Consider the following 144,179-nt stretch of genomic DNA (forward strand, 5'->3'; position numbering starts at 1 on the left):
CTTGATGAAATAATCAACAATAGCTTATTTTGGCAAAGGAAAATCAGCTTACATCTCACAAGCAATCATAATGGCAGAATAATTTCACCAGAATAACACATTCACAGTGAAAACTAGGCACAGTAGCATCATCATCTCCCCATAGCAAGCTCAGTGCATGCTTTTTTGTACTGTAGGAAGTCTACTTCATAATTAAATTATCCACTGAAGAACAGTTTTAGAACATTGAAACTTTGATGTGGCACGTTTACTTCCCGATTGCAGACTTTAAGCCACAAGGACTCTTTTCATACATAGGTCTCTACACCCTTGAGATTGTGCTGAGGATTTGTTCATACTAGTGTGGGAAAGTTAGTAACATGACACTAGGCACAGACTTTAACACAATCTGACACAATGATGTTAAATGGTTTCTCGCTGATTTTTTGATAAATAGTTGTTGCTCTAGTTAGTTCTAATGGCAGAATCTACAGATTAGTGGCACATAACTGTTTAGTCATTAGTTTCTGACTGCAGACTGGCAGTTTTGGGGAAGGGGTGGTTAATTAAAGGCAGATGTATGAATATGATGTGATTTCTGAAACTACTTATTTTTTTAAAAAAATCAGTTAGATTAGATTTTGCTATTTTATATGGACTATAAGACTTTAGTGTTATTTGGTTTATGAAAAATGTAAAACTTCAGTACATGTAACATTGTTCTGCTACCTTTGTTACAAATTCCTTCTTATAAGCACAGCATCCTTCTTGAAAATAACATTTTATGATTGTAAATTACTCAGAATCTTAATTAATTACTGAGATGCATCATCTGATTCAGAAAAAAATATATTAACAAAAGTACACCATTAAATTTCAGAATTTCATAAGCATTAATGCAAGACAGGTAACTGAAATTATGAGGTTTCAATGTTAATTATCTCAAAAGTTAGTTAGTTTCAAGTAATGTAAAGTATGTTTTCAAATGGAGTGAAATATATACTCTTGAATGAATGGTGTACCATCACTTTTGATGGAAGAATCCAATTAAAGTTTGGCTTATCCTTGACACTGAGTCTTGCCCAGACAGTCTCACATGCAGTTTCAATCTCTATTTTGGTGGATTTATGTTTCTTGTTTACTACAAAAAATCCACCACCTCTATTTGCCATTACAGTATGATTTTGATACACTTAGATGTTCCCAAGAATCTCACTCTTATCAATTTTAGGTTTTAATTAAATTTCTGTACTTAGTTTTAGTGTGCCTGCCAGCAGACATCATTATGGAAACAGATGAGGTGGCGAGGGTAAAGCAGTGGGTTACTTTGGAAACCTGCCATGGAGAGGGTACGCATTGCATCATTTGGTAGACCCACTGGTGGAAGTGTTTACTTGCAAGCAGCTGTATGTAGAGCAGACAGATGCTCAGGCAGAATTAACACAGTGTGAACCTCACCTTGTGCTCCATGTTGAGTGTTGCCATCTGCATAGTCATTAGCTGTCCACATCAGGAGTAACCTGAGTATATTGTCATGCATGTAACTTTGTGGGTTAAGACACTCTGTTTTCCATGGATCAATTCGCGTCGTGAGTTTGTTTCTTTTACTGGTTCTGTTCCCTAGTTCTTACAAAGCCACCATCAGTCCATGAAGTACCCACAGTGAGAGTGTTGAGTACTGGTATTTTCACACCTTGTGCAGATACTGAAATAGCAATGAAGGACATTCTTACCTGTATGACGCCCCTATTTTTTTCTTGTCGCATTTTCATAGTTTTCACTTTGGCCTACCATGGACTCAGCAATTCCGCAATGTTGGCAGGAACAGTTGTGCCTACAGAAGGAGTGCAGCAACAGCAACAGGATCAGATGCAGGTGCAAGTGCTGATTATCCAGAATGTAGGCTTCTTTTGTGCCCTTGCATTGTTGGCAGAGGGTCCATTTGTCCACTGGGCGGTTTTCATCTGTGCTCCCAACTCCATTTGCTGATTCTGATGAGCCTATGGAAAGGTGGGAGAATTATCTGTGCCAATTCTTGCTGCACAGTCAGATAAGTCATTTTGTTGATCTGGTTGATAAGGCTTTTCTGTTGTTGTCCACCAGTGCTGGTTTATATGTTGGTGTCTAAAATGTTAAGCTCTCCACTAAGCCCAGGAAGCTTTTCTGATTGCTTACATGGAATTTCAGCCATGAAACTCATGTGTTGATGACATTGCAGTTTAACTAGCATCGTGAGTAGATGGCCAGTCGTATGTGGCCTAATCAATTATTTGCAAGGACTCTCGTGGAAGTGTAAGTTGGAGTGTTCCAAATGTGCTACCTTTAATGCAGACGCACTAATTCAGGAGATGATGGTTCATTTAGCTCATGATCCCAAGGTTCAAACTATGCCATTTACCTTGTCCAACCCTTCTTTTGCCAACATTGCCTGAATTGTGGATCTGCATGAGCTTACAGTGGCAGCTAGGTACGCCCTTTCTGATAAGTGGCAGTTGGCTCAATGAAGTGTGCATGTTCAATAGCCCCCAGTGCCCTGCAGGATATCCTATGTTGCCTCACCTCCCACCGAGTGGTCACTTGTTGCCATCGCGGATGATTCTGGTGCAACAGCATCACAGCACTGTCCACGTATTCGCCTGCACCGACATCGGCAGGTTCGCATCACTCTAGTGTCATATTTCCTACATGTAGTGATTTGCGGGTCCTTAGCATCATTCTCCTTTCCTTTGTTGGATGAGTCAGCAGTCCTGCCCTGTTTGTCATTTGTTGCATGTTCTTTGTGACAGCCTGCAAATAGTGGCTATCTGCTGTCAGATAGGACATTTGGCAATTGTTTACGACAGTTGGTGAGCCATGAATGAGTCATCAGCTACTTCATTGTTTTCTGTGAATTTTGTGCTGTCTCTGCCGCCCTGCACATGTCACCCTGGTGTATACTTGCTGACTTTGATAGTGGATGGGTGGCTGGTTAATTTGCAGGTTAACATAGGAGTGCCAATCAGCCTCATTAACTTGGGTACATAGAGACTGCCCCATCAGGTTGTCTCTTATAGTAAACAGTGCATTCTCTTGCAAAGGCAATTCTCCATCTCTGTAAATTACAAGAAGGTGGAACAGCAACATTTTTAATGATCAGTTCACCATTGGCACAAAATGTCTTTGGGCTCAACGCTTTTTCCATTTTTGGCTTTCAGGTCATTGACAGAGAGCATTTATTGTCTCAGTTCATTCCTTTTCACAATTTGGAGTCCTTACTGTGGTCATACAATCCACTGTTTGAGAATACCTTGGACCAGGTAGAAAATTTTGGAGTACATTTCTCTTAAGCCATTAGTGGTACCTAGATTTTGTCACCCTCACCCTCCATCATGCGTGACACGTTAAAGGCAGAGTTGCAGTGTTGACAGGATCAGGGCATCATTTCACTTATTTCATTGAATCAGTGGGCCAGGTCTTTGGTGGGTAATTCAGGAGCCCAATGGTGCTGTGTGCCTTTTTGGCAATTTTAAACAGACAGTCAATGCACAAATGTGCTGTGCATTTTTATCCCATCCTGCAGCAGACAGAGCTGTTGGTAAAATTGTTAGGGGGCAATTACTTTTCCCTGCATCAAGTTTACGATGCTTATCTGTTGTTGACGTTGGGCACTGTTCCTCGAATTTTCCTGGTCCACGTCACCCCCTTTCAGTTTCAACAGTTTAATTGCTTGCCTTTTTGAATCTCATCTTTGTCAGCAAGTTACCAATGGTATTTTGGGAGGTTGATTCAGGACATTCCCTGTTGCATCAGTTACCTTTATGACACCTGGGTCACAAGCTGTACTCGGGAGGAGCATTTAGAAAACCTGCAGTAGGTTTTCCAATACCTCTTGAAGAATAACCTTCCCTGCAAGCTGGAAAAGTGCAGTTTTTTCTCCTCGAAGGCACATTTTTTTTGGGTCATATGCTCAGTAAAGATGATCTTGTCCCCACAGACCACCACATCAGGGATATCGTCAACCTACCAGTGCCCAAGAAACTGAAGGATCTCCATTTTTTTTTGTTATTTCATATTATACACAGTTAATTCCACAAGCCACACACATATGCTGGTTTCTTAACCAGCTTCACCAGAAGAGCATTTACTTCGTCTGGTCTGTGGATTGTCAACAGACTAATCAGTCTTCTGACCAGCGTTTACACTCTGCTCGCTGCCTCACTTCCTTTACACCAGGTCAACCTTTAACCCATGTTTGTCAAGCATCTCAGTATGACATTAGTGCCATCCTGTCCCACTAGAAACTTGACAGCACTGTGCAGGCCATCAATTATGCTTTCTGCTGGGGAAAATAATTATTTATAGGTGGAAAAAGAGGCACTATCTCAGAGTCAAAAAGTTTCACATATTCCTGACTGGGTCCAGGTTCCTCCTCATCATCAACCACAAACCATTTGTTTCCTTATTTGGCCCTCGTTCCAAGCTGCTAGATAGGACTGCCCAACAGTTACAGTGATGGGCCTTCTTTCTCAGTGGCTGTTGTTATGACATTCGCTACCATTCAACCGCCCAGCATGGCAATGCTGATGCGATATCCCTGTTACCGATAGGGCCTGATCCTGAGTTCCATCAGCAGGACACTATTGTTTGCAATTGATGATGCCTTACAGCAAATCATGTTGGATTTTATGTCAACAACATGAGGGGTCAACAACTGCCAGGGCTGCTGAACAACTTTTCCAGAAATTATTTCAGCAGTCCAGGTGGGTTGGCCAGAGCACCTCTTTTTAGATGCGGATCCAGCATGGCATACGTTTTTTCTCCTCCTCGATCACTACATCATTGTCAAGGGGATCCTCACATTTGCCAACAGCATCGATGCTGCTTCCTTTACTGGTTGGTCTGCTGCCAGGTTCTTATGCACAGTACCCGTAACTTCCAAAAATTCTCAAAAATGTATGTTTTTCACATTAATATACACTGAAATTTGGGGCTAATGATTCTTTGAATGAGGGTACTACTCGTACTACTAAAATTGTATGAAGCATCATTGTTGATTACATCTGATGCTATAGCACAAAATATATTTTACAAGCACACAACATATGAAAATACACAATTTATCAAGACACTCAAGTTCTGATACAATCAACACAAAAAGCTCATTTAAATTTTGTGTCAAGTTTTTGGATCTGTCTTTTTGAGGTGAATGTAAGACTCCTAATTTTAGGTGGACACAAGGGAAACACCACTTTCTCAGTGTTATTTATTAAAAGTATAGCCTATACTGCTCCCACTTCTACATTGTAGACATTTGTTCTCCAAGGAAAAATCTCTAGCTGATTTTGCATTGGAAAGAAATATCCTTTGATACAAAGGGGAGATAATATAGTCAGTTTGTTTGCTATTCCCCTCATTGTTTACTTTTACAACATGAACACTGTTTGCACAATGGAATATTTATCTCATTTAACAATTCTACATTCATGCTTTGCAGATCACTGTGGGTGCATGGCAGAGGGCACTTAACATTGTAAAATGTGTCAGGGATTCTTCCAATTACAATGGCATATGGAATACGAGAAGGACTACTTATATGTTTCTTTGTGTGCTGTAATTAATCTCATCTTGTCTTCACAGCCCCTCCAGAAGCAATATGTATGGTGCTGAAGTATACTTAAAGATTCCTCACTTACTGCTGGTTTTCGAAACATTGTAACTGGCATCTGTCTTCAACTGTCTGCCATTTCCAGGGGTTCAGCATATCTGTAACACTTACCATTATTCAAAGAAACCTGTGAGCAGTTGTGTTGTACTTCTTTGAATAGATTCAGTACCCTCTGTTAGTCACCCAAGTGTTTTTAACTAGTCTTTTTTGTACTCTGACTTTGTTTTCCCAGTATTTTCCAATGTTGCATTGGCTGCTGCCTCCCCCCCCCCACCCCCACCCCCCCACCCCCTGCTCCCACTTTTTTTTTTATGAGCCTCTGGGGTCGTTTCATTCCACATCCACCTCAACTGTATGGAATTCATATATTTATGAGATGACTGAGTCCAATTGTCACTCACTAATGTTGTGGTCAGGAAACAACTTTTCTGCATTTGGTGGAGTGCACAAAGTTTTATATTTATGAACATTAAAGCAAGTTGCTACTCTTTGTACCACTTTGAAACCTTGTTGAGATATGAGTGGATATCTGTGCAGTTTTTTCAGACAATACTTCACTGTAGATAACTGCATCATCTCCAAACAGTATATACACTGAAGAGCCAAAGAAACTGGTACACCTGCCTAATATCATGTACAGCCCCCGCGAGTACACAAAAGTGCCACAACATGATGTGGCATGGACTCACTAATGTCTGAAGTAGTGCTGGAGGGAACAAACACTATGAATCCTGCAGGGCTCTCCATAAATCCGTAAGAGTACAACGGAGTGGAGACCTCTTCTGAACAGCATGTTGCAAGGCATCCCACATATGCTCAATAATGTTCATGTCTTGGAAGTTTGGTGGCCAGTAGAAATGTTGAAACTCAGAAGAGTGTTACTGGAGCCACTCTGTAACAATTCTGGATGTGTGGGGTGTCGCATTGTCCTGCTGAAATTGTCCAAGTCCGCTGGAATGCACAATAGACGAAGCGATGCAGAATAAACATGAATGGATGCACATGATCAGACAGGATGTTTACATACATGTCACCTGCCAGAGTCATACCTAGACATATCAGGGTTCCCATATCACTCCAACTGCACACGCCCCACACCATCACAGAGCCTCTAGCAGCTGGAACAGTCCCCTACTGACATGCAGGGTCCATGGATTCACGAGGTTGTTTCCATACCCGTACATGTCCATCCACTGAGTATTTGTGAAAGACTTGCACTTCTGTAACACTGAACAATTCTCTTCAGCTGTCATTGGTCCTGTTCTTGCAGTATCTTTTTCCAGCTGCAATGATGTCAGAGATTTGATGTTTTACCGGATTTCTGATATTTATAGTACACTCGTGATATGATCATGAGGAAAATTCCCCACTTATCACTACCTTGGAGATGCTGTCCCCCTGTGCAGACTATAACACAATGTTAAAACTCACATAAATTTTGATGACCTGCCATTGCAGCAGCAGTAACCGATCTAACAACTGCAACAGACACTTGCTGTCTTATTTAGGTGCTCCTGACCACAGTGCCATGTTCTGCCTGTTTACATATCACTGTATTTGAAAATGCATACCTAGAGCAGTTTCTTTGGTGCTTCTGTGTAGTAACAAAAGCAAAAAATTTTTGGAAGTCAAGAAATCCACCTGACTGCTTCAGTCCATGACTTTCAGGATGTCAAGGGAGAAAAGTGCAACATTTCACAGTGCATGGTGATTTGCATTGATGAAGATATTTTGTTATCAATTCCTCATTGGGTATGAGCTCAGAATATATTCAAGTATTCTACAGCAGATGGGTGTAAATGATATGAGTTGTAGTTTTGTGGTTCACATCTGCTAACCTTCTTGTAGACAGGTTTTATCTGTGCTTTATTCTAGTTATCAGACACAGTTTTTTGTTTGAAGGAGGAACAGTATATTATGTTTAAAATAGGTGATAACTCAGTTGCAAACTCTGTATAGAATCTGACAGGGATTCCATCGGACCTTTAACCCTTGTTTAATTTTAGTGATTTCTGCTGTTTCTCAAAGCCACTGACACTAACTCATACCAGTATCAGTCATTTTTGTAGTTATGTGAGAGTTAAACTGGGCCACTACCTCTTTACCTTGCTTAGTAAAGGAATATTTGAGAACACGGTTCAGCATTTCTGCTTATGCTTTGTTACCCTCAATTTTAGTTCCTTTGTTATCCACAAATGTATTAACTTTGATGACACTGACAGTTTTTACATTTGACCAGGATTTCTTTTGGTCTTGTGAGAGATCTTTCTATTAGATTATGCTATCATAATCATTGAAGGCTCCACATATTGCTTTTTGCACCCAAACACATTTCACTCAACATCTCTCTGTTGTCCCAAGTTTTATTTTATATCTATTAAGCTGTAGTGTCTTCATAAGTTTCCTTACAGTGACTGTCTAATATGTGAATGGTCCCTCCCATCATGAATTCATGAGCTATTCTAACCACTGCTTAGTCAACTATTCATTCACAGTTTTATACATGCTGCTGCCCAGAGGTAAATGTTTTGACTCCCTCTTTGAGATATTACAATGCTGAATCTTTACCTAGCTTTGCACTTTACTAACATTGTTGCCACAACTGACGAATGGTCACTTTCACCAATTTCAGTATGGACAGCACAAAAGGGATCACATCTATATTGTGCCGTTGTATCTAATATATATCCATCATGAGCCAGCTACCTAACAATTTGTTCCAAGCAGTTATAAGAGAAGGCACTTAGTTTTACTTTGCAGAATTTCTTGACATTATCATCAGGTACAAGACTGTTGTTTCCCCAATCATTTATTGGATGATTCAAGTCTTCTCCGGTTATCACATTCTGATTTAGGAACATGTGTTAACAAGTTGAAAGTTTCTGTAACATTTCTGTTATATTTACAGGGAATTTTGCTGATCAGTAGAAGAACCCAATTTTAAGTTTTACCCATCCTCTATGCTGAGGCCTGCCCAAAAAATCTCACACACAGCTTGAATCTCACATGCAGCCTGAATTTCACTTTCAGAGGATTTGAGTTTCGTGTCTTCTGTAATAGATATGTGATTTCCATTTCTCATCATTTCAGTGCTATCAGTTAGGGGTTAGCCACCTTTCTGTATCTAGTATTGTGTGAACTCCACTGCTTTTTAGGGCCTGCTTCAAACTCTAGGTCTATGTTTCGAACGATTTGATAGCTGATGATGAGAATTTTAATCACTTACTTTCTAGGGAACATTTCTCTCGACAAACTGAAATGCCTTGGTGTGCACTTCATACAAAGCCAGCCACCTAGGTAGCAGCCTCTGATGTGTAATCCATACTTGACCCATTTAGTGGGACTCTACAATTCTCAACCCTATGTCGTATGTCCAGGAAGTCACAGTCTAGCTTGTCCATGAATCTTTGAAGTCTCTGCTTCAAGCTTTTTTTTTTTTTTTTTTTTTTTTCCTTACTAGTTAGCAAGTGAGTGTAATACACAGAATTCTCTCTGGTTCCTACCACTGACATACCAGTCATAGTCAAGCTGACAAGAGGTGATAGACTCTCTACCTCATGTAGAGCACACAGTATGCACACAAGAGGACAGAACTTCAGGTACCTTGGATATCTTTGCTATGTTTCTCTTGATAACCCTTCCAGCAGCTTCCAGTTGCTTGACAACAGTCAGGATATTTTTCATCTGCTTACAAACAGTGAATAATTCATTCTGTGTCTGAGTACTGCATTCACAGTACAGCACCGTTTTATTTGATGTAATGTTTTACTGAACAGTAAACAAGTTACTTTACTTTAATGTAATTAATGTCTGTATCTTTTATGCTACCAGGAATACAAATCCCTTTAACACTCGGAGTGACATACCCATATTATTAGGAGCACAACATATTAGTGAGGACTGTCACACTCATTATATTACTGACATGGCACTCCTCACTAAGATAATATTACAGGTATGGCATTCTTTCCAACACTGAAGACAATGTAATATTATGGACATGGCACTCAAAGTGTTAAGAACTGAAGTGATTAACACCCAACAAAGTGATTGCTGTTATGAAAAGAGAAGAACCTGAGCTAAAATCCACTGAGTCTCTAGATCTACTTGAAACTTTGAATTTCAGACATTTTTGGTGAGCAGAGAGAAGAGGGGGGGGGGGGGGGTTTATGCTCACTGATAAACTCACATAATAGTAAGAATTTGCAACAAATGCAGAAAGTATACACTGCCGTTCAAAGGGAAAACTAAATGTAACACAATATGACAGTTATAGTATGAACAGACCACACTATCAACCAACAAAACTCGTTTTCTTAACAGCTATATTTATATCTGGATCATACACTTCCTTAGAACAAACTGGTCAACAAATGAAAACAAATGTGACACTATTGAAACCACATATTTCTGTTGAAATTTGTAGTAGAAATATGTTGTGCACAACATTGTAGACTTGTGAAAATTCTCAAAAATATAACTTTATTCATGTAGATATACAAAGAAATTAGGGAGCACAATTGTCAGGATGAGCATACTTCAACCAAACTGCATAAAGCACAGAATTGTACAATACACCAATACATAATTATGGTAATACAGTACAAAACATGATTCACACGGCACACAGCATAATATATCACAACAAAGTATGAGTGTTGATACCATCAACATGAAATGCTGTATGGATCTAGTCATCCTGTAAATTTTGAAAGGGAATTGATCTGTAACACATGATCTCATTTGTGCCTAATTAAGTTCTAGAAATTGGTTACATATGTAAATAAACATGTGAAATGCATGAATTTTTGACTTGGTTTTGTGACATCTTTTACAGTTCTGAGTCAGAGATGAACACTATAACACACGTTTAACACACCAAAAACAGCAAAATTCATGAAACACAACAAAGCACATTTTCCACATGACGCAGATACCAATGCCATGCAGGTAATCCAAAATATTCAGCACCACTCTGATAGTGACGAACATGAGATACAAGCTACATGCAGAAAGGAAGGTCTTAAGAAGACCAACAAGATCTTGTTGTTAAATAATAATTAGATCTGGTACAGAATTCTCTCACAGACAATTATCAGGTAGCTAGAATTTTAGAATTTTAAGGCGAAGGTCAGGATTCTATTATGTCATATATGATTTAGGCCCACACCTGTGACCTATGCCCATAACTGTCATTTAGGCTCTTCAGGGAAAGATGGACGTTTGTAGAGAAGATCATATAACAATAGTAGAGGGTGCAAATAATAGTTTGCTCTGCAGTTTCAAACCAGCACTAAAAGTAGACATTAAAGGTCATACATAAAATGATACACAATGTGTAAACTTCCTTGGTGTCTGGCTGGATAACAAGTTAAAAGGGAGACAACACATGGACAAAGCAATCAAGAATCTCAGTTCAGTGTTTTGCGCTTAGAAGCATCTTTCATACCTAAAGACAACATTATGTATAGTGTATTTATACTTCCTGGCATATTCTGGTATTAAGTTCTGGGGCATCATACCTTAAGTAATTAAAGAATTTGTTAAGCATAAGTGTTATTGTGGCCTTCAGTCCAAAGACTGGTTTGATGCAGCTCTCCATGCTACTCTGTCCTGTGCAAACCTCTTCGTCTCCAAGTAACTACTGCAATGTAAATCCTTCTGAATGTGCCTACTGTAGTCATCTCTTGGTTTACCCCTATGAATTTTATCCCCACACTTCTCTTCAGTACTAAATTGGTGATCCCTTGATATCTCAGAATGTGTCCTATCAAACAATCTGAGAGAAATGGCAGCTAATAGTAATGGTAAAGTTCTTAGCTTACGTAAAAACTCATGTTTTGACGGGGAAAAGTGTAAAAAATGCGGAAAAGTACTGAAAACCAGAATCACGTGCAAGGAATGTAATAACTCGTATCATTTTCGATGTGCAAAAGTGGACTCATCTGTGAAAGAAAATAATGAATTTATAACATGCTGGAATTGTAGTCAGTGCCGCGTTCAGAATTCAGATAACTATCATAAAGCAAAAATTTGTGAGTGTAGGTTTGAATTATCTGTACTAGTCGGCGACATGGCAAGTGAAATCCAAAGCCTAAAGGCTGAAGTTACTCTCTTAAATAAGAAGTTGTGCGAATTTGAACAATCCCGGCAGCAAATACAGATACCCTTTTTGTAAATCTTTCTGACTTGCTTGTATATATAGACACAACATTTTCTGGGCCAAATGGTCATGTAAATATTATAGTTACAGGGGATATAAATATAGATTTATTAACAAATTATGTCAGCACCAAAAAGTTACATCGTCTGTGTGATGAATTTAACCTGACCCCACTCATTCGAGAACCCACTAGAGAAATTGGCAGTAGTAAAACATGTCTTGACAACATAATAACAAACATGACCCACCTATCCACAGTGCATCGGTTTTAAAACTAGCCATCTCAGATCACCATGCAGTACAGCTTAAATTGGAGCTCCATGAGGCCCCCACTGTCACTGCAAAACAACAGTTTGTAACTAAAAGAATAATGTATAATGACAACATAAACAGACTAAACTGCATGCTAGCACAAATAAAATGGTTTGAAAATAGTAGCTTTTCATATGAACCTTTGCTGCTGACTTCTATTACTGCCTTATACCACATGCCCAGCTGTAATCACAAAAATGAAACAAACAAGAAATATAAACAAAAATATTTGGGTAAATAGTAATGTCACTGAAACGAGGGAAAAATTAAAACCACTCCACAGTGCAATGCTGAATAATAGAGAGATTCCTGAGGTAAAGGAAGCCTTCAAAATATATCAAGCACACTATAAGGACTTACTCTCACAAACCACTCACAAACCAGGAGCAACTATGTTGCAAATAAGCTTCAAAACTCACACAACGTAACTCCTGGCATCTGGGCAGTCATAAACAGTTTTAGAACCTGCAATGACAAATCCTGTATAGACTTTACTATTAACCACAATGGTATGCTCATAAAAGACCAACTGGAAATTGCAAATATTTTTAATGAATATTTTTCTTCCGTAGGGGAAGCCATAAATGGCAAACATAAAAACATGCACTACAGTTTTAAAGGTAATACATGTGACCACAGTATATATCTAGCCCCCACAAACTGTGCAGAAATAATGGGCATCATTAGCTCTCTAAAACCCTCTAATTCAGATGGGCATGATGGCCTAAATACTAATGTTTTAAAAGCCTGTAGCCAAAATGTCTCTGTACCTCTGTCTGCAGCAGTCAACAATATAATAGAATCAGGCACCTTTCCAGACAGACTCAAAATAGCACAGGTAACACCCATTTTTAAGAAAGGTCACAACAACAAAATAGAAAACTACAGACCAGTCTCAATCCTTCCTGTCTTTTCCAAAATAGTTGAGAAAGTTATATATAACAGGATTATAAACTTTCTTAACAAACACAACCTGATGTTCGAAAATCAAAATGGATTCCTAAAAGGTAAATCAACTAGGACTGCAGCTGCTCAACTAACTGAAGAAGTGATAGGGGGTATCGAAAGCAAGGAACATGTGGCAGGTGTATACCTAGAACTGGAAAAAGCCTTTGATTGTGTGAATGTTGACATCCTATTAGACAAGCTATGGAAAATGGGCATTAGAAGTGCTGCTTATGACCTAATAAAGTGTTATATGAGCAATAGAAAACAATTTGTTCTACTTAAAACGGAAAGTGGTGTCTACAAATCTGAGATCACTTGCATAAAATATGGTGTGCCCCAGGGCTCGGTGTTGGGCCCCCTTCTGTTCTTGATCTATGTAAATGATATTAAATACTGTACTATAAATTCCAAAATTGTTCTGTATGCCGATGACACGTCCATTGTATGTAAAAAGGAATAATGTAATTAACTAGAGGCTGAGTGCAATAATGTGACAAAAGAAATTGTTCAGTTTTTTAATGAAAGCCATTTAAATGTAAGCACCAGTAAAACATGTTTGATGGAGTTTAACAAACATAGTGTGAATACTGAAATTAAATTATACATGGGCAACGAATTGGAAAAGAAAGAGTCTAGTGTAAAATTCCTTGGCATAACAATCCAAAGCAACCTGAAATGGGACACACATATTGACTCCCTAGCAACTAAGTTGTCAAAAAATATATTTGCAATTAGTACTATTAAGAAGTTCTGTAGAGACACCGTAGTCCTAAAGACTGCATACCATGCTCTTTTCTCCTCTCACTTGAACTACGGTATTGAAATTTGGGGGGCAACAACCAAAGCTAATCTAGATAAGTTACTCATTCTTCAAAAAAGGGGTGTGAGAATAATCTGTGGAGCAAAATATAGGGAATCTTGTCGCAACTTGTTTCCAAAAACAGAGGTGTTAACTGTTATAGACACATACATTTTAAAAGCCATATTGCTTGTGAAAAGACTGCACCCAAACACTTATTCAGATTTCCACCAGTACAATACTAGAAATAAAGAAACATTTTACATTGGCAGCCACAGAACAGCGCTTTACGAAAGGGGGCCTCAGTACGCAGGTATAAAATTAGCTAATGCACTGCCTAGTGCAGTCATAGCTCTTCCTACAATTAAACTGAAACATCAACTTAAGAAATTTTTAGTAAAACACCATTTCTCCTCATTAGAAGAGTACCATACTTATATGGAGAACAACAAATGCTTTGTGAAATTATGTGACTAGAAATCAGTAAACATCTTATTGTAATTTTGTTGTAAATTAATGACGTATTCAGAAGAATGTGTCTTGCGTATTGTACAAATAACTTCAATCATTACTGTTTCTTTGTACATGTGCAGTGTACCATTCGGTGTTGAATAAAGCTATTATTATTATTATTATTATTATTATTATTCTAGTCAGATCGCGCCACAAATTTCTTTGCTCCCCCATTCTACTCAGTACCTCCTCATTAGTCACATGATCTGCCCATCTAATCTTCAGCATTCTTCTATAGCACCTCATTTCAAAAGCTTTTATTCTCTTCTTGTCTATATTGTTTATTGTCCATGTTTCACTTCCACATATAGATACACTCAATACAGATACTTTCAGTAAATACTTCCTGACAATTGGATCTGATCTCAATGTTAACAAATTTCTCTTCTTCAGAAATGTTTTCCTCACCATTGGTCGTCTACAATTTATATCCTCTTTACTCTGACCATCATCAATTATTTTGCTGCCCAAATAGCAAAACAGGATTTAATTTGACTACATTCCATAATCATTGTTTTGCTTTTGTTGATGTTTATGTTATATCCTCCTTTCAAGACACAGTCCATTCTGTTCAACGGCTCTTCCAAGTCCTTTGCTGTCTCTTGACAGAATTATAATGTCAGTAGCAAACCTCTTTTTTTTCTCCCTGTACTTTAATTTATACTCCCAAGTTTTCTTTTGTTTTCTTCACTTTTTGCCCCTCGATTCTTATAACTGCAATCTGGTTTCTGTACAAATTGTAAATAGCCTTTCGCTCCCTGTATTTTACCCCCTGCCACCTTCAGATTTTGAAAGATAGTATTCCATTCAACATTGTCAAAAGCTTTCTCTAAGTCTACAAATGCTAGAAACGTAGGTTTGCCCTTCCTTAATCTAGCTTCTAAGATAAGTCGTAGGGACAGTATTGCCTCACGTGTTCCAACATTTCTACGGAATCCAAACTGATCCTCTCTGAGGTCCGCATCTACCAGTTTTTCCATTCGTGTGTAAAGAATTGGCGTTAGTATTTTGCAGCTGTGACTTATTAAACTGATAGTTCGGTAATTTTCACATCTGTCAGCACCTGCTTTCTTTGGGTTTGGAATTATTATATTCTTCTTGAAGTCTGAGGGTATTTCACCTGTTTCATACATCTTGCTCACCAGATGGTAGAGTTTTGTCAGGACTGGCTCTCCCAAGGCCGTCAGTAGTTCCAATAAAATGTTGCCTACTCCGGGGGTCTTGTTTCGACTCAGGTCTTTCAGTGCTCTGTCAAACTCTTCACACAGTATCTTATCTCCCATTTCATCTTCATCTACATTCTCTTCTATTTCCATAATATTGTCCTCAAGTACATTGCCCTTGTATAAATCTTCTATATACTCCTTCCACCTTTCTGCTTTCCCTTCTTTTCTTAGAACTGGGTTTCCATCTGAGCTCTTGATGTTCATGCAAGTGGTTCTCTTATCTCCAAAGGTCTCTTTAATTTTCCTGTACGCAGTATCTATCTTACCCCTAGTGAGATAACCCTCTACATCCTTACATTTGTCCTCTAGCCATGCCTGCTTAGCCATTTTGCACTTCCTGTCGATCTCATTTTTGAGACGTTTATATTCCTTTTTGCCTGCTTCATTTACTGCGTTTTTCTATTTTCTCCTTTCATCAATTAAATTCAATATTTCTTCTGTCACCCAAGGATTTCTACTAGCCCTCGTGTTTTTACCCACTTGATCCTCTGCTGCCTTCACTACTTCATCCCTCAAAGCTACCCATTCTTCTTCTACTGTATTTGTTTCCCCCAATCTCTGTCTTACCAGTAGAAAATCTACCTGAAACCTGTCAGTATCTCCAGGCTTCTTCCATGTATACAACCTTCTTTTGTGATTCTTGAACCAAGTGTTAGCTATAATTAAGTTGTGCTCTGTGCAAAATTCTACCAGACGGCTTCCTCTTTCATTTCTTAGCCCCAATCCATATTCACCTCCTACGTTTCCTTCTCTCCCTTTTCCTACTACCGAATTCCAGTCATCAAAGACTATTAAATTTTTGTCACCCTTCACTAACTGAATAATTTCTTTTATTTCATCATACATTTCTTCAATTTCTTCGACATCTGCAGAGCTAGTTGGCATATAAACTTGTACTACTGCAGTAGGCATGGGCTTCGTATCTATCTTGGCCACAATAATGCATTCACTATGAAGTTTGTAGTAGCTTAACTGCATTCCTATTTTCCTAGTCATTATTAAACCTACTCCTGAATTACCCCTATTTGATTTTGTGTTTATAACCCTGTAGTCACCTGACCAGAAGTCTTGTTCCTCCTGCCACCCAACTTCACTAATTCCCACTACATCTAACTTTAACCTATCCATTTCCCTTTTTAAATTTTCTAACCTACCTGCCCGATTAAGGGATCTGACATTCCACGCTCCGATCCGTAGAACGCCAGTTTTCTTTCTCCTGATAATGACATCCTCCTGAGTAGTCTCCGCCCGGAGATCCGAATGGGGGACTATTTTACCTCCGGAATATTTTACGTAAGAGGATGCCATCATCATTTAATCATACAGTAAAGCTGCATGTCCTCGGGAACAATTACGGCCGTAGTTTCCCCTTGCTTTCAGCCGTTTGCAGTACCAGCACAGCAAGGACATTTTGGTTAGTGTTACAAGGCCAGATCAGTCAATCATCCAGACTGTTGCCCTTGCAATTACTGAAAAGGCTGATGCCTCTCTCCAGGAACCACACGTTTGTCTGGCCTCTCAACAGATACCCCTCCATTGTGGTTGCACCTACAGTGCGGCTATCTGTATCGCTGAGGCACACAAGCCTCCCCACCAACGGCAAGGTCCATGGTTCATGGGGGGGGGGGGCTTCTTTGCTTAGTACTGGTAAAAGAAAACTAAAAACATATCGCATTAGCCACTATTTTACCTGAGTACCTGTGTACATTCAGGGTTTTGAAAGTTCTGTTAGCTACATGACAAGTAGCATTATTTATTGTAAATCTGCATTACAAGTAGTAATTTACAGTAAATAGGACTTACTCACTTGAGAAACACCATTGCAGTCCTTGCCACCAATAGCAGCTAAGCAGCAGCCATATACACTCATGCTCATAAGGTAAGGGCAATTGCACAATGTGGTGCCATACAAAATGGCACTACACAAAACTGGCGCTAATAGCATAGATAGCATAGGTACATAGGCAACACACACAACACAGATCTGTAAGTCCACAGTATTGGTGGTAAGTTGAGAAAACCATCCTGAAACACATGTGCTACAAAACGTCACTGTTTTCTGTGCTTGTACCCCAACATCAATATGGGATATTATCATCATGCATACGTACACAGGCCGCACAATGGGTTGGCATACTCTGGATCAGGTGGTCGAGCAGATGCTGGGGTATAGCCTCACATTCTTGCACCAGTGCCCGTCAGAGCTCCTGAAGTGTCTTATGGGTGTGAAGACGTGCAGTGATATGTCGACCAAGAGCATCCCAGACGTGCTCGATTGGGTTTTGGTCTGGAGAACAGGCAAGAGACGCCATTGCCTGATATCTTATGCTTCAAGGTACTCCTTCACAATGGCAGCTCAGTGGGTCCATGCATTATCATCTATCAGGAGGAAGGTGGAACCCACGGCACCCCTGAAAAGACAGACATACTGGTGCAAAATGATGTCCCAACACACCTGACCTGTTACAGTTTCTCTGTCAAAGACATGCAAGGGTGTATGTGCACCAATCATAATCCCACCCCACACCACCAAACCATGATCTCCATACAGGTCCCTTTCAAGGACGTTAAAGGGTTGGTATCTGGTTCCTGGTTCACACCAAATGAAAACCCAATGAGAATCACCGTTCAGACAAAACCTGGACTCGTCCATGAATATAAGCTGGGATCACTGTTCCAATGACCATGTTCTGTGTTCTTGACATCAGGCTTTACGGGCTCTACTGTGACCAGGGGCCATTGGAATGCACCTTGCAGATTTCTGGGCAAATAAACCATTTCTGTTCAGTCTGGAGACAACTGTTCTACTGGCTGTGGTAAAGTCCCAAGCAAGGCTACCTGCAGCAGTCCGTGGCCTTCTGTGGGCACTGATGATGGTGAGATATCGGTCTTCTTGTGGTGTTGTGCACTGTGGACATCCCATACTGTAGCGCCTAGACATGTTTCCTGTCTGCTGGAATCGTTGCCATAATATTGAGATCACACTTTGTGGCACATGAAGGGCTGTTTCTATGACCTGCTGTGTTTGACCAGCCTCCAGTCGCCCTAGTATTCTACCCCCCATAACGTCATCAATATGTGTTCATTGAGCCATTTTCAACACACAGTCACCATTAGGACGTCTGAAAACGTATGCACACTTACTCGCTGCACCATACTCTGACATGCATCAACACACCTCTGCATATATGGACTGCTGCCAGTGCCACCGTGCAATGACTGCAGGTCAGATGCACCGCATGGTCATACCCCGAGGTGATTCAAACCCGCAAACTGTCCACCAGAGCGTTGTTTCATCATATATCAGCATTATCCTTAATTTATGACCATGATTGTAGTATTACCGAGGAAGTAGCAGCTTTTTTCAAGGTAGTAGGTTTCTTTCTAATTTACTTTTACTAACCTCACACGTTCCACATCATTACGAAGTGTCGTATTCATGATCTATGGAACAAGTGTTAATCTAATCTAATCTAACCGAATTAAATTTATCCGTCATAAGCATGAATAATATTATGCAGCACAGTGCATAAAATAAGGGCCAGGCAAACAGCAACCTACAATGGACTGATGTGTGGAACATAGAAACGAGTAAATGAAAAGTGTCCACACTAGCTTTCAAACTCTTTCTCTTTGTGTGAGTGTGGGTGTGTGTAGGTAGAAAAACAGCAAGAGTTCAAAAGTTATGTGAGCACCGTTTTATGATGTGTCTTTCTACACTCCGCACATTAGTCAGCTGTCAGTGCATGGTTGCCTTTCCCTTCCTTTAAAAAGGGTTACTGAAAAGGGGAATCCTACTGCTGTGATTCTGAGACTAAGAGTTCTTACATTCTTACAACTTTGCCAGCACATTCTCTCACTGAATTCCTGCCATGTAGATTTAGATAAATATTTTTTCATGAAATGTGAAAAAAAACTGTAAATTTTAACCTGAGAGCCAAACAATCCAGGTCCCTTTGTCATAGCCACATGGCTGTATAGGTGCTATGGACAGAATGCTCTGTTAAGAACATAAGTGCAAAATAAGATCTTCACCTATTAACAGTGAAGAAAGGAATTGCCACAGTTCCCAACTGTGTTCTGCTCTTGTCCTATCTGTGGAGGGAGGATCTTAGAGTGGGCAGAGGGAGCTGCAACAATAGAGCAGGGGATCATTAAACATGTGACGCCCTTCAGTGATCAGTTTCATTCTCTTTTCCAGTGGTTGAGCGAGGGCATTAATGAGAGACTGAAATGTAACTGACACAGTTACTAATCAATGAACTACTTGATACTAACAACATAAAGAAAAGCTATATTGCTACTTACAGTAAAGATGACAGGTTAAGTTGCAGACAGGCACAACAGAAGAAACTTACACATTAGCTTTCAGCCGAAGTCTTCCAGAGAAAAGGAAACACATTCATTCACACATGAGTGTCATCTCCAGAGGCTCAGACCAGAATGCAACTGTCATGTGAATGGAAGCAACAGTCTGGAGGCAGTGGGGAAGTGGAACGGATAGCAATGTACAGTTGGGGGGGAGAGAAGAGAGCTGTCTGGCAGAGTGCGCAGAGCAAGACTGCCAACAGGTGCAGTGTTGGGAGGCAGTGAGGTGGAGTGGCAAGGGGAGGGGAGGGGTAATGGGGAGAGAAAAAGGAGAGGGGCAGGGAATGGGAAAGATGGGTGGGTGTGTTGGCAGCAGACAGCACACAGAGGGTGAGAACCGAGAATGTGCAATGACTGCAGCAGAGCTGGTACATGGCATGGCTGCTTTTACAGAAGGCCTAGTCTCTGATGAGGTAGGATAAGCTTGTGACAGGAATGAATAAGAAAGTGCTGCGTCACTGGCTTGGGCAGGTCTTGCACCTGGATCTTCTACAGGGATATGGTCTCTGTGACAAGGGTTGGGATACGGAGTGGTATATGGATGGACTAGGATGTTTTGAATGTAGGATGGGTGACAGAACTCCTCTTCAGGAGGGATGGGAAGGATATCGGGTAGGATGTCCATCATTTCAAGGCATGGTGACAGATAATGAAAACTCTCATGAACAATGTGGTTCAGTTGTTCCAGTCTGGGGTGGCATTGGGTGACAAAGCAGGCATTCCACTGTCATTGGTTCTTGGGGGTGGTAGGAGGAATAGGGATGTGAAGGGAAATGGCACAGGACATCTGTTTGTGGACTGGGCCTGGGAGACAGTGCCTGTCTGTGAAGACTTTTCTGAGACCTCCAGTCTACTCCGAAAGGGAGTTCTCATCACTGCAGATACACTGTCACTGGATGGGCAGGCTGTATGGGAAGGATTTTTTGGTGTGGAAGGGACGCAGATACTGTTGGTGGGTTTTATTTGGACAGAGGTGTGGGTGGAGCCATCGTAGAGAAGGTGGTCAACGTCCAGGAAGGTAGCAGGCACACTGGGCTGAGGAGGACTGGGTTAAGTGGATGGGAGAGAAGGTGCTGAGGTTGTCAGGGTGTATTGGCCCTGAGTCCACATCATGAAGATATCATCAATGAACATGAACAAGACTAGCAGTTTGGCATTTTGCTAGGTTAGATTGTTCACCTCTAAATGGCCCATAAACAGGTTGGCTTAGGAGCTTGCCATGCAGGTGCCCATGGCTGTGCTGCAGATGTGTTTGTATACCTTTCCTTTAAATTAGAAGCAGCTGTGACACTACAGTGCAGTTAAGAATACAATACCTTCTTGTAGTAAAAGCATTGTCTTTCAAGAGTATGGGATTTCAGAGTTCCGACTAGTAGATGATTAAAATTGCTGAATGTAAATGTAAGTTATTTATTTTATTTGAATTCCAAAAGAGGCAGTTTATATCAATTAGTACATTGCTTGACAATCAAGTTGTGATACAAAAAATAAATGTGTATGTTCATTACCTGCAACATCACAAACATACTTGAGATGGGCATGAAGACTGGTGAGACAGAAAAAAAAAGGAAGTGTAATTTGTTGATTAAAACTCAAGTGCAAGGCATTTTGTCCTCAATTTGCCACTGAGCTAAATAACATCAGTGGGGAGGACTTTTAAGGGTTAAGAAAGTTGACTTCTCATATTCACATTCTGAACCTCTACATTTTAATGCCTCTTAGTCTTTACTGAGTGTTAACTATGACAATAGTATCCATGATTCTGTGGTAAGAGATGTTGTAGGAAGTTATGTAACAGAATGTTGACTCAATTCCACAATCCTGAAGGTTCTTCTTCTTGATAGGATATGTGTCTCAAAGGCAACATAGCATACAGTATATTGCAGCAAGGAATAACCTCAGAACAGTGGGTGCTATTATCAAATAGAATCTACTATTTCCAGTACGTTGTGTGAAAAATAAGGCCAGCTTTGTTTGCCTTGAGCCTTGAGCCTTTTTTCCTCACTTAGTGCCAGTTCTTTGCCTCCAGGAAGGTTATAGTATTCAAGATTAAAATATGCTCTCTACAATCCTCCAGCAGCTGGACCTTTGCCTTATTAATAAACCAATATTGACATTATGAAAATGACAGATTAATCTGTCGGAACTGATAAAATGAAATACATTTCCGAATTGTGCAACTGATATTTGATTTTTATTCTGAAATATATAACACAATTGCTGAAATGATAACAGCTATGAATAAAATCATAATTTTCCAAATATTTCAGTTGTGTTTCTGTTGTCTTCAGTTTAAATACCAGATTGATCCATATGAGATTAGATCTGTTCATTGAATATATGTATGACCAGAATGTCCAAGACCTCTGACTGTAGAACTTCCTTTCTGAAAGCTATATTGGCATTGATTGTCTATGAAATTCACTGCATTTACTCATGGAACAACTTGGCAATCTTACCTCATGGGCAACTGATAATGACAGCATAAACAGAACACAGGTCACTGCAGTCGATCTTTGAATAAACAGACTGGGGGAAACTAATGTTCTATAAACAGCCTTACAATATTATGTAAACTGAGGGTGGAAGGGGCAGGGGGGGAAGAAAGGAAATGGAAAGGGAATGGGAAAGGAAAAGAAAGAAATACTGATGTTAACTGCATAGGGACTTTATGCGGAATCAGCAGCGACAAGTGAATGTTACCTGTTGCAAGGGAAGGTGCTCAGCTGAGAGGCGTGTTGAAATAGTCTGTATGATTGCAATAAAAACTGTGTCCTGTCAACACAGTGGTTATCACAGCTGCCTATTAAGCAGAAGCTCCCAGGCTCGAATCCCAGTCTGGCACACATTTTCACTCGTCATCACTGATTCTGTATAAAGCCCCTATGCAGTTGACATTAATAGTCCCTTCCCTTTCCTTTCCTTTCCTTTCCTTTCTCCCTCCTCCATCTTCAATTAACACAATATGTTTCAAGGCTGCAGATTCCACATGTTCAACATGTCCGAAAGAACGGACACCACACATTCATATAGCCTTACAACAGCTTACTACAAATACAAAACAGTACAATGAGAGGAACCCTCTGTCATGTATCTCACTGAGGTTTACAGAGTATAGATGCTAGCAGATGAGAATGTTGACATGATCATGTGTCTGATGCCTAAGAAACTAAATTGTATCTAATTAAGGATGAACAACCTTCCAATGGACGTCAAAGAACTGGAATAATTTCTTAAGCAAAACATACACTACACAAAAAGATATCTTGTATCTGTTTCACAGATATTCAGAAATCACCAAAACGTTTCATTTTTGTCAAGTTAACCTAGGAGCATGAAACTTCTTCAAATGAATTCCGTGAGAAGCAAATTTGCAAGGGCAGAGCTACAGAAGGTGGTGAAGAAGCTGGGTGCATATGTTATTTCCCCTGCAGATGACTCCTGTTTATAAAAAATGATAAAGCAGTGTCAATATTTTTACTTAACATTTCATATATTATTATAAATATCTTGCAGCTATGTGATGAAACATAATCACAGCTGAGATACTTACTGAGTGGAAAGTGTACAACTGCAAATTTACACAAGGAGTACTTACATGATACTGAGCCTTACGTAAAGACTTAGAGCTTTTGTATTATAAGAAAGCAATTTCCATTTTTAATTAAGTATATCCAAATAATAAATGACGCAGGCTACGAAGTACAATTTTTTACTGAGTACAGCCAAATCACAGTTGACACAGTCAACACAGTACAAGAAACAAGAGAAGAAATAAATCTCATTCCTCTCAAAAGGCAGCTCAGTTGCCAACCTTCCAAAATCATGCGTGGTCATCAGTACCATAAACATAACAATTGCAAGGGTCCTGCAACGACTATATTGCCTTGCTTCTGACAGCTGCTAAGAAGGTTGCCCTAATGTGAAAATATTAAAAAGTCTTCCAAGGAAAGTGAATCCCCAGAAAGCAAATTGCTAATGATTAGACAATCTGTATGTCCCTTTTTTTTACATCAAAATTTAGAACATGCCCTTACTAAAGTGACAAAAAGTGCTTAAGAATGGGGAATTCCATCCTGAAACACAATGGCCGCAATGAAACCCCGTACCCCTGGGCTAATCGCTTACTGCAACAATATGACAAAACAGCACAGACTATCAGCTCTCACTGTCTAATAGAAATAAAATAATTGGTTTACAGTATTTCCAAATACTGTAACAAGGAAATGTTACAATATACCAAGCAGCAACTTGAACACTTTCTACAAAAGCAGCTGAAACACAATATTTGAGGAAAGTCATGTACACTACTGTCAGAGAATTTGCTAGGTCTAGTAGTATCTTTTGCACTTTAGACAGGTCTTAGGCTATGCTTCAGGAACAGAGGCATTCTGTTGAGATTTTCCTTGAGCCATTCCTTCCTAACTATGATCCCAGTATTGATATTCTCTGATGCCCAGCAAAGTTCACACAACTGCGAAATCTGTATATACCAAAGAGCCTCTAGCATAGTACTCTTGTTTACTGTAGGGTTACTTAATGGTTGAACAGAGGACAAGAAACAATAAAGAAACTTACGCTTCAGTGTTTGGTGATGATGTAACAGAAACTTACTTGAAACAATTGGACCGGCACAAAGACAGATTGGTAGTAAAGTTGTGCCTGGAAACCGAGAGATCACAGGATCAAATCCCAGTTGAAACATGAAACCAAGAGATCACAGGATCAAATCCCAGTTGAAACATGATAAATTTTCTGATAGTCTTCACCTCTCAATGGTTGACCAGAGGACAAGAAACAGTTAGGTAACCTACAATTCAGTTTTTGAGCATGTGTCTAGAAATCGAGAGATTGCTGCATCAAATACCGGTTGAAACACAGAAAATTTTCTGTCTGCTTCCATTGTAGCCGTCACCTCTTAACGATGTGAAGATTCAGCAGGAATGACACATGACTTGGAATCAGTGTTAAACTGTATGTACTCTGTCCCTGGTAGGTTTAGTGGGAAGACTTAGGGATACACAGGTCACAGAAATGGTGTCCAATTTAAAGATTAGCACCATGACATTAAGCCACACAAAATTATTACTGTCAGAAGATTCCAGACAGACAGATTCTTACACAGAAGCTGTGTAAAGTCATCTCAAGCAAAAAGGAAAAGCAAGACTAGCCAATGATAATGTCATGAGAGACAGAGCACGTCAGCCAGAACAAGGATGAGGAAGCAGATCAGCAATATTATTTTTGTATGCACCATCAAAACATCCACCTTAATCAGTTTTGGGAATTCTAGACAGGTGGATGGGAATCTGAGCTCATAACCTAAGAAATGCAAATCCAGTGTCTTACAGTACTGCTTTTCTGTTCTTCTAATGCACACAGTGGTTGAACGAGTGCAATCATCTCGCATGCAGGACTCATAAAACTATATAATACTGGTCAAGGGGACATTATCAAATACCAGACCCTCAGAAGATGACACTATCTTACGAACCCCTTGAGTGTGAGGTCGCAAGTTCAGTCTTTACTAAGGCTCATTGAAAGTGTTGTGTTAACAGTTATGACAGGATAAATATTAACTGCTAATGACTCATGATATGCATCAGGAGCAACAGAAAACGAGTGTCTGGAAACTGTAAAGGTCAACCATCTATGGAATGTACATATTACACTTCAAAAAATGGATATATTCAACATCTGAGAAATGTTCAGAACAAACCATTAACTTGTACCATAACACCGAATGAAAAATAGCACACCACAGTGGTCACAAAATATCACATCATTGAGATCAAAAGCGAGCTGCTTGGGAGCTACAAACTGTGCAGGACGCTCAGCTACGTATCCACTCTTAAAGAAAGCATACAATATCATATTGGTGTAATGCGTTGATGGGAACTAATGGAATGTGGTGGCATGCATCCAAATGTGAAACAGTTTGGCATGGAGCTTATCATGAAACTGGCTATCCTTTACGGCGTAGCTGCAGATAGTGCAATAATATATCTTGTAGGCACGGAAAAAAACAAACATCCAGAGGCTGAATTTTACCAGCGGTATAAACTGCAATGTAACACATTTCTCACAACGGATTGTTTTCTGTAAAGGAGTATGATTTTCATACACAGACCAGGAATCAAGTAAAAGCAATTATTTTGATTCAACTATTTGCCAAAAGTAAGGCTCATACCATAGTTGTTCTCTTACACCTATTTTTCCCATTCTTGTTTGCTGTGCCAAAAGTATTAACTACTGCCCTTGTATTTTTCCCATTCTTGTTTGCTGTGCCATAAGTATTAACTACTGCCCTTGTACGATCATGCACGAGAAAGAATCATAGGGGCCAGAGCACCTCCAACTTCTCACAGAACAATAAATAACTTTTCAGCCAATTTTCCATCCAGATTAGCACTCAAGATAATTGTACGAGTTGTGTTCAACAAGTAAGATGACTCTATATTTTTTATGAAAAAATATTTATTTATTCATCAATATTCATGTTGTCCTCTTCAAAGTAACCTCCTCAGATACAATACACTTGTCCCAATGCTTCTTCCAGTCCTCGAAGCACTTCTCATAAGTACTTTTTGGTACAGCCTCGATTACTTCCAGTGATGCAGTTTTTATTTCCTCAGCCATTGAAAATCTTCGTCCTTTCATAGGTCTCTTCAGTTTTTGAAGCAGGAAAAAGTCACAGGGGGCCAAATCCGATGAACATGTGGAATGAGGCATGATAGTCAATTTGTTTTCGGCCAAAAAATCTCTCACAAGCAATGAAGGATGAGCAGGTGTATTGTAGTGATGCAAAAGCCATGAATTGTTTTTCCACAATTGCAGGCGTTTTTTGCATACTGCTTCTCGCAAATGGCGCATAATGTCAAGGTAATACTTCTATTTGACCGTATGACATTGAGGCAAAAATTCATGATGCACTATGCCACAGTAATTGGAAAAAAAGAGAGAGAGAAACAGTGGGCAAAACTTTGACACTTGATTGAACTTGGTGTGCATTTTTCAGTCTTGGCTCTCTGGGATGCTTCCATTGGGACGACTGGGCTTTGCTTTCGACATCACAACTGTAAACCCATGTTTCGTCACCAGTTATGATCATTTTGAGAAAATCAGGATCATCATTGATGTCATTTAAAAGCTCCTGAGCAATGCTCATGTGATGGTTCTTCTGATCAAAATTGAGAAGTTTTAGAACAAACTTCGCTGACACACATCTCATGCCCAAAACATCCGAAAAAATTGCTTGACACGTGCCGACAGATATGCCAACATTCTCAGCAACTTCTCTTATGGTAATCTGACAATTTTCCAAAACAATTTTCTTCACAGCTTCTACATTATCATCTGTTGTTGGTGTGCTGGGGTGTCCAGAGCAAGGTTTGTCATTGGCATCTCCTCGGCCATCTTGGAAGAACTTTTACCAATTGTAAACTATTTTTTTTTTACTTAGTGAGCAGACTTGCCATATGCCACTGTCAACGTTTCAAGTGTTTTAGAGCACTTGATTCTATTTTTCACATAAAATTTGATACAAATTCTTTGCTCTATTTTTTATACTAATTAAAAATCGCTGAGCACACTAAAACACGTCTAACCTTTCTATCTGTCACAAACAAAGTATGCTGTACACTTGAAACTGTGAACATATGTTCAGGACATGTGTACCAACATAACAAAAAAAAATTAAAGAAAGGATCGATAATCGAATGCCCATTGCCTCTGCAATTCGAAAAGTCACCTTACTTTTTGAACAGCCATAATATACAAATATGTTAAGACACTGATGTTAGCTGATCTTGGTACCTCTAATTTCTAGATTTCCTTTCATACTCATTTCCTCTTCAAATCCCAATTGGTCAGAGTTGAAAACAGATTTCTTACTGAATGGCAGGATAACTATATTTATGTCATCCACACTTTTTTGGACCAATTCCGCAGTTTGCTGCCCATTATCAAGTTGACGTTTTGTTTGAAATTTCATTACCTTATGTCTTCCAATTCTGTAGCACTGTTTGAAATTATGCAACAATCCACTGCTTCCCTTGAAATCAACATAATCTATGTCACATACAATTTGATATGAATAATTTAGTAGATCGCTATCATGCACATCCTGTAAATTGTATCAAGCTTCCTTGAAATGCAAAAACACTGGTTTTTGTAACAAGTGCACCTTGTCGTCCCTCAACTATCCATAGTTTTTCTTATGCATAACAGAGTCATGTTACTGCGGACATATTCAAAATATGTTCATAACTGTTCTTTTACTATGCTATGGATGATCTTCCATGTACATAATTATGTTTCATATCTGCTCCTTGGACAATTGTCCTTTACCACATTTCACTGGAGACAGGACTTGTGGCTCCTTGTCCAGCAAGGATGGAGAGCTACATGGCTCAACACCTGTTTCAATATCATTTTCACTTGTTAAGCATGTATTTGTTGTGACAGTGCCACGACATTTAACAGTGCCACCACGACAATACGTGCAAACGGCAATAGAGGCGCTCCACAACTCGGCTGAGTGCGGGAGCGCCACCTAGCTACGAACGGCGCCGGCTGCATGTCACGGTATGGTAGTTGAATAAGAGATATTGAATTGTTATCATGTAACCAGCTATTGTTTCTAAGTGAGTGTGTTTGAATATCCATGTAATTATTGGTGATTAAAGGTTATAACAGTATTATAATCATCATCATATTGTACTCCTCACGTACACTGTCCGTACAGAATAGTGCGTATGACAGAACATATTCCATTGAATAATCTTTCAGAAATGCTAGTATTTCATCTGCCACTCATTTCCCATTCTGCAAAATTCCTTGGGTTCCTTTCCGATGATCTTCGGCAACTGTTATCATCATCAATATACTGCAAGATTTGCTTTCTTTATCACTGCCATTGCTCTGATTCGTATAAACACTACTAGCACTGTTGTGAGATACTCATCAAATAAGCAATTCAAATATGTTCCATAGCCTCATTATTGTGCTCACCGTTAGCAGCCAGTATTGTGATTGCATGATAGACAATTTGTTGGGTGTCGAATGCTGTCAACATCATTGGCCTTTTGTGACCTCGTTTAGGTACTTACATGGGAGTATACCAAGATGAAAAGTTGATGCACCACTAGGTGGTGATCACACCATTATCAGTTCAGGTATTTTTATACCAGTATATATTAAAATTAACTTATCTGTATGTGGCAGTGTGATGTCCCCACCAATAACAGATGTAACTGTTGCATAGGAGTTAGTTTGGAGTGTAGTAGCACATATGTGAATCATAGGAAATGTCATTAGTTTTGCTGTAACTTATACTATGTTACATTCATTATTTACTACTAAAATACAGAAGTAGAATTTATGCACAACTGATGGCAGTATATGACTTGATAATATTCTGAGACTTCACAAAGTAAATGTTGAAAGTAGCTCTAGATAATATTTTTCGGTGATGGCTATTTTAGTCTTTGCTTCACGTTTATTTTTCTTTACTTCATGGTAACGTTTCATTGACCTTGGCATAAAAATATGAAACTGCAGCTAAAGTTTTTTATGTGATTCTTGAGTTTCTCCCGGCGTATTTGATAATCAAAATATCCACGGGTGTACTGCCGGTCTATAGTGTCCAATGGGCACAATATTTCGGCGATCAAACATGTCGCCATCATCAGGTGCACTGATGGACTGAGCTCCTGTGAACGTGCCGGCACGGAGATCCGTACGCTATGGCTGCTCAGGGGGAACTGGGTTCGGTCGCGGCGGCGGCCGATTTAAATACCCTCCGCCCGCGGCGCGCTCCCTCCGCCGTCCGCACCCCGCACCACGGTCTCGTGGTGGAACAGATTGCGACGGCGTCTGAGATGACGTCGGTGTGATGGCTCTGTCCGCCGTGGTCGTCACAACTATGCGTTTGCTCGATTTACTCTTGATTAACCCAATCGCTGGTTCCCAAGCCTTGCTAAGATTATAGCCACAGTCACGGTTTATGAGGTGGTCATTGGTGCGAATTTCGATGGCCTCTCTAACAACGCTGTCCCAGTATCTCGACGTCTGTACCAGAATCCTCGTGCGGTCATACTCCGTAGCATGATTTTCCGACAAACAATGTTCAGCGACCGCCGACTTGCTCGGATACATTAGTCGAGTGTGCCTCTGGTGTTCACGGCATCGATCCTCGACAGTACGCATCGTCTGACCAATATACGACTTGCCACATTGACACGGAATCTGGTACACGCCAGCCTTCCTCAAACCGAGGTCATCTTTGGCGCTCCCCACCAGTGCACGAGTTTTATTCGGAGGACAAAACACAGTTCTGACACGGTGTTTCTTCAGAATGCGGGCGATTTTCCCCGAGAGTGCGCCTGTGTATGGAATAAATGCAGTGCCTACCTCCTCCCTCGTGACTTCATCCATATCAACAGGTTGTGCTGCAGTGGTTGAGCGAAGAGCACGTTGGATCTGCCACTCTGAGTACACATTTTTTTACGAAACACAGTTCTCAGATGTTCCAATTCCTGGGGTAGACTCTCTGTGTCAGAGATAGTGCGCGCCCTATGTACTAGAGTTTTAAGTACCCCATTCCTCTGTGAAGGGTGGTGGCAGCTGTCTGCGTGCAAATACAGATCAGTGTGTGTTGTCTTTCGATACACCCCATGACCTAGGGTGCCGTCAGCCCTTCTCCTGACCAAGACGTCAAGGAAAGGTAATTTACCCTCCTTTTCAGTCTCCATAGTGAATTTGATGTTGGGGTGTATGGAGTTTAGATATGTAAGGAAGTCAAGGAGTTTATCCATACCATGTGGCCAGATGACGAACGTGTCGTCCACGTAATGGAAAAAGCAAGTGGGTTTCCATTCGAATGACGACAGGGCTTCCTCCTCGAAGTTCTCCATGTACAAATTCGCCACCACCGGTGAGAGTGGGCTACCCATGGCGACTCCCTCCGTTTGTTCGTAGTATTCTCCATTAAAAAGAAAATACGTGGAAGTCAAGACATGCCTAAAAAGCTCAGTGGTATTCTCGTCAAACCTCTGACCAATCAACTCTAGCGACTCTCGCAGGGGTACCCTCGTAAACAAGGAAACGACGTCAAAACTCACCATGATATCTGACTCAGATGGTGGGGAGCGCCAAAGATGACCTCGGTTTGAGGAAGGCTGGCGTGTACCAGATTCCGTGTCAATGTGGCAAGTCGTATATTGGTCAGACGATGCGTACTGTCGAGGATCGATGCCGTGAACGCCAGAGGCACACTCGACTAATGTATCCGAGCAAGTCGGCGGTCGCTGAACATTGTTTGTCGGAAAATCACGCTACGGAGTATGACTGCACGAGGATTCTGGTACAGACGTCAAGATACTGGGACAGCGTTGTTAGAGAGGCCATCGAAATTCGCACCAATGACCACCTCATAAACCGTGACTGTGGCTATAATCTTAGCAAGGCTTGGGAACCAGCGATTGGGTTAATCAAGAGTAAATCGAGCAAACGCATAGTTGTGACGACCACGGCGGACAGAGCCATCACACCGACGTCATCTCAGACGCCGTCGCAATCTGTTCCACCGCGAGACCGTGGCGCGGGGCGTGGACGGCGGAGGGAGTGCGCCGCGGGCGGAGGGTATTTAAATCGGCCGCCGCCGCGACCGAACCCAGTTCCCCCTGAGCAGCCATAGCGTACGGATCTCCGTGCCGGCACGTTCACAGGAGCTCAGTCCGTCAGTTCACCTGATGATGGCGACATGTTTGATCGCCGAAATATTGTGCCCGTTGGACACTATAGACCGGCAGTACACCCGTGGATATTTTGATTAAAGTTTGTTATTTTTACAAAGTTTGTTATTTTTACATTTAAATTAATTGTAATTTTATATGCATGCTACACACATTTATTATCTCACAGGCACATCCATTTAACATAACATAAGAAGAGGAACATCATGAAGTTGTATTCACATTATTGCTTGTATGAAACAATATTTACTGTGAAAATATTTTTATAAATGTGTCCATTATTGCCATCCAGTTGCTGCATTCTCAAGTTACCACCTCAGGATGCGATAACACTTCCCTGATTGGGAGCAGAGACATCTGTCTGTCAGTGGTAGTAGCAACCATTTAGAACCACAGAAATAAATCTTGTGCAGTGCTTAACAGAAAAAACTTTGATAATACGTATAGCATACCAGAACTGAAGTGGTCAATTTGCAAGTACAAAGAATTTCACATGACAAAATAACTCTTTGTAACGTGCTTACATGGCCAGGTGGCACTATCAAATAATTTCCAGGTCAAGGAATCACATATGGTTGTGGAGGAGGAGGATCTTAGTGTTTAACGTTCCGTCGACAACGAGGTCATTAGAGACGGAGCGCAAGCTCGGGTGAGGGAAGGATGGGGAAGGAAAGGCCGTGCCCTTTCAAAGGAACCATGCCGGCATTTGCCTGAAGCGATTAAGGGAAATCAAGGAAAACCTAAATCAGGATGGCCGGAGACGTGATTGAACCGTCGTCCTCCCGAATGCGAGTCCAGTGTGCTAACCACTGCGCCACCTCGCTCGGTCGTATGGTTGTGAAGTGCCCATTATACAGGGATAGTGTGTCAAAGTCTAATTGATAAAAGAAAAATGCCAACTAAAAACACTTTGGTGACCTTAGAAACCCATAATATTATGTTGAGAGATGGCCAGCAAGAATTGCCATGAATTACAATGTGGAGGGGAAAAACTGACGTTCATTTCTTTCTTTAATTTGTTTTAAATAGACTTCTTTGTTGTGACATAATACAAAAAGCCTGTGTAAATGCAGCATATGTACGGTAAGTGAAGAAGTACAATCTCATTTTCACTCCAAAATTTGGCTGGCATTAACAGAGTGAACTTTGTCTAAAGGGGGAAGCTAGTAGTTAAAAGTTTCTTTTTTTTTTATTAATATGTGCATGGCAGAAGTGCTTAGCATCTATGTTTAAGTTTGTTTTTAAATAAAGGAAAAGGATTAAACAAGGGGAAAAATGCTCCTCCGGCAGAAAAAGAAAAAAAGGCTAATATGTTCCTCTTTAAAAGACTGACAGAAAAATGCAAAACCAGATGCCTAAATCCACTTACATCACCAAACATTTTGGCTTGCGGACATATTTGGGCACTTTTAACACAGAACATTCTAAATCCTTTTCCCTAGTCCCTCCTTGTAGTTAAGTTTTCATACGCCCTAGTCCCAGAAACTTTAACATGTGTGTATACGGGATGGAGGAAACTGGGCACTTCCCTCCGCCACAGTCTCGTCTCTACCAGTCACAGTCTCCTGTATTTATAGTATATCCAACTGCCACTGTCTGCTCCCTCACTTACACTGTATCTTTTGTCTTTCTTTTCCTCTCTGCCATTTTCTCCACCACATATCTGCAGCTCAAAAATTCTGGGGTCCAACTGTACCCATGTGTTCAAAATTAAATGTGTCCTCCCCTGCACCTAAGTATTAAGGTTTGCCAGTGGGAGGGGCAGCAGTCCAGACCCTCCAAGCCTACATATCATCTCCACTCATCTCTCGTTTCCCCTTTCCGTCTCCTTTCTCTTTTGCTGCCACTGCTCATCACCATCCATTTCTCTTTTACTGTCACTGTCTCTCAGTGACCACTTTCTTTGGTTTCCATTGCTATTATCTTCATCCACCCCCTCTTCCACTGTCTTTTTCACTTTGCCACCATCAATCTATTCTCTCTCTTTACCTCCCACTGGTACTGTCTCTTCTCTCTTCCACTGTCACTGTCTCTCTGCTACTCTCCTTTAGCATAAAAAAGCACGAATATAATCATATGCCAAAATTTTTGGGGAGGAAGGTAGAATGGTGGTTGAGGTAACTGGTTCTCCACTTTCCTGTCAGACTCTTTTTGAGCTCTAACAGGAGCATTTTTCCATTGCTTCCCTTCTTTTCCCTGTTACAGCAGGTGTGCTGCTTATATAAAATGAATCCTATAAGGGAGTCAACAGTTTATTTACATACTTAGACACATTCATATACTTTGACACATATAAACTATAAGTAAGTATGTATAATATAAGGTCAGTACAAAATTGTCAGCTTTGCATTTTTTCTGGATACTTTGGTGATCAAACGCAATTCACCAAAAATGACTAGCTTATGGTTTGCATCTTATAAAATGAAAATGTTATGAGCAGTATTTTACTGAAGTTACAGTCTTTCCAGATTTAGCGTAATTCTTGCCTTTCATTTTGTCCACATACAAATTGATATAAGGAATAACAACAAGAAGTTTTACAGGAGTACAACAAATGTGCAGCATAAAGTGACCGCACCACATATAATATGTTTTCTCTAATTATATGGAGTGCATAACCCCCATCTGTCACAAGTTCACTTTACACTACTTTAAATGAAAATGGACAATATTTTAGGCTATACTTATAGCATACCCAGAACTGCAGTGTTCAATTTGAAAGTACAAAGATTTTCACATGACAAAATAATTCTTTGTAAGGTGCTTACGCGGCCAGGTCGCACTATCAAATAATTTCCCAGTAAAGGCAGCACTTATGGGTGTGAAGTGCCCATTATACACTGATAGTGTGTCAAAGTCTTATTGATAAAAGAAAAATGCCGACTAAAAAAACTTTGGTGGCCTCAGAAACCCATCTGACAGCCCCAGAATCTCTCCATGTGTTCACTACACCAGTTAAAATTACATTTATGCTTCAGACCAAACACTACATGCATATTTTACATACATAAGCACAGTAACTTTGAATCTCTGGAGCTCCATAATGGGTAATGATACTGAAAAAAGTTTCAGGGTTTCCTGAGATCATCAGATCATCGTTTTAAGTTCATATGGTAAAAATTTAGATAATTTGTTATCAAAATTACAGATGCGGCAATCCCACCATTGATACTTTTGAAAATGGGAAAATGGTGTTCGTACATAGATGTCTGAAAAAGATAGAGTTGAAATGTGAGCTGTTCGCTGTGGTTAATTATTTACATAAATTCAGCCAAAGGTATCTTTTAAGGAAGTAGTTTCTCAAGATAGTCTTATCAAATTCATTGGCTCATGGTCAAATTGGGCACATAACTACGGTAAACTATAAAAACTCACTTTAATACATTATATGGATTGTGGGAAAACCAGAACAGTAGATAATCAAAGCATTTGTGAGGTGGAGCTACAGACGAATGTTGAAAATTAGGTGGATTCATAAGGTAAGGAATGAGGAGGTTCTGTGCAGAATCGGAGAGGAAAGGAATACGTGGAAAACACTGACAAGGGAATGACTTCCAAGGTACTAGAGGGAACTGTAGAGGGCAAAAACTATAGAGAAAGACAGGGACTGAAACACATCCAAGTGCTACTCTGAGATAACGGGGCTGGCACAAGAGAGGAAAAAAAGCATATCAGCCATAGGAGAATGATTTTTAAGAGCACTCAGTAACATATAAGGCAATATGGGCAACCAATTGAAGTTACATCATTATACATATTTTACTGTTACAATGGTTGATGATAACACTGATGTCCTTCCTGCTTGAGTGACATCACGTAAACACACATAAATTTATACTTCAATGTATTTACATTAGTTTTATTTCAATATTCACTCAATTTTTGCCCTTTTTTATTTCATGTGAAGCTTACAGGAACATTACAATGTGGCATCATACTTATCTGCTGAAGCACGTTTTTCAGGACCCATCAGCACAATATTTTAGCCAACGGCCCGTGACTGCGAGAAGAAGAGAGCTGCACTGTCAAGAGCCTCATTGCACTTTATTAGAATCATGATGTTAAATGAAATTTAAAAATATTGTAATGGAGCCATAAATTAATGACACACAATTTTTACTGAACCTGGAGATCTGGTTGGCAGTGGAAATGGTCTGTTCATACTGATGCTAGTCGTACTGTACACTGTCAGAGAAAACTCACTCTATGTATCCTGCTGTCAGTAAACTATGAGGGGAGAAGATTTACTGAAAACATTAGGGAATTATTTGTTTTTATTTTAAAACTAGTAAATAACTCATAGCCCTGAACTTGAAATTATTGGAAATACATCGAGGTGAAATGTGTTAAATACACTGAACGCACATATTATTCACACATACCACCTAACTTTGAGCATATCATCACTGGATGACAGTCATCTCTTACTTAATAATTATGAATTTTTGTTTCACAAGAGTAAATAACAAATCTTGCAGTAGTATCTTGTTCTCTGCATATAATCATGCGAAAAACTTGTTACTAATTAGAAAATGTTTCAAAGAGAAAAGAAAAGCATGTAATTATAATTTATGAATATCATGGCTGTGTAAAAGAAATATATTCAGATTTGTGGAGTTACCTCACACTTATGAGAAGTCTACTGCAGATAAATTAATATGACAAACCACCAACAAACAAAACATAAAATCAATGCAGATTTAATATTTGAAAATGTTGCAAGAATGCAAGCAAAATAAACAAATAAAAATAGCATTCCAGGCACTGTTGTGGCTCACAAAATATAACATGGTGAGCATTATGGCCACTGTGACTGTATTGTGACAATGGAGCAAAGTATTTGATTGTGCTGTGCACATTTTAGACAATAACCATGTACATAACACTATTTACAGGAATAACAAATAAGAATCTGCGTTTTTTTTGTTTTTTTTTAAATAGTAATGAAACAATGAAGAGTGTATTTATTACTATGACATCTTGGTCTAGGACAGCAAGTTTTTTCCATTTTTCAAAATCATATTCTCTGGTTGCCATTTTAAGGAAATGTATTTCTTCCTGTCACATCAATTGTTTTTACTTTTTAGTAATATAGCTTAGATAGCTGCTGCTTCCAGGGTAGAATGTCATGCCCATCTCTCCTCCCTCCTCTTGCAAATGACTAGTACCAGCTCATACTGATGTCCAATCCACATGAGAGAAGTTTAGCGGTATGAGGGTGCTCAGTGGGCTGTTCATCAATGTAGACTCATTCATTAGCATAGAACCATTGCTTCACCCAGCACTTTAAGGCACTTCTGCATTTGACAGCAGTTCTATCATAAATTAATTATTGCTAAAAATAGAAGCACCTTGAAGGACTTTGGACAGCAAATAGTGATCCACTATTTTTATTTAGACATGTTTAAATTATTTTTTTCTTACATAAATGTTATCAGCACCAATGACAGCTAGTAATCTCCATGTTTACAGTATTTTAGTGAGTTGCAGGTTCTTTATGCAACATGTGGATATATGTCAGGTGCCAGCCTGACTGGAATAATGACAAACACTTAGAAAAAAAGACTTACCTGGGTTGAAAACTTTTACACATGAAAAAGCAATCTGAACTGTATTTAAATAAAACACTGAACTATTTAACTATGGACATTTTCGTAAATTTGTCTGTGTGTGACCTTTCTGCTACATTTACTACAATATCATGTTTCCAGAAACCTTTGCTTCCTTATGTGAATGGCATTCTTTGACAAGTCCAGTCGCATAGCTAAGTGTTCATTGTGGCCATCTGCCATGTGAGGGACCCGTGTTCAATTCCCAGTATGACCAGGGATTTTTCCTTGGTGGGAAGACTGGTATAGGATGCACTCAGCCTCATGAGGCCAAGTGATGAGCTATGTGACTGAGTAGTAGAAGTTCCAAGATCAAGAAACTCAACAATGGTGTGCTGATCACATGCCCCACCATACTATGACCGATGACAGCATGGTTGGTTGGACCTGACTGGGCTAGCTAGGGCAAGTATGTGGGACTTTTAACTTTACTCCTTGATAAGCATCAAAAATAGCCCTGAATTAAATTCTGAAGCTTTTTAATGAAATCTATGAAAAGTGTGATGCCTGGCTGCAGAAAATAACTGCCTTGTTTTAATTGTTAGAGACATTATCAGGTATTATTAAAACATTACTAAACTAAGAATCTAACACCTACATAAGTCCATCGTACAAGCAAATCTAAGGTCACTGATAACACCATTAACAATGGGTTGGTGTACTGTCATTAAAACACTGGAGCAACATCATAAACAACATACAAAATGAAGCGTTTATTGTGGTTCACAAATTTTAATGTTTACATTTACTTCATCTCTTATTCTCAGTCTTTGTAGGTTCCTTTTCTTCGTCACTGTAATACTCTGCTCTACAGTCCCCTCTGCTGTCATCAGTGACATTTGAGTTTTCACAGGGCTCCACAGACAAAGTTGACTGCTTAGTGAGATGCTGGAATACTGCCATTGCCTGTAAATTAAGGGTTATAAGAAGTTACAAAGAATCACTTCTGTTTGCTGCCAGTGACAAATCATCTATTAAACAAGTAGCTGTTCAAGAACTTTTTGCATCCATATACAGCTTTCAGTTACAACAGCACAAATTCAGTTTTAACAAAAGCAAACACAAGTAATCTAAATACAAATGTTTTTGATTTTTTAACAGCCTCTCTTAGATCTCTTGTCTAAATGTATTCCTGAAGCCTCTTGAGAACAATTGGTTCAACGTAATACAGTTTGGCACCTGATAGAAGGTTTGTATTTACATCCAGCACTTAACAAGTAGCTATGCAGTTACTGAATATTTGAAGAAGATAGTTTTATGTTCCCTTCATTCTATTGTCTAGGAAGTTTGTTTTCATCTTCATACTGTTATCATGGAGTAAAAATTTTGCCTCCACAGAACTTTTTTGTATTATTTCATTCTTCTATGCACAGATTACCGAGGACCAAGCCAGAATATTAATTCTAAGCCTTCCTTTTTAATACTCTTCCATGTGGTTTTATGTGGCCCACCACAATTTGCTCTCTTGTGCCCATCTCTTCATCTCAGAGCAGCACTTGCACCCTATGCCCTCAACTATTTGTTGCGTGTATTCTACTGTCTGTCTTCCCATACTGTTTTTACATCCTACAGTTCTGTCTTGTACCATGGAAATTATTCCTTGATGTCTTACTATTTGTCCTACCATTCCGTAAATTCTTCTTGTCAATGTTCTCTGTATCTTCTTTTCCTTGTCGATTTAGTAGGAAAGCTCCTCATTTCTTATTAGTCCACTTAATTTTCAGCATACCTTTATAGTAGCACATCTCAAACACGTTTAATTCTGTTCTTTTCCAGGTTTTTCACAGTCCATGATTTACTTCCATTGAGTGCCATGCTCCAAACGTAGATTCTTGGAAATTTCTTCTTCAAATTACGGCCTATGTTTGACATTAGTAGACTTCATTTGGTCACAAATGTTATCTTTGCACATGCTAGTTTGCTTTATATGTCCTACATGCTTGACAATTATGTGCTATTTTGTTTTCAAGCCAGCAGAATTCCTTCACTTCATCTAGTTCATAGTCGCTGTTTTTGATGTTACTTTCATCACTAATCTCATTCCTCCTACTACTCATTACTTTAGTCTTTCTTCGGTTTATTATGAATCCATAGTCCGCACTTATTAGACTGTTCATGACATTTAACAGATTCTGTTATTGTTTTTCCCAGCAATGTCATCAGTTATGGTTGATATTCTTTCAATTTTATTTCAATTCCTGAACCTTTCTTTTATTTCTTTCATTTCTTTGATTTCTAGATTGAACAGTAGATGCGAAAGACTGCACCCCTGTCTTACACCCTTTTTAATCTGACTTCTTCGTTAGTCTTTCATTCTTATTGTTCCCTCCTGGTTTTTGTACATACAGTGTATTACTTGTCTTTTTTCTGTAGCTTACGGCTATTTTCTTGAGAATTTCTAACATCATGCACCCTTTTAGATTATCTGGCTTGACAAATGATTGTGTCATGGCTTTTCCTAAGTTTTCCTTCCATTACCAAGTGCAACAGAACTACCCTTACTAAAGCCGAAATGGTTGTCATCTATCATATATTCCAGTTTTCTGTTCCATTCTTCTGTATATTATTCTTGTCTGCAACTTCAATGCAAGTGTTGGTAAGTTGATTATATGATAGTTTCTGTACTTATCCGCCCTTCCTGTCTTCATGATTGTGAAGTTGCTAATTTTTCCAACAATCTGATGGTATGCCTCTAGTCTCATAGATTCTACACGCCAACTTCAATAGTTGCCAGTTCCCCCAGCAATTTTTGAAATTCCTAAGGAATGTTATCTATGCCTTCTGCATCATCTGATCTCAAGTTTTCCAAAACTATGTTAAACTCTTAGTCTAATACTGGATCCCCTATATCTTCCACATCGACTGCTATTTCTTTTTCTACTAGGACATCAGACAGTTCTTCCCCCTCAAATACATCTCAAATGCACTCTTTTCTTTGCATGTAAGAGTGAAATTCCTCCTGCATTCTTATGTTAGGTCATTAATTTTGCTGAAGGTTGTTTTGACATTCCCAAATGCTTAATCTGTTTGATAGGCAACCATTTCTTTTTCGATATCTTCACTTATTTCCTGAACCATTTCACTTTAGCTGCCTCATACTTCACATCATTTCTAAGTGACTTAAACTGCTGTATTCCCTTATTTTAGTGGGGGCCGCTTTTTACTTACTTCATTTGTTGATCAATTTGAGTATTCCTTTTGTCTGAAGGATTCTTCATATTATTTTTATTGTACCTGTATCTGCCCAACTTCTGTAACAGCCCTTTTTAGAGAAGCTCATTTCTCTTCAAATGAACTGCCTACTGTGGTATTCATTATAGCCACTTATTGTATTATTTTATCAAATAATATGTTTCTCATATCAAAATGAAAATTTACTTGACCATAAAACTACACGGACAGATGACTGACCAGTCCTCATCTTCACAAGGTAAAATTTCAAGCTCTGCCAATGTACACATAAAATCAGCAAAAAATATCTTTGCTTTCAGAACTGTTAGATTTTTTCTCAGGGAGAAAAGAGCTGTTGTGAGGATGAACTCTTACAAGGATAAAATCTTACAAGGATAAAAGGACAGCCAAAGGAGACAAATCAGCCACTGTCTGATGCAACTGACAGTCCAGTCTGCTACTATTAGTCTTATGCTCTATAAAAATCAAACATGTTGAAACAAACTGCCTGATACAAAAAAGCAAACAACGAAACTCATCCTAGAACAAGAACAGGATCACGATATGAAGATGGCATCTGTTTTTTCGGACATGTCCGAAAGAACAGATGCCACTGGTGACCATGCAGCTCTCTAGAATGAAATTACAAGCAAACCAATACCATTAGCTGCTGACGGGCATTTTTATACACCAACGGGGACAGTTGAAAATTGATTTAATTGTAATTTCATAAAAGCATTATGTCACACAGGATAAAATTATTGGCACCCAATAGGTTATTTTCTGAAGCTAGCTGTTTTGTTCAACAATCAACGATTTACGCCTTTTATTTCTTTTCTAACTTCAGTAAATAAACTCTAAAACAAAGAAGCAAATATTTTAATATTACTATCAGGAAAGGTAATGGTTGCAGTCCACATTAAACTGTTAGTCATCATATAATTGGATGATACTTCTCTTCATAGAGTGGAGGAAGGCAATGCTTAGTAAAGTACTCTGGTGTGTAGGTAAATCATGAGTTGAGACTTTTTTTTCTACCATTCAACTTGTTATCAAATGGCACTAATGTGAGCATCATAAGTTTTGATAGAACTCTGAACAGAGAATCTTGTGGGATTGTAATATACTAAGTTATTAAATGTAATTTGTTGCAACACCAACAAGTTCTAAATTTGCATATTTTTGTAAAGAGAATCTTATACTGATCACTGATAAAGTAACAAAAGCTTTATACTGCACTGCTTGCCTGGCAGTGATCCTCTTCATTGCAAAAACTTTTTTCAATACAAACATTGTGTATGAAACAATGAACATTATTTTCACTAACCTGAGAAACAGCACCAGCAATATCACCAGCGTTGCTTGGTAAAATGAGTGTGTTGTTTGTCTTGGCCAATTTCTGGAAAGCCTCCACATACTGCTCAGCAACACTGAATGTGGCTGCATTCTGTCCATCCTGTAGAAGTTGCAAATATTTAAAAGCTTAGAAAGAATTAATATGATTTTAGACTAAGTAGCAGATCAAATTTCTCCCTGTTATTCCCCTCCAGTCAACACATTCTCTGCACAGCAAAGGCTGTTATCTACAAGCAGTCCATTAAGCCTGAGCCTATTCTCAGATTTCCTAATAAGAGGTATGTTCATTAATCAGCTGCACTCCTCTTTGGTGCCGCTTTGTAGTGGTCTGTGGCCATGAAGTGTGAAGCTTTTTACTGCACAGGCATACCTATGAATGAGGAGGTTACTCTAGCTGTCATTCCCATTTCCATTTAAATAAAGGAAAGAAAACCAAACAGAGTTAGGCAGGTTGCAAGTGGCTGTACTTAGACTTTACCTATAATGAACTGAAATTTCCTAGTGCTATGTCACCTCCTTATGGTAAGATAAATCCTGTATCTATCAAATGATTCTCCGTTGCCTGCAAGACTACATGAATGTGTATATATCTTCCACATGGGAAAAATATATTAAAAACAAAGATTCCAAGACTTACCAAGTAAACTTTTGTAGCATTATGTGGATGTCTGCCTGCAACCTAGTAATGAGGCTAATCGAATGTTAAATAATAGTGCACTGGCCATAGAAGTGTGTAATATTAGGGGACTGTGAACAGTGAAAGTAAAGGACTGTGATATGCAACTGTGCATCTGTCAGCTACATCATTTGCAGTAGACAGTAGTTGTACTTCCACTACCCGTTTTTCAGCTGCCCAGATTAAAAAGAGAAAAGTTTTTTGTAAAGTGCCATTTTATATTATATCCCAAGCGTTGAGGCCTGAAGCAAACCAGTGGTCTGTTCTTAGCATTTGGTATGGCCCTGAGGTGGCTTAATCTGACATGATTTTGAATGGTGTTCTTTCCAAACCATCATCACTCTATACATATTTTGGCCAAGTCCCTGTAGAAGAAACAATGTGTCTGAGCATGTACCAGCACTAAGGGACTATTTTTTTGTACTTTACTTTTATGATCACATATCTATCTAGCACCCACATTGTATGCTCATAGGTCAGATAGCCTTACATCTTCCATGCTATGATCATAAATGTATGCTCCTATTTTATATTTACACTATTTTATGGTCGAATAATGTTCCTATATTCACAGAGTATTATGTACTGATTTAAATTAATGTCATGCTAATTATTGTAATTTCATTAATTATTTGAGTTTAAAAGATTTAATAAGTTGATAATATTATGTTAGTAATATTTTATGCTTTTTATTCTGAGTCATGGTATTAATAAGTGGGCACTGCTCCTGTATATTTGACTGGCAGTTGGTTTTTTTCTTTGTATTCATGGCAGCCTTAGATCTTTGATTGTATGTGCTTTTTCAGACTAGGCTGTTATTCTGAATGTTGTGTAAATATATGGTGTTATCTTGTATGTGTTGTCTAGTACACTTATTTAGCACTTGCCAGTCATTTAAAGGAGGTAAGTAAAGTGGTGACCCTGGGAGAAAGAAACTATGGATGTCAAGAACAGCAACACTACAACCAAATCAGAGCCACAGCAGCCACTACAGCAATCTGCAATATGAGATAATAATTCAGGGGTAAATAAAACAGAAAGAAACTTCCACATGGGAAAAATATATTAAAAACAAATATTCCAAGGCTTACCAAGCGGGAAAGCGCAGGTAGATAGGCACAATAAATAAAACACACACACAGAATTTCGAGCTTTCGCAACCGGCGGCTGCTTCCTCAGGAAAGAGGGAAGGAAAAGGAAAGATGAGAGGATGTGGGTTTTAAGGGAGAGGGTAAGGAGTCATTCCAATACCGGGAGCGGAAAGACTTACCTTAGGGGGAAAAAAGGATAGGTATATAATCGCGCGCGCACACACACACACACACTGCATTTTGAAACTTCCACATGGGAAAAATATATTAAAAACAAAGGTTCCAAGAGTTACCAAGCGGGAAAGCGCCGGTAGATAGGCACAATGAATAAATATTTATTCATTGTGCCTATCTACCAGCGCTTTCCCGCTTGGTAAGTCTTGGAATCTTTGTTTTTAATAACTTCCACATGGGAAAAATATATTAAAAACAAAGATTCCAAGACTTACCAAGCAGGAAAGCGCTGGCAGACAGGCACAATGAACAAAACACACACACAGAATTACTAGCTTTCGCAACCAATGGTTGCTTCTTCAGGAAAGAGGGAAGGAGAGGGAAAGATGAAAGGATGTGGGTTGTAAGGGAGAGGGTAAGGAGTCATTCCAATCCCGGGAGCGGAAAGACTTCCCTTAGGGGGAAAAAAGGACAGGTGTACACTCGCTCGCACACACACACACACACACACACACACACACACACACACACACACACACACACGCACGCACACACACATATCCATCCGCACATACACAGACACAAGCAGACTGTCTGCCAGAGCTTTCCCGCTTGGTAAGTCTTGGAATAACATCAGTATCAGTCCACTATTTTAAAAAATATAGCATTAATGCTATAGGCAAGTAATTTTTATCAAACAACAAAAAATGTTTGTGAAACATGTCTGCTCATCACATTTTTTCCCTATTCAACACTATTAAGTGAACTATACATAAAGTAAGGGAAAGGCAATCACTCACCTATGGTAGACTGATGTGTAGAGCATAGAAACATGTAACAGGAAACACTAACCACACCAGCTTTTGAACTCTTGCTCTTTTTCTGGTAAAAGTACACACATTTGCATACACAACAACACAAAAATTTGGCGAAAATGATTATTGATAATCAAAAGCAGTTATCTGACCTGAAGGAGGTGGAAAGGGGGTAGAGAGAGAGAGAGAGAGAGAGAGAGAGAGAGAATGCTCGCATGAGGAAAAAGATAGTGGTGGGAAAAGGCAGTGCACAATATGGATGGGGAAGGAGTGGTGTGAACACAAGACAGAAGAGAAAAGGGAAGATGAGGCATTGGAAACAGGTGAGCGGAGCTTCATTCCAGGAGGATTACAAGACTGCTGGATTTGCTGGAGAGACAATTTCCATGTCCACACCATCCCCTCTCCCTTTTTCTATATTTCTTTCATCTTCTGGCCCCTGTACCCCTTTCGCCTTGTGCTGCCCCTGTGTCACCTGTCCAAAGGCATGCCTCTTTCCCACTACCCCCTCCCTGTGTCCTTACCTACCCTGTCCCCACCTTCTTCAGCCCAGGCAACTGGTTTCAATAATTGATGATTAATGGCCTGTGTGTGTGAATATATGCGTGTCGACTGGAAAATGCAAGTGTGACTAGTGTTTCCTGTTGTGTTTCTATGCTCCGCACATCAGTTCATTATAGGTGAGTGTTTACCTTTCCCTAATTTTCCATACTAATTGTTCCATCCACGAAGCTGCAAATTTTTAAGTGAACTGATACACATGTAAAATATTGCCATGACTGATTATTCATTTGTGGTTGACAGAGCACCAATTGTCTTCCCTGTAACTATCCTAGACAAGAAGTTAAGATTCTACATCTCTGTGTCATTTATCACATTATGGCTGTAAAGGGCAACCGACACTAGCAAGGATGATAGCTCCTCAGCAACAAGTTCACCAATAGCATCATGTTGCACCCCCCCCCCCCCACCCCACCCCTCTGCCCCCTGCCCGCCGAAAGACAGCCAGGTCATTTCTTCCGCTTGGCTATTTTAACATATGGTTTCCATTTGCTTGTGGTCATTTTTTAAAGTTGATGCTCTGTACAAGGAGCTGATATGTTAACCATAAAATGGATTAAATTTCAGTATACAAGAGTTAAAGTAAAATACCAACCAGAGTATATTAAACGTCTTTGTTATCGACCAACACCACACCTCTGTTAGGCAGCTCTGATTGTTACTTTAAGTCACTGCATTCTACATGCTGCCATACATAAACAATCTGGCAGGCCAAATGGCACCATGCTGAGCCAACTTCCACCATGTGTGGGGAATCTCAGGCGGTACGCCATGGCTTGGCACAGCGAATTCTCCATATGGGAGAAGGCTGAGCATACGGTCAGAGGATTGGCATGGTAGTTTTTTGACCAGCTAATAATTTGACCAGACCAGCCAAGCCATGCCATGCCATGCCAGTCAACTTTAACACTAGCAGGACCAGCATTAGTGAACTATCTAGAAGGACTGCTACCGGTCATTTTGACTGTTGAAGTTTTTTTCCTTTGTTTTCAGTTTTACTTCTTATGTTACTTCAATATGTTGTCTTTTGGTTAGTAGTGCATTATGCTTAGCGTAGAAATGCATTATGCTTAAAAAATTCCAAAAAAAGTCTATTTAATTAAATAAAAAAGATCACAGTAAAGAATACATTATAAAACCAAAATCAATTTAAACTACCTTACGAATGCAAATAAGTGTATAATTAAGCAATAACATTTTTTGTGTGTGTGACTTTTATGTTCAGTCAAAGCCCCAAAACAGGTCATAAACATACATTTAGTATGAAATATGAAGAAAGATGGGCATAAACTGCTGCACCCATAAGAGAAAATAACTCCCCCCCCCCCCCCCCCCCCATGACATCTTTTGAATTGTAGCCACCATCTTTGTCAAAACACTTTGCACACACATACTGAACACTTCCAGCGCATAAAACACATACGAATTTCTTGCAATACACACTCAGATTTTTAGGTTTGTTCAAACTTTTGCATCCTCCTCTCTGGCAGGCCTTCTGCAACGGTACCTTACATATTTCAGTGGCCAAAAAGAATGTATGAATAGGTCTTTTCCATGATTGTACACACACAGAGGAGAGTTCTCCTTCTAATATGAAAAGAAACATTTGCCAGCTATCTGTTTCTCCTGTTGTCTCACTGTAAAGGATCCAGCCATTTATTCCAGCAAGGTCTAGGACAGTGAAAAAATGTGCAGAGGCCACCTACAGGAGCCAAATTTGACAGTGTACAGGCAAGACATCTGGTCCGGAATATCAACTCCGAATTTAGTGGTATGGTAGGAAGCTCACAGTTTCAGAGAATTTCTTCATTGTTCATTTATCTACTACAACTGACTGGTGCATTCTGCTCAATAGAAGAACATTTTTCTTGGTCTTCCCCTGATGGGAAGTAATTGCTATGTCACAAGATACATATAAAATAGTATAGTGCAAAGATCTGGCAGTAGACTTCGCTGATAGAGGAGCTTCTCTTCGGGTTTTCTTCAGCATACCTACCATGGTTGTTTTCTCCCACTTCAGATATTTGGCTTTGATGAAATTGTCACATGTTACATTTCTTCCTTTCAAGTGTGTAAGATTGCACAAGATGTGTAACAACATGCTCTGCCACAGGTATCTTAGTGGGTCTTTCATTTTGTTTGCCCAAGTAAGGAAATCCATTCACCATATATTTACTACTGGCATCTGCTGCAAACCAGAACTTCAAACATAATTTATCTGGTTTATTAAACGTGTACATACTGGCACTGAGCTTTGCATGGATAAAGTTGGCTCATCTACAGTTATAAATGCACCTGGTTTATTGTTCTGGATACAGTTAGCTTCAAATGAATTGCGAACTGGGATAGTTCCTGTGAAGTCATCAGTCTTGAGTCTTTCGGCATGAGTGTGCTTGTCATCAGATCTTAAAAATCACAAGATGTCTATAAACTCATTTCTTCTCATAGTACGAGAAAAAAACACTGGCCTCCACACTTGAGACCACAGACGTTTCAGGGGGAAATTCTTTCCTCCATACACTTCATGTGCATACATCATAGCTATGGCAGCTTCTAGCTGGGCAATATCAAGCACCCATTTGTCATCCTGGAGAAGTTCTCAGGGTGCAATTACTGTAAAGTTTTTTTATGTTCTATACAATATCATTGTCTATGCACTCGAGTAACTGCATGCGACTATAAGTTTCTCAGCGTTACAAGTTGGCACAGGAGTTTCCACCAACACGTTGTAATCTTCCAGGTGCAGTTCGAGTCTACACTGTTCTGTCAAATGCAGCCTCTGCACTTCCAGCTTCCACATGCTGAGATGGATATGATTTTTTGTGGGTTTTTTTTTCCCCTCATTCTGCAAGTAGGAATTTGCAGTGCCGCTGAAATCAAATGTGTAAGCACTGGTTTATTTGTTGTTGTACAGGTTCTGAATGTTCATCTTCTGACTTTGAAGATTCGCCTTATTCTTTTTTGTGGGATTGATATTCTGTGTTATCTTAAAATCTTTGTCATCTTTATCATCAAACTCGTCTTCTCCTTCAGAATCTTCTTCAGGTAGTTCAGTAATCCTTCATCTGAATGGAAACACTGGCGTGGCATAATAATGAGGAGGAGTGCTAAACTTCTGCAGACCACAACAGTGCATTGACAGGGAACAGCAACTAAAGTATGTCCACTCTTCCACTAAATAAAGTAAAGTGTAAAGAGAAAGAGAGGGAACGAGATCATAACAATGAAATAAAATGAGCTAAGTACGTGGAAAAATCCACCGTTTTGCCTTTACAGGCATGAAACGTAAAAACTATGTTACCAGAAAGAATGACCGGCCGCAGTCCTTTAAGATAAAAATGTTTATAATTCTTTCAGTTTTTGTGGTAGATGTTTGTCTTTTACAGACATTATAAACCACAAAGGTGCAATAAAAGTTATGAAAAATAAGGCCCACAAATTAAAACGTACACTGTTTATTAAATAGTTAAACGCTCATCTGTCAGATTGACTGGTATGGTACTTCTAGTGTTAATTTACCCAGACGCAGCAGGATTTGGCTTGTTGTGAGACCATTTGGACTGCGTTAACATTCATTTGTGGCAGCCTTAAGCAGTTATTTTAATCCTTCGGAAAGATATCAGTCTAACATAAAGGTTTGTGGTCACTGAATATCCCACCAATAAAATGATCACCAATCAGATTTATAAAGTTTCAGTCATAGGAAATTCTCTTCTGAAGGGGCCAAACAGAATGTTAGTACACACTCACATGTTGGGTATTATTTACTGCAATGAATCTACTAAATGTGTTTCAGATGGTACACCATTTTACATGAGAATCCTTGGTACGTTTATGGAAAATGAGTGAGGAGATTAGGAGACAAAAGGGGGATGCTATGGGAGGAAGAGCTTTGTATTCTGAAGAGGACAGTGATAGTACAGTCATTATGATGGAGAGATTTCAGGCATGTGAGCTGGTGAGCAAGACTGGGGAATGAGGTATACTGGGAACTGTGAGAGGATTTCACAGTTCAACTGTCATATTAAGCTTGTAGCAATTGAGTAATAATGAAGAACAGTGGAGAGAAAATGGGAAATATGATACAATTCATGTACCTCATGAAGGAAATAGTTACTTACTTGTAGCATTTACACATGGTCTTTACCACAAATGTGTACTACATTTGAAATATTTAAGATTTGTAACAATTATCCTGCATTACACATATGGCGCTTTTGTACACAGTTGTTGGTGGAACATATCTGCAAATACACTTTTAAAGAGTTCTAACATTCTGATAATCTTAGCCTCGTCACCATAACAGAAAAACTTCCCAAAAATGAAGAAAGTTGTCTGTAGAAATTCAATGTTTATTTACAATTTATATATCACATCTGTACCACATCGAAAGGCATCTGGAAAACACACCTTTGACGCAAGAGATTTTGCAACAAGTTGTAATCCTTTGGCCCTCGCATCTGCCACAGCTAACATAGCTTGTGCCTCTCCAGCTGCTTTGTTTATTTGTTCCTGTCTATCGGCCTCTGTAACAAGGAAATAGTTGTGTTACATCACATACTCCCTCTCATACTCAAAGACAAACAAAGCTACACATTTTTATTAAATTTCCTTATAGAATATAAGAGATAAAAGGGAATAAACTATACAATAGGTGACAAGGGACTGACTGCTTCTGTGAATTCTAGAGTAGAAAGCAGATGGAGATGTCTTTAACCATTTAAATAAATTGAGAGACAAGAATGACTATTATAACAAATAATAAACTGTTGTTAACAATAGTTATATAAATAATTCAATCATTCAAGTCCTGAGGACTGTGTACAAGTCATCTTAAAAGCAAATTAAAGAACTAGACAAAGAATGAAGTAAAAAAACAGATCCAGAATGAGATTTTCACTCTGCAGCGGAGTGTGCGCTGATATGAAACTTCCTGGCAGATTAAAACTGTGTGCCCAACCGAGACTCGAACTTGGGACCTTTGCCTTTTGCAGGCAAGTTTGGAAGGTAGGAGACGAGATACTGGCAGAAGTAAAGCTGTGAGTACCGGGTGTGAGTCGTGCTTCGGTAGCTCAGATGGTAGAGCACTTGCCCGCGAAAGGCAAAGGTCCCGAGTTCGAGTCTCAGTTGGGCACACAGTTTTAATCTGCCAGGAAGTTTCAAAACAACAGATATTTACAGTTGCTCACTGAATACACAAAGTGGTCATGGTCTTTACTGTTAAAAATAACAATTAACTTCTTTCAAGTCCTAGTTGATACTAGACCCATAGACAACACTACAATTAGTTCTAAATTTGTTGTCCCACTGACATATAGTAAAGATTTCTGTGTAAGATATGAGCAGCTTCTTGAGCGAAGAAAACTCACATCTGATTAAAATTTGATGCATTGAGTAACATAACAACCACCACTCACAGGTTTGTCCATTCTCCAAAATAAGAAATAAGGAAAAAAGCGGCAAAGCTCCATTCTCAACAGAATATGCTAATTACTTCCCCTATTAACTGTAATAGTCTGCACAGCCAACTATTCTGGTCCATGGTCAACCACAATAAAAAAACATTCCTTATTCTTTGTTGGAAGAGAGTAATCTAGATCTAGCAAATCTTGTGGGGGTACTGCAACAAATATTCTGTGTTAAGTAGCATGTATTAGAGCCCATTGAACAAGAGACAGACTGAATAGTTAAATGTAGATCTGAAAAGAGTTCGCATCAATATTCTGCATTACTGATTGCCTACTTTTCGTATACCATACAATGGAAGTGAGATAAAAGCATACTGTACCAGAAATATACATAAAGATAAAGCATTCATATGTAAAGGTACATTAACATGAAGTTACAGCATTAAACTGTTAAAAGGACTTCAGAGGTGGACAGTTATCCAACATTAGTCAACTGCACCTAATACTTTGACCTCTATAAGGTGTACCCATAAAGTTTCAATTATTATCTCAGAAAAAAGTTATGTAATCAATTTTTTGTTTGTGACTTTTCATGTTTTCCCTGACGGATCTGTTGCAATTACACTTTTTGGGATTGCCGCCAGTTGTGTAACTCGCACAATATTTCAACAACGCAACTGCTCAACATCATCAGGTAGCTACGGCTGTCATTGCTGCAAGATGCTAATGATGATAATCATACGGCGGCATTGAAATTTATCATGCCAGGAGCAGGCAATATGCGTGCATGGGAAGACACTCATAGTTGGAGGAAAGTGGTGCTCCTGGTGCCCCCTGCTGGGAGCTGCAGAAAGGCCAGCCACATGTGGGCTATGGGCACAGACTGTACTGCCAGATGATCCAGCGGTTAAAGGCTGAATTAAATCTCAGTAGCGCATTGTGTCATGTGATGAATTGGAAGTTCTTGTTTTCCCTGATTTGATTTAATGACAGCCAGTGCTGGATTCCAGGCAGCGCTTAGTTGAAAACCTGCATCCCTGTTGATAAGATTTTCTGGCGTACGGATATGTATGGCCTCCTTAACAACACAGTCCCTGAAAGATGAAGCTGGGGGTAAAATTTCCGTCTGTTCATAAATCATATGATGTCCTGTGTCCAGGCAATTCTTTCCTCGAACTACGAGCATCTTTCTGCACACGCGTATTGTCTGCTCCCACACTGCCACACTATTATTATCAGTCACACCTTGCAGCAGTGACAGCAGCAGCTACCACCACCTGATGATGTTGAGCAGCTGCATTGATGAAATATTGTGCGAGTTTCACAATTCGATCTGGTGGCAAACCCAAGAAGCATATTTGCAATTTTTTGTTTGTTTGCTGGACTGTGACTGCAGTCTTGGTATGAATATAATCCTGGTGCCAGAGTACCATATTATTCCACTAAAGATTCCACAACAAAATGGTGTGGCCCATTGTTAAAATGTATATGGTTGCACCATTTTCTTTTGGCTCATCTAGTGATGTGCTACAGTAATGTGGCACCAGGATTTCATTGCTTAGCAAGAGTGCAGAGATATACATGCAAACCAAACAAAATATTAATTTATATAACTTCCTGGCTATCCGTCATACTGTCACAGAACCTCATACTGTCACATAAATCAGTTTGAATTCAGGTACTTTGGTTGTCCTTGATAGCTAGAAAATGTTACACTTATACTGACAACAATTTAGCAATAAGCACATTGCAGTGTCCCCAGCATCATGCATGGCCACCTTTATGACGACTCAGTTTCATACCCATTGTGTGTTACATTTACAAACTAATCAATAAAAGTGAGAGTGAATGGGAACATGCCAACAGTTGTGTCACCTCTCCACTTACGTGTGGAGTGGGATGATTGAGCATTTTTCAGTTATCGACAAAGATGAGTTACGGCTGCACCATTACCATTAAGGAGGAAAACAGGTCATCACAAATTTTGAGCTAAGCAGATTCAAATACACCAAAAATGTTGAAAGTTGTTCCACATGCTTGAAAAATTATTTGGCTGTATATGATAATTTAGCAGGATATTGTTTTACCCTTCACACTATAACTGCAGGAACATAATAATGTGCATTCATGTGGTAACAGTTAGCAGATACACTGTGAAGAAACAATTCGTCTTAACCAGGAAAGAGAGAACCTCAGCTTGACAATATACAGCTTCACACTGCAAATTAAATTATGGAACATTTGGGAACAACACAATGTAACCTGTGTAGCACAGCCACTTTATAGACCTCTATTTCATTCTCCATTATGCATCTCTTTTCTTGTCACTAAGGCTGAGGTGCAAAGGATTTGAGTACTGGTGCTACAGTAACGCTAGTGTGAGGCAATTCTAAGAGGACTGGGAAAGTCTGATCTCTTTCAAGTCCTGACAACTTGTTAAAATGTTGTAATAAGTTCATTCAAATAGAAGGTGATTTCTTTGGAGGAAAATCCAGCAAACCTTGAAGGAAGGAAGTTGATCTCAACATCATTAGTGAAGGAAATTGACCTTGGCCTACCTGAAGGAACCCTCATGGCTTCTGCATGAACTGAAGAAAAACTAAAAATCTAAATCAGGATCACTGGATACGATTTAAGCCTACTACTCGAAATACAAGTATGTAAATAATGAACAGGCAAAATAAACATTTCTGGAGGGAGGAAGAAAAGTCTTTCTTGACCTGTCCTCCTCATACAGAAGAAAGATACCAACCAAAATCACATTGATGCAATTAAACTGTTTGTTTTCTTGTTTATTACCCTGTAATATCTTACAAACTAGACAAATGCCACTCTTTCTGTTAGGTATTTGTAATTTTTTTCATCTTGAGACATCAAGGAATGGTCAGTTTGATATGGAGGAAAGTGGGGAAAGTGGGAGGGGGTGGTAAAAATTGAAAGAAAGCTAGGTGCAAATACAGTATGCAGATTCAGATTGAGGTAGCATGGAGGCAGAGGTGAAGAGGATCGCACAGGATAGATTAGCATGAAGACTACATCAAACCTCTTTGGTGCACTGAGGCTACAACAATAATCATCATCTGTAATTTTATGCCTTCAGTGGGTCAAAGGATTTAAAAAAGAGGAGGAGGATGAGGAGGAGGTGGTGGTGGTAAGGAGGGGAGGCTGGGGTCTCTTGTCAGCACAAAGCAATAAAATTTCAATTTTGTCTCACCAATACAGCCTAATAAAATAATTTGGCATTTGCATTTCAATATTATGTTCCTCTGATTGATAAAACACCTAACACCAACAGACTGTGTCCATGGGGAAAATATATTAAAAACAAAGATTCCAAGACTTACCAAGCGGAAAAGCGCTGGTAGACAGGCACAATAAAATAACACACAAACACACACACAAAATTACGAGCTTTCGCAACCGGCGGTTGCTTCATCAGGAAAGAGGGAAGGAGAAGGAAAGATGAAAGGATGTGGGTTTTAAGGGAGAGGGTAAGGAGCCATTCCAATCCCGGGAGCGGAAAGACTTACCTTAGGGGGAAAAAAGGATAGGTATATACTCGCGCACACACGCACACACATATCCATCCATACATATACAGATACAAGCAGACATATTTAAAGGCAAAGAGTTTGGGCAGAGATGTCAGCCCAAACTCTTTGCATTTAAATATGTCTGCTTGTGTCTGTATATGTATGGATGGATATGTGTGTGCGTGTGTGCGCGAGTATATACCTATCCTTTTTTCCCCCTAAGGTAAGTCTTTCCGCTCCCGGGATTGGAATGGCTCCTTAACCTCTCCCTTAAAACCCACATCCTTTCATCTTTCCTTCTCCTTCCCTCTTTCCTGACGAAGCAACCACCGGTTGCCAAAGCTCATAATTTTTTGTGTGTGTTTGTGTGTTATTTTATTGTGCCTGTCTACCGGCGCTTTCCCGCTTGGTAAGTCTTGGAATCTTTGTTGTTTATATATATAAATATGATACTACTTGTCAACTTTCAATACAAATTGCTTACTCTCAAACTGAAAGACTGCTACATATCTACACAATGAGAACACAGTATCTAAGGAAATCACATACTAAATCACTGTCCCCACCTACAATCCATGCCAAATATTGTATTAATGAATTCGATTAGTGGATGTCACAATATGGTATCCAGTCAAATCATGTTTCGTTCCTTACCTGTTACATCTGTTGAAGTACATTTCGTTCTTTCTGAAATGAGATGTGGGACAAATACCTTCCATTATCAAGTCTCATGTATGCCACCTTCCATTATCAAGTCTCACATATGCCAACACTTAAAACATTTCATGCAATGGTATACCAGCATGGTTAGTGTGCTTGTGAAGTACATTCTACGGACACATACTGAGAGAAAGAGACTGAATCCAAAGGTATCCCCTCTCTTTCTTAGGCCTATTAAAGTAAAGTACAGTGTTCGTCTACAACATAAAACATTTGAAAAAATACCTGGAATGGTGATTTGTCAGATGCCATATCAAACATGTTTCTCTTCTGTGGCTTATGACTATCAGCACCACAGAAGCCTGAGTAAGGCATTAAACACTGAAAATAAACAAATACAAGAAAAGGACTGAAAACAAAAATCAGTCCCAGTATACTTTGTGCATTTGTCAAATTAGCAAGAGTTGCGCAGTCCAATCTAGAATCCACAGGTGCGAATAGTAATATATCGTCTAGTGTGTGAACTAACAAAGTGCTGGTCCAAAATCTGGGAAATTTATATGAGTAAACAAAAGATAAGTCAATTCCATTAGATCCATTGAAAAATGAAGATGCAATTATACAAAATGAGGTCAGTAAAATCTAGCTATAAATGCTAGACCTGCACTGTGTCATTACTATTGAAAATTTGTGTCAGACTTGTAAGCAAACCAGTCACCTCCGTCGTTAGGCTATCTAAGCATGCCTCCAGATCTGACTCAAACATTCACTGTCATTCATTTTTTCACCCTTCTTTGTGTTGACGCATTTTCCAGTTCAAAACATGCAGTTCCATCCAGTCCTACATTCACACAGCTAGCAAAGTCATCACTTACATTTTTAACTCTAACAATTGTTTCCCCAACTACCTATGTCTCTTTCACATTTTGTTGCCATATGTGCTGTCAAATACCTTCTCTCTGTCTGAGAAAGTCATTCTTATGTAATAGCCTAATGGCTACAGTGCACACTTGATATTTCTAGCCTGATATCATATTACTTCTGTCTAGAGTCAGGATGCAATGTGTTTCTTATTTGCGTTTCAATGATCTCCTTGTATGTTACTGCTCAGTGGTGGTAATTTTGGCATTTATTACAGTCTCCTTCCTACCCTCTTCTTCCAGGCCACAGGGATCTTTTTGATGATTGAAAGCACTGTCATCATCCTATACAGACACTGATCACCTAATGTTCTTTTTACTCTTATCACTTCCACCGTGACTCTCTACAGGTCTGGAGCTTTACCATTTTTCCTTCTCTTTAATACATTTTCCACCTCCTGACATGTATGGTCTTTTGCCATTACTTCTTCACAATTTTTTTCCCCTGTGTCTTGTTCTGCTTCGATATCTTTTTGGCATTTAGGACTACAAAATTTTTCTTCCGCATCTCTTTTAATGTATTGTAGTATTTCACTATGTTATCCTTTTTAACCATTTCATCCATATTCTGACATCACCTGTATAAGTTATCCAGCCTGCTGACATCCTACTACCACCTTGGATCACCACTATCCAACCCCTATCCTACTCACAGTGTTCCTCCTCATGAACCCCTCATAGCACCCACCCTAGCATAGCTACATTATAGTCATTGCAGCATGCCCCAATACTCTCTACCAACAATGCATTAAATCCAGAGCCAAAACAATCCCAGAAGACTGTTGTTAACATTTCTACTACAATCTTCAGCCCCCACAGAAGTTTCAGTCCTGTCCAAAGCCTCACCTTGTAACAAAGCAGAAAAATCCCATCAGTCTGTTATGTTTTTGTTCCTACCAAATTTACATTTTTTTTTTTAATTTACTTATATCTTCAATAGTGTTGTTTTTAGGACGTGCACAGAACCTAAAATCTCAAATACTGGTTCTGGGCTTATACAAGTTAACTTTAGTGTCTATTACATTACTTTGCTTACTGGGAGTTAATGAGTTAGCTAGTCTGCCTGAAAACTGTGCTAATTACAAAACATCAATAAGTTTTAATTTTACTGGCATTGTTCATTTGTACACATATACTTGATTACTAACTTCCTGGTAGAGGTGGTGATAAAGGTGTACAAATAATTATAGCATTTATATAGATAATGATGAAAATATGTTATCAATTCTTGCACACATTTAGTTTCAGAATAATTAGCTTCTTTAATAAAAACATTGTTATTTAAAGAAAATCTTTGTTGTGTCTAAAAGTTCTTTTTAGAAAGAAACTTTTTCTATTGAATTCCTCAGAAATGTAAATTTTTAATTGTCATTTGTGAAAATCTTGCAAACAACAACTAACTTTAGCTTTAATGATTGTCAAGGTATAAAAAGTTTGATGATGACTGGGTCCACAAAAATCATTCCACTTTAGGCTGTTAAGAGAGTGGTGTTGGCAGCCATTTTAAGTCAATCTGCAGAAAGTTATGAAATGAACAAAATCTGTTCAAATATATGAGACCATGTACTGCAGATGATTTAGTATAGTTTAGAAGTCAGAAAATGTACTGCGACTTCGATAAATTTCATTTCAGGGAATTCGCTTCAATGTACAGGGACTGTTTTTTAATGACTGACTGAACTTTTAATTATTCTCACCAACAGTGTTAAACATCAATAATAGCTCATGCAAACTGTGACAATAGTAACTGTCTGTAAGATGTGTTTTTTCCAAATGATAATTACTGTGTGCATCACATTTTTTCCCGGTTTGACAGTTAGATATGTAAAACAGTGTACTATGAATATGATGCTATGATTATGTTAAACAGTTGTCTGCCATACATAAACTTTAGTGTCACTTCAGTGTTGGGTTACTGCACCCAGACAATCACATTATAGGACATAAACAAAGTGAAGTATGTGGCTAGCTGTTTGTCTCTGCACAAATTAAAATAGATGAGATTCATCTGGACATAAACATTAGTTCATTCAACAATCTAGACCACACAATTGACAACAGTCTACTTTTGACACCCACATTTTAGCCAGATTTGATGGGGTGCAGCTACCAAATGCATGTGTGTACTGGTAATGATTACACTACAATCTTCAGCCTTACATCCAAATTTAATAATGCCGGACTTGTCAAAGTACTATTACTGTTTTCCTAATCCCAGCAATGGAAACACTTCTTTGCCACCAATAGCCCCAACACTGAACCCTCACTTTTTCAGTTCATACTACCATCCAATCATGACCCTCCCACCTAATCAGCCCCTGGTAGCCTTCCAGGAATTCACATCCAGATTGGCCTCAGCATCCTTCCCTAGATCCCATGTTAAGAATATGTCTTTCAGCAGAAGAAAGGACAGCCATACACAGCCTCAAAACAGATCACTCGACCTATAGGCAAATATTGTACCACTGTCATTAGAAATCACAGTGACTGTCTGGCAGCAGGCATCTGGTAAAGGTCTAAGTCATCCAACTATAAACTCTGCCAGAGTGATCCCATCACAAAAGTCCAACACAACCTCCAATCCTTGCTTAAATCCTTTTGCCCTTTACAGAACCTCTCAAGGAATCCATTTCCCTCCTTATGCTCAACGACACACTGCACATCCGCCTTCTACATGCTCCCCAAAATCCAAAAACGCAACAATTCCAGACACCACATCACAGTTGCTTACTGTGTTCCCTCTGAAAGAATTTCAGTCCTCATTAAGCAACACCTTCAACCAATTACCCAAAATCTAACCTCCCACGTCAAAGATAGCAAACACTTCCCTCTCTCTACCATCGCCACCCATTTACCTCCTGGATTCCTACTCATCACAGCTGACGCCACTTCCCTATACACCAACATCCCTCATACTCATGGTCTTTCAGATATTATATACTACCTCCTCCAATGTCTCTCAGACTCCAAACTGACTACCTCACTCCTCATACAGCTTACTAACTTCAACCTAACACATCACTTCTTCTCCTTTGAAGTGAAGATACACAAACAAATCCATGACACAGCCAAGGGCATCCACATGGCAACATCCTACGGCATGCTCTATCGCACCTGCTCATGAGCCATCTATAGGAATCTCTGGAAACCCCAAATGCTCAGTCTGGTTCAGATTCATTGATATATATTCATGACCTGGACTCAGGGCTGAGATACCCTATTCTCATTCCTTCACAACCTAAACGCCTCATCGCTCATCCACTTCACCTGACCACCTCAATCCAGTGTACCCCTTTCCTGGACATTGATCTCCTCTCAGAGGGCTCCATCAACATCTCTGTCCACATTAGACCCACCAACCAATAACAGCACCTACATTTCAACAGCTGCCATCCCTTCCACACCAAAAAATCCCTCCTATACAGTCTGGCCATACAGGGACAGCATATTTGCAGTGACAAGAACTCCCTTGCCCAGTTATGTTTGAAGTTCTCACGAAGACCTTCACAGACATGCACAATCCTCCTGACCCAGTCAGCAAACAGGTATGCCATGTCATATCCCTTCACACCCCCAATCCTCCCACTATCCCCAAGAACCAGTTACAAAGGAGAGCCCTCTTCATCACCCAATACCACTCCAGACCGGAACAACTGAAATACATCCTTCATCAGTGCTTTGATTATCTAAAACTAAACCAAATCCTTCATCAGTGCTTTGATTACCTATCATCATGCTCTGAACAGGAAATCCTACACAAGAATCTTCCCAGCCCTCCTAAAGTGGTATTCGGTCACCCACCCAACTGCCACATCATCTCAGTCCATCCCTATACCATCTCCAATCCCAACAGCTTATACAGATATCATATTCCTGTGGAAGACCTGGGTGGAGGGTCTGCCCAAACTACCCACCCAGCACTTTCTATTCAAACCCTTTCACAGGATCATCATACTTCATCAGAGGCCAGACCACCTGTGAAAGCAGTCATGCCATATACCACTTCTCCTGCAATCGTGGCACAGCTTACTAAACTGGTGTGACTACCAACCAGCTGTCCACCAGGACAAATGGCTACTGTCAAATAGTGGCCACATGCAATGTAAACCACCCATTGCACAATGGCACAACATGCAGTTGAACTTAACATGTCTGATTTCAATGGCTGCTTCACAACTCAGTCATCCGGATCTTCCCCTCCACCACCAACTTTTCTGAGTTGTGCTCATGGTAGTTATCCTTACAACACACTCTTCACTCCTGAAATTATCCCTGCCTCAAATACAGTGACCTACCACACCCAAACCCTCTACCCAACAGTCTTCGCCTCCTCTGTTCTATCACCTTTCCCAATTCACGTCTCCTTACCCTCATTGTTCTCTGCTCTCTGCCCATGCACCAACTGGTCTTTTCCCATTATCTGCTCCTCTTCTTTTCCACTCCCCGTTTCTCCCCTCTCCCTCCCTCCCACACCCACAGCCTCCTGATGCTGTCCCTGACATGCCAGACAGTACTGACTTCTCTCCCTCCATTTGTATTCCCCAATCCAACTAAGAATGCTGCTTTCATTCCATGTGATTGTACAATTCTGGCTAGTGCAGCTGAAATAACAGTCGTGTGCGTGTGAGCTTTCTGAAGGTATAATATTCGTTTCGTTGTGCCCATCTGCACCTAAATGTCCAGATTTACAGAGATCAGAAATCTATCTTTTTTATAGTACTGTTGATATCCTAACTCGCACTTTCCATTGTTTGTTCTCAGTGCCGTTTCTCCTTTCATATCTGATCATACTGTACAGCACTTTCTTATTTACTTTGCTGCCTTCTATTTTTGCCCATTTTCAGTGACTTCCCTTTCTCTTCTACTACAATTTCTCTGGCTTGCTTCTTTTTAGTTTTATGCCTTTTCTTCACTTCCTCTGATCTCAATTGGAACCATTTCATGAAAATACAACTTTTCAGCTGTGGTGCTTCCTTGCCCCTTTAGTTTCACCATAGAGTCTTTGGTTTTCTCCCACAGTTGTTGGTTCTTCCACAGACTGTTTCAACTGTCTTATTTAATGTTAAGTTGAATCTTTCCTACTCTTCTTCCACTGTCATGGGGCCACCTCTTGTTAATTTACTAATTATTATATCATGATATTCTTTTTTCCCCCTTCTTCAACTTAGAGGTCCTGAGCCCTCTTTCCTGTTGACCTACCTCCTCTTTGTGTTTCTTCTCTTCCAAACTGGCCACTAAAAGCTGGTAATCCCTGTCTAGAGCTTCTGATGGGGGTGAGCACTGTGTCCTTAACTGTTGATCTCAGTATTCTGTCATTCAGCAGATACTCAATCAACTTCCTTGACCAGTCCAAACAATAAATTCAACAGAATTTCAGTGGAATTGTTCAAAACAACAGTACATACTTAGTTTTTTAATCTTCAGCTACCACACACTCTAAACAAGGTGAATGATTTAGAGAGAAGTACGTTCCATTCAACTTTTGTAAAAAAAATGTAAGAGGCGCAGATTCTGCAGCAAAGCAAAAAAATTCTCCACATCAACCATCAGAATGAACTCAATATGTAGGAAAGCAATAAGCACTTCCTCCTCTTGCCTCATGTCTTACCATCAAACACCTGTAAAGATTATGCTTTTCCTTTAACACAGTTGTCTGTTTCTAAATATAAAGCTCCGGATTCAATTGTGTTTTCCAATTTGTGTTTTGGTTTCACTTATTTCTAGCTCAGCTGCTGTTAATTCATGTTTAATTAAAGTACAAAATAATTAAGAAACAAACACAGACAAAAAACAAATATATGATTCTAATACAAATTAGTTATCATATCCAGCATCTTACAGGTGGCCTTGTCTACTGTTCTCTTGAACCCACCGCTCTATTTTCAATCCCATAGAAACTACACACATATATACAGGGTGTTACAAAAAGGTATGACCAAACTTTCAGGAAACATTCCTCACACAGAAAGAAAGAAAATATGTTATGTGGACACTTGTCTGGAAACGCTTACTTCCCATGTTAGAGCTCATTTTATTACTTCTCTTCAAATCACATTAATCATGGAATGGAAACACACAGCAACAGAACGTACCAGCGTGACTTCAAACACTTTGTTACAGGAAATGTTCAAAATGTCCTCCGTTAGTGAGGATACATGCATCCACCCTCCGTCGCATGGAATCCCTGATGCGCTGATGCAGTCCTGGAGAATGTCGTATTGTATCACAGTTGTCCCCAATACGAGCACGAAGAGTCTCTACATCTGGTACCGGGATTGCATAGACAAGAGCTTTCAAATGCCCCCATAAATGAAAGTCAAGAGTGTTGAGGTCACGAGAGTGTGGAGGCCATGGAATTGGTCCGCCTCTACCAGTCCATCGGTCACCAAATCTGTTGTTGAGAATCATATGAACACTTCGACTGAAATGTGCAGCAGCTCCATCGTACATGAACCACATGTTGTGTTGTGCTTGTAAAGGCACATGTTCTAGCAGCACAGGTAGAGTATCCCATATGAAATCATGATAACGTGCTCCACTGCCCAAATGTTCACAGAAAATCAGTGCTGATGACGTGATTGCACAATTGCATGCAGATTCTCGTCAGCCCACACATGTTGATTGTGAAAATTTACAATCTGATCACGTTGGAATGAAGCCTCATCCGTAAAGAGAACATTTGCACTGAAATGAGAATTGACACACTGTTGGATGAACCATTCGCAGAAGTGTACCCATGGAGGCCAATCAGCTGCTGATAGTGCCTGCACACGCTGTACACGGTACGGAAACAACTGGTTCTCCTGTAGCACTCTCCATACAGTGACGTGGTCAATGTTACCTCGTACAGCAGCAACTCCTCTGACGCTGACATTAGGGTTATCGTCAACTGCACGAAGAATTGCCTCATCCATTGCAGGTGTCCTCATCGTTCTAGGTCTTCCCCAGTCACGAGTCATAGGCTGGAATGTTCCGTGCTCCCTAAGACGCCAATCAATTGCTTCGAATGACTTTATCTCGGGACACCTTCATTCTGGAAATATGTCTCGATGCAAACGTACTGCGCCACGGCTATTGCCCCGTGCTAATCCATACATCAAATGGGCATCTGCCAACTCCACATTTGTAAACATTGCACTGACTGCAAAACCACGTTCGTGATGAACATTAACCTGTTGATGCTACGTACTGATGTGCTTGATGCTAGTATTGTAGAGCAATGAGTTGCATGTCAACACGAGCACCGAAGTCAACATTACCTTCCTTCAATTGGGCCAACTGGCAGTGAATCGAGGAAGTACAGTACATACTGACGAAACTAAAATGAGCTCTAACATGGAAATTAAGTGTTTCCAGACACATGTCCACATAACATCTTTTCTTTATTTGTGTGTGAGGAATGTTTCCTGAAAGTTTGGCTGTACCTTTTTGTAACACATTGTATAAGCATATTACCAACATAATGTGAGTGAATCTCATACTCCTCTTTTAATTATCTAATAAATATTACCTGAAGCCAGGATTCTTGCTCGTTTTTGACCCTCAGCAACATTAATGTCAGCTTCTCTCATTCCCTCGGATTCCAATATCGCAGCTCTTTTCTTCCTCTCGGCTTCTACTTGCATTTGCATTGCTTCCTGCACTCGACTAGGAAGTTTGATGTCACCTATGTATTTGGATCATAGTATGAAAGCTCACAACAATAATCTCATTACTGCAAATTCTCATTTAGATGCTTTACTTACGGATTTCATATCTGAGGCACGTTATTCCCCAAGCTTCACTGGCTTTGTTGATAGATTCAACTATGCTCACATTTAGATTCTCTCTTTCCATAAAAACATTATCCAGTGATATCTTTCCAAGCTCAGATCTGTGAAAAAAATATTGGTGATCACTACATTTATCATTTTCCAGTTTACACAACAAATAAATTATTATATTGTTTTATGAATGTTTACATTAAATCTTGAGGCATATAGCTGTCAGTCAGGTAATTAGAAAAACACAAATATACAAACTACACAACCTGAGGATGATGATCACAATGGGAATGAAAGCACAGCAACTCATAACTACACAAAGAAATGTCAAATCTGATATTACTCATGCAACTCAAGTAAAGAACCATAATTGTAATGCACCTTTTCAAATGTTTGTCATGTTTAAACTTATATATTTGGTTAAAAATGAAGACCAGGAACTATGCTGAGTATTTAATAAAATGCTAATTGATCATAAGTTGTTGCCTACATGAAACAGAAAGCATACAGAGGTAAGCAAAAGTATGTGGATAAAGCTAAAGACAAAATAAAAGGAATGTAAAGAATATGACGGACAAAGCTAAAGAGAAGAAATATGGCACAGATGTCTGACACACAAGAGATAAGAAAAAAAACCTGATGAGAATGTATATGGGGAAAAAAGGAGTTGGCTTTCTCTCTCTCTCACCCAGAGAAGTAACAAATTTTATAGCTGTGCATACAAGAGTGGTATTTAGAGAAAAACATGAAATGTTGTGGTACTTAAATCTCAAATAATTTCATAAAAATCAAAATTTATGCTAGCAAACACACTTCCGTCATACTGGCATCAAGGATGTTCGGATGTAGAAAATATTGCACGGGCGCACACACACACACACACACACACACACACACACACACACACACACACACACACACAAAAGGAATGGTCAATATCCAGTGATATGACAGGAACTGTCATTCAAATTAAAAAAGTCTAGTAACCATGCACTCTAAAATGGATACCTTAAGAGCTATAAACACTAATGCCTCTTCGAAAATCCGAAAAAAAATCTCTTCTTCTGCAAGCTCTTTGCTTTCAATATTTTACAAGAAGGTGTTACGGACCAAATCAACAAAAAATTGTCTCATAAACATGGACTCCAAAATGAATACATTAGGTGTCACGAACACTTGCTCAGTAAAAGAGATGTGTTTCATAGTTGTGAAGAGCAACAAATGGTCAGAGCTTCTAAAATAGGCATTTTAGATCCTATAATTACTAGACACTTCTGCTTTGACAGATCGTTCCTGTCATATCCCTGAATACTGACCCTTCCTCCAGGGAAAGCCTGCCGTATTTAATCCATATCAAAATAATTCATGCAGCATATGAATACTTCATACAACATACTTTACACACAAAAATGCATGATTCCAGTATGACAATTGTTTCGATATATTTAGTGTGTACGGACGGATAAATAAATGAAAGGAACAAATGAGGCATTGAACACTTAACCTACACCTTACTCTACCAAAATCCATAGTTAAGGCTGACTTCTGTTTTACAGTGTCAGTTTTCTATTTTTTGCAGCATGATGTTTGAAATGTAATTTTGTTGTATGACTTAGATATTTGTTATGGGTACATTTAGCACATAATCCACATCAAAATTAATTCCTACAGCATAGCAATATCCCCTAGTGGGTACCAAGCTTCAAACATAGAAATATTATTATTTGTTTGATATTTTACCTCACAATTTACTGAAGTAGCATAAGACATAAGTAAATAAATCTTCAAAAATGAAATGACACAACTCTGCATTTCCGGGTTTCCTGCTGCTTTTTTGTATTGTTTTAGGGTGCAAAAACACTTAAGGTCATAAGCTCCCATGTCATAACATTAGATCATCAAGAAGTAAAAATTTAAAAGCTACTATACATTAAGCCCAATCATTGGAAGGAAAGCCAGCTAAGAACAAGGACTTTCTCATGGAGAAAGGTCCACAAAATATGCCATAGAGATTGCAAAAGTCCCAAACTAAAGATTAAATGTCATTTGCCATATTGCTACGATGGATAAAAAGTGAAACACAGTTAAAAGCACATCTGTTATTTGCTAAAACAGCCGAATATTCCAACAGCAAACACACATTAGAACATAAGTGGTTAAAAAGGGGCATTCAGTCAGCAAATGGAGAACTGTGAAAGGTTGATGACAATGTGCACAAAGTGGCGAAGAATAACCACTTCACAAATAGTGATGGCTAAAATGACAAGACAATGACCAATACGCAACCTAGTTCGAATGATCTCTTCGAGGCAAGAGGAGGTTGGCCACTCCACTGGGAGAGGTTTAATTCCCTGGATCTTGTTTCTGTGAAGAGAAGACCAGTGGCAATGCCAAACTGACAATACCGGCCAACACACAGCAACTCAGAGATCATCCAAAAGGATGGAAGAGCTAGTGGTCCAGGGTAAGAGGACTGCAACCTTGGCAGCAGCAGCAGTGGCCTCATTTTCCATCAAACCAATGTGACCTGGAATCCACTTGAACACCACACTGGCTCCCTCAACAGCGAGCAAGTGGAAGCGTTCTTGGACCCATTGCACAAAGGGATGGACTGTGTACAGCACACAAAGGCTTTGCAGGGCACAGAGATTCGGAGCATATGACACAATTAAAAAGCCTGTGTCGCTGGATGTACTGGAAGGCCTGATAGAGGCTGAAGGGTTCTGCTGTAAATATTGAGCACTGTTCTGGAAGCAAATTCAGAAAAATGTCAGTGCCAATGATGAAGGCACACCCGACAATGTGGTCAGTCCAAGATCCATCATCCTACACAAAAGTACTACCGTGAAGTTCCGTGCAGAAGACATGAAACTGAAGGTGATAGAGAAAGGTCGGAGTAGTGTCCTTAGGAAGCGAATGAAGGCCAAGGTGAACACAGGCTGTCGCATGAAGCCAAGGTGGTGAAGGATTAACACAATTGGGAAAGTGGCAGGTAGTGAGAAGTTAAGCTGCAAGAGCTGAAAGTGAACTCCATGAGGTAACAGAGAAGAAGGACACACCCCATACTGGTGACCAAAGGAGTCATCGAAGGAGGAGGCAGAACATGGGTGGCCAGGCATGGCAGACAAACAGCATGCATATCTGCTGAGGAAAATATCATGCTGGTATGACAGCGGTAGTTCGGCAGGCCCTCAACCTGACAAGTGAAGCAGGTGCCAATGGCCAAATGGATTCCACGATGCTGGACTGTATTAACACAGTGTAAGATGAATGGACATGCAGATGAGTAAACAAAACACCCAAACACTAGTTTTGGACAGACAAGGGGTTCGTACATACAGAGGAGGGTGGTCCGATCCGCTCCCCAGGAAGTATCACTTAGGACACACAGGACATTGAGAGCCCAGGTACAGCGTGTGGCCAGGTAAGACATGTGGGAGGACCAAGAAAGTTTCCTATCAAGCATGAGCCCCAGGACTTTCATAGTTTCAGCTAAGAGCAACCCACCCAAGATGTAAAGATGGTGGAAGAAACCCACTGCATCACCAGAAATTCAAACAAACAGTTTTGCTGCTGATTTATCTGTTTGCAAGTGCAGAGCCATTTCAACGATACTGGTTCCAAGTTAGTCTGGACGCACACGTGCACGCGCACACACACGCACGCACGCACACGAAAGAATACCTCACGTACACATGACAGCTATCTCCAGCCACTCCGGCCAAAATGTAATGGTGCTATGTGAAATGGAGGCAGCAATCTGGAGTGGAGCAGAGAAGAGGGAGTATTAGCTGGATAGGGTGGGGAAGAGAACTCAGCACTGCTTGGCGGAGGACACAGGGACTAGATGGTGGCTGAATAAGGCTGCCAGGTGCAGCATCACAGGCTGTGGGGGAGGGAAGAGGGGGAATGGGGAGCAGAAAAGGAGAGTAGAGAAGAAGAAAAGACCGGTGGGTTCATCAGCAGAAAGCAGAGCACAATGAGGGTGAGGGGCATAAGTTGGAAGGAGGTGATAGCACTGATGGGGTGAAAATTATTGGGTGGCTGTTATGGTGACAGTAGGGTACTGTACGTGAGGCCAACACGATTTCAGGAGCTAAGAATGTGTTATAAGGACATCTCCCATCTGCACAGTTTAAATAAGCTGGTGGTAGAAGGGAGGATCTAAATAGTTCAGGTTGTGAAGCAGCCATCTACATCAAGCTTCTTAAGTTCCGCTGCATGTTGTGCCACAGGGTGGTTCACTTTGCTCTTTGCCACAGTTTGGCAGTAGCCATTCATCCTGGTCGACAGCTGGTTGATAATCATGGTATTATAATGAGTTGTGCAACGATTGCAGCAGAGCTAGTATATGACATGGCCACTCTAACCGGCGGCCTGGTCTCTGATTGAGTATGATAAGCCTGTAACAGGACTGGAATAGGGAATGCTGGGTGGATGGGCTGAGTAGGCTTTGCACCTGGGTCTCCCACAGAGGTATGATTCCGGTGGCAAGGGGTTGGGTTTGGGAGTGGCATAGGTATCCATTAAGATGTGGAGGTTGAGTAGGTGACAGAACACCACTTAAGCAGGGTGGGAAGGATCTTGTGTGGATGCCCATCATTTCAGGGCATGATAATAGATAGTAAAAGCCCTGATGAAGGTGATCCAGCTGCTCCAGTTTGGAATGGTATTGCATGACAAAGGGGGCACTTCTTCGTAAATGGTTCTTGAAGTTAGTGGGAGGATTGGGGATAGCGTACGCAAAATCTGTTTGCGGAATAGATCGAGGTATAGCGCCTGTCTGTGAAGGTCTTTATGAGAACTTTGATATGCTGGGCAGAGGCATTCTTGTCATAAAACATACACTGTACCCGGGTGGCCAGGCAGTATGTGATGGATATTTTGGTGTGGAAGGAATGGCAGCTGTCGTAATGCAGGTACTGTTGGTGGTTGGTGGGTGTATGTGGACAATGGTGTGGATGGGGCTACTGGACAGGAGGAAGTCAACATCCTACACTGGTTCGAGGAGGCCCAGGAGAAGTGGATGGGAAATGAGGTGTTGAGGTAGTGCAGGAATGAGTATATATTGACGTGGCCCTTAGTTCAGCTCATTAAGATATCATCAACGAATCTGAACCATACCAGGGGTTTGGGGTTGGGTGGTTTTGGAAGCTAGGAAGGTGTTCTCTAGATGGCCCAGAACAGGTGCCCCAGAGGATGACACAGCAGTGTGTTAATGGCTCTGGCATGGGTTTATTTTTATACCTTCCCTTTATAGGAAAAGTAGTTGCACATTAGGATGGAGTTAGTAAGGTGTACGTGGGGTGAGATAGTGGATTTAGAGTTTGAGGGATGTTGGGAGAGTGATTTCAATAGCCGCAAGCCCATTGGTATGAGGGATGTTGGCGTATAGGGAAGGGGCATCAACACTGATGAGTAGAGATCCAGGGGGTAAAGGGGTGGAGACGGTGGAGAGTCAAGGAAGGAAGTGTTTGGTATATTTGATGTAGGGGGTTAGATTTTGGGCAATTGGTTGAACGTGTTGCTCAATGAAGTCTGAAATTCTTCCAATATGAGCACACTAATCAGCTACAATGGGGCATCCAGAAGTGTTGGGTTTGTAGATTTTAGGGAACATGTAGAAAGAGGGTGTGAATTGTTTCATAGGGGGGAGGACAGAAATAGATTCAGGGAAGAAGATCTAAGAATAGCTTCAGGATTTAAGCAAGGATTGGGAGCATTTTGGACTTCTTTGATGTGATCACTCTGGCAGTGTGCTCCCAGTATTTTCGTTGTGCCTATCTGCAACTCAACATGTCATCTTTATGGTGAGTAGCAACCTATCCTTTTCAGTGTATTGTTGAAATTCTGAAATTTACAGTGTGTTGTGAAAGTATGGGACTATGTCAGTAACATCATAATAACTACACAAATACCAAAAAGCACATTTACAAAAATCCCCATACAATGTTGAACATTAGATAAAGCTTCCTGTGTTTGTTAATGGACCATTTGGTTGTGGAAGAAGATGGGTTCCTACTTGTCCTCTTGCTGGCACCACTTGAAGACAGCAACCCAAGAGCTAAAAACAGTCCTCAGCCCTGCCATAAAAATGTCACAGAAGTTCACCAGTGCAGTTTCCCGACTTGGTTGCCAATGAAGGCTATGTTTTTAGCTGTGGAGGATACTACCCAGGTTATAAAATGTCCCGAGATACCACACTCCTCCTCACTCACCTCATTTGTTGCTCAGTTGTAGCCCATTTTTTTCTTGTTCATAGCTTATTTGCTCTTTGTCATGATGAGTATTGTTGAAGTAGTCTGCCACCATGTTATATAACAATGTGCTCTGACCTCCATTGCTATTAATTATGTCATGCAATGAGAATTGGTATTTGTGGGTACCAGATTTGAGATCATACAAGCCTGGTGTTGACACAACGGGCAGCCAACCACTTATGTGCTGTTGATAACCTGGTAAGCCTCTTGCAACAAATCTCTACAACTCTCATGGCTCGTTAACAACACCTGTTCTCTCTGTCTTTGTATCTCCTGAGCGTATTTAAAATTCAATCTATTTTCTCAGTTTTTGACACAAGCATAGCTGATACTGTGTGCACTCCCATCATGTAGTTCTGTTTTAACATACTACACACTGTAGTAAGCGAACTTCTCTCTCTCTCTTAAATGATTTTTCAATTCAGATATTTTCCTGAGTATAAGAGAGTTATTTACTCTGATAATCTGGCACTGTGGATTATATCTGGTATTGTGGATTAGTGGCTTTATGGATTAGTGGCTCCTATAATGGAAAGACTGTGTGAAATTTCATCTGTGCTGAAGTGCACATCTAAATTACATTAAAATTCTCCTAACTGTTTCTTGTTTGTAACAGTCTTGTCTATCCTAATATATTCGTACAACAAGTTTAAACAGAAACACCCGCAGTGCAATGATAAGTCTGAGACTGCCACAATTGTAGTGATAGGAGAATTTCTTGGGGGTTGGATATTGCTTATCTGACAGTAGGGAAGAATGCAACAGTAGGTGAAAGGCTAATCCCAAGATCTACACCACTTAACATTACACCAAGACTATAAGTACTGGCAACAGAAAGTGGGCATGATCTTTCTTGCATGGATCGCTGTCTCTACAATGGGAGCATGGCTGCGCGAGTTGGGAAATAAAGATCTGTTTCTCAGTATGGCTAAATTTTCATAGATTTTTTTTTTTTCATGTGTGCTATTCACAAACGTTCCATGACACATGGCTAAATATTCTGTTTGTTTACAACACGTCTCACATAAATGTAAGTTTCATTAAAAAAAAAAAACATTCATTTTATAACACAGATTTTTCCTCAATTGTCACATTTGCAACCTACTGTCTTCATTCCATATGCCTTGCCAAATTAATTAAGTCTGGAATAAAAAAGCGTTACACAGACTGATGCAAATATCAAAATGCATCATTGGCCCTTCTTGTTGATTTACTTGGACAGAGTCAGAGTAGGGTTCACTAACTTGGCCTCAACATTTTCTGGTGTGCCAATACTACGAACATTTGCTTACTTACTCTCCCAAAAACAATCCTATTACATTAAAATTGGTAAGACAACTGGTGTGTTGTCTGTGGACAAATAAGGCTAAGGACACTGAAGCAAGGGCAAAAGTGTGTGTGTCACTTTTAACACTTTCTGCTTCTGAGGAGAGTCATAAAAATTTCACCCTTTGTGCAACTCTTGAAATTACTTGACATTATTTCACAAACTTAAGGCCTTGGGTACACAATATGAAAACTGACACCCAAAGTGTTGTAGCTAAAAGAATAATATGGTACTTGTAATATTTCTTGCATCAACATGTATTTCCAGAAATTCCTTTTCCCTTTTGAATGATCTGCAAGAGTGCAAGCCTACAATTTTTTTCCAGTATCAGCCTTGTTGTTTTTATCTCTACCATTGTTTTAAATACTGTAAATAAATTCTTGCACTATTTATAATGAATCCCTGATTTTTAAATCTTGTCATATTAAATTCTACAACAGCAAAAACAAAAACTAAATAATACCTGGCAAAGGAAACAGATTACCTGGACAGAATGGCATACCTGAGAAGTGCAGATGAGAGGTTTATTATTATTCTCGAATCAGAAACATACAAATTTACAGTAGCCATTCACATCAATAAATATGTACATATATAGACACAAATTGTATTTATATTACAAGTGCCCACTGCTTCGCAACCTCCAAGGCGCTTGGAGTGGCTTGCAGATCAATCTTCATGCAGGATGTAGGACACAAAAGGCACTGGAGCATGTGGCTTGTGGTTTGTTCTTGTCCACAATCACAGGACGTATCTTCTGCTATGAAGCCCCATCTCTTCAGGTTGTCTCTGGATCATCCAACTCCTGATCGTAATCTGTTTAAAGATTTCCACACCAGCCAGCTCTTGTTGTGTCCAGGTGGTAGTTCTTCAGCTTCTGGCGTCTGCAGATGAGGCGTCGACTTCTTCCATAACTCCAGCCTTGCCTTCTCTGGTGAAATGGTGAGCTTCTCGGATGTTCTCAGGAAGCTCTTTCGCAACCTCAGCTGTTGCTGTGGTGGATTATGTCCGTGCAGTGGATGGGCACTGTCCTGTTCCACTTTCAGTCTCTCCTTGTTTGCAGCCACGGTTCTGCGTATCCATGGTGGCGCTATTCCAGCCAGGCAATACAGCTTATCAGTTGCGGTAGGTCTTAAGCAACCTGTGATCAACCTGCAGGTTTTGTTGAGAGCAATATCTACTTGTCTGGCATGAGATAACCTGTACAAGACTGGAGAAGCATATTCAGCAGTAGAAAAGCACAGTGCCATTGCAGAACAGGATGAGAGGTAATACTAGCGTACACTCTAGAGCTCTTACGCGTAGTGTGCTGTCATATGCTACATGTCTGTACACACCGCTAAATGAAGTACCTATTTAGAACAAGAACAAAAACAGAACATACAGCACATCTCATCTTGGCTGCTCATGACCCTTAGCTGGCAGTATCCATAAAACTACTTTCCCCAGGTTATTTTCCATAGCTTTGTCTGTTGATTAGTCATCTACTGTTTCAGTGGCAGATGATTCTCTCTTTGTACTGATCTATGCTGACTGATTTTATAGCATTTTCAATTTCCTCATCTGTCAAAGTATCCCTCCTCAAGTAGTCATCACACACTTTTTTGGTGTGATGCATGGCCTTTCTAGTCTTCGAATGTCACAGCAGCAAATGCAAATGAACCACATCATCTAGTGGTTAGCATTTTTGGCTCGTGAGGCTAACTGGGAAGCTGCTTAAATATGAATGTTGCAAACTGATACACAAGTAAGAGAAGTAGCATTATGCCATAAGACTTCCACCAGGCAGGGTGACAATGTTTATTTATTAACAGCAGAAATACCAGTTGTTATTTTATCAAGTCAGAGTGCTAGATGCTTGATGTTATATGAAACCAGTTCTTATTCTTCGCAAGATTCCACAACAGTTCTACAGGATTTGTGTGTGAATAGTATGGAAGCAGTATGAAGGGAATCATTTTCTTGGAAAACCTTGTGAACAGAATAAAGAGAAGAAGGTTAATGTTCCTTAATTAATGCCAAAAGTGTGGATTTCCTTGTCTCTGATGATTTTTAATTTTTCTCTGTCAATTTCAACATAAAATTCTAACATTTTCCTCTTACAGCCTTAGTAAAGAAGCAACTACAAAATTAAACTCAGCATTCACCACAATGAAACATTTTCTGGCACTGTTGTTTGATAATAATCTTCATACACTGCCACTCTACAACATTTATTCGTAAAGTGTATGAATCCACAATTTTACTAAGTAAAACTACTAAGTGTTTTTATTCTGATGCTTCATTTTCTGCAAAAAACTGAATGTGTACAGTATATTCTCTTCATAAGTATGTTCAAATCCCAAAGATGGAACAGTTTTTCTCAGAGTTTTTGTCTTAGCCTTGATGTCCAGTTCTGTGTGACAAAAGCTGTGAAGTTTTTGCCAAGATGGTATTTGCTTCTATTTTTCATAACACCACAGAAATGTTTGTCTAATAACACGTTTACCTCTACCATCAAGGAAATATTTATTGTGTACATTTTATCTATTCTGTTTTGAGGCAGATACTAGAATCCACATTGTTGTAACCGCAGAAAAGCCAAGTCTAAATGCAGTTGTTCTCAGACGATACACCAGAAATCATACGGGGAGATAGAGTTAACAGGGGACGCCAGGCGTGTCAGAGGGGTCACAAAAGATAACAACGCAGCCAGATAGCCGAGGCGGTGGTCCAAGCGGCCAGGCAGCTGCGCGTGATAAGCAAGGAAGCAGACTCAGCTATTAAGATAAAAAGGGCGCTCTGGGCAGGTCCCTTAATAAGCAATAACTTACAGTATCAACACTCTTGGCTAGAGGGAGAAGTCTGGGAGCGGAGAGAGAAAGAAAGAGGGCCCTAGGTGGGGACCGCACTACGTCATGAGGAGCCAATGAAGGGCTCAGGACGCAGTGCGTGACCATATAGGGAGAGGCCCCTCTACCCCTCCACCCAGCTTCTGAAGAAAAGTACTGAAGTTAATACTAAAACAATCCCTAATAAGGAAAAGTTGCACTCGACGCTACGTCATGCCAAGCACTGGCGGGGTCGAAGGGGAAGAGCTAACAAAACTCGGAGGCACGCCGCTCCGGGGATCTCTCTCTCTCGGGTTTAGGCAGCGACGGTAGTCAGCGTGAGTAGCAGCCGACTTGGGCTGAGGGCGGGCTGCAGGCAGACAGTTGGAGATAGTCGCCGATAAGCGTTTAGGCAGCGACCGCGGGACTCTGACGTAGGGTGCTAGTGTGGGCAGCAAAGTGCTGGAAAGTTCTATCAGGCAGCCAGAACGGTGGAAGTCAGTCACCGTCTCTGTAATGGGCTTGGCTATTCTGTAGGTACAATCACTACGCAGTTAGGGTGATCTGTATTCTTTATGAATAAATTAGAACTTTTATAACGTCCATACGAGTTTACTTCTACCAACATCCTAGCCTTGTACCTTCACACCAGGGAATTTAACATCTTAGCCAGATCAAAAGTCTCCCTCTCAATTAGGTCAACCGGCTAATTCCCGTTTACGAACCGTGTCGCTCAATCCCTCGCAAAACCCACGCTTGGGACGCGACATAAATAAAAGTTTTGGTGCCAGGTGTGGGGTACCACAAAGGCATATAGGCAAAAAGGAGATAGGAGCCAGTAGATTTTGCTACAGCGACTGTGGCAATTAGCAGGAAGTTGTGGCGACTCGCAACTTTCAGCATTAGTAGCCCCACTACGACAGAGTCCAGAGAAGTAGTCCTCGCGGGTGCAGGGCAACGCAGGATAGCGGCAGCACGACGCGGAGCGACGAGGCACAGAGGTGCCTAAGCAGCCAGCGTTCGAGACCGGGGGTCCGGGCCGAGCAGCGGCAGCAGCCGTAGCAGCGGCAGCCGAGGCGAGCGATGGGGTCGGCACAGCCCAGCAGAGCGGCGGCCGACGCATCGTGGCAGCGCGGGCATAGAGAGCACAGAGACAGCGCGGAGCAGCGCGGCACAACGCGGATCAGCGGAACAGACGGCGCACCACAAGAGAAGCGGTACATATAAAATTATATTAAGAATTTTGTACCTTGTATTGTAAAGTGCTAACATAGTTAAGTTGGTAAGATGGCCCAAACTAACGAAGTTCCATCATCCTCCAGTAGCGGTAAGATATCAGTGAAAGAAGCCTTGTGTATAGTTCCAAAAGTGTTCGAAGGAAATAAGAGAGATCTCAGGGAGTTTATTGAAAATGTAGACGCTGCATTTGAACTTGTGAAACCGGAGGAACACGAAACGTTACTGAAGTTTGTTAAAGCCAAAATAACCGGAGAGGCCAGATCGAGGCTGCAAGTAAGGGAACGCACGGGGACATGGCAGGAAGTAAAACATGTTCTAGAGGAAAATTATGCGAGTAAGCGTACCATTGACTACTACGCGTGCAAGATATTTCAATCGAGACAGGGACAAGGAGAGCCAATTGCGACATGGGCAAGCCGAATAGATGAAATGCAAAGGGATTTCAGGGAAGCAGTAAGCAGAGTTACGGCTAGGGAGAACTTAAAGGGCGCAATAGAACTGGTTGATTCACTAGGAAGAGAATGCTTTATACAAGGGTTAAGCAATGATAGAATACAGACGATAGTAAGAAGTAGAGGCGATGAAATCACGCTAGCAGCGGCCGTGGAACTAGCATTGCAAGAAGAAAGTGCAATACTGTCAATGAAAGAGCGGGGACTAGCCCCAAGAGTAACTTTCAACCGGGGAAAGGAAACGGTGAAGAATACCAGAGATATTAGAGGTTTCAATTGTGGATTGAGAGGGCACATGGCAAGCAAGTGTAGAAAGAATAGGCCAGAGGGAAGAGTACGGATAATGACGGGCAAAGAGTTTACGAATTTTTGTTACGGGTGCGACAAGCCAGGACATACAGACGCGGAATGCCGGGTAAGATTAAGAAAAATTCAGCCGATAGATACAAGAGACTTTAGAGGAAATCATAGGGAAGCTGATGGAGGGTTACGAGAGTGGAGGTGCCCACAATGTAATCTACCAGGGAACTGTGGAGTTCCGTGTACGAGGGTAAAAGACGTTGCTTGTTTCAAGTGTAAGCGGCCGGGACATTACGCGAAAGATTGTCACGCAGGGCCCTGGCACGCATGGAGAAAAGGCAGGGTGCCAGTATCGAGCAAAACCGGTAAAGTGGTGCAGGGAAACTAAGAGGCGGCAAGGCCGCACAGTCGGGCCTTGTTGCGATAGGTAAACCCTCAGTTAGGGTAATCGACTGTGCAACAGAAAATGACGTTTTGGTTTTATACTGCATAGAATTAAAAAGATATTTGAAGTTGCTAATAGACACTGGAGCACAGTTGTGTTTGCTCAAGAGAACGAGTATTCCGATAAATAGTACACTTGCAATTAATGAAGCGGAAAGGCTTCGGCTAAAAGGTGTAACCAGTGAGGCCGTCAGCACAATAGGTACGGTACAGGTACACCTAAGTGTGGACGGTTCTGAGCAAGTAGGGCAAAAATTTCACGTGTACGGGAGAGGATTAGATATTCCGTACGACGGACTGATAGGCAGAAATTTCTTGACAGAGCATAGAGTTAAGTTAGACTATGCAGGTAAAATAGTGAGACTAAAAGGGTGAGATATACCCTTAGTAATAGAGGAAGAGCCAAAGGGACATGAGAACGAACAAGATTCAGAAGTAGGCGGGGAAATAGGGCCCCGAGAGGAAAAAATAATGTTATTAAAGGTGGAAGGAAATGTAAAAAGGGGAATCGAAAAGGAAATGATTATTCCTAGGCAGCAGATTGCACAAGGGGTACATGTACCTGAAGCGTTAGTAAAAGTGCGAAATGGGAAATGCATAGTAAGTGCATTAAACTTGTCAGAAGACAGAGTGCAGTTAGGAAACGTCAGGTTAATGACGGAAGAATTAGAAAAAGTAGGGAAAATACGCGAAGTAAAATGTTGTACTAATGTCATAGGAAAGACAGAAAGTCGTACTAGTGTGTTGCGAAGGCAATTAAGAATGGATCATTTGAACGCTGAAGAGAAAAGCGCTCTAGCAGAGGTTTGCGCGGAATACGGAGATGTATTTCATCTACCAGGGGACAACCTGTCCTATACTTCCGCAGTGAAGCACAGAATACCGATTGCACCGGAACACGCGGGAAAGGTAGTAAACGCTAGACCGTACAGGATTCCGGAAGCGCAAAAGGAAGTGCTAAGGGAGCAAATAGAGCAGATGCTAAGAGATGACATAATTGTCGAGAGTAAGAGCGCTTGGAACGCACCGTTACTGTTAGTTCCAAAGAAGCTAGACGCTAGTGGCAAACAGAAATGGAGAATCGTAGTGGACTACAGACGATTAAATGATATCACTGTAGGCGATGCATTTCCACTACCGAATATCTCCGAGATACTGGATCAGTTAGGGCAAGCTAAGTGCTTCTCGACGCTTGACCTCGCAAGCGGGTACCATCAAATATTGACGGACGAGAAGGACAGAGAGAAAACGGCATTTAGCTCAAACTATCAGCATTACGAATACAAACGAATGCCGATGGGACTGAAGGGAGCCCCAGGATGTTTTCAGAGACTGATGAATACAGTCTTGGCAGGTTTACAAGGAGTGAAATGCTTTGTATATCTAGACGACATAGTATGCTATGGGAAAAACCTGCAGGAGCATAACGAAAAGCTCCGGGAAATATTTGACAGGTTGCGAGAGCACAATTTGAAGCTGCAACCAGACAAGTGTGAATTCCTGAGGAAGGAAGTAATCTTCCTAGGTCATTGCATCACTGACAAAGGAATATCACCAGATATGGCGAAGGTGGAGAAGGTGAAGTTCTTCCCACAGCCAAAGACAACTAAGGAACTAAAAGGGTTTCTCGGATTCATAGGTTACTACCGCCGTTTCATTGCTAACTTCAGCAAGATTGCGAAACCTCTCCATGAGCTCTTAAAAAAGGGAGTGGAGTACCGATGGAGCGAACATCAGAACAATGCGTTCGAAGAACTAAAAGAGAAATTAATAAACCCTCCGTTACTTCAGTACCCTGACTTTACGAAACCGTTCATCATTACAACGGATGCGAGTAACGCAGCCTTGGGTGCAGTGTTATCGCAAGGTAAGAAGATTGGCGAAGACTTGCCCATCGCATATGCATCCAGAGCATTGAACAAAGCCGAACTAAATTATAGCACAACGGAAAAAGAGTTGTTGGCTATAGTTTACGCAGTAAAACAGTTCAGACCATATGTATATGGCAGAAAGTTCACTGTAGTGACAGACCATAAGCCACTAACGTGGATATTTAGTGTCAAAGATCCGAGTTCGAGACTCCTGAAGTGGAGACTGAAACTCGAGGAGTATGATTATGAAGTAATATACAAGCCAGGAAAGTTAAATAGTAATGCGGATGCGCTGAGTAGAATAAGGCATGAAGGGAAGGAAGAGATAGATGTGAAGCAGAAGGTGGAGACAGAGATCTCGGCAGCAAAAGCAAATGGGGAAGAAAGTTCCATAAACGTGCGGCAAGCACAAGTGTCGAGTGAAATAGAACAGGAAACGGATAGTGGTGAGGAAATTAGTACCGAAGAAAAAGAAAATATACTAAAGGAAATGCATGACAATCCCTTGGGAGGTCACCAAGGAATGCACAGGACACTCGAAAGAATTAAAACATACAAGCAGTGGCGCGGAATGAAGCGTGACATTGAAAATTACATTAGGAAATGCCCATCGTGTCAAAAGAATAAAAACACGCAAATGAAAACTAGGATGCCCTTAGAAATTACAGACACAGCAGAAACAGTATTCGGAAAGTGTGCGATGGATATAGTGGGTCCACTAGATGTATCTAATACAGGAAAAGGTACATGTTAACATTCCAAGACGATCTGAGTAAATTTACCTTAGCAATCCCAATTGACAAACAAGATGCCGAAAGTAGCTGAGGCATTTGTGGAAAACGTAGTATTAAGGTATGGAATTCCATCAGTATTATTAACAGATCAAGGGTCTAGCTTTCTGAGTGATGTATTTAAAAGTGTATGCAAATTGTTGAAGGTAAAGCGTATAAATACTACAGCGTACCACCCTGAATCAAATGGTGCACTAGAAAGAAGTCATAGAACTATTGTAGAGTATCTCAGACACTTTGTAACAGGAGATCAAAGTTCTTGGGACAAATGGGTACCGTATGCAATTTTTGTGTTCAACACTACACCACACAGCAGCACAGGATACACACCATTTGAATTACTATACGGAAGAAAGGTTAACATACCAGGAGTACTGCAGCAAGAAACACAGCAGGTAAGATACAATTATGAAATGTATGTAAATAAACTAAGAGCGAGGATGCAGGAAGCCTACAGAGTGGCCAGAGACTCGATTATAAGAAGTAAGAAAATCAGTAAGGAACAGTATGACATGAAACAAAATCCAAAAAACTTCAAGGTAGGAGATAAAGTATTACTGCACGATGAGTCGGTGAGACGGGGTAGATCTCGGAAATTAGATTCACAATGGAGAGGTCCATTTGAAATAGTAAAAGTGGAAGGTCCTAACGTAGTAATAAAAGTTAAAAGAAATAAGGAAACAAAAGTACATGCCAACAGGCTGAAACAATTCTTTTAAATTTCAGGTATGGCACTCAAGTGGCAGGTCGTGAAATTCGTCATAGTGATAACAGCATACTACATCACTGCATCAGAGCATGCAACAAATGTGTACCAAGTGACGCCATTTCCGAGTTCATCAGGACTATATTACGATAATAGAGGACAGGTAGAAATATACAGTACCACATGGAGAATAGTCACATACGTAAATCTAGATATAATAACAGAAAGGTTTCAGAATGCAGAGAGGTATGGTAGGGCAGCGGTACAAAGGTGCCGAGAAACACTAACACAATTAAATGTAGGATTAATAGAATGCAGGGTACTAGACCAACAAGTAACCCATCATGTGGAAAAAATCACAGGATTGCAACTTTTAGTACAGCAGCTAACGAAACACGAGACCAGAAGGAAGAGAGGAGTATTCAACTTCGTCGGGCAGGTAAGTAAAATACTGTTCGGGACGTTGGACGAAGCAGATGCAGCATACTATAAGGAAAGAATAGACGCTATGGAGAAAAACTCAGAAGGGTTGTTGAGGCTAACAAAGGAACAGGTGGCAGTGGTAAGAGCCACATTGGCGGGAGTAAACAGGACGGTATATACACTAGAGTCAAATGAGCACGTTCTGAAGACAGGTATGCAAAGACTAGAACGATTCATGAAGGAATACGTGAAGGAAACCGATATAGGGTTTAAACGTGTAGCGTCCTTCGCCACAGTAACAGAGCAAGTATTACAACTATCGGCAGTGTTTGGTCAGATCGAAGAGGAATACGAACAAATGATAAATGCCATTGTAAATGCTCAGAAGGGAATACTACAGCCTCATATAATTAATCCAGTCCAAATTGTAAAATACCTAAGTTTAATACGGGAAGAACTAAAAGATGTAAAGTTTCCTGTTCCTCTTACGGAGTCCTCAGGTTATCTATTGTTAAGAATAATTGATTTAGATGTTTTCATCTCGGGTAGCATACTAGGATATGTAATTAATATTCCATTAATAAATAATAACAATTTCAATTTGTATAAAGTACTCCCACTACCAAAAGAAATTCCAAACATGAAAGGTAAATATGTGTACATACAGCCAGAGAAAGAATTCTTACTAATAGATGAATCCAAAAGGCAGTACGCGAAACTTTCTGCAGAGGAACTAAAATGCAAGGAGCTAAGTAAAAATAGGAGACTGTGCAAACAAGCATTCGCCTTGCTGTCAACATTCGACCACGAAGAGTGCGAAGCCAAATTGTTGCAACCGGTAAGAGCAATTCCGGAAGATTGTGTGCGAAAAATAGTCGCACTGAATCAGAGCCTTTGGACTCATCTAAACAGTAACGAATGGCTATATGTAGCACCGAAGGAAGAAGGCTTAACAGTATTGTGTGGAAGGGAACCACCAAAGGACCTAGTAATAAAAGGGGTAGGAAAAATTAGTTTTTACAGTAAATGTGAGGGGTATGGCACTAGAGTGTTCATACAAACAGATAGAGTGATTCAGAGTAATGTGACGAAGAAAGACATAGTTCCGCAGATCAATCTAGAATTTGATTGTTGCGTGGTAAACAAGGAAAAAAGGAATGTCTCAACGTTAGCATTAGATTTGCCATTGGACCAGGTAATAACACAGTTAGACGACTTGAAAGTCGCAGGAAAAAGACTGGATGATGTCCAGAAGATGGTAGAGAGACAAGAGGAGGAAATGAAGTACTCCAGGTACTTCACGCATTACTCCATAACTACGTATGTAGCCATATCAATAGTTATTCTAATCATAATAACATGCTGTTGTAAAAACTGTAAATGTTGTAAAGACTGTTTTAAAAGTATATGGAAATATTTTGAAGACAGTGATTGTTGTGGAAAAGTATGTATAAGAAATACCATAGTGAACCAATACCCATAGACTAGTTCAGCTAGAAGACACAGTAATAAAGAAACTGAAGAGATACTAATTTATGAAAGATGTGGAAAAGACCAAGGTGATACGGTCGCTTTCAGAAACAGACGTTAAATAACTGTATTTGAAATGTGTAATTGAAATGTAACTGTATTTGAAATATGTAATTGAAATGTAACTGTATTTGAAATGTGTAATTGAAATGTAACTGTATTTGAAATGTAATTCTAATTGAAATGTGAATGTATGTATCATTGAAAGTGTCTTTTGATTTTAATGCAAATGCTTTTGACATAACTGAATGTTAGGCATGTATAATGTAATTGTATTATTGTGTGTTTAATGAATTTGACTTTACTAAATGAAAATGAAAAATATAACATATCAGATGCTAATGTAATAAACAAATCTGTAAAGCATGTAATGGAAAAAAAATAAAAGAGTCACAATTGACGCTACTCTGAGGAGTAACGCCAATTTCCCTGGCGGGGGAGGTGTTGTAACCGCAGAAAAGCCAAGTCTAAATGCAGTTGTTCTCAGACGATACACCAGAAATCATACGGGGAGATAGAGTTAACAGGGGACGCCAGGCGTGTCAGAGGGGTCACAAAAGATAACGACGCAGCCAGATAGCCGAGGCGGTGGTCCAAGCGGCCAGGCAGCTGCGCGTGATAAGCAAGGAAGCAGACTCAGCTATTAAGATAAAAAGGGCGCTCTGGGCAGGTCCCTTAATAAGCAATAACTTACAGTATCAACACTCTTGGCTAGAGGGAGACGTCTGGGAGCGGAGAGAGAAAGAAAGAGGGCCCTAGGTGGGGACCGCACTACGTCATGAGGAGCCAATGAAGGGCTCAGGACGCAGTGCGTGACCATATAGGGAGAGGCCCCTCTACCCCTCCACCCAGCTTCTGAAGAAAAGTACTGAAGTTAATACTAAAACAATCCCTAATAAGGAAAAGTTGCACTCGACGCTACGTCATGCCAAGCACTGGCGGGGTCGAAGGGGAAGAGCTAACAAAACTCGGAGGCACGCCGCTCCGGGGATCTCTCTCTCTCGGGTTTAGGCAGCGACGGTAGTCAGCGTGAGTAGCAGCCGACTTGGGCTGAGGGCGGGCTGCAGGCAGACAGTTGGAGATAGTCGCCGATAAGCGTTTAGGCAGCGACCGCGGGACTCTGACGTAGGGTGCTAGTGTGGGCAGCAAAGTGCTGGAAAGTTCTATCAGGCAGCCAGAACGGTGGAAGTCAGTCACCGTCTCTGTAATGGGCTTGGCTATTCTGTAGGTACAATCACTACGCAGTTAGGGTGATCTGTATTATTTATGAATAAATTAGAACTTTTATAACGTCCATACGAGTTTACTTCTACCAACATCCTAGCCTTGTACCTTCACACCAGGGAATTTAACATCTTAGCCAGATCAAAAGTCTCCCTCTCAATTAGGTCAACCGGCTAATTCCCGTTTACGAACCGTGTCGCTCAATCCCTCGCAAAACCCACGCTTGGGACGCGACAACATGCAGTCAGCATTGTCCCCCTCCTCTGATTTTTGCACACCGGTGACTAACTTAACTTTTGCTTGTCGACATTTGCTTGCACCTGCTGTTGCCGTATCTCTCAGTTTGGCAGTATCAAACCTTTCTCATTCTCACTGCCAGTAAAATTAATGACTTTAACAGCAAGTTGTTGCTGCTTCTTGTGAAGGTATTCATATCCTAAGCACTACTTTTCGTATTCACACTGTGAGATGAGAATGGGCACTACTTTAAACTGGACATGGCTGCACCTAGTCACGTGACCAAGTTTGTTCCCAAAATGGTCAGGTTACCACTTTGCCCTGCTGACAAGGGAACATTCCCAAGTGTCAAATGATCTTGATGAAACTTGGTGGGTGTGTAGAGAGGACAAAATAATGCAATACTTTTTTTTGTGCTCAATTTCACATTTAAGGAGTAAAGATAATTTGATGTATTAGGTTTGGAGGGAATATCTTCAAAATAATAAATAAGAAAAATGTTTCTCACATAAAAGTTGAGATGTAATTAAAATTCTTGAAAACTGTATACTCAGATTATGTAATAATTTGAAATTTTGCAAAATACCCCACCACCATCAATTAATTTGGAAAAATGAAAGCTTTTGTTACAAAAAGAAGCTTTCAGGCTACATGTGTCCAAGTGTAATAAAGCTGCTTTCTGAAATACCATTTTTGGAAAATATGCTTCATGCAATGTGCTGTCGGAGTATTTTCAACATACCGATTTAAAATATCTAAACATCAAATATTTATTTATGTTATATTTGTTTCATGTTATAAGTTGTTATTTTTACATTCTTTTTTCTTTTCTTTTTTTAGTTTACTGTTTCAAATAAGTTTATTTTGTTAATTGAAAATAATAAGCAGCTCATTATTATGATACAAAATCATTACAATAATGATAATCTGTAAATAAATGCTTAAAACATAATGTTTATTTATGTCTTGCACATAAAATGAACAAAATTATTTCACATAATATACATGACAGGGAAAACAAATATAAAACAAAATTCAGCAGCATTTCAGACCATTGCATGTCACCCTCTAAATATGCCGAATTGTATCAGGCGTTTTTCAGTACACTGGTAAGCTGTGACAAAAAGAATTAATTATGCACTAGTGACTGCAGCTTAATTATACTGTTTTTCAAGTGAAGATCAACATCAGAATCTTTCAACAGAACTAGATCTGAAAATCTTCTCGCAAGGTTCTTGCAACATCCAAAAGCATATATGTACCATGTCTGCACCTGTGCCAGCAAGTCCTTTGGGATCATAGGATGAACAACTTCTTGTTGTTGGGTATGAGGGTCAACATGTTTTTTTTATTTATTTATTTATTTATTTTCACACTGACCACCCACCTTCTCATAGTTTTAAAAGTAACTAATGGTGAGACTGGACTGAGAATATGTGAATCTCTTTTTCAAACACTAAATGTCACAGCGACAGCATCAAAATCTGGTACACAAACATTTGACCAGGTCAAAAGTTATTTGAAAGACCTTTTCTTTCTTAGTGGGGGGGGGGGGGGGAGGGGGATCTGTATTATTGCTAGATTCATAAGGTTGTCAATGTGAAAGAACCATAAGAGCTGTGTACCTAAGGTTATGGAACTTTTTCGTCTGGTGATTCCAAAGGATTCAAAGGCACAGGTACAGTCAGGGAGGAGTCATTCCACTTTAGATCACTTAATTTTGGATTATTTTCTTGCTTGACTATCAAGGATTTCGATGAAATTTTATGTGAATGTTCGTACATGTTCCTGATGAACAATGGTACAATTCAATGTTTTTCAAAGCAACACTGGCCAAGATATACTTATTTGTTTGACTCCATGTGCAACTTTGGGCAGGGGGAGCATCAATTACTGGCAACTTTCAACTGTTATACCTCAGATGGCATGCCATTGAAAGAAATGCAATGTGGCCATCTTATACAATTTTATGTGCTCTCTTAAGAATAATAATGAAAATTATTTTATGAAAGACATTCAGCCAGAAAATTTTAGGCAAATATCACCCAAAAAAATTGGCCTCTGAAAAAGGTTCAAAGTGTTGTTTCTTATATCTCATGGACTAAAGGTACGACAGTGATAACAGTGCACTCTTGAAACCTCTTTGTTTTAAGGAAATTTATTTTCCATAAATTATTTCAAACTAATCACAGTCAGAAAGAGCACATTTTCAAATATCCCGAAAATAGCATTTGATTTTCCAGTATGTGTGCTAACAGTACCTGAAAATGGCAGACTTGTTTGAGGGAATGTATCACGACAAAAGGCTACTTTGCAGAAACCTGTTGTCCAGGTTTCGTTGCATGTGGTTTCTATTTTTAAACTGACAAGTAATATCTCGTTATGTTGTGTTGGCCCACAGTGACATCGTCACAACCTGTTCAAGAACATGAACTGGCAACCCCAAATATAGCTGAGGGTGGGTTTCTTCATCCAGGTTTCCAAGCCTGTGACCTGGTTTCTCAATATAGATTCCAAAGATATATTACAAATTATTAGTTTGTTTTTAAGATGCTGCTCAGGGGTTCTATTAGGAAAATTTGCAACATACAATACATCCCTTTGTAGCTTATTATGTAAACATGGTATGTTGCAAACTCTTCACTGTTGCAATATTTCAATCACTAGCAAAATGATACAGTATCTGTACATCTGTTTATTCAAAAATTGACTGACTTTTATTGACTCAAACAAAAATCCCCAAATTATATTATTTCAGCAACATCTCAGGTGCACAATACAAAAATTGTACGAATTCTGTAAATCTGTATAGCCACAACAATTTCAACACTAATACGGAATTGAACATTTTTGGAACCAGCCACAGAAACTCTCCGTGTGATGGGCACAACCAAGTGACTGACTACTCATACTAGCCTACAAAGGCCATCAACAAATCAAATAAAATAGTGCAACAATGAACAGTTTGCAACATTCTCTTGCTGACATAATGAGCTATGAAGGGATGTACTACAGGTTGCAACTTTGCTGAGCAGCATCTTGAAAACAAATTAATAATTTTAATGTGTATCTTTGTAGCTTAAATTATAAAACCAGACTACTGGCTTGGGAACCTGGATGAAGAAACCCACTCCCAGCTATATTTGTAAGACCCCTATGGGGTTGCCAGTTCACGTTCTTGAATGGTTAGTGACAATGTCATCAAGGGCATCAAAATATAGCGAGACATTAATTGTCAATTTAAAAATAGAAACCACATGCAACGAAATATCGACAACAGATTGCTGCAATGTATCCTGTTGTCATGGTACACTCCCTCAAATGTGTCCGCCATTTTCAGGTATTGTTAGCACACATTGGAAAATCGAATGTTATTTTCTGCACGCTCTTTCTAACTATGATTAGTTTGAAAACAATTTTGGAAAACAAATTTCCTAAAAGAAACTTAAATGTGATCTATTTTTGTAATTTTTTGGAAATCAAATTTGAACTGATTTTGTAGAAATTCAGAAGCAGTAAGTGAATGATATTTTATATTGGAAAACCTTACCCATATGTTGCTAAGTTGTTGTTGTGTAACTTTCATATCTATCGTGACTCAACAAGATATAAGAAGCCAAAGTTAAAACTGTATTCAGTTAAAATGATGTTGAAACAGTTTTGGATCGACCGCAATAGTCTACCACTTGTATATGATGATAGGGAATAGGAAAGTAATAGGCGATGTAAGAGTCAGCCACGCATTTAGGGATTAGCAGGTGATGTATTTCCACCATTTTTGTTAATTATATCATGATGCAGAAATATTACCCACACAGCTAATGAATACAAGACATGAATCTCACATGGGAAACAGACAATAATAAGAACTGAGGTACTAATACATAAAGCACACGGGAAATGTTTGTTATATTTACAGAGAGCAGTAAAGTCCATAATAAGCTATGAATGAATTAAAACAACAGGATTTGTTTCGATATTTTTCTCTGTTACCATGATCTAGGGTATCTTCAGTTCTCTCAAAATACCTGTGAATCTTGTTTGAAAACCTAGTTTAGTTATCAAATGAAATGAAAATAAAACCAAAAGTATAAAATGAGAGCCATTTTCTTATCGTTTCAATTCTCAAGATGTAGATGTACAACAGCAGTACGTATAGTGCTGGTATAAACCTGAATGGAAATGCGTGCTGACTGGGATGAGTCAAGCCTGACATGTAATGACAAAATACACAGATCAAAAACTGTTTTGCATCACCTTGGTTCTGAGAGTTCCAGAAGCTGAACAGAAAATTGGAATAGGGATCAACATAAAAATCATTTCCGCCCTTTTTACTGCTCATGAAAAACACACATTGCACGTTGTACCACCATACAGCGAGACATTCAGAGATGTTGGTCTAAATTGCTGTACACACTGGTACCTCTTATACCCAGTAGCACGTCCTCTTGCATTGATGCATGCCTATATTTGTCATGATATACTGTCCACAAGTTTATCATGGCACTGTTGGTCCAGATTGTCACACTCCTCAGCGGTGATTCGGCATAGATCCCTCAGAGTGGTTGGTGGGTCATGTCGTCCATAAACAGTCCTTTTCAATCTACCCCATGCATTTTCGATAGGGTTAATGTCTGGCGAACATGCTGGCCACTTTAGTTGAGCAATGTCATTATCCTGAAGGAAGTCATTCAGAAGATGTGCACGAGGGAAACATGAATTGTCATCTGTGAAGACGAATGCCTCGCCAATATGCCGCCAATAAGGTTGCACTGTCGGTCGGAGGATGGCAGTCACGTATCATACAGCCATTTCGGCACCATCCATCACCACCAGCGGCATATGTCGGCCCCACATAATGGCACCCCAAAACAGGAGGGAACCTCCACCTTGCTGCACTCACTGGACAGCGTGTCTAAGGCCTCCAAACACGTCTCCAACAATTGTCTGGCTGAAGGCATGTGCAACACTCATCGGTGAAGAGAATGTGATGCCAATCCTGAGTGGTCCATTCAGTATGTTGTTGGGCCCATCTGTACTGTGCTGCATGGTGTCATGTTTGCAAAGGTGGACCTTTGCACACACTTTATAATGAGTCTTAACACGACGTCCTGCGTCTGCATAAAAAGCATTATTCAACATGGTGGCGTTGCTGTCAGGGTTACTCCGAGCCATAATCCGTAAGTAGCGGTCATCCACTGCAGTAGTAGCCCTTCGCCGACCTGAGCGAGACATGTCATCGACAGTCCCGGTCTATCTTTGAAACTTTCTTAGAGATTTTCAGGCGATTTTGCCCAAAAATTTCTCACTGAATATCAATCATAAAATTATTTTCATTACTGTTCATAAGAGAACACACAAAGTTGTACAAAATGGCCAAATTTAATTTCTATCACAAAACTACTGTCCAAGGTTTAACAGCTCAACATCGCCAGAAATTGACACTCACTTTGTGCAAAATCACGCATGGAGTCAAAAAATGACAATATCTCAGCCAGTTTCATTTGACGAATGTTAAAGTGCACCAATGTACATTGGAGACATGTGCATATGTTCACGTAAAATTTCAATGAAATCAGCTTTCATTGTTGGAAGAACTTCGTGAGAAAATATTCAGATCTAGCTCTGTTGAATGATTTTGATGTCCATCTCCAGTTGAGAAACAATATATTTCAGCTGCAGTCACTAGCGCATAATCAATTCTTTATACCACAGCTCACCAATATGCTAAAATATTCCCCATACAAATCAGGGTATACAGAGGATCACCCTCGACAATTTGAAATCCTGCTAAATTCTGTTTTATACTGTGTTATGTGAAGAAATTTCATTCATTTTATGTGCATAGTGTAATAAAGCATTATCTTTTGAGCATTTATTTACAGATTGCCACTACTGTAATGATTTTGTATCATAATGGTGAGTTGTTTATTTTTTCAATTAACGAAATAAATGAGTGTGAAATGGTAAACTGTGAAAGAAAAAAAACAAAAAAAATGAATGTAAAATAACAATTTAAAATATAAAACAAATGTAAGAGAAATAAATAACTACACTAATAATTAATGTTTAGATATCTTCATTAGGTACGTTGAAAATACTCTAACAGCACAATGCGTAAAGTACATTTACCAAAAATTGTATTTCAGAAACCAGTGTTATTACACATGGATGTACACAGCTTGAAAGCTTCTTTAATCCGTGTTGTAATGAAAGATTTCATTTTTCAAAATTAATGGTGGTGCAGCATTCTGCTAAAATTTCAAATTACTAAAAAATTAGATTATATAGTTTTCAAAAATTTTAACCACGTGTAAACTTTTATATTGGAGGGCAGTGTGGGGGGTGGGGGGGTGGGGGGGTGGGGGGGGGGGGGAATCATAGACGGAGACCAAGAGATGAATACACCAACCAGATTCAAAAGGATGTAGTTTGCGGTAGGTATTGGGAGATGAAGAAGCTTGCACAGGATAGAGTAGCATGGAGAGCTGCATCAAACCAGTCTCAGGACTGAAGACCACAACAACAACAAACTTTTATATGAGAAACATTTTTATATATCATTGAAACAATCATATTTCCTTCAAATCTAATATGCCAAATCACTTTTCGGGGTGTGTTTTACCGCTTAAAAGTGAAACTGGGCACAAACAAGAAAATATATATGGCATTATTTTGCCCTCTCTACACACCTATCTAGTTTATCAAGATAGTTTATTGACATTTTAGAGTGTTCCCTTGTGAGTAATACAAATACTGTAGCGAACAACTTTAATGCTGTGGATAATACCAACAGGATAAATGAAAAACAGTACAGTCCAAAATTTATACCAGTGTAACACCACCAAATAAATTGGCAATAGTTACCTGATGTAAACATTTACACCCAATAGGCTTGTTAACTAATAAGTAACATGTGAACATAAGAACCTAAACACAGAGAATGCTCTGAAATGATCAGTTATTGATACAAAACTTGTTTGGTTAATGCATTAAGCAACAAATTCATCATCTTAGATAATACAACTGTGAAGGAAAAAGGCAATTAATTATCACAGGTACTTACACAAAGAACAAAAGATGCTACACGTACAAAAAGGGGGCAAAAGAACAGAAACCAAGAAGCAAAATGAGGCAGCTATCAAAAACAAAATGAGAACTCAAGCAGATAGATATAAAAACATTACAGCACATGTTGAATTTAACAAAACTATTCAGAAAAGTAACGAAGGATTTGAGAAGATATAATGATAATTTTGTAAGAGAAACCAATTGAAAAGCACAAGGATGAAGAAGTATAAACAGACACATGTTTGATAGCACCACTACTCATGAGAGGCGGCACAGTAACTAACATCACAGGGGAAAAATGTACTCATAATTTCTTTAAGTGTCTGTACAGTGAAGAGATGAATCAAGACAATAAATAATTAATTGTGAAAATAATAACATTCCATACATAATGCCAATGAGGTGTATAAAACCATTTGTGATGTGGAGAAAAGAGAAGTGCGCGCAGATGATGAGGATTCAAATGTGTAAAAGTGGACGAGGAATGAAACAAAAAGGATTTTTTTTTTAAATCACAGAAGGTATACATGTGAGAAAATTCAATAATCTAACAAATCTGTAATTGTTTTAATTCACAAGACACAACGGACAAGACAAAAAACTGATTACTATAGTTTCCACAAGACTTAATCACAAAACTAAAACATTACAAATAGCAAGGGGAGTCATGTATGAAAGTCTGTACCAATAAAACTACTCTCAGCAACCCAATGTGGGTCAAAATAAATAATAAGTATTAATTTAGTGATAGTACAGATCAACGTCAATAACAAACTGAGGAACTTGACAAAGAAACTTTGAAATTTACCCTGAAAACTTATTGTAAAAAAAAATAATGTGTGAACGACAAATTGAAAATAAATTAGTGCAAAGGATGGAAGATTACAGTTTAGTGTCCTGTCTATGATGCCATTATTACACAGGGAAGGCAAACTCAGACTGGGGAAGGATATAGAAGGAAACTGGCTGTGTTATTATCAGAGGAAGAATGCTGCCATTTGCATAATTGTGTAGAACATAGATCTGGATGGCCAGATGGAGTCCTCCTGAAAGTCATTTCATTGTCTTACCACTGTGGCACATCCCTTGCTTAAAATGTATGAGTTAACAATGAAGCCACATAACCAGTTGACAAGGTTTTGAATTTTAGGCAGTTTATAATATAGTGATGCACAGCTAAAGGAAGACACAGAGGTGTAAACATGGTCTGGTATGGTTTTCAAGATACGTTCTTTGGGTCCAGAAAGGAAAGTTTATAGTTAATGTTTATAACTAATTTTGGTTTATTACAGTGAGACTGAGTTTTGATACGAAAACCATTCATAAATTGAGAGTTTTTCACAAGCAATGGAAAGATTCTTGATGGTAATTATCATAACTGGGAGGAAAAACAAACAAATCAGGGAACAATCTGGAGTGTAAGGCATAATTTAGACAGTAATGAAGATGGAATGGACCTGGGCAGGATGTGTAGTCAAGCAAATGGGTGGTTGATGGGTCAAGGAACATCATGGCTGGATATCAAGAGACGAAAGAGACTGGCAACGATCTAAATTAAAGTGGGCAAGAGGAAGTCTGCTTCCAGAAGTCAATACAAATAGCTGCTGCTGCTGATGATGATGATGATATGAGCATTAGTGACCATTAGACACTTCACTAGGTATACATTAAAGTAATTAATAGCAGGTGTAATTTAACATGTGGGGGAAACAGAGAAAAGGAAAAGCTCTTTTTACATTCTCCTCCTCGTGGTGTCTCATGTTTGATACAAATTAAATATTTAGTCTGCTTATATGTTTCTCCAATTCCTCTGCAGACAGGGCTTGTTGACAGGGAACTATCAGCTTCAGTGACAAATTAACATAGCTGAAACGTTGAAAAGAGGCTTTCGGTAATCACATGGCAAATATGGAGGGAGATCTGTGCCCCACTTCCTCCTCCCCCCCTCCAGAAAATTTTAAAAATTAGAGCTCTTATTTAGCTTTCAAGCACTATATTTCAGACATTTCCAGCCCTAAATAGAGAAGACATATTTAACTGATCAAATATTTATTTTTATTTTCTTATTAAAATCAATCCAAATTACTACCTTCAATAAAGAAAACTTCTTCAGCCTCAATACCACTCACACTTCCAATGAATGTGACAGGGAATCTTCAGCTGATGATCCCCCCGTCACAACAACGTTTACTACTGAGTGCTGCCTACTACACACATACATTTTTGCCTCATAGGAAGCACCATACATCTTTTTTGTCACCACCCTTTTGTATGGTAGCAGCTCATGTCACTTCCTAACAACAAATTCTTCCAGTATCAGATAATGCATCCTGTTGTCATTGTTCTTGTTGCATGGTGGAAAAATAAGTAAATTTTTTTTAATGTACAGCACCGCTGTTGTTGCAAAGCAACACAGCATTTTTTTGTAGGGAGAGATGCATCTGTTTAATATTTTTACAACTGCGACTTCAAAAATTCCAGAAGCATTCCTCTGCCTCACACAACATGACAAGTTCATAAATTTTGCTTCATGTCCACTTCATAAAGGAACAAATGTAAAGATAACCTACAATGCAACAGACAGAGCAAAAACAAACACTATTGCAGTTAGTGGTAGCACACCAGAAACAATGTTCCTTTGATCTGTACTGACACAGCCATGGAACACTTTCAAGATGTTGACCACATGTTATGAATATCAGTAAACCAGTACTAGCAGAGAACAATGTTGCAAAACATGTTTCAAACTAAGTCTAAACGTGGCTTAACAAGTTGTGGTGGTCAAAACATTCATAGACAGGTTTCCTGTGTATTCAAGAAGGAAATTTGTATTCAAGAAGGAAATCACTACAACCTATAAAACATTTCACTAGAAAGTGATTAGAAAAATGTAAACACCACTTCTTTCATTTTTTAAAACAACTGATTGTTAAATGTCTATTTCCATTATTTTTTGTAGCTTCCCGTAACTCCGAAATTAAGGTGATAAATCTTTAACACAATCTGTAATAGTTGACTGCTATGAATTAATATGAATGGCCTGATACAGGAACCACATATCCACAGCTGCTTTTCTGCTTTATCTGTGATATGAAGACATTATCTGCCATTTTTCCTTTGTACTATAACAGCTGCAGGCTATTTCTTATCTACCTGAGTGTGTGACCAAACTGACTTGCCTTACAGACTTTCAACAACAGAAAATTTTTGGCACACAGTTAATTACAGTGTGTAACAACAATTTCCAGTGTAGTAATACTAATTATAGGTACTACACAGAGTATCATGACAGCATACTGAGATCTTGGAAAAATTTCATCTGCTAAATAATGGTGGATATTAAAGAGGATAACTGCTGCGACAGGACTGCAATGATTGCAGACTCTCTACTTAAGAAAAATCTGAGAAGGTACAAGGAAACAAATGCAGGTCCTTCCACACCAAAGGCAGTGACATGAACCATTCAAACATGGGGGTAGCCAACAAGAAGAATTCAATTTAAAAATTACTAACCAATGTGATCACGCAAGTCTAACTGAACATTGTTCTGTATCAAATAGAAAATAAAGTGAAACACATATCTAGACCGTATTCTTCGCAATATGGAGTGTGGGTTGTCTTCTTCATTGATTTGGATGGTCATATTACAGTTTCCAGTAAGTCTTATAGCCTTGATAGAAAGATAACTGTTAAGGTGTAAATACCAATTATCAGATTTATTCTCACACACATTTATAAGTAAGTCTGCAGAACAATGCTTCAGTCAGTCCGGGTTGGCTGTTGAAATGCATATTTCCTTGTGAGTCACGCTCAAGTTTGAATTGAAATGTAATTGGTCTTGAAATCAGTTAGCACTCAATACCCACATTGTTAACATCAATATGACACTATAATGTACAGTCAGTTTGTCAACATTTTCGTGTTGCTATCAGTTCAGTCTGCATTTAACTATCAACTTGCAAACATCATATAAGTATGTTACTTGTGTGAACAGTTACTATTTGCAGTGACTATGTTACCAAAACCAACATCATATTATTTGTTAGTCAGAACATGATAAAGTGTACAGCAAATAATTTGGCACTGGGTCATTCCATGTCAAGTGGCCTAAGGTTCCCCACTTGACCCTCTCCAATACTGGTGAAATTTTTACAGGATGCACATGCATAACTTACATGAAGCACTGCCATATTACAGCTCCATAAATAGCACGGTTGGGCCACTAGCAACCTTTCTGTAAAGGCTAGTTTTTTTGATATCGCAATATAAAGGAATACATCATCAACTTTGTTAAGTACTTGTCATGCTGAAACTTTGTGAGTCTTCAACTTTTTGGCTACAACAGCTTAGTTGTGCAACTAAAGGTCAAATTATGGCAAATTCATCATAATGTGCTATCAAAGTGGTTCATAATTCTTCTTGTAACAAATTTTGACTGTACTTTTATCAGCTTGTACCAACTGAAAGAATAACTTTCTGAAGCTTGTCAGCATGTCAAAAAGCTCTACAAGTGGCACCTAGATTCCTCAAACAACTGAGTTTTCTAAGTTTACAGGCTGCTCAAAAATTTTATTAATAAATTTTGGCTCATTTTCAAGAGGTCATATGCCAAAATGGATAACTCAAATCTGATTTTTATTGGCACCATTGAAAAGAGCTCACTTTGAACAGAAGAAGTTGTTTTTACTTCTGAGACAGACAAGTGGCAACAATGGAGTTAGCAAACATGCTTAACAATGATTCTGAACCACACTGTTTAGTGGTGAAGAATGTTCAGATTTAATGTGTGCTATTTTAAATGCTGTAGTTAGTTGTAATCACTACATACACATGTTTTTCTACAAGTACAAATTATCTCAAGGTGCCTTATTTTTTAGAAATGTTTATCTGGTCATTTAAATTTGTTTTCTGTTCTATTCCCAGATTCCCTATGAAAGTTTTCATGATCTATAACAGTTTAATTTTTTCCTGTTGGAAATATAAATAACCTTTACATTATCAAATAGTTGAAGCAGGAAGTAAAAAGTGAATTGTAGTTCAATGGATATCAAAGTCGTTTCAGTGCCATGTAACAATGGCTTTGCAGATAATTCTGCATGTCATCTGAAAAATACACACATCAATAATGCTTCAAACCTATCAAAGGATTTTCAGTAGAACAAGAATTACACCATATGGTAAGTCTCCCCTGACCCATGGTTGTGGTCGACTTCCCCAAAATCTACCCCTTTCCCTAGATCTCTCCAGTCCTTTTCCTTCACACTTCTTCCTTTGCTCCAAACCTTCTGCCACTGGCTCCGAAAGCTTGCCAATCACAGTTAGGTGTGTGTTCTGCTGCCACTTGGTGAGTAGATTTTTTATCTATACAATTAAATAATTTTAACTAAACCAAAGGAGTGAAATATGTCTTACTGAAAGTGCACAAATATGCTTTCATCACAATTCAGTACTATTGGACAAATTTGAATTTCTACAAGGATCCTGTTGTAACACTTTTGGTGTACAGAACCACTCTGTAAAAAAGGGTTTATGGACTGTTAATGCAGAAACAGAAAAATAATTGAAAGCAGTGACAAAGAGCAATGTGAAGCCTGGTCAGTAGATCTGTCAAACTTGTAGAGACAAGAAAAGCAAAAAAATCTCAGTTATCTTCATCCCAGTCAAAAGATGAAGCAGTTATTACCCAGTAGAATGTCTTGAAACAAGTCACTGATTTTGGGGTATGCTCTCTAAAATTTCAGACAGTAGGAACAAGGTATGCCAAAGGTTATGCAAAACAAAACAAAAAACAAGCAAAACTCAAGAGGCAATTGTGAATGCTACTGGAGGCTTCAATTCAAGACATTTTCAAACACCTAGTACAAGCAAGGCATGTCCTGATTGAGAGGATTACAAGCAGTTGATTGAAGAATAGACGGGGAAGTTGCAATTGTCAAAGAAACCTAAAAAATTGCAGATTTTGACATTAGTACACCACAGCTGGACTATAAAAGAAAGAATGCAAGAATCTGGTGTTTCAGGATGGATGGTAAAAGCTGCTTGGAAATTAAATGCAGAAAATGGTTTATTAATTTTGCCAAAGAATAGTGTCAACCGGGCTAGTGTAAAAGGCGCCAGTGGCCAAACAGATGCCATGATGGTGGACAGTATTGAAACAGCGTATGAGGGATGGACATCAAGATGCATAAGCAAAACACCCATAGTCTAATTTCGAGCGGGCAAGGGAGCGACACAAACGGAGGAGGGTGGTTCGATCTGCTCCCCAGGAAGTACCACTGAGAACAAATAGGACAATGAGGGACCGCATATAGTGCGCTCCAAGATAAGACATGTGGAAGAAACACGAATGTTTCTTATCGAGCCTGAGCCCCAGGAATTTCATAGTTTCAACAAACGGAAGAGAAACAGGCCCAAGATGTAACAACAATGGAAGAAACGAATTGCGCTGCCATAAATTCATACAAATGGTTTTGCCAATGGAAAAACAAAAGCCACTGTCGATGCTCTATGAGTAAAGATGATCGAGACATGGCTGAAGATGCCCCTCAATGAGACAAGTCCGTGGAGAACTGCAATAGATGACAAAATCATCAACAAAAAGGGAGCCAGCAATGCTTGGCGGGAGATGGGCCACTCTAGGGATAATGGCAATAGCAGAGATGATGATGCTCAGGACGGTCGTACGCTTTCTCCAAATCAAAAAACAAGGGCCCAGTCTGGGATTTTCACAGAAAACCATTCATGACATAGGTTGATAAAGCGACAAGATGGTCAACTTAACAACGCCACACTTGAAATCCACACCGTGCAAGGCTAAGTAAATTGGGAGACTCGAGTCACCGTATCAGCCAGTCATGAATCTTACTGTCCATCACGTTGCAAACACGGCTGTTGAGAGAAATGTGGTGATAACTAGAAGGAAGGTGGTTTCTTACCAGGCTTAGGTATTGGTACGACAGTGGCTTCATGCCAACATCTGGGAAACATGCCCTCTGCCTGGATGTGGTTGTACAAATGAAGGAAAAAGTGCTTCCCCTCAAGAGAATGGTATTGCAACATCTGAATTTGCACATCATCTGGCCATGAGGCAGAGGATGGGGATGAAGTGAGAGCATGATCTAGGTCCCTCATAGTAAAGATGGTATTGTAGCACTCATTATTCTGTGAAAAGAAGGGTATCATCCGAGCCTCCTCTGCTTGTTTCCAATAGAGGACAGCAGGGTGATAGTGGGAGGAGCTCGAAATCTCTGCAAAATGGCAGCCCAAGTGTTGGAGACAGCAACAGGGTCCCCTATGACATCTTCTGCTGCTGTCAGGATAGAAATTGGGGAATGGACCTTGGTCCCAGAGAGCCACTGGGGGTTGGCCCATACAATCGAACAGGGAGTGGAACTGTTAAAAGAACTAGTAAATAAAATCCAGGTGGTGGTGATGATGGGGGGGGGGGGGGGGGCGGTCAAAGTGGACCGGGAAGAAATGTGAGAGTTTAGAGCGGTCATGAGGATGCAATTTTGTTCCCTGGAGGCAGAGAACAAATGAATGCTGTGACTCTAAGAGCACCTGTAAGTCGTCTTTGTTGGATTGAAGGCTGCAAACATTCCATTGGAGGAGAGTCATGCCAGGGAAAGAGGAGGGGGGAAAATTACTTCGGTGGCTGCCAAGTGCCAGCATTCGAAGACTCACTGCTACAGGGCACATAAGCTGGAGGATCTTACTCCTTGGGATCTACAGAGGCGTTGGAATTCTTCTACTGGTCTATGGAGCCCAGGACAGCCAAACAGTTGGCAGTGCACACCGGCAACACAGAGCTAGGCCAGAGGAGTGTATCACGTTGCAACACAGTCGAAGAGGATCTCCAAGTATGTGAAAGAGAAGACCATTTGCCTTTGTCTGACTTCCTGGAGCCTTTCCAGTTGGCAGAGGAAAACTCAGATTTTGGTTAGCTGGAGGGACATAGGAAGTCTTCGTGGGAGTATTCCTTTTGTCCTTTCCGCCCTGCAGGTGACTTCACCCAGTGAGGCGAGAGTTAGTTGGTTTGTTGCACAGCTGGGGGAGGAGACGGGGCTGCTACAATAACACTGAGTGATTTTTCAACCATGGTGCTGAATTTGAGGTCACATGTTTGTGTGGTCATGTCCTTCATGGAGCAAGACGTAGCAAGAACCGTACTGTAAATGCCAGATGGCAGAATGCACAATTTGCGACTAGACAATAATTTGTGAGCATCCAGGTAAGGCACTTTTCCTTTACCCGGATCTCCTGGACAGCCTGTTCATTGAAATACATGGGACAATCACAAGAGCAGGCAGGATGGTCACCATTGCAATTGACACAGTGGGGAAGAGGAGACAGACAATCGTCCTTGTGAGCATCCCTAGCACAGTTACACATTTGGCCGGTTGTCGACAGGGCATTCCAGCATGGTCCAAATGATGATACTGATAGCAGTGCATCAAGTTCACAATGTACAGTTGGACTGTTATAACTTCATAAACTGCTTTTATCCTGGAAGGAAGTACCAGTCTATCAAAAGCAAGAAAAAGTGTGTTTGTGGGCACTAAGACTGCATCTACCAATTTTCATCACCCAATGCACTGCAATGACACCATGATCAGAGAGGTACGTTTGGATTTCTGCCTCAGTCAGACCATCAAGCATCCTGGTGTAAATAACACCACAGGAAGTACTCACGAGTTCTATGGATCTCAACATGGAGGATACACATGCAGCACGGAAGGGAAAAGATGCCACAAAGGCTCGGGCCCTGTGTTAGCCAAGCACGAACCTGCCAAAGAGCGGTGAAACGACTGGGGGGACCCTGCTCAGTACAGAAGAGTTATCATCATCGTCATCATCAAGAGACCTTCAAGGCATTAGTGCAAGATGCTTAGCAACAAGAACACAAAACTTAGTCTAGAGATTATTTGTAATTTACTGAATTTTTATGGGTTATGGAAGCAGATGTTATTTCAAATACATCTTATATATTCCACATTATATAATAAATCATTAAACAGTTCACGTCATGGAAAGTAAATAACTGTTAACTATCAGAATTGCAACAGAGAAGTTCTATGAATATATGTACATGAAAGATATAGGAACTGATGCAAACGCACCTCATTGTTGTCTGAGCTAGCTGGGTAATTGCAAATTCTGGATCTTCAACACCATAACTTGCCAGGTAGGCATCAATAATTCTTAAGTAAAGCACGCCATCAATATTTAATGTCACATTGTCTGGAAGAAGCACACAAAGAGGGATCAATATGCAGCATGTACATGAAAATATACAAGTTAACTTAGGACTGCCACAACTGGTTTTCAGAAGGTGAAATACCAAGTACTGCCAACAGAAATATTTAACATTAGAAAGTACTATATCTAAGTTTCATAATTTCTATGTCCCTCAGGGAAGAAAGGAGGATTACTTGTGGAAGGAAGGTTGGAAAGGAGGGGAGGTTCAATCAGCAATTCTGCCTCATCTTAATTTAAGAGGGATAGGGATAGGACTTGGAGCAGGAGAGGGGCCACAGGACATTTTAATTTCCATTGTCTATACTTTTACAAATAAATTCATAAAACTTTGTCAGCATGACAAGGGGGGATTCAGGATTAACACTCATAGCAGTGGAAGTTCAAAAACATAATAAAATAATTTATTTTTTTTACTTGTGAAATTTCATCATTTTTTCACTTACTATTGGCTGCATTTGTTGCTAGAGGTACACTTTTCTTCAAGTGAGAGAGATTCTTCGATGAATTTTGCACAGCATACAAACAATACTTACAGGTGTATGAGACTCTTGAATTTATTTAATTTACGAAAAAATTAATGAACTGTTACATTTCAAACTTCATATTTAGGAAAAAAACCTCAAATTTTATAGTCTATCTCAATTTTTACTACAGTTTTTAATAGATTTGGAAAATTCTAGAGTTTCAAACACCTGTAAGTATGGTTTGCATGCTGTGCAAAATTAATCACAGGATCGCTCTTACTTATGAAGAAAAACGTACCTATAGCAACAAATACAGCCAATAGTAAGTGAAAAAATGATAAAATTTCACATGAAAAAAAAAGTTATATTTTTGAACTTCCACTGCTATGAGTGTGAATCCTGAATCCTTCCTAGTCATGCTGACAAAGTTTTGTGAACTTATTTGTAAAAGTACAGACAGTGGAAATTAAAATGTCCTGTGGTGTCCCTCCTGCTCCAAGTTGACTCATTTGATGTCCTGTCCCTTAAGTTACTTATATTTCTATTTCTATGATAGTCATTTGAACAGGTAACAGTGTGCCAAACAAATACCTGCACAGTAGTTATCAGAAATTTTAATATTTCTTACTTCAAACATATTACAATTAAATACCAAAAGGTGAAAGAAAACTGCAATTCTAATACCAAAACTTCACGCAAATGTGTATAACAAAATAGGCTCATTACTGTTGTCATGTATTTGCAATTAAAAGTAGCTTACCTGAAGTGATTGCACTTTGCTTGGGGACATCAATTGCTATTTCTTTTAGACTCTGAACATATTTAACTTTATCCACAATTGGTAATAAGATATTCAGTCCAGGCTCCAAGATCCTATGAAACTTCCCCATTCTTTCAACAATCCATGCCTACAATATCAAATACATTGGTATCAATACTTGGCGAGGTGCCTGTCTTGCAAACAAACAAATATTTCCTCATTCAGAAGACAGAAGTATATTTTAAAAGTCTAGATTAGGGCTACTGTCAATTGAGTGTTTTATGTAGCAACATTGTCAGCACTCGCTGTTAGACAGGATGGGTCCAAGGGGGATATATCAGGTGCTGGTTACATGCAGGCAATGAAAGAGCAACGAGCAGACAGTATGTTTCTTAGCAAAAAGTAAAGGAATATTGTCACATTCTCACATCAACACAGAAGCAAATTCCACTATCTATTTGGGGAAAAAGCAGCAGCTACTGTATTCCCAAAAATCGACCAAATACTTATCATAGTAAATAAAGTAAATGTATGGCAAGTAAGATATAGTTGAAATAAGAACTTATAAGGATACCTAATTTTGATAGGACCGACTGTCTTCTGAATACCTACATGAACCCTTCAACAAATGTAGCTCAAATTTTTTGTCAAAATATCACATTTGTTCGCTTTGTCAGATTCCAATAAAATTATCATCTTCCAACCTAACTTAGACCTCAGGCTATGCTACAGGTCAATTCATCACGCAACCTTGCAACCTTCATTCAACGAGTAGGCCTAAGTTTTTTTTTTTTTTTTTTTTTTTTGGGGGGGGGGGGGGGGGGGTTTCACCAACTCCCAACAAAATTAACACCTTCCATCATAACCCAGATGTCATGATCTGCTAGAAATCATTCTATTTTCACAACCTCCATTCAAAGTTAAGTATTAAAACACTATCTATTTCGATCATACAATGTAGGCTTTCATGGCCAGTATTAACTTCATTTAAAACTTCCAGGCTGACAAGCCATGACTGATATGTAAAACTTTCTTCTATCATGAAGCAGCAGTTCACTCCACCTCTGAGGATGTCTCCCGTAGCCAGAGACTAAACACTAGGGGAAGTCTTATATATCAACCACAGCCTGTCAAGTTTTAAGTGAAATGTCACTTGTTACATCAAACTACCATAGATTCACAAACTGATTAGTTGCCAACTTATGAGCAGTACAGAAATACTGAATCAGTCTAGACTTTAAAGAGTATATCATGTCATGCACAAGAAGTAGTATAGAAGAAAATCATAATAGATGATCATTTACAATGTTTATGTAACACATTTTCTACAAAGTAGTCCACTTCTTGCCAGGTTTAACCAGTACATTAGCACCTATACTTCGAGTTTACCTTCTGTTTGCGTCAATGAAGATTTTTAACAAAAAACTTCCCCAAAATTCATTTGTCCCACATTCAATTAATTCTTCAAATCTTTCAATAATTTCTCAACACTACGCGAGAACATTATCATCTGCAGCTGAGCACTTAGCACGTCTGCCAAAGGAAGAACTTGTGCTTGTTACCAATTACCACCAAATAAGGAAATGGGAAGTATGACAAGGAGACCAAAGGAAGTGCCTGAAGGATATGTAGCAGCTCAAGCTTCCTACCACAGCACAGACTCTTAAGACTGGTAAAAATATTCATCATATTACAACATAACGAACTGTTATATCAGGTAATGAAGTGGTCAACAAGAAGGCTCACTAAGACATTAAGCCACTGTCACAAGCAAACTCCATCAATAAGAACTGTGATGATGATATAATAACCTAAGCATCCACTGGCGGATTAAAGGGGGAGGCGGGGCGGGAGTCCCCCCTTTACTTTGTTTTACCTACGTGAAAAAATTTTGTATTTTTTGGAGTAGCTAGAGTTTCATCATGTTACGTTTTCACCCTGCTGTACATTCTTGAACTTTTTTATTTAAAATTAAAATTTGGCCTCTCAAGTAGTACCTCATTTTAGCCAGATATAGAGTGTATTAGTTTGTTGTTCTTATCTGCTTTTCTCTAATCTCTATATTTCTGATCATTTATATGTACTATTTCAGGTCAGATTTTGTGCCCATGTACTGCTTGTGACTTATCCTATACAACTGTATTAATCAAAGTAGAATCACAGGACAATACCCACATCCATGCTCATGGGTGGATTCTAAACCCCAGCCAGAACAGCCCAGCCATCCACAGCATGGCTATCCTGCCCAGTTTTTCTGGAAATTGCCCGCTGGTATTTCCCGACTTCCGTACCCCGGACCAGCGGAATGCACTGCACTAAGCCCGTACGGTGCTACCTGCCGTGCATCCCTTATTGTCAGTGTTGTTCTCTTAGACATCTCATCTCGGGCTGAATAGCTTATACGAACAGTCCTTTTTACTGGTGTAGACTGTTTCATTTCTGTCACCTGTGTACCAAGAAACGAGTTTAAAAGATAACATCTTTTTCTCTAAAAAAAACAGAAGACAACAGGTGAGTTTATTACAGCGTAAGATTATGGTTCATGAGGTGTTATATGGGCAAAGGTTGTTTGTTCATGTATATGTATTACTTAATTTTGCAACTGAGTTCTTAAAGTCAAGCTATTTGAAATTACACTACAATTTTTATAGAAAGAAGCGTTTCATATACTTCCTTCCATAGTTGTTAACTTGTTTTCATATGCTGCGGCTGTCTACTTAAATGGAAAAGTAGACAGTTTTTTTATGTATGTTACTTTACTTATTGGGCATAAAGTATTTTTATGGCCACCCATCATCACTGTGATCGATGAATCAAACCAAATTAATTTTGTGTTCGAGACAGTGACAAGTAATATATTTTCATGGACGGAAGTACTTGTTTTAAGAAGTCTTTTTGTGGAAATCGTACGATATTGCAAAGAATAGCCTTATCTTTTCTGTTTCCTTGTATTTTTACGAACTGTTGAACTTGGTATCAATGACATCCACGGGAAGTACCTTTGCCTCGGAAGTTATTTTCAGATGGGGGAGGGGGCATTCTGATGATAAAATTGCCAGTGGTCAGTCTCATTTGAGATTTGCAGGCAGATTGACCGTTTTTGAGGATACATCGGATGGTCACATTTGAATATGAAGTCTCAACAATGTATTATTATGAAAGGTTGTTGCTTCTGCGTGTTGTTCCTAAAGTAGCAAACATCTGGCATTGTGCTTGCGTGCCAAATTGCAGGCCCTGCAAAGAACTGCCTGCTTAATTTTTTTATTGCCGGTAGATATAAATACGATACACTATGATTTCTATATTAATCTATAAAATAAAATTGTACAATTAACAAACGAAAAGAAACAACTCATGGTACAAATTTACACAGAAACAGAACTAGATTCTTGCTTCATCATTTTGTCAGTATCATGGAAATTTACCTATCAAGACACGTTTAAATCTCACCTTCCATGCAAAATCATCCAATGTGTGACCTTTAGGCCTAATTACAATACATCACTTAAGTGTGATAATTTATTTTTTTCGAAACATGCTCATTTCCTGTACACTGTGAGCTAAAACTGAAATGTTTGACTACTAATAGGTAATATATTTTGATGCAGTAGAATCTGAAATGTCAATGTCAAATGGAAATAAACACAAGTGTATCTTTTTTTACATGCAGCATGTATGTATTTTTAAAATGGTAAATATATCTTCAAATCTGTCAAATGGCTCCGCTACAAGACAGCAGTTATTACCACAGCTTAGATGTACTTCATTGCAATTTTCTAAATAAGCCTCCTTATTTCAGTAAACTAACTAGAAATTCACAAACAGAAGGGTCTTTGAGGACTTCCAAATCTACTAAATTATGGCGTAAAGCTTTGTGTCAGATGTGATGTCTGACAAGAAGCTTTATTCCATCACTACAATCTATAAAAAAATTATCTGAAATTAAGTGACTGATGGGAATCTTTTTAATTAATAGATAAATGCTCTGGCTGTGTTTTAATATTTATTTTGCTACTTTAGGCAACAAATGGAAGAAGCAATGTAGATTATAGTCTATCTAGCTGGCCAAAAATTTGACACCAGCCAGTCAGAGTATTCTTTTGCGGTACACTGCATCAACCTTAGGTTCTATATAAAATTACGCAGTACAGAGTTAAAGATCTCAGCAAGAGCTAGATTAAAAAAATGTCAAAAAACAGCTTAAATCTAGAAAACACAACAAAGCTCCAGGGCCCGACGGAATTCCTGTCACAAAATTTGTGACCGACTTAGCTCCTTTCTTGACCATAATTTACCGCATGTCTCTTGAACAAGGAGTTATCCCCAGTGAATGGAAAGGAGCACAAGTCACACTGATACACAAAAACAGAAGTAGAATGGACCCACAGACATTTTGGCCACTAATATAGGGCAAATGTGCGGGGCCCCTATCAGACTGGACTAATGGGAGACATATAGCAACCACAAAGAAAGCCAGCACGGATGGTAACAGGCTTGTTTGACTGGCGAGAGAGTGTTAGTGACATGTTGAGAAGCCGGATTTGGCAAACACCCGAGGAGAGCCTTATATCCCGCCAGAACCGTCTTGAAAAATTCCAGATTCAAAATCTTGGCAGAAGCGACACATATTCTCCTTACCCCTACATATCTATCTCGCGAAGACAAAATTAGGTAAGTAAGAGACTAAGAGCTCACACAGAGGTGTTTTAACTGTCATTGTTTCCATCCGGGAATGGAATACGAAGAAACCTAACATATGGTACCCTAGAGTACCCTCTGCCACACACCACATGGTGACTTGCAGAGTACGCACATAGATGTAGATAGTATTAAGCCTTTGATATGCATTTAGGCCAAAAGTCTATTAGCAGAGTGAGCAGCCATGTACGTTTGTGAGGCAGGAGGGTTAAACACACATCATTTATGACTTTGGTGCAATGTATTGGTGCAATCTATTCAGATGAGCATAATGAGTTTGAGGACTCAGCACCGCCAATGCTTGCCACTTTGAATGATCCAGGTGATCAGATGAGCTGCACTTCAACTTCATTACCTGCAAATAACACTTCCATTTCAGAGGTACATTATGAAAACGACATCGGTCTACATATTGGGACTAAACCATCTGATAGTGTGCTTGCCACCATACTATAAATCCACTGGGAACCTCCTGCTGAACACAAGTCACCCACATTCTACTCATAATAAGAGTGGGAAGATTGAAAGAAGGTTTCTGAAAAGTGAGTACTTAGATAAATATAAAGCATGAGTAGTTTTGTCTCCATCCAAAGAAGGTCTATTTTATAAAGTGTGTCTTTTCTTTGTGCCTACTCTTAAGGGTGGGTATCATGTGGGAATGAAGTTAAAGACATTAGTGACTGTACCTCTGACAAAATTTGCTAAGTTAGTATGTAAAGATGATGACCTGGAAAACCAAAGTAGAGCAGTATATCATCAGCAAGCTTTAGGGCGTGCCAATGACTTTTTGGTTTCTTACCAAAATCCAAATAAATCGGTTGAAAATCAAGTTGTCACCTACCGACTAAAGAGAATGGAAAAAAAATAAAAACTGTTGTCATTTGCTTTGCAAAACGTCATATTTCTTGGAAGGCATAACATGCCATTTAGAAGACATCTAGATGATGGGTCTGTTTTTTTCTAACGATTCCAAACTATCAAATAAAGGCAACTTTAAAGAGTTGATGAAATTTCGCGCCGAAGAACGTGGGGAAATTGAATTAGAAGCACAGTATAGCCCTGGTAATAAAAGATGCACATTTTTAGGTAAAACTGTTCAAAATGAGTTGATTGAATGCTGTAGTGAAGGAATTATTTCTCAGATAGTAAATAGAATCGAAGAAAACAAATTCTACGGTATTGGATTTGATGAGACAACTGACATCAGTCACAAAACTCAGATGTCAATTTTTTAAAGATATGTTTATAAAGATGTGATCAGAGAAGATTTCATAGGTTTCATCAATCCACAGGAGGCACAGACAACTCTGCGGAAACAAAACTTCAAAGCTCAATTCAAAAGTAATAAAATTAAGATTTCCCTTCAACATCTGACAATGAAAATGATCAATTTGAGTCTTTTGAAGACACTTCTCTAATAAATGTAACAAAGATAGAGCAGATGAAGAGGATAAAGATACCAGAATGACTGGAATACATTTAGGTAAAACTGTCATAAACACTAAGAGACATCTTACTCTCAATCTTGGTAAATGTACTGGTATTGCAACCGATGGCTGCTCTGTCATGAGTTCCAAGATTGTTGGAGCAGTTGCCACAATAAAGAAAGAATGTATTAATGCTGAAAGAGCCCCAAGTTTCAACCATTCTTTGAATTTAGCTATTTCTGTGTGTTCTGGTGTGCAACAGGTGAGAAACTCAATTGGTATCATTAAGGTGGCTGTTTCATCTTTTACAGCCTCTCCAAAAAGAAATGCTGTACTTGTTAAGCATACAGGCAGTCAGCTTGTCTCTATGTGTGAAACAAGATGGGTAGAAAGGCAGTTATCTGTAGCATCATTTCTTAAAAAAATCGTGTAGTGCCTTGAGGAAATGTCACAATGGTCACATTTTTCAAGTGATACTTTTAGTGTAACAGCTACGACGCTTTTATATGCTATCAGTGATTGAGAATTTATCTTAACTCTAGAGTGCCTTGCTGATGTGCTCTGTCAAACATTGCCTCCCAGTAGATTTTTCCAAGAAGAAACTATTGATGTTACAGAAGCAACTGAAACCATAAATGATACTTTACCAGTCTTAAAAACAAAGCGAGATAATGCAGTTGCAGAGTTCAGTCTCCTTTATGACGAAACCAAGAGAATCGTAGATATTGTTGGAAGCACCATCCAAACACCCAGACTTACATCTTGCCAAATTAACAGATCTAATGCTGCTCCATCGAGTCCAGAAAGTTATTTTAAGGTTAATGTCTTCATCTCCATTCTCAACACAATTAGCAATGATCTTGAAAGCAGATTCTCTAAAAACATTCTAATACTCTTCAACCTGAACACGCTACTACCAAAAGTCTATTCTTTGTCGACAAGGACCATGGAGTGAGTGATTAGTGATACCGAAACAGTGGCTAGAAAGTATTACAAACTGTTTGGAAAGGTTGAAAGTGACTGCATCTCTAATTCGAGGTGCAGAAGTCAAGTAGTGGGTGACAAAATGGAAAAGGGAAGATGCAAAGAAAACAATTCTACCAAGCCCTGCAGTTGAGTGTTTGCAGTTTTGTAGTACAGACATTTTCCCCTTGATCACATCTTCAATGTTGATCCTTTCTTGTCTTCCTGTCTCAACTGCAACAGCCAAAAGATCTTTCTCTACACTGAAATTGATTAAGAAATCGTTGTGGGTAAAATCGCTTAACTGGGCTCGCTTTACTGTACATACATAGGGTCATTGTTATTAACTAAGAAAAAAACCATAGACAGATGTATTGCAAAGGGTGGAAAGAGGAGATGTATGCTTTCTGAGGTCTAGATGTTGTAAAGCCAGCTGGTGAGAAAAGATAATTAATAATTACAAAACTATATTAGATTTTGCACTTTTATAAGAACTGTAAGAACAATAAACCACATGCTAATATGCATAAAACGGATCACATATGTACTTTACAAATGGAGAGCCAATACACAAATTGATAACGTAAATTCTACCAAAATTTAAACCACACACTTCACAGAAATATATCATATTATATTCAAACTTATTGTTTTATAAGTCTGTAATGAATATTGCTCCTACTATTATTTATTTCAGAATGAGTATCATCCTAAACAGCTTAAAAATTGAAAACATAAAAAGAATTATGGATTTATTTACGGCTTTACTAATATTGTTTTAAAGTGAAGTACTTGTGTTTACAAAATACTAATGTAACTTGATACTTTCCTGTTAACAATTATGTAAATGTAAATACCTATGCAACGACTTTGAAGACAAACTTTTGAAAAAAATTTAGACGTCTCTATCCCCAAAATAAACCACGTCTTTGATATGTTTTTTAAGTCCCAAAAAGCTTGAAATGCTACATTTTAAAGACCTCTTTTTTTTCTGGAGGACATCCCTAGGTTATCTTTCTCTGTAAGGTAACCTCCCCCCCCCCCCCCCCCCACATAAAATTTCTTTACTCCATCTCTGTAAGCATCTTACTGGTATAAAGAAAACAGATTTTTTTGCTTGAATGAAATAAAACACAACACACAGATTTTAGTTTTAAAACACAATTTCCTTTGGGTGTATATTTAGAAGTTAAGTTACCATGTGAACAAGATGTGAAATCTAATATCTAGTAGCAAGGGTGTCCATATGGTACACGGGCGAGGGGAGGCGGAGGGGGTGCAAGACCTGGAGGTAAAGAGTATTTTTAACATTTTGGAAGACAAAAGCAGACTTAAAAAAAAAAAAAAAAAAAAAAAAATCTCGGATGGGGCAGGAGGGGGAGAGGGAGGGGTTGTGCCTGCCCTTGCTCCCAGGTATGGAGGCCATTACCTAGTGGCAAGTCATGTTAAGCAATTTATTTGAAATGGTTTGTAAGGAATTGAGTGCATGAAGTGTATGTTGTAATAATTTATTTTACACTTTTTACGGAATTATATCACATATTATCAACTTGTGGGGCAACTAGTTCTGTTCAGAACGTTTTGTTGTTACTGAAGAAGATCATTAGAGAATTAAAAAGATACTTCTGAACAAAAAAATGTCTGCCAGAAGCTAATACACCATCTGTTCAAAATTACTGGTACACCCATTAGTACATATGGGACGTGTCCACCCTTCAGCTTTATGATGGCTTGAAAACGATGTCGGAATGTCTGTGGAGGAATGGCAACCCATTCTTTCTCAAGAGTTGGATCCAGAGAGGGTAATGACGTAGGACGATGGGGTCTGGAGCAAAGTCGATGTTGTGATTCATCCCAAAGTATTCCACTCAGTTCAGGTTGGGACTCTCGGGAGACTAGTGCAGTTCAGAAATGTTATTGCCCACAAACCAATGTCTCAAAGACGCTGCTTTATGACAGGGTGCATTTACATACTGATACAAAGAATCATCCTCTATCAACTGTTCCTCTACTGTTAAGGTGCTAGACATTGATCACAATTGACCAGTCAATTGCCATGGCATTAAGAGCCAATCATTCAAAATGTTTGTCCAAAATCTGTTTAAATGAACTGCTTTGTAAAATACCAGTTTGTTGACAATGGGTGTCTTCACAGTATTTGTAGGCGGTAGATATGACAACATTGATTCCACCTCTTTTTTTTTCTCCATCTGCATTTCACAAGCAACAGTCATTCCTCCTGCATTGTTATAGAAATTAAATGTGAATTGCTTTTCTCAAAAACAGTCACAGACCTTCATTGGATCAAGAAGCTGGAAAGAATGATATTGCTAAATTGGCGGTGCTGAGGACAGAGCCTGAAAACCAATTTTCAGATTTCAATGCAATGGAACCTGTTGTAGCTTCCATAGCTCAACCTTTCCAAAAGGGTTGTGGATGATATTGTAAGTAAAATTAGTATTCCTTTTTTTTCAGTGTGACTGAACTTGAAGGAGGAAATAACATGATTTCAGAATGACATTTTCATAAAGTCAGAATACAATGAAGATAACTTTTTTGGAAATTGGTGAGTGTAAAAAGACACTCTCACATTGTAAAAGGGACATTCTATGTTTTACCATTTTTTGGATCAATTTGTCTATGTAAGGCAGCATTTTCAATGATTAACATAGTAAACTATAACTATGGAATTAAACTGACTGAAATCCTCTTCTTTCGGGCTGTGTAATGTTGGCTTGGACAATTTATTCACCAGATTCTAATAAACTTGCCAATGATATGCAAAGCCAAGTATATCACAACACTGTTTTCAAGATTTATGATATACATTTTAATTTTTTTCACATGTGTAATTTCTTGAAAATTTAGTAGTATGTCAATAAGTTTAATAGTTGGAAAATTATCTATTATGTGTAACTAAAATGGTTAATTTTGACTACACAGTTCTTTTATGCTGAAACCTTTATGAGTTTTGAAGTCAGTAGATCTGTAAACGGACCAAATTACTTGTTGTAGATCTCAGGTCTAAAGAGATTGAACACCCCTGCTCTAGTGTAACAGTACACATTGCTGTTAAATGTGTTCCTGTCCTTCCACATTTAGTGTTTTCTTAAGCACAAAGAAGGGCTACACCCTAATCATGAGCACCACCCCTTACCTTAACATCATCTCCTCTACACTTCATTGTTGGCACTACAAGTAGCCATCCATGTTTATCAAGGCATTCACCAAACCAAAACACTCCCACTGAATTTCCACAAGGCATACCTGACTCATCACTCCGAACCACTCAGTTCCAGTCATCCACCATCCAGTGGCGTCCCTTTTTACACAAGCTCATGTGTCGCCTAGCACTGACGATAGACATGAGTGGCTTATGAATAGCTGCTCTACCATTGTATCCCCTTTTTTACTTCCTACACACAGCAATTGTGCCAACTGTACTGCCAGCAACACTTTAGAACTCACGAGTGAATCCTTACAGATTTTTGCGAATTTTTACAACTCTGCCTGCTATTTAGTTAGCTTCTGTTGTTCCCTCATGTTTCCACTTCACAGTCACATCACCAACAAGTTGACTTGGACAACTTTGAAAGGGTTGAAATGTCCCTAACGGATTTGTAACTCAGGTGATATACATTGAATAGTCCATGTCACTGAGCTCTCCTGACTGCTCCACTACACGGTTACAGCTTTTCTAATGACAACACAATACTCTCCATCTCCCTTTGTATTGGCAGGTTTGCCTCTCATGACATCTATTGGTAAACCCCACATCACATAGGTGTATCTGGATAGCTATGATCAGGTAGTGTACATACATCCATTTCAGTTTATGCTATATGAATATGCTGCTGGAACTAGGACACAGAGAAAACCTTTGTACTTTCCATATCTATGCATGTTATCATAAATTATACGTAGCAATACTGTTGAAATATAAAAAACGTTTTCATCTTGAGATATTTCCGACCGCTCTACATTAATGTCTGCCAGTCAAAACATCACTAGTTAACATCCACCGAGAGATGTTTTTTATCTAATATGAATTTGTGTGTCTGTGTGTTGCAAACCCTGATTTCACGACCGAATTGTGCAGACTACTTCATAAGAAAATCATGCATGCCTTCTCCGAAACATTTATATATCATACATCGACTTCGCTGGGCATGCAGCTGGAGAAATACATGAAACGTTTGTTAGATATTTGGTGAAATGAGAGACAGATGCATCACGTAAGAACAGAAAGAAAGAACCACAATCAATGGTCTTACCTCTTGTTGAGGCACGAACATTATTACGGTGTTCATGGGTGTGTACGACTTCCATCTGATCTGCAATGTTGTAATTTGATGTTGTGGTGCGAGTCTGACAGCTCGGCCAACAGCAGCCTGAAATCACAAGTACGTTGCACTTAAAGATTGATTTTGCTACATTTGGAATTCCCCAGGCATGACACGTACCGACAACACCGGTCGCAGGCGTACACTACATGAAAGCACCATGACTGCATCAAATCTTACTACACTATATCGTCAAACAATCTTGACTCTATTCTGACTTCAAACACATATCAAAACATCACATGCAATTTCAACTCTCCGCGTTTGTTTACACTTTACAGAACACGGGCATCAAAGATGTTGCTATACACCTTTACACGCAGATATTGCTAGTAGCTGCGAAAAGTTTAATTTTTTTAACGCCCGCACTCACTTGGTAACCAATGCAAAAAGTTCTACTGCCACATCTACGAAAAAAATGAGTTAGTAAGCTAATCAAGGAGTCACAGGATGCAGGACTGTGATACTGTCCGTACATCTGGGTGCGATCACTAACTAATACGATCCCATCGAGGAGATAGTAGACAGAAAGGCAACTGCAGGGTAGCTCTTTTTAAGGACAGAAAGGCAAAAAGACTCACGGCAAGCAGTGTGGGAAAGACAGCCTGCGACAGTTGGGACGGGTAGTAGGGCTGTTGGATTAGTGCCAGTAGCGACATTTCATGTGTGGGTATTAGGAAATGTTAGGGAGAGGGGTGTTATCGTAGTAGCTGGACATTGACGATATCTCCTGGGCCAGCTGCAGCGTCAGCGTAGCTGTAACATGCCAAAGTCTTCATCAGAGAGGCCAATTTGGTTATACAATCTGTCATTCGTTGTGTAGAATTGTTTGAGATTCGTTTGTGTTTCGTCTTTTCGGCTACCCTGTTTTTGTCGGTTAGTAAGCTGTATGAGCGCAGCTGGAAGTCCATCGATTTGCCTATATTGAGTTGTTTGTGAGCTTAATTTAAGCCTACTGTAGGTGGTTAATTATCGCTATGGAAACATGCTTTCGGGCGATCATGCTTCCACCTGAGGTTGTGACCGTAATCCACCAGATTTAGAGTGATGGGGTTGTTCGAGTGTCTCGGTTCTTGTATAGTCGTGTGGCGAGTTTTCTGAATACTCTGACTAGAACCTCGAGGCGGAATTCATTGCGTAAGTCTGTAGTGCATTTGTATCTTGGAGCACTGCTAACGATTCGTAATGCTTTGTCCTGCAGAAGCTGCATGGCACTTGTCGACCTTGACCTTGATAACTCATTTCTCTAACCAAGGCTCACTGTAGTCATGAGGTAATGTTAGATGGTTTCCAATCTGGCGCTAAGATGGCGCTATCATTTGCATAGATGGCGAACATCATCTGACCAAAAGACAAACAATGTTGGTGGCATTCGTGATTCAATGGCTTTATCCGTGAACTCTTTCAGCACCAGTTTTGAACGCAATCAGGACTAGTAAATTTCCTGTCTGAAGTGTTGTTCATAGCCATTTGATTTCAAGGCTGCTAGCACGTCTGATATCGTTGTGCACGGGCTGGGCTACAAGTCAAGTGTCCTCCTGGTCTGTTGCAAGTGTGAATACCGGATCAGACAGCCAGATTCGGCGTGAAAGACGTTGCTAGTGTTCTGGCCATTAGTTCTGCCTTCCCCTCAGCAAAATACATAAGTCCATTGGGTATTGTAGAGAGAGTGTACAGTGCCACTCCATAATGAAGTGTCGAGCTAGATTACACACACCTGCTCATGTGGTATCCAGCTCAGTGGGTGTTTAGTTCCATTGCGTGTTCCTAAATGTTTGCATCTTCTCACATTTAATTGCCTGGAGCATTTTAACGTGCAGTTTATACAACAGGTGTCTGGTTTGCTGCCAGTTTCTTCTAAGACGATTTATCATGGTGATAAGGACCATGAATTCTTGGGAAACGTCCACTGAGTGTTGTCACAGAGTGAGAATTGAAATGGCATCCGTCGTTGCATTCTGGACTAAAGAATGGTGACAAGGCGTTGGCTCTCCTGTTTGCCTGATATTCATGATGTCACATGAAAGACAGCTTAAGCGGTCCCTAGACTGTCAATAATATTGTGCAATGATTCATATTGCACAATATTATTGCCCCTCTGTAAATAAGACCGATTGTTGTACGGCATATTGGCAGATTTATTGAAATCTGTATTGAGCATACTGTTTAGACTGTATAGTCTTTTATCAATATTCTATATCTTTGTCATACATCAGTTTATATGTTAAACTCTTAATTTTGCGCAGTTTGTTATGTTGTGAAGTGGAAATGACTTCGAAATCAGCGAAATGTACATTCATTTTCGAGTCGCTGGAAGCATAAAGAGGTTTGCTAGTCTTATGGTGCGTTAAATGAAACGAGTATAGCAACCGCTAAAAGAAGAAACGAGCAACATAATAGTTGTGGAAATATAAGGATATGTATCCAGAAGCAGGTAACCTTGAAATAATAAAAAAAATTCATCATTGACAAATTATTGGAAAGAACTGAAGAGAATTTTGGTTTCACTCGACTACTACATTGTGGCTAAATTCCGAAGTACCATCACAATATTTTGGTTTTCGTGTTAGTAATACTGCTGAATGTATTTTGAGAACATAAAAAGTCTCATACGTTGTAAGCAACAACTGTACTGTTTATTGAACTGCACAAGTACCTTGTTTATGGAAACATACAAACAAGTGTTGTAAAGGCAGATTCCAACTATTACTTGAAATAGTGGCTGGTATGTAAGAAAACAGCCACAGTTGTGATTTACATACTGCAAAAACTAAAACAAGAAGCATTCTCAGTCACTACATCAATGAAAACACAAAGTATTAAAATCTTATATTAGTGGTATGTCAATAGTTCACTCAAAAGGATTAATTCCTGAAAATCATACAGCAACTGTATGGTGTAAAAAATAAATTACAATCTAATTAATAATCGTAGCACTTTCTTATATGTATGTTTAGGAAAAGTTCCCATATTTTCTTTAACATACAAGTGAGATAGCTGTGAAATCTCGATAAAAGTAATCCTATTACCATATTTAAGCCAATTATAGTAAATGATCTTTTATGTTGTATGGTAAGTGCACAGTTATAATGACAAGAAAACAATGTGAAGTATGGTTTCATATATATGGTGAGTACTGAAATGGTGTGTATTTTAACATTTTAGCCTTCTAAATTCATATGAATTACGCCAAAAGTCCGTAACATGCGTAATTTCGCGAGTTTTGTTACAGTATGTTTTGATATTTGTACTTTTCCCTTTCTCCTAATGTAAATTTTTGGCTGCCTGCGACAAATTATTTAATGGATAAGGACATTTATTTCTTGTGAATGTCGTTCTTGTTGTGGACATGTGTCATCACATTGTAGGTACTGTACAAATCGTAGTCTAACCAAGAACTAGACAAATATGCATCAATCTTCATAAGGATAAAAACGTTCATTAGTTTAATACTATTCTTCAATAACAGATTCTTTTCAGCAAGTGAAAGACCCAGGGATAATTTTGGAGGTAGAACCATGGAGGTAGAATAAGAGGAGATGGCGCTACAGACTTACGCTGTACGTTGTTTTGGAGCCAGTGGGCGGGGCCTGCCCCCATCTTGGATCCCCCAAAACGATAGCAGACGACTGTTTACAATTGCTTCTTGTTCGTTATTTCTGTCGTGTGCACGCGATATTCTTTTTATATGGTAAATGTTACACTGTTTTAGTGAAAAACAAAGCATAAGGAATGCAACTTCAAACGTTTTTCTGGTCTTAAATGCGTATTCGATACAGTAATACGCCACGAAAATATGACGCCTCTGGCTCAGTACTGCAATTCCTTTGTGTTTATACAGTTCGAATAACCGAGAAGAGAAGTATGTGCTATGAAAAGCGTGCTTTAGTAATCCATTTCTACTCACTTTCATTGTGTTTGTTTCGATAATTGATAAATCCAGAGACCCAAAACAGTTATTTATAGTTTAGAGGCACTGGTTTGTATTCGCTGTATTTTCAAGTCAAAAGCAAATTTTAAATGTTCCAGTTTACAGGAAACTTACCTTGTTTCCTTTGGTGTCCCATAGATGTATGCAGATATGATATAAACAAGCCAGCTGTCATGTCAACAAAGTGAAAGATTCGTTAAATTACGAAGGAAAAGTACTGAATTTAAGATTGTCAAGCACATTGTAGTTTACACATCTGCTTTGTTTTTAAATTGTACCATCCAAATTACATTCAGCGTGGCAAATAACAGCAATTAACAGGGTAACACGACAACACAGTGATTAATGTAATGATCTAAGCCTGGTCTTAGATAAGGAACTTTGCTTTAACAAATATGTATCCCTTTAAGTACTTATAATTTAACCACTGTAACAGGTGTTCCACACATTTTACTGAAGATTTAATTAACTAAATGTAGTTACATTACTTTTATATTAAATTATTGCATTTTATAACATTAGTCCCCATTTCCAGGATATTTCTTGCCAGGACTTTTCAGTTACTTGGGAATAACCAAACAATGAAAACCAAGTGTATTGCTCACCTCCAGAGATCTCTTCACGTTAGATTGATAGGAAATCTAAGGTCAAATCACAGAAATAAGACCATACTGTAAAACTTCACAGTGCATCAGAATTTCAAGTATATATAAGAAAATAGAGCTTAAAGAACCCCACTTACGAACGAAATGTGATTTGTTCAAATTTTAGACTACAATCAGAACGATTAGTACGCCAGTAAGCCACGCAAGCCGGTATTTTTTATCAAAACACTTCACGACTACACGGAATCAAACCACCAGAAGTGAATGTTTTGGGGTAGCTAACATGGTGGATCTTCACTTAGGTCGGCTTCAAGTTTGTGACTTCATGACAACTCCTCTTATTTTTACCTCCATGGGTAGAACGTTAAATACTGTCTGTGTGAAAAATCATAGAGTAAATATCTCTGGAGTGAGCATTGTGTTCTGTGCATGTAGTCAACATTAAACCAGGACTGTCAAGTGTTTTCAGGAATTTGCTGTACGTGTGTGCTTTCTGCAGCATTTGAAGTTTATGATATCAAGAGTTTTTGTTGTGTTTCACCATCTGTTGATAGTGTAATAGCGAAGGTGAATTACTGCTGTTGATACGGATGTAAAGAAAAATATGTGAATGGAGGGATAGAAACTTTTGATGGGTACATACCATGTAGCTCTTATTATAATTATCAAATTAGTAAGAGACTCTGTACATGTTTAAAAATTTCTAGGCGCATTATGATTAAGGCTTCATTCTGTAGACCTATTTTTCAACGATTTTATGACTATATAATAGATATTACAGCTCGTACAAAAGCTTACAAACAGTCGCTTCCTCTCGTAAATTTCTTAGTGGAACAGGAAAGGGAATGGTTATTTGTTTCAGCAAATACTATCCTCCATGCATTTATCAGTGACGTGTCGATTATGTCTATAGATTACTTAGTCTACTGTTTATTTAATAAACTGGGAGCAAGTACGCAAAATGCGTTAAATAAATACTTCAAAGCGTCACCACTAAGAAAAATTGTGCTTTAGGCCGCAAAAACAAGAAAATAAATACACAAAAATAGCAGAAACAAGGACGAATTAGCAGGAATATAATCGCTAATGTGTGGCATATTCGGTGTTTTTCAGACACTTGCAAAAGTTCTAGCGTGCCGCCAAGTCATTTTGCAAGACTATCACAGCAAAAATGTACGTCAGGCTCTGGAAAACTATAAAGTGCTGTATCATACCGAAAACTACTAAAAATCGAGCGCATCTGGACTGTGATACCTATTGCAAAAAAGCAGGATGTAATATCACTTGCTCTTGAAAGTTACGTAGCTGGTTTATTCCCTGTATCATATGGATACTGTTAAAATGTCTGCGCAACATATCTAAATAATCCACGACACGTACGAAAAGAATCCGTCTGTACTAAGGATGTAGTGACATTCTAAATGTACAGGGCGCTATTCGGACACACGCACGACATCCCGAGATCACGTGACCAGGCCAGCAATGTATGTTGACAACACAAAATCTGTTCTGTGCATGTGAATGCTCACTCCAGAGATATTTACTCTATGTGAAAAAGTTGCAATTTTGTGAAACAAATGAAGTATCAATCAATCGAAATTTATACCGTTACTTAATCGCTGGTGCAACTGTCTTCTCCATGGACCATAGATAATAGTCTTCTCTCGTGTATTTTAAATGAAAGTTTCTTCTGATAAGCCTTTGCTGTGTCTATAAGCATCTAAATAACTACCTACAAGTTGATATCACTATCTGAACTTCATTAATATAGGTTAAAATATCTACAGTCACACAATGAGCTGACTGCATTCACTACAGATATGAATCACAGTCAGAGATAGCAGTCTCACTAAGAATTAGGACGATGTGTGCTAAAATATCACTTCATTGTTTGTTACAGTGGTCTTGAAAGATAACAGCAAACATAAAGCAGGTACAATTTCATTATCTAAGTTCTTTACCGAAGCCTAATTTAATAAGTCAATTATGATCACTCTGCATAACTCACATGCACTGAATTCATAACTGCTGTAAAATTTTTCTTTGGCCCCTTTTACTATCAATTTGCTATTAATTATTGCTGAATGAATCTGTGCAATTTAGAAAACTTCTTTTAAAGTTCTGTACATGATTGCATACTGCCATGCTAAGTATTTAATCATGTCTTCCCACTTATACCGTCAGAGATATTATTTTCACTTCCGAGCACACACAATGTGTAATAACATTTATTGTCAATAAACTCCCTTTTAGTTTCCTTAAGATTTCATATTAGCTATGAGAATTCCATTACAAATGCTTACCGAATCTTCTTGCAACTAGAAACTCTCTAAATTCTCATGTGAAATAAATCACGTACACACATATCTGGTAGAACATAACTTTCTAATGTTCACCATTAGATATCAGATATAATACTGGGTTACAATTCCGTCATTTCGTTTATTTAACAAGACATTTTAATAATCAAACTGAGCTTTGGCAATGTCTTTAAGGCTGCCTGCCGCCCACTAGCCAATGGTTGGACTCCAACAGCATCTGGTATACCCATTGCCACATCACCAGAACAACAAGGAACAGCTTCCCTGGACTTAATCATAGAGCATGAAATAAAGAACAAACATTGCACCTTTTGTACAACAATTCATGTAACATCATAAACGCTACATACAACTGCCACTAGCTGCGCAACTCCAGGTTTAAAATTAATCAGTTAATAAATAACGCTGGATACCCAAGCATCTTTATGTTATTAATGGGCTGACTTTACTGTTCATAATTTACACAATAACATGGTCTTCCCTGCTATGACCATAACATATAATTTTTTGTAAGTCTCACAATTATTAAAGATTATGTCATAACATGTGTTATTCTATTTGAGTTAATATTTCTTAACTATTTTACTTTGACCAATAATTTGTAATGTTATGTGTGTCTCACTGCATTTTTTTTAAAAACTAATTTGTGTTTGATTTTATTCTGAGAAGCTCAGTAATGTATGTAAATACCATAAATGTAAATTTTGATTCAAAGAGTACTTGAAGTGAAGTGAAGCGCAGCTGGAAAGCAAGAAACTCTTTAGCGCGCAATCGCCTTAACGATAGTAGTTGTGAAGCTTTGAGTATGGACTCTAAAAAAGAAAGATAATTGATTTATTAAAATAAAGAGGACTGTTAATCTGTATCTTGTGGAAAGAGGACGTGTTGCTAGGCCATTGCTCAGAACGTGTTGTTACATTTAATGAAATGTGATATTTTAGTGATAAAAAAGAGTAAAGTATGTGTAAGAGTTGCCAAACATTGATGGATACAAATTTTCTGGAAGTGAAAAATAGAAAAATCTTTTTTTTTTTTTTGGAAAAGGATGTGAACTGAACTACATTGTTGTCGCCGCCTATCAATCGACAGAATTCTACGTGTACAAAGTTCACTAAAATATAGGAAAAGAAATGCATTATCTATATTTTTCATTCAATAATTAACAACCTCTCATAATTTATTAATTACAGTAATTGGATTATGTTCTTGTACAATAGTATGGTGCTGAACTCCACTGACCAATTTTGATGTAGCGGGACGTGTTGTATGAAGAAAATTTGTGTGCTAAGCAATCTCCTTTTCTCACGAAAAGCAGATGGCTGTTTGATCTTATTTACTTACAACAGTGGTCCCTTAGGTTTGAAAAGCTACGAAAACTTGGGCTGAAAGCTATCTGCAATACGGCCAATTAACCAACAGAGTCGTATTTTAAACTTTAAAGAACAATAACTTCCTCCAAATTGTAATACGTCCCCAACTGGTGCAGAAGGTGATCATTCAAGGAGGCAGCAACCAAAATTCAGGTACCCGTTATGACTTAAAGTAAAAATCTCAACCAGAAATCAATCTCTCTCTTTCTCTCTCTCTCTCCAAACACAAATATAAATTTTCATAATATTAAGATAAAAGTCATTTAATAAACTGTCATTTTGATTACATATGTGTGCCCCTGTGGGGGCCATGACATTTATTTCCATATGTATGTCATTACATTTTATACTAACTGAAACTCCCTTTCAGTTAGTAATCATTAATAAAAGAATTTCCCATAACCTGGTTATTTACATGTCTATTCTTAGTTTGAGTGATCACATTCCTTTAACTTGAATTGGTTGTATTGTTTGTTTATTGTCATTATCATGAAGATGGTTTATTATTTTGACTTGTATACCATTCATTTTCTGATGTCTTTATCACAGTAGTATAGCTATTTATTGCACTACGCTAACCACTGCCAATAACAAATCTAGGTTTGTAATTTTTTATTCTTGATTAAACAATTAAATCTAAGATGTTATTCTTAAAATTTATAAAATTTACGAAGTCTTAGCGGTTTTCCTGCTAACTGACATGGTCTTAATCTGTCTTCCTCATTAGAAGCTATGTTTTACATTGTTACTGGATATTTTTATTTCCACCCAGCCAAATATCATCTTATAACTGTGGTAGTAAACAGTGAAAGCGCTGACATGTCATATTATCTGTGACATAATCAGGTCGCATGCTGTTTAGGGTACATAGCTTAAATAACTTTAAGTTCACAAATTTTACAAGAGTGTATTAACTACTTTTTGTTTCAGAGGAATAAAACTTAACTTCAGCTTTTCGTATAAACTATCATTTACCTGTGGATATTGATTGATGACCACTATATGCTACCACTGTATTGGTAGAACCTATTTACCTTCCTTTCAGTAACAATACTACAAACTACCTATCTTTTCTTACAGTACATAGAATGCATTACACATCTTCCCATACACGCTAACTCAAACTACTGCTTTTATATCTTTCGTCAGAATATTAGCATAATTCTGTTTGTTCATGCTACTTTAAGCACATACAATGCTAAGGACATGGGGACTTCAAGTATAACATCCTGTGGGCTACTGTGACCCATTTTAGCGTATTACCAACACCTCTAAGTGAACACAAAGGCCCACTGACAACACTATCTATGCATATGTGTCAGTGAGGGTTTCTTTAACGTACAGCTCTGAGCACTGAGTACCTAAACTTAGAGTCTACAACTCAGGTAGGCCACTATTACTACATCGCCCATATGCTAATAAGATACTTTTAATTCATTTCTTTGTACTACTTGATTTGATACATACTTACTTGAAACTACTTCACGTAAGAGTGTTACTAATATAAGATTATCAATTTATAGGACGTCCTCCACATTATATTGGATTAGGGTTTCCGTAGTTTGTGTCTGTCAAACTGGGACATTTTTTGAAACTGACTAAAAGTGGATGCAATTTGGGAAGTATAATCTGGGACAAACCAGGACACTTCCCTTAAGCTTAAAAAAGCGAAAGACGCTAGCAAATTACCCCTTTTGGTTGGGAGATGCGAAACTCTGCACTGAGCTGCTCACAGTAGGAGTGAAGTGGCTCACACACCAGGCTCCTCAGTGAATAGCTGGCCTTCAGTCAGTGAGTAAGACTATGTTCAAGGGAGGAAAAGCAGCTGCTGTTGTGGCTGAGGTCTTATTATTATTATTATTATTTAAAAACTGAAAAGGAGGAGGAGAAAGTTGTGCAGTCACCACATTACTGTCACAAGACTACACAGGATATAGCCAAATGGAAGTTTTAATGCAAAGGTACATTTGCATACTCTTTGTTTTGCTAGTCAACTGCACTCGGAATTCACTGATTTCAAAGACATACAATGTTAAACAGTATGGTAGCACACTGCTGATTTCACTTATGTTACTAATTTGTAACAGGAAATCTCTTTAGATGTATCTGAAACAAAAAATTATTCATTTTAGGTGTTTGAACAGCACTTTTCATTTATGCTTTACACAAGCTAAATGATCTGCTCTTCCCCATGTGCAATGGAAACATAATACAAATTACACAGTTTACTTCATAGTCACTTCACCCTTGATTTATGAAAAACCATTCTTCTGAATATTTTTCTTGGAATGAACATTTCATCCTTGGCAGTTTGAGTCCAATTGAAACAACACACACATTAATAATAAATTAATGGTAATACGATTCAGACAGGGAATCGGATAACCATGTTGTCCATATCTTTCTACAGAAGCACAACACCAAATGGACAATCTGAAGTTCTCTTCCCTGCAGTATTTATCACTGTAGCCAGGACACTGAAATGTTGTATTAATATTATATGTTATCATTTTGGTAGTACATTAGGTACACCAAATAGTAGGACCATAATAACATCTCCATCATTCTGCTTGATACGTGAACACCACATTCCGGTAGAATCCATACCCTTACATCAACGTAGAATTAGTGCAAAAACCAAACATAGTGCTCCATGATCATGAGGATGGACAGGACATACGGATATTGGAGTAATTAGTGGTAATTATGTCAGAAGTTGAAGGACATTAATCCTTATGCTAGTCATCATTCAGAATTACATTAGTGTATCAACCGATTTGAATAATTATTGGCACTTATTGGCTAGTTACTAAACATTTCTGTACTATGTATGGAGTATTACAGAACGTTATTCATAAGTCAACTCGTTGCAGTAATTATTGGCATAGCATTTATAGAATGTAACAGAACATTATTAATTAGTCATCTCATTACAGTAATTATTGGCATAGCATTTATGCATTAGTCATCTCATTACAGTAATCATTGGCATAGCATTTATGCATAAGTCATCTCATTACAGTAATCAGTGGCATTCATTGGCCAGTTACTAAACACTTATGTAGCATGTTTGGAGTATTACAGAACATTATATGTAAGTTATCTCATTACAGCAATTATTGGCATAGCATTTATGCAGTATCACAAAATTCAGTATTACTCAGAAGTTATCATTCAAAACAGTAGTTACTGGATGTAGCATCAAGTTGCTAGTGTTTATATATGATATCATGCAAGTGACATAAGACATATTTAAAATGTAAGACATTGGAACTAGTATTCAAGGTTTTTAGTCCCATAATACATAGACTTAATGGAATCAATACATCAGAAAAAATTGCATTATATTTAGGACTAGAAATATACCTTAAACTGGTAGCATTATTTAGTTGTATACTGGTAATAGATGGTACTGGTAATAATGTTTTTGGTGCTAGCAATGCATTGCGTTGGGATCGATAATTTGCTGGGGCATAAAAATATTTGCTTTTGACTTATTGCTGGAAATAAGGATTAATAACGTCATTCGTCATGAGTCAGCTTTAGCAAGGTTAAGAAAGAAGTAGAGTATATCTGATCACATTCATAAATGATAGACACAACTGGGTAAAAAAGAAAATGCAAGTATTAGAAAAGATTTCATAATTAAGTACTTATAGCATATTAATATCATGAAAAGCTTCTCCTGGAAACAATACAAAGTGGATTATTGAGCTGAAAGAAGAAATGTCTTGATATTATGCTGAAAAGTAGTAAACTTCGAATTAACAGGTAATGAAACGTTTACTCAATATACATGGACTCTAGCTGTCTTTCCCAAAACATTCAGTCATTATACTATGAGACATAAGATATGCTGCAAAATGAACTGCAACAAACACTTAAATAACTACATATCATTTCTTAACTAACAGAAAACATATAAACTTCATCATTATCATCGCCTGCAAAGAAAAACCTCTTTATTCATGTTATCATATACTTCATATAACTATTCATCATCATTTATTATCATCTGCAAAAAAGACACTTCATTATTCATATTCATATTACCAATTACTTTATACAACTATTCATTATCATTCATTACTTCCTATAGTATAGAGTTTCTTACTTCTAACATATTTCATCACTAAAATTAACATGCGTAGTTCTGTCTGACAGCTTGCATCAATCGCCTTGTATTCTGAAAGAAAAATAATTAGTTAAGACTGCTATTATACGATGTGTATAGTATATTCTTCTTAATGCTTGTTAATTATGATCCATTTACTCTTCATGACAAGGTATTGCATTTTCTTTTGTTCATTCCTATGACGAAATTTCCATTTCATAGCAAACCACTGTAGTTTGTTTAATTTATATCTTTTACACAGTATTGCTTTCTGAAAATGATGAATATGGATTAATATCTTGCATTTAAATCATATACCCATTAAATTAAAACTTGTTTCTAGAGATATAACTAAGCGTACAGCATGGCATGACAGAAAACTTATTAGGTCAAAAACATAGACAGTTTTCAAGTCCTAGAAGGTATACACAGTATCATAATGTAGTAGCAAAAAATGTGGAATAGTCAGGATATTGAGATATCATAAGGAAAAATGTCAAAGTCAACTGCTGTTTGTTATATCTTAAAGATTTCATAGTGCATACAGACAAAATTTTACTTTAGATAGGAAATCAATCGTACATACACAAAAAAAAGGAAAATGTGTATAGTCTGATATATAACGACAAGAGAAGCGACCTGCTAACCTTACCTTGTCACGCACTTGCCAAGAAAAATTATAATCATCATCAGTGAGTGGTTATACAAATATCTGGAAATTGCATTACAGTGTGATAAATCGTAAAGTGCGTTCATTCAATAAAGGGTTCAATATTGGAAATATGGTGATTGCCCTTGCTTTTTCTGGTTCTCAAAGTTTTGACATGTACTACATTGGGGTGAGGAATGCTGCGAATTCTATATGGACCTGCATATAGAAGCTCAAATATCCTGTGTCTACTCTTTCCTCTGTTGGATAAATAGTGTGTGCGCACTAATATCTTCTCTCCAATGTGAAAGTCACGGCGTGTACAGACCTGTTTTTGTTGTCTTCTCCGCAGTGCTGTGGCACGTTTGATGTTTCTGAGCGCAATGTCAATTATTTCATGGTGGCGTAGTCAGCATGATGTAGGAAAAGATACTAATTCTTTAACTTTGTTAGGTGGTTCAACATTTCCATACATAAAACCGGACATAGTGCCAGGGATGTTGTCAAAAACTGGAGCTTGCTGTAAAAGAATTTTACATAGTTGAGTATGTTTGTCATCTGTATTTGCACTTCTCTGATTTACCTTCTCAGAAATCATTTGCATAACTTCATAGTCGGTTTCGTCTTGTGTATTGTAGTTGTGTACATACGTGTCTGTGAACAATGTGGAATGACAGTCAATGTGAGCGATTAATTGCCTGGTCATCTGCAGATGAAGCGTGCTGAAACTCTATTGCCAGTTGTACATTTTCATCCTTTAACATTAAATAGGAATTTTGAATTCATTATTACGTCTGTTGTCAATAAGGGCACAATCCAAAAATTTGAGCGGAACGTCTGACCTGCAATACAAAACGATAAGTGTGTCTGTAATTTTACATCTGTTCCTTTACTAGATACTGCTCCTTTTATTTTAGTTTTGCCTAATGGTAGCGTAGGATAGATGTTCTCTTTGTTACATTCATTGAATGTTTCTTCATTATTAATTGACATAGGTGATCCAGAATCGATTACTGCTGAAAATGTGGATGTTCCAATCTTTACTTCAATGACAGGGTGGGAAATGGTTTTTGTATAACTGGTTTTTCATGTAAAAGTGTGTCTTGGATGTCGTCAAAGGTAATAACATTTTTGTGAACAAGAGTCTGTGTATCAAAAGTATTGCTTACATTGCTGGAACATGCAATCTGAACTGTATCTAGTCAGATTCTATCTGACGTGCTGTTATTTGTGGGAGAATGCTGTGGCATTTCTACTATTTGTACTGTTCTGTTATTTCGTCCTGACGTATTTGGCTTGGGATGATACCGACTGCCTGGTTCATTCATGATAATGTGTTGTTGCGGATGATTCTGCTGCACGTAAGACCTACTGTTATTAAATGTACACTGAAATCTGTGCTCATTACTTTTACGTCTGTCATGATAGTCATAGGTATACGGCGAGTTACAATAGGAGTTGAAATGATGTGTCTTCTGTACGTAGTGATTTCCTTGTTGCTGTCCGTTACTATTTGTCAGACCGACGCTACGCGTGAAGGCAGCGAAACATTAAAGCTTGGTTAACCTTGCAAACTGGCTGGTTTCTTGCTGTTGTGCGGAAAAGCCTCTATTGTTACCAAACTGTGTTTGCCGTTGTTTATAATTATGAGGATACTGCTGATTAAAATTTTTTCTGTTATTAAAATTATGCTGTTAGTTCTTGTCATTTCGGGAGTCTCTAATGAAAGCTGTCACTTTGAAGTAAAACTTGTTGTATCAGGTTTTCTTTACTCATTCCTAATCCTAGATAGATGGATAGTTGAAGAGCTGTTTTGATAGATATAAAGGACAGCAAAAGAGTAGGCAACAGTGCAGAAAACTAAATGAGAAATAGCACTACTACAACTCGGGGCCCTATGCACGCTACGGCACATATTCATGAATCCCCTGAGGTCAATTACGCCTGCAAATAAATTTTAGTTTCTGCGTTACAGGCAATGCCGGTGAAAATTCAATAGCAGATTGTTGTATCCAGTCTAAAGAGTGTATCTTTGTTCTGTCATTCTTAAATACCTTAAATTTTCTCAGCGATAGAGACTGTTTGTAATCAAAATTATCGTCTCTGAGTGTCTGAGCACGTTCAGGATTGCATGAGAATGTATTTGTCTGTGTCTGTTCGAAATCTAAGTCACGTACTCTCTCCAAATTACCTAAGTTATACTGGCTGTGTGAGTGTGACAATGTTTAGCGACTGCACTACTCTCATCTCTAAGTGATTTTGTTGTGACTGCATGTGTATTACGTAATTCTTCGCTATTATTCCTAGCACAAGCCTTAATTTCCTCACGTAATTGTTCTTTAATATCATGACATTGCCCAGTAACGGCTGTAATCTGTTCACTCAGTTGTTTGTTCTGCTCATTAAGATCGTGTTTTTCATTCGACTGTTTGAAACTTTCATTAAATTGTTTGCACGATTGAGTAAGTTGTCTATAATTGTTGTCTAGTTTTTCATCCCACTGTTTGAGACATTCATTAAGTTGTTTGTACGTTTCATTAAGGTTGTCCTGTTTTTCATTCAACTGTTTGAGATTTTCATTAAGTTGTTTATTATTGTTGTCTTGTTTTTCATTAAGTTGTTTGTTCTGGTTGTCCTATTTTTCATTGAGTTGTAGTAATAATGCCATAACTTGATCCAACCCAAAATTAGCGACTCTATTTTCTGAGCTGTGTGATGGTGTATCTGTATGTGTCACATTTTGTGTAACCATTTCGTCATTGCCTGATTCATGATAATGTTTGCTAATCGGATGTGCACTGTTGGTCACTACATCAGAATCAAATAAATCTGATGCGTTTTGTGTATATTGTTCACCTTCGTTAGAAACAATTGTCTGTTCACTGTGTAAATTATGCAAATCAGGTATTTCAAAATGGGCAGCGTTCATTGTAACAGAATGTGCCATGTCATCAATTGTCATTAAATTTACTGTGGACATAATTGAATTTGTTTGTTCATCATTTGGATTAAAATCATTATTGGTGGTCGGCATACACTGATTATCTGTAATTGGATTATTAACAGTATGACTCTGAGTGTCGTTAGTATTATCTGTCAAATTATTCGAGTCGGCTTTTTCACTCATTGCACATCGCTGCAGGGAAGCAGCCTACTCACGCTGTATAAAATTCACATCAGTCTTTCCATTGTGTGCCAGCCAGTCCGCTGTAACTAGCTCTGACGTCATAAATGTTGCGCAATACTTTAAAAATCAAGTAAATATCCTGGTGTTGGAGCTAGTTTTGCGTCACCTCAGTGTGATAAAAAGCCAGCTAGTGAGCAACCCAAAGATACCGGGGCTATTGATTTAAATGTAATATTACAAGCAATAGCTGCCAGTAATGCAAAAATGTCAGCCAGTAATGCTAAAATGACAACGGAATTAAAGTCTGAATTAACTGAGGTCAAAAACAGTAATGCTGAATTAAAGTATGAGATTGTGGCCAGCCAAACTAATTTTGAGTCAATGGTCAATAAATTAGAATCCAATAAAGCTGAATTAGAAACTTCCTTCAAGGCTGGTTGCAATAAGTTGAAAGAGGATCTGGACAGTTTGAATTATAAAATTTATTACAACCATGAGGATATTAAGAAAAAGGTTGCTCAACAGTTATCTGAGATGTATAAAACAGTAAAATCCGAAGTTGCTGAGGTTCGCAAAGACTTCCAAATGGAAGATGCGGATCTGGAGCACAAGTTAACAGAAAAGATCGAGGTGGAATCTGAACTGTGCTCAAATAGGTTTAAAGATGTTAATATAAAAGTAAACATATGTCAAAGCAGAAGTAGACGCAATCAAAACTGATACTACTCATATTGTGCAAAGAGTAGAAAATATTAGTACTAACATTGAGAGTAAAGTAGCTTCAGTAACTTCTGGTAATGGCAGTATGCAACAAATTGTAGCTGCAAACGCCGCTTTTATCGGGTGTCGGCAGTTCTTGCGGTTCGATCCAGATAAAAATATCGACCCGCTAGATTTCTGGAACGATTTTGAAGATGTGATTCCACCGACTTGGTCTGAACGAGAGAAAATCTCATTTATTAGAAGCCATTTAGCAGGTGACGCCGTGCGTTTGTCAGCTGATGTGATGTTGAAGTGTAAAACATTAGCAGAATTTAAAACAGCTTTCATTAACGAGTAATGGTCTAGTAATAAGCAAAATGAAGTGTTGAGAGAATTTTGGAGTGGGAAACGTTTCAATGTAGGCAAGGAATCTATTAAAGAGTTTTGCTAGGTATGGATCTCCCGTTTGTCACATTTGGCCGAAAAGCTAAAACCTGAAATGATAATACTAGGTCTTGAAGCCAAACTGCCATGGTATTGGCAAACTAGAATTACATCTGCCCCTAGAGACAATCTGGATCGTTTCATTGAATATTTGGAACGTGTAGAGCGTGTGGCTGCCAATGAGGAGCAAGCACGTAATAACAGAAATGCTAATAACACTAACAGTAATTTTAAGAACGAGCAGAATGGCAATGTAAACATCAGAACAGTAGGTGTTCGCCATCCTAAGAGAGGTATAAATTGGAGGAATAATTATCAGAACCAACAATGGCATCCAAATGATAGTAATTTTGTTCCAAACAAAATTATGCAAGTAAGCAACAGTGCGGAAAGCAATGCTGTGCCAGTTAACTATAATGGAAATAAAGGAAACAGTAGTAGTCCGAGGCAGGAAAACTAGTTCCCGTCTATGAGGACACTGCCACTCACCAGGCGGTTACTTTTCCTAAGCCAGTAATTACAGTAATTGGTAAGACAAATCAGAATACTCAGACTGAACATGTGAATGAGGGGTCGGTAGCATCTAAGGATACAGCAGAAATATTAGATCACTCACAGTATTTGATAGATACCTTGTTAGAGACGCTTTCTAAGTGGGAAGAGAAAGAGAAGGCGCAGCAGTGTAACAGTAGAGAAAAGCTGCAAAATATTGAATTGTCAGGTGAAGAAGCAAAAGAAATTCATGCTTATATTTACGATGAGGATGATGTGCCCTTATCTAAAGTGCCTGTGCAGGATGTTGATATTGTACTACTAGATTTAGGACAGGAGGTAAGTGAGATTGTAGAGGATACCCTGTTGGGGGTCGATTAACCCAGTAGCTGTGACCAGTTGTCACTTGAGAAGGAACCCAAAGATAATAGTGAAAGTGGTTTAGCTGTAACTACTGTTATGCCTGGTCTGGAGGCGCAGAATCGCTCAGACTATAGTAATTTGGGTAATGTTCAGCAAACTAAATGTAATGAAGTCGTGCGGTGTTTCGATTTGAAATTAGTAGATCAACTGGAAAAGGCAGCTAAAAATGTAATTCAGGAAACCCCTACACACTTTGACCTAAATGTAATGAAGACAAATGTCGATCACTTTAGTTGGAGACAAATCCAAAAAGGAACTATTAGATGAGTTTGAGGAACCACCTGTACAAACTAGAATGAGCCACCCTATAATAATAGTGAATATGTTGGGTATCAATGTACATTGTCTCTTAGACAGTGGAAGTGAGGCGAGTGCGATATCTCAGTCCTCCTTTGATGTATTACCTGGTAGAGACAAGCTCACAGTAATGAGGGTGCTACTGGCAAGGTGTCAAAAACGGTAAAACAAGAAGCTTTGCTGCCCTATAACAGTAATTGTAATTTAATTGATCATCCATGCTTAGTTGTAAACAATCTCAGTATTGAGGTTTTAATTGGCATAGATTTCTTGTCGAAATATCAGAGTGTTGTTGACTTTGAAAGAAGCCAGGTAACTTTAGTCTTACCGATAACCGGAGTAATTACGGTATCTTTTATTGATAAACATGTAATATCTAATGATGAAACTTGGGAGCTGCCTATACGAGTTCTGAAAACTAGGAGATATTGGAACGAAGGTGTTAATCTTAGTAAAAGTAAGCTAAACACAGAAGAAGGAGAAGAAGCAATTATTTTGGACAAAATAGAAGCTAAATTGCAGGAAATCGATAAAATTTCAGGTAATCAGAAGGAAGAACTGAGACAGGTTTTAAAAAGGCATCATAAGATATTTTCAAATCGACCTGGCGTGGTCAAAAGTTATGAATGTCAATTAAAGGTGAAACCTCGCCAAGTGTTTTTCTGGAAGCTATACCAAATACATGTAGCTAGGAAGTAGGCGGTTCGAAAGGAGATACAGAGAATGCTAGAGTGGGGTGTGATTGAAAAAGCGGTCAGTGAGTACAATAATCCTCTTGTTGTTGTACCAAAAACAGAAGGTTGTGTTTGACAACATGTACTGCCATGTTGCCAAGCGTCTAGCATCTAGTGTAGTGTGCCAGAAAGTCCGTGCTGCTAACACCACAATACAAGAGGATATGCATTCAGCAGAGTCAACTGAAACGCTAGAATTACTGGCTTGTGATTTGTTTGGCCCTCTTCCTGCTTCGACAGGTGGGTGCACACATGTTTTTGTTGTTGTGGATGGATTTAGTAAATATGTTAAGCTCTACCCAATTAAAAGAGCAAATGCAAAAACGTTGGTAGAAAAGTTGGAAAAAGATTACTTCATAAACGTTGGCGTTCCGAAGAATTTGTTGTCGGACAATGGGCCTCAATTTACTTCTGATAGATTTAAAGAATGTCTGGATAAGGCCGGAGTGAAACATCTGAAAATATCTGCGTATTATGAGTGAGTGTATTATGAGAGAATTGAATAGGCTTTGCAGGACTTATTGTGCTCAGAGACACTCCAGTTGGGCAGAGCACATGAAGTATTTTGAGAATGTAATTAACAACTTAAGGCATGATGCAACTGGTTTTGCGCCTTGCGAATTGATGTTTGGCCAAGAACTGCACAATTTGATTGCAAATATGGTAGAATCCCCTATTCTAACACAAATATCCACAGAAGAGAAGAAGTTAAAGGCTAGGGCAAATATAAGAAAAAGAGCATTGGAAAGGAAGAAGCGTCATGATGCAAAAGCTGTACCCAATAGTTTTGAAATAGGTCAGTTAGTCCTTGTCAAAACCAAGGAAAAATCAAAGAAAATAAATGCAGAAACAAAGAAATTCATGTTCGTATACCAAGGACCTTTCAGGATCATAGGAAAACCACATGCCAATGCATATAGGCTAGAGTACCCTAAGACTAAAAAGCTATTAGGTCTCAGGAATGTAGTGAATGAATTCTGTAGGGAGGACGTTGTTCTGTAACCTTCACACAGTGTGGCAGCTGTGCAGTCCCAGCTGTGTGAGATCTTCTTTCCTTTTTCGGATTTCACTCATTTTTCATCTTTCCTATCCACCAAAGTTTCGACTCCTTCTTTGCAATATTAAAATTTTCTGTCATAGCTATCAAGCCATGAGTTGTGCAACCATTCTATGCACCGATTAGTGAAGAAAATACCTAATAGTAACAAACCTAACAGTGACATAAACAACAGAGAAGTATGATGTAATTAAGATACAAATGTATTTGAGTAACAAGTATGTATAGAACCCTGGTAATATTGTAAGTACAAAGTGTTGATTTATTGGAAATGGTCCACCAACAGTAATTTAAAAAGATATACAAATTCATGTACAAGCAGGATCTGAAGTGGCAGTGAAACCTATTGTATGCTGTAACAAATAGTAAAAGAGATTGCTTAGTGTTATGAAAAATATGCAGATAAGTTATAAAAATGAACTCACCTTGTGTAGCAAGGAATGGCAGTGTAATAGAATTGAACAGTGTTTGCGGTTGAGACGTGAAGGACACGTCCTTGAAATATTTATAAGGTTGGAGCTGGCCATTGTTTGGTGTATTGTGTTATACGACACACCTACACGTATTGAGGTTATGAGTTGGAGGCGTGGATATGACCATAGGTACCGTTATGTTAGATGAGACAGAGCAGCTCATGGTGTCCTATAGGTTTAAGGAATTTAGCATTACTCTCGTCCATAATTACTTAATGCACTTTAGTGGTAAGTCGAGAGAGACTACCTGTGGTTTCAGCGTCCGATCGAGTGGAAGTGGATTGCCACGTGAGCAAACTGAGTAGCAGCAATGCACTATAGATATGAAATAAATGTGCTATCCTATGCTTTAAATATTAGTGGAGTGAGCGTTAAATAAGTGCATACACTAGCAACATAATTGAGTAACATGATGGCAGACATGAAACATTATTTATAGCTCAGCATAAATACACTTCGATGAAGTAAGTACATAATTGCAGATGTGGAACTGGCGTAGCAGCAGATGACTAATAAGTGGATTTAGTAGTCAACTAAACGTAGTGTGTTTTGAACACTCAGAACTGTACTACTACCACAAGTTACTCACATGTACAAAGAAGCTGAAAAGACAACTACTAATCAAATATACTCATACTATCTCTAAGAATAAGGTAATCGAAGATGAGTCAGCTAAGTAAATAAAACACAAATGTATCAGGAATGTACCGATCATTGGTTCAGTGTTCTGGCCCAGAAATAATGAATTGAGTTTAAATAGGATTTATGATTGTATGCCTTGAGCATAAATTTATTCTAGATCGTGACTAACGGCGTTTTGAGCCATTTGTGTACCGATTTTATGACAATTAAGTAAATGCGAGAGTAAAATTGAAAAAGTTCTGTAAACTTTGTTCCAGTAAACATATTGAAAGATAAAATGTATATATCCCCATTTCATTGTGAACTACCCTGAGATATTAAGTGAACAAAGTCTGAGGCACTCTTTTTGTTTGTTCTACAGGACAAACCAGATAATGACAGCCTGATAGCTGCGTGAAAACGTGGAGTGACTTGGACACAACTCACAGTGACCCCTCCCCTTTCCCCATGTAATTTAGAGTGAACATGACGGACGCACACCATAGCAACTTCCCCTCCTCTCCCCTTGTGAATGGAAGTGTAGAACGCCAGCCAAAGCAGCTACAACCATGTGTGTAAAAATGAAATTGTCATGATTTGTGAAATTTTCTTTCAGGTTTAGAAAAGACTGCTAAGATATAATTATCTGTTTATGTACCATGAATAACTGTGTTATTTTTTGAATTTGTGTATGTAAAAATGTATTTCATGGATTTAAGATTTTCATAATTTGACATATTTTTGTGTGTTTGTTTGTCTAAGGCAATATGTATGACAAAGTGTTTCATTGATTTTGCTTAAATTTTAAGTGATAATGTTGCTTAAGAGGCAGTGAACATGCCAGTAATTTAAATAATTGATGTAGGTAATAAGTTTTCTTTTAATATTTCTATATGTTTACATTTAAATTTTAATTCTTCATAGGGAGTTAAGCTGTACTCTTGCTTCCCTTTTTGTAATTAATTTTTTTTATTTTTAGTTTCATTCAGAAAAAATTAAGTAGAGGGTGATGTAGGGAAGCAGCCTACTCACGCCGTATAAAATTCACATCAGTCTTTCCATTGTGTGCCAGCCAATCCGCTGTAACAAGCTCTGACGTCATAAATGTTGCACAATACTTTAAAAATCAAGTAAATATCCTGAAACGTTTCAATCATGTCAGGAGTAATACTAAATCAGTATGTGTTGAATATCAGTTCAATAACTTTAACCATTTTCGAAATTTAGACGTTTTTCTGTAAAAATCATTGGCGCAACAGAAAAGAGCTAGGAACTTAAAATTTTTTATTTATATTCCTATTGCATAATAATTTAGTAGAAACAGTATTCTGGACCTCACAAATTAAAATTTTTGTTGAAATTCATGATTTTCTGGTTTAGGTCTTAAAAATTAAGGAAGCAAGATAGATTAAGTAGGTGAATAAATAAAGCTAGGATGTTTAAATTTAAGTAGAAGGGAGGTCCGCTATAATCATAACGATGTGAGAAGTTTCAACTGAATAACTATAAAACTATAGCGATAGCGTATCTCCAAAGGGCAAGTTCAGAGCTCGTCTACTGCATGTAGTGTAATTAAATTAATTCTTTCGCCAAAAATATTTACTTAGCCACGTCAGACTTTTATTATGATTACTTACCTGTGTGCTGATAGCACATTTAAATTGAGAGCTTCATCGGCCATCAGCAATGGAAGCAATGATTTATTCGATAGTTTAAAGTGGTGCATTACTAGCCCAGCGGCTAGTCGGGAGAGCGGATTTAATCAGGCGTTCCCTTAGCCGTCCGCACCGCGGCTTTATACACTCCTGGAAATGGAAAAAAGAACACATTGACACCGGTGTGTCAGACCCACCATACTTGCTCCGGACACTGCGAGAGGGCTGTACAAGCAATGATCACACGCACGGCACAGCAGACACACCAGGAACCGCGGTGTTGGCCGTCGAATGGCGCTAGCTGCGCAGCATTTGTGCACCGCCGCCGTCAGTGTCAGCCAGTTTGCCGTGGCATACGGAGCTCCATCGCAGTCTTTAACACAGGTAGCATGCCGCGACAGCGTGGACGTGAACCGTATGTGCAGTTGACGGACTTTGAGCGAGGGCATATAGTGGGCATGCGGGAGGCTGGGTGGACGTACCGCCGAATTGCTCAACACGTGGGGCGTGAGGTCTCCACAGTACATCGATGTTCTCGCCAGTGGTCGGCGGAAGGTGCACGTGCCCATCGACCTGGGACCGGACCGCAGCGACGCACGGATGCATGCCAAGACCGTAGGATCCATGCAGTGCCGTAGGGGACCGCACCGCCACTTCCCAGCAAATTAGGGACACTGTTGCTCCTGGGGTATCGGCGAGGACCATTCGCAACCGTCTCCATGAAGCTGGGCTACGGTCCCGCACACCGTTAGGCCGTCTTCCGCTCACGCCCCAACATCGTGCAGCCCGCCTCCAGTGGTGTCGCGACAGGCGTGAATGGAGGGACGAATGGAGACGTGTTGTCTTCAGCGATGAGAGTCGCTTCTGCCTTGGTGCCAATGATGGTCATATGCGTGTTTGGCGCCGTGCAGGTGAGCGCCACAATCAGGACTGCATATGACCGAGGCACAGAGGGCCAACACCCGGCATCATGGTGTGGGGAGCGATCTCCTACACTGGCCGTACACCTCTGGTGATCGTCGAGGGGACACTGAATAGTGCACGATACATCCAAACCGTCATCGAACCCATCGTTCTACCATTCCTAGACCGGCAAGGGAACTTGCCGTTCCAACAGGACAATGCACGTCCGCATGTATCCCGTGCCACCCAACGTGCTCTAGAAGGTGTAAGTCAACTACCCTGGCCAGCAAGATCTCCGGATCTGTCCCCCATTGAGCATGTTTGGGACTGGATGAAGCGTCGTCTCACGCGGTGTGCACGTCCAGCACGAACGCTGGTCCAGCTGAGGCGCCAGGTGGAAATGGCATGGCAAGCCGTTCCACAGGACTACATCCAGCATCTCTACGATCGTCTCCATGGGAGAATAGCAGCCTGCATTGCTGCGAAAGGTGGATATACACTGTACTAGTGCCGACATTTTGCATGCTCTGTTGCCTGTGTCTATGTGCCTGTGGTTCTGTCAGTGTGATCATGTGATGTATCTGACCCCAGGAATGTGTCAATAAAGTTTCCCCTTCCTGGGACAATGAATTCACGGTGTTCTTATTTCAATTTCCAGGAGTGTATATAGGAACGCTGCGGGAGAGAGAAAGGCCCCAGTTCTCTCCAGACACTAATTAGCGCACCATCTGTGCCGGGAGTCGCGTCGCGTCGGTATCATTGCTATAAACAGCCTCGGATGCCGTAATAAGTTACTCGGGATACGCGTAACCATGAAATCGTTTTCGAGTGAAGTGTTAATTCTGGGATGGCTTTAATGATCTATCTTCAGTTCGCGTATGTCGTATTTTCACGTGCCGCCGCGGGACAGACATTCTACCATTATTTAGCTTGGCGTTTGATGAACATTATCATCAAATTATGGCGAGCATTCACTTAAACATTTAATTTGAACAGTTACAGTTGCATCAGCGCATTAGACTTTGAACTGCTCTGGTAGTTGGATTGTGTGGATTCTTTTTCGTCTGTGACTTTCAGAATATAGTGAACATTTTAGAGAGAATCGTTTTTGATTATGAATCAAAGACAATCTCCTAATTCCTCAGAGCTATAAGCTGTAGCTATAAGTGTATTGCTCAGATGAAGTGGGCGCTAGGAATTCTAATTATAGGCTTCATGTTTTGTTAATCACTTTCTGGTTGCCAATGTTGTACTTAGAGAGCCAGTGTTGAGAACGGCAAAAACAGCATTAAATAAATCATAGGAATATTTCAATAACAAAAATTGCTCGCGCCGCTCCACATATAGCGCATCAGCTTGGAAAGACATTCCACAATCATTAATAACAATCAATAATTCCACCCGCCGCCCCACATCGCGATGTACTGTTAGCAGTTTTTCACAGCATTTTCACAAGTCAAAGGTAAGCACAAAATTAAAGAAAGATAAAGCAAAAATGGAACAAATACAATAACAACAAAGAGCAATAAATTGCCAATGATCTGTGAAAGAAAGAGTGACAAATTAGTAAATGCCTTGCGCCAAATGCAAACTAAACATTAAGTAAATAAGAGCAGATATATAACTGACTACTTCTCAGAAGTTCACAAAGAAATACGATTCTGGCTGGTTGTCGCCAAGTGTAACCCCCCAACAGAAAAATTCCGTAACCTACCAATAATACAATGTGACTAATCTCTCAATAAAATTGTGGCTCATTTATAACCTTTCAATAATTGACTGTGAATTTAAACTGGTAAATTTTGGATATCAGCAGTAGCTCAATAAGGTCGCTGGATAACGCATATATATCTGCTCCTATAAGAAATTTTTCTGGCACAGCCCAGTGCAATGCTGGCCGATAGATTTGTTATGTATAAAAAGAAACAACTGATTTTTCTTTACAATAATCGGGATGACCATGCATTGGGGAAATTAGTAAATGCTTTAAATTGGGTTGAATGATTGTCAAAAGTTAATTTTTATAAGAAAGATTATTATTAAGAGATTTCTTTTTAAAACATTTACATGAGACTTGATATAACAATAGTATATATGCGCAAGGCTGCTTTTACCTTATACTACAACACTCAGGCTCCGCCATCGCTCCGCACAACCGGCCCAGCCAACTCCATACACAAGACTGATAACTACTACTACTACAACTGCTACACAGTTCCTACTGCATACAACACTGCTCTCTGGTCTGAGATTCTCTTAAAGCTTACATATCGCTGGCAGCGCGTGAGCAATCCATCGAAATTACATCTGCTCGAGTGCGCTAGCAACAAATTCCTTAATCATGGAACCCTTACACCATACAGTCCAAAGTTTTCAACATGTGGTTCAAACATTAGAGGAGCCATGGTGTACATGTCTGACTCTTTGTTGATAAAAAAAATATGTCCATGGAATTGTACCAGATATATAGTTGTCCTTCATGAGAAATAGCTGCGGTAGAAGAGAGGTGGCTTGGTATTGTTGTGTGAGCCAGTGCGCCTGTTGTGGTCTGCTATAGTCATTTGGGTACAAGCAAGGCTGCCACCAGTTGCAAATGGCTCCACCTTACTGCATGTGATACCAATAGTGTTGTAGGCAAAGAAAGACAAGGTTAGTTGCCATGATGTATGATGCAGGTGATGCAGTGCCATGTACGATCTGCCAATCAGTGCTTGAAGAGGGGCGTAAGACATCAGCTTCGCACAAGGTCAAGCGGCGTCAAGTTTGTTTGGATTGTATACCAGACAACCAAATGGTGGAGGAAAGAGTGTCCAAACTGATGTGTTGCCTGTGCTGTGTTGTAATTACTGTGTGCTGGTGGGGATAGAATAATATCAATGGAGTTCCACACAGGATGGCAGATCTACATTACAAATTTCGAGTTCTCATCTATAGTGCCTAATGAAGCAAACAGCCACTTGATCACTGAAAGCATTAATGTCACTCGACCACTTCAGGATGGTGGAAATTTAGGATATGGTGCAGCTGTGCACTGTCCTGTGAAACCCGATAATGGCTTTACTGCCTGAGCTGAATAGTAAGGCACGACTGGTGCTGCAGCAGTCATTCGCTGAGCTGCTGAAGCTGGGAATATGGCGTCAATGTTGCACAGCAGTTTTGCCTCTGAAGTGATTGTGTCGAATATCAGCGACTGTGGTGCAGCAGACACGGAATACACTGTTGGCGGTATACCCGTTTGCACGAAAACCGAATGCGAATTGTCTTCAAAGATTGTCAGCGTCGGGTCGGTATGTAACTTCACTAATAAAGGCTCCAACGGCACCTACTGCTGAGTCACAGTAACAGTGTCTTGTGAGATGGCATTTGTGCAATCTTCTTGTTCCGTATTCCACACTGCTTATTGATGAAAGCAATGAGAACACTGAACCACATCCAGTGTCGATGGATTCGAAGTAGTTGAGCCGAAAAACACAACGAACGATGTAAATTCCGTGCCCAATATTAATGTGCAATAAAGCGACACAAGGCAGTATTTCGTGAGTAACTCGGTATCCACTGCAGTCAGGGTCACCAATGTAGATGTTTTCCTTTTCGTAGTGGAGCTGAATACATCGCTCAACATGACGGCCTGCCCAAAGTGCAGAGGATCCACACCTCCAATGGGCTGAGCTGGTCAGCTATGTTCTGTGCCTTCATGTCCCCAAATAAATAACATTGAATATTGAAGAACATACTTGTAGAAAACCACAGACACTGTGGACTGAATAGTGCTTTAAAACTGTTCATAATAAAGTTTCTTAGGTCTTTGACAGGGAGTTTATCAATAATTGACATTTAATTGTAACAAATTGCACATAGAGTGATAAATCTTCATTGCACCTTTTCCTTAAAATGGCAGACTGTCGTAACACGTTAAGTTATAATACGGAAACAACCGAAATTTGATGAACACACTATTGTGACTCAAAAGTAGTGAGTGAGGACATCATATGACTGCTCTCTGATTTGAGCCTAATGTTGCATGCACTACCAAATTTTAGTCACTCATAATAAACAAGCATGAGAGATTGGGCAGTCATATACCTTTGCATGCAATAACCTTAATAGCACAAGTAGCTGCACCTAACAGTTGCAGCAGATCATCAGAGTGTTTCTTCCAACTCAGTTCCTCAGCATACACAGAAATTTTGAATAGTGTTCCTTACTGGGTAAAGCATGGATTTTTAGCAGTAAAGAAAGGTCACAGGCTTTTGTTAGTTGATAGTGACTGCTTTATTGACTGTAAAATGCCTATGGGAATTATATGGATATATCCTTCTTTATCAATGCCTCTTCTTTTAGTCTTCTTCTTGTTTCTTCTTGAGATCTCTTATTGAAGAAACCTGATATAACAAGTTCTGTGGTGATACAATGAAGTTACACAACAGTTGGTGATTTATCTTTTGAAACTGCCGGTTTATTGACATTTAATGAGAAGGAAAACACTCTCATACTCTCATGCAGTCAACTGTAACATTTTGTGTATGTAATGGGACATACTGCGTCGCAAATCGTTCTGATAAATTAATTAAGCTGCATTAAAGCGTTGCTGGTCAACGTAACCAACACAGTGATACGTTTCTCAATTAAACCTGAACCTCGATATTTTAAATAATCTTTCGGTTCATGTTTGTCAAAATCAGTACATGTCTCGAAATTAACTTTCAACTTAGTACATTACGTCCAAGCGCATTTGCCACTATTGTATGCGATTTACAGGAGAGCTCGATCACACACTGGCGTGTAACGTATATCGAATGAAAGTCTAACTGGAACTGGATTTGTCTAAATCCATATCAAAACCATGAAAATAAAATTTACCACAGGTCAGCAAACTGTACATGCGCACATTTGCACTCTAAGTGATAACTCATCTCAGAGTAAAAGCCGCACATAAATTCACACTTTTTTATGCATACAAAAATCAAAACATCTTTATATTCAACAGATGAATTATGCCATGCAAATACTACTTAAACATTTCCGATTCTGAATAAATTTCAAGAACTTGATTTTTCATAATCAATAAAATGCCCTGAGAGAAACTATTAGCACAGTCTAATATAACAGTCGCGACACTCACTGCTGTAAAAGTTGTTGCCGTTTGACAGACGGAGCGACACTAGCGCTCCAAGCGGCAGGTAAGGTGAACGTCAGACGCGGCGTAAGCATAATGTTTGTTTGCATCCATTTCCTACGTAATTTCAGAATTATTTGAGATATTTTCTTGCCTCCAAGGGTTTGTGTAGTATCGGAAGGGATATATATTTCTAAAAATGATTCTAAAGTAAGTGCAACTACGGACAAAAATCACGAACAGAATGGCAAGCTACAACACATTCGTGAAGAAACACTTGTGACATTGCCCTCATCTCGTGGTCGTGCGGTAGCGTTCTCGCTTCCCACACTCGGGTTCCCAGGTTCGATTCCCGGCAGAGTCAGGGATTTTCTCTGCCTCGTGATGGCTGGGTGTTGTGTGATGTCCTTAGGTTAGTTAGGTTTAAGTATTTCTAAGTTCTAGGGGACTGATGACCATAGATGTTAAGTCCCATAGTGCTCAGAGCTATTTGAACTATTTTAAACTTGTGACATTGGACAGAATTGCAGTTTACCACGTTGATATCAAAAGAATATAAACGCTCAGATTCACATGTAAGAAGCACAGGCATGTACCTCTATATGCAAAAACGATCGACGGCTCGTTTATCGTTCTGTAGGCCTACTGCGTTTGTCATTGTCGCCTGCTGCCTCAAGTACGATCTTCATCTTTATATTATTCTAAGTGGGACAAGCAACTGCCAAATAGTCGGAGAAATATGCTGAAAACATTATAATGAGCTGATTACACTACATTTCACGAAAAACCAAATATTTGAATAATTTTCAAACAATCTGTCAGTGAACAAGGTGCTGACAAAATAATGTTATCACACGAAAGAAGCAAGAAAAATTAAGTGACTAACTACAGAAGTGAACGAAATACGTACCAAAGAAATCAGCAGCCCAAAGGAGCCAACTTCTTCAGTTTCTTATATGCTTTCTTGTTGTTAGAAACTAAGTCTTGATTCCAATATTTGAGCCGGTAAACGAGTCTCACTTTAACAAATATCTTGATTAACAGCAGCTTAGTTTCTTCACAACATCCAGGAGGAAAACTTGGGACAGCCATCAACAAGTTCACATATAATTCAAATGGTTCAAATGGCTCTGAGCACTATGGGACTTAACATCTGTGGTAATCAGTCCCCTAGAACTTAAAACTACTTAAACCTAACTAACCTAAGGACATCACACACATCCATGCCCGAGGCAGGATTCGTACCTGCGACTGTAGCAGTCGCGCGATTCCGGACTGAGTGCCTAAAACCGCTAGACCACTGCGGCTGGCACATATAATTCACCAGTTTTTCTTGTGAGAATGTTCATCAAAAACTGAAGCCATCTGATTTTCACAATCCCTCAAAAATAAACAAATATTTTCACTGCAAATAACCAAGCTTTCAAAATTGTCTTCATAACTTTTGAAATTGCAATAAAATTTGTCATTTGAATCTCAGTCCTGGTGTTGTCTACAAGTAGATTCCTTCACTTGACACAATTATGTAAAGAAAAAAGTTTCTTTAGATGTAAAAAAACACATATCTCATTCCGTTTTGTTCTCCAAGGTCTGCCAGAACTTCTACATTTGGTAGCTTTGTTGCAGAACTTGTATCACTACTGCATAACAACTGTGAGACCTTTAATGTTTGAGTAGATTTCATGTCCAGTATTGCCTGACCTCAGTCAATTCCTTCACAATTACTGCTTGCTACATTAGAAGAATTTATCAGTTTGCATAGTGTACAGTTGTTAAATGCAGTACAAAACTGCCTTGGAGATGGGTTGCTGCAAAAACCACCTATCTGCCTTACAGTTAAAAAAAAGTTTTCCAATGTGTCTTGGATAATTTTACGTGAGAATAAGTACAATTTTGTTCCAGTCAGTACCTCGGGAGCAAGCATTTCCAAAGCACATATATTGCTTAGAAGCCCCTTTACACATTTTATCCTCAGGGAGTAATCTTTTCCATCACTGCCTACAAATTTCCAAGAGTGAATACATGGCTTTGTCACATGTAGAACAGCCAGATGCTCTGAATCACTCCTAATACAGTTCCTTAGGTGCACAGGCCCTTTCACACTGTATGTATTAAAGATATCAAAAATGTCATTAACTTTCTGACAAAAGTCTGAAGTGCCAATTGCAGATAATGGCATACTACCACAAAATATAAGTGTGTCAATACCAGGTGCCACTGTGTGCATTAACACACGAACTAGAGTACCCACTTTCATTTTTGAGAAAGCTGGCAGTACGACAGCTTTTTTAGCCAGCTTGGGAGCTAAATTGTATTTCCTGTGCAAGTCATTTGAATAGAGCTGAAAAATGTCCTTCCAAGAAGTAGTACCAACCAAACCATCATTTGATGTATGAATTGTGTCATACCTAAATAGGTTGTTTCTGATGCTCTTAAACAAATGTGGGGTGTCATAGAAGAAATAAATCTTCTGCTCCTCATATACCAAACTTGGATTGTCTTGTGTAATTCCCAGTCTCTTTCTCCAGTCCACATAATTTGAACCCTGATCGGTCACACATGTCTTCACAACCAAGCCAATTTAATTAAGTCTTTTGACTACTTCATAAAATATAGCAGTCAAATGCAAAGCTCCCACTATTCCGTTACAAAAACAGTACAGCAATGGTTGTTTGAAACATGAAAAAAATGCTATTAATCATTATCACCAACACACTGTTGGCAATTTTAGCTGTGTGTGTATGCCCCAAGTCCTCAAAACCAATAACAGTGTCAGAAGTGCTGTCATATGTCAAATTTGCCATTAGAGACATTTCATCCAATGACATATTCACAAGTTTATCATTATCAGAAAAATGTTGCACCTTTTGCTTTAAAAGATAGAATATATTGTCACTTATCCCACATTTTATTTGTATGTCTTCCACATACCTTTGTAATGTACGCACTGATGGAAGCACAAAACATTGTGACAAAAACCTGTATGCCTGATTGCTGTAATATAACAAATTTAGAGCAAACAGCTTATTTTCGTCTTACCATCTTGCAGCACGTTTCTCTTTCAATGGCATGCTAATCTGGCTTAACAACAAGTCAAGGGCA

The 144,179-nt window shown here is 39.1% G+C and overlaps 1 protein-coding gene across 1 annotated transcript; it reads right to left on the reverse strand.

Annotated features, from left to right (window-relative positions):
* Positions 1-38,006: 38,006 nt before the first annotated feature.
* Positions 38,007-112,359, reverse strand: LOC126272833 (stomatin-like protein 2, mitochondrial). Its single transcript, XM_049976033.1, has 9 exons — positions 112,164-112,359; positions 111,975-112,091; positions 100,613-100,760; positions 99,250-99,370; positions 63,428-63,555; positions 63,193-63,348; positions 49,572-49,687; positions 41,816-41,944; positions 38,007-38,223 (listed from the first exon to the last, which is right to left on the reverse strand). Exons 1-9 carry the CDS (start codon positions 112,203-112,205, stop codon positions 38,068-38,070), a joined length of 1,113 nt encoding a protein of 370 aa, XP_049831990.1. The 5' UTR covers positions 112,206-112,359; the 3' UTR covers positions 38,007-38,067.
* Positions 112,360-144,179: the final 31,820 nt, after the last annotated feature.

This window comes from Schistocerca gregaria, chromosome 5, assembly GCF_023897955.1.
Source record: "Schistocerca gregaria isolate iqSchGreg1 chromosome 5, iqSchGreg1.2, whole genome shotgun sequence".
Classification (NCBI taxonomy): domain Eukaryota; kingdom Metazoa; phylum Arthropoda; class Insecta; order Orthoptera; family Acrididae; genus Schistocerca; species Schistocerca gregaria.

Excerpts from the sequence above, each read along its gene's own strand:
- LOC126272833 (XM_049976033.1), bottom strand. The coding sequence starts at position 112,205 with ATGGTGCTTTCATGTAGTGTACGCCTGCGACCGGTGTTGTCG. Across the intron at positions 63,556-99,249 it reads CTAGCTCAGACAACAATGAG|ATCTGAGCTTGGAAAGATAT; the intron begins GTGCGTTTGCAT and ends TTTTTTTCACAG. Across the intron at positions 41,945-49,571 it reads CAAAATCTCTTGCGTCAAAG|GATGGACAGAATGCAGCCAC; the intron begins GTGTGTTTTCCA and ends CAACTTCTACAG.